Source organism: Hemiscyllium ocellatum, chromosome 25, assembly GCF_020745735.1.
Source record: "Hemiscyllium ocellatum isolate sHemOce1 chromosome 25, sHemOce1.pat.X.cur, whole genome shotgun sequence".
Taxonomy (NCBI): Eukaryota; Metazoa; Chordata; class Chondrichthyes; order Orectolobiformes; family Hemiscylliidae; genus Hemiscyllium; species Hemiscyllium ocellatum.
Genome location: NC_083425.1, coordinates 21,200,631 through 21,332,414, shown reverse-complemented (window position 1 = coordinate 21,332,414; position 131,784 = coordinate 21,200,631). Strand labels below are relative to the sequence as shown.

At 39.4% G+C, this 131,784-nt stretch overlaps 2 protein-coding genes across 4 annotated transcripts; one reads left to right on the top strand and one right to left on the bottom strand.

Annotated features, from left to right (window-relative positions):
* The first annotated feature begins 12,214 nt into the window (after nt 1-12,214).
* Nucleotides 12,215-108,736, top strand: card14 (caspase recruitment domain family, member 14). Of its 3 annotated transcripts, none has more exons than XM_060844905.1 (21): nt 12,215-12,270; nt 54,331-54,568; nt 56,000-56,137; nt 60,688-61,013; nt 62,947-63,117; nt 63,617-63,736; nt 65,266-65,391; nt 68,348-68,500; nt 71,698-71,817; nt 73,526-73,656; nt 73,908-73,996; nt 79,782-79,860; nt 80,847-81,036; nt 93,502-93,625; nt 95,180-95,423; nt 97,084-97,147; nt 98,076-98,202; nt 98,625-98,786; nt 99,979-100,103; nt 102,692-102,807; nt 107,377-108,736. In XM_060844905.1, exons 2-21 carry the CDS (start codon nt 54,358-54,360, stop codon nt 107,576-107,578), a joined length of 3,018 nt encoding a protein of 1,005 aa, XP_060700888.1. In that variant the 5' UTR covers nt 12,215-12,270; nt 54,331-54,357; the 3' UTR covers nt 107,579-108,736. The 3 variants fall into 3 exon arrangements, with proteins under 3 accessions (XP_060700888.1, XP_060700887.1, XP_060700889.1); XM_060844904.1 differs by lacking the exon at nt 12,215-12,270 and adding an exon at nt 45,815-45,886; XM_060844906.1 differs by lacking the exons at nt 12,215-12,270; nt 98,625-98,786 and adding an exon at nt 45,815-45,886.
* A 10,406-nt stretch (nt 108,737-119,142) lies between these two features.
* Nucleotides 119,143-121,596, bottom strand: anapc11 (APC11 anaphase promoting complex subunit 11 homolog (yeast)). Its single transcript, XM_060844910.1, has 2 exons — nt 121,446-121,596; nt 119,143-119,422 (listed from the first exon to the last, which is right to left on the bottom strand). Exons 1-2 carry the CDS (start codon nt 121,552-121,554, stop codon nt 119,277-119,279), a joined length of 255 nt encoding a protein of 84 aa, XP_060700893.1. The 5' UTR covers nt 121,555-121,596; the 3' UTR covers nt 119,143-119,276.
* Between the last annotated feature and the right edge of the window lie 10,188 nt (nt 121,597-131,784).

Genomic DNA, 131,784 nt, shown 5'->3' with positions numbered 1-131,784 from the left:
TGAAGTTGATACCATGGTACTTGACTAATAAACAATTGCAATTTTATGTACTTTAATTCCTATTTTCACAATGCTATTCATACTCCTTTGTTTGTAGATATAATGCCACTTATAAAAAGTTTGCAATTATCTGGTACCATTCAGTTCTTGACGACAACATAATATAGCCATGCATTGTTACATTTGAAGTGTAATCATTCTTTTTATTCCAGGCAATCACTGAAAGCTAGAGCTCCCAAAATGTGTGTATGTGTGTGTGGTGGGGTTGTTGGGATCCCAAAGTGGAGAGAAACTGAAACTATGGGCTTATGAACTCAGGGCAGCAATTGCCAGCCCACCTCTTCTCTGCTTCAAATAGTCTCCTTGTCCTCTTCCTCCTCCCCACGACTTGCTGTGGAGCCATGCAAGTATATGAATGAGGAAGGATAGGCCACTTGACCCTTTGAACCTGCTCAATTATTCAATTAAATTGTGGCTAATCTGATTTAAGCATCAAATCTACACTCCACATACCCCCTATAATCTGTCATACTTTTGAATCAAGAATCTATCTATCTCTCCCTTAAAAATATTTAAAGATTCTGCATTCACTACCATTTGAGGAAGAGAATTCCAAAGATTTTCAGCCCTCTGCAAGAATTATGTTTCTTCATCTTCCTTAAAAGGTGCCCCCTTATTCTTAAACTATATCACCCCACCAGTTCTAGATTCTCCTAGAAGAGAAATATTCTTTTCACATTTGTTTGGCCAAGTCCTCTCTGGATCTTATGTTTTAATTATGTCACCCCTGACTCTTCTCAACTCCAAATAAGACAGGCTAAGCTTGTCCAACCCCACCTCATTTAGCAATCTGCTCATTCCAGACATTAACCTTCTTTTAACTGCTTCCAACACATTAACATTTTTCCATAAGTACAGTGACTAGTTCTATGCATAGTACTACAGATGTGGATTCACCAATACCCTGTATAACTAACTGATCACACCAGTTTTCAAGCCCTGAAATGGAGTTACAGTTGGGATATGTTTGGGAAGCACAGTTGTAAATGGTTTGCATACAGGCTACCTACACACAGTAAGGTCACACAGTGAATGAGATGAATGACTAACTAATCTGCTTTGGCTCTGACAGTTGAGGAATGATGAAATGTTCTAGAATTTTTACATACACTTCAGGGAAATGGAGCTTTAGTTTGCTATTATATCTGAAAGATCGTGCTTCCAACAATAGAAGAGTCAGTCAACACTGAAGCATTATTTTGGATAATGTGTTAAAATCTATAGTAAAGCATGAACCACAATCCTCTGTCTCAGGCAGAAGTGCTAATGCTGCACTTAACTGATGGTTCACTTTATTTTTGCACGAAAGCACAGTCTTAAATTGCTCCCACTTCCTGTTACAAACCATAACCACAAACACTCAATGCTGGTTCAATGGAATTTCTGTGACACTCCTCAGTAGCAACCTGGGTTTGCAAGAACAAGCTGGGAGGCACAAATGTGCTGAGCATATGTTCACGCATGTCAATATAGTTCCAAAAATTAATAACTGACTTCAATGCTGTGGACCATTATTATTTACGAAGGAAAACCTATAATAATATGTATTCTCTAAGAAGATACAATAGTGCTTTCGATGATGGGAGAGTATAAATACCGCATTGGGTTATTTAAGCAGTTAAATGTGCAGATAGAAGTTGTTTAATTGTAAAAACTGTCATAAATGTGAAAGCTGGAAGTATGATAGTGGACTGGATATTTGCATAAACCTATTATTTTTATTGAATTTTAGATGTTCTAGCTTCAAGCCTGAGAATAATGGTTCAGAAAAAGCAGTGTGTTTAAATAGCCCTTCCAGTTTTGGGATGGGGTTCAAATCTCTAGTTGACCAATATGTGGTTGACCAATATTGACCTGAAAGAAATGAAATGAAGTGAAATGAGTTCTTAAGGATATTTCCAAAGGGTGCACATTCCTGACAAATATTCAAGATAGCAAATACAGTTGAGAACCAGACTGAATGAGAAATGTTCAGAGGGATGATGAGAAAGCAAAGAGAAGTAAAGAGACAAGCAGCTCACATTAAAAAAACTCCAAAGTTGTCTTAATGTATAAATAGTAAATGGTGATAAAGGGAGGAGTGGGGCTAATAGGGGGCCACAAAGCAGATTTATTCATAGAAACAAAGAGCATGGCCAAAGTATTAAATGAATACTTTGCATTTGTCTTTACCAAAGAAGATGGTAGCCAAGAGGGAGATGAAAGGCAATTTTCTCTCTAACAGTTGGATGACTTTGGAATTCTCTGCCTCAGAAGTGGGTGAAGATGGGATCATTGAATATCTTTATGGCAAAGGCAGATAGGCAAAGGAATATTGGGGATAGATGGGAATATGGAATTTGAAACCACAAGTAAGTCAGCCATGACTTTATTGAATGGCAGAGCAGGCTTGACGGGCTGAACAGCCTCCTTATACTCCTAATTCGAATGTAACTTTAGACTAGTTACCCACTTCGTGTGCCAATGTATCCCATGTTCCAAGCAAACCTTAACCTGACCAACCTAGCTTGATCCGAACTGCCCCCCAACCTGAATTGAGTGAGCCAAAATCTGGCACAGCCTTCATCCCATGGGTGCTGGATTTAAGGTACTGTGCCTGTGTTTTAAATCTAAGGCATTACTTAGCAAGAAGTTAGTGTTGACCTGTGAGTACAGGGAATGATCGGTGAATGGGCCTTGGAATGAGTTGTCCCCAATCCTCTGAGCCTAGTAACCCCCCATTCACAATAGCTAACCCACCTAGCCTGCACATCCCTGGCCAGTTTAGCATAGCCAGTCACCTAACCTGCACACCTTTGGACTGTGAGAGAAAAACGGAGCACCTGGCTGAAACTCAGACAGACAAGGGGGGAACGTGCAAACTCCACACAGTCAATCAAACCCCTGTGTGCTGTGGCAGAGTGCAAGTCACCATGCTGCCCCAAACACACAGTAATGTATATGCAATTTTATTCAGTAAAATTATTCATTGTTTTAATCAAATATCATGGTGATTTTTTTGCATTTGCATCTTTATCTAATTGTGGGATGGTTCAACTGAGACGCTGTGAATTGTATTCGATTTTAAATATTTCTAGTTAGCCTTGAATGAGACCAGGGTTTAAAATTCACTATTTTCTTGCATTCCAGTATGTTCTTTTGACAACAATTCCAAATTAAAGGAAGATGTTAGATTTAATGCGCAAGGATCTTGCAAAATTGTTATAAATTACAAGTATCCTTTAATCCAGATTGAGTCCAATTGGTTATGCCTGAGCATAGGTTTGAGTCACTTGGGTGTGGGAAGAAGAAGAATTTTCACTTATGTATTTATGCAGATCCTTTCACATCCTGAATGTTCCAGTATACTTCAAATCAACAATTTCTGTTTGAAAATTCATTTTTTGTTATGTTGGCAGAGTGCAACTTAGTCCAAAGCACTTTCTCAAGAAATTGGTGAGGATGAAAGCATTCAAAGTTCACACTGAGAAACAAAAAAATGATAAATATCATTGTAATGGGTTTGAAACTGGTTAAGCATTTGAATTTCATTTGTAAATCCCAACTGTCTAGTATTCAAAGGCAGGCTAGAAAAATTGGGTGGTTTGACCCAGTTATCAAAGAATCACCCTTTTTCTTTCTGAAGGCTTTTATGATATATCAGTGCTTTTGTATAACCTGTATGTTAAATTGTTAATGTTGTGACAAGAAAAGGATCTACTTTTAGTGTCAGGTTTGATTGTTACCTTTTCATGCAAGTTAGCGTTGTCTTCAATCGTTTTATTTCTACCATAATAACATATGCACTGATCTTTTAACCATGATTTTTAGTAACAACAATGGTTTGTTGTCTAAAATATTTCTGCATTAAGTGTGAGCATGGATGACATCCTTTGTGTTTTCAGCACTTGTAAAGGCTTTATAATTTTTTGTACACACAAAAACAGAAGTTGCTGGAAAAGCTCAGCAGCTCTGGCAACATCTGTGAAGAGAAATCAGAGTTAATGTTTTGGGTCCAGTGACCCTTCCTCAGAAGTTCTCTTCACAGCTGCTGCCAGATTTGCTGAGCTTTTCCAACAATTTCTGTTTTTGTTTCTGATTTACAGCATCCGCAGTTCTTTCAGTTTTTCTTTATATTTTATTACTAGCTAGCACTGGGACACTCATGATTGAAGCATTAAATGAAAAAATACTGGTAAATGTAGTTGAAAACAGAAAAATGTCAGGGATTCAATAATCTCAGTTACATTCTGTCACACACATCAATGACTCGCCCAAAGGAATCTTTTTGTCTAATATTCTCTACTCTTGTAAACATCAGTGCAAGAAGAAATCTCAACCATTGACTTATTTTCATTATAATATCTCCTATATTCTGTAGGAAAGGTGATCCAAGTAATGCAAATAAAATGTCAAAAGTTTGTTTTTGATTAAAATTGAAAGCTTCAGGTAACCTTAACCATGACAAGGTTAAAGAGAAGGATAAGCAACTTGGGATGTAAATTGATTGTATCTTGAATTTGTGAGACAGTTGCTGAATAACCATTTTAACGCATTGATTTATAGAGTTTTGCAAATTAACATATTTGCATTTTTAAAATCCTCTTTGTTATCTGTAATATATTATGATAACTAGCACAATTGTGTAGCTGATATTGATGAACCATCTGGAGTGAACCTTTTGAGGAGAATGTTGGAGTTTATTTTCTGAAAATATAAATAAAAGTTATTTAAAATACAAATAGAAATTGCTGCACGTCTGACAGCATCTGTGGGGAGAAAGTAGAGTTAAACTTTCGAATCCAGTGACACTTGATCAGAAACGTTATCTATTGTTTCTGTGAGCTGAGAAACAGGAAAAAAATGGTGAAATCCTGGAAATTTCAACATTGTTGCTAAATTGAAGTACAAGGTAACTTTCTGAAATTAACCAGTTTTCTATAACAATCATAACATATCTGGTTACTGTGACTGTCGTGAGGTAGAAAGATTGATTTCGTTTCTCGAATCTTCTGAAACTGCTTACAAAATAAATAGCAAAGACACTGTACGTTCAGTCCAACTTGTCTTTCTGGACTAAGCTGGAGCCTTCACCCATTCCATCTACATCAACTCAGTCTTTCAGCATCTCCTTCAGTCTTCGGTGCTCACATTCATTTGAAACCACTGAAGTTATTAAGAAAACAGTTGACACCAAAACATTGTATGTTTTTCAAAAAGAGTTGAGTATAGTTCTTCTGGCTAAAGGGATCAAAGGGTAAGAGGGAAAGGTAGGGGCAGGATACTGAGTTAGATCATCAGCCATGATTGCACTGAATGGTAGAAGAGGCACAAAGGACAAATGGTTGACTCCTCTTCCTATTTTCTAAGTTTCTCTCTTTTTTGCCACCGGCACCAATATCTGTGATTCCACATAACCTGACCAAAGGCCACTTACCTTTGTGTGAGCAGCAGCTTGAAATTCTTACTTTTACCTCTTGCCCCTTCTTCTGCAGTGTCAGTTGAGTGACAATTATATTTGAGGCACAATGTTTGGTGCAACCTGTATCATTTGTGTGCAGAATAGGTTCCCTGCATGGATGGAACCCAAAAAATGGTCTCTTCCAAATTCCGAGCAAATGTCTGAAAAATATTCAAGACTCTTAGTGCCGCAGGTCAAGAATGCTGCACAGAACCAACGTCAGCACATTTTCCTCGGGTGGCTTCCCCCGACAGTTATGTTACCAACCTCATACTCTCTGCACTTCAAAAGCATTGTCCACCTCCAGTCTTCTGCCTCTGAAAACTGTGATCCTTTAGTTTCCACCAGTTATGTCTTCCAGCCACCTTGCACTCTCCGTACATGTAAGCTGATTTAAAACTCTGCTGCTCATAGGCAAGTTTAGAGTCATAGAGTCAGAGAGTTGGACAGCATGGAAACAGGCCCTTTAGTCCAACTTGTCTATGCCGACCAGATATCCTATTCCACTCTAGTCACATTTGCTAGCACTTGGCCCATATCCCTCCAAACCCTTCTTATTCACGTACCCATTCAGATGCCTTTTAAATACTGTAATTTTACCAGCCTCCACCACTTTCTTTGGCAGCTCATTCCATACATGAACCACCCTGTGCGTGAAAAAGCTGTCCCTTATATATGTTCCCCCTCTCACCCTAAACCTATGCCCTCTATGCCGGACTCCCCCACCCCAGGGAAAAGACACTGTCTATTTATCATATCCATGCTCCTCATAATTTTGCAAACCTCTATACAGTCACCCCTCAGCCTCAGATGGTCCAGGGTAAACAGCCCCATCCTATTCAGCCTCTCCCTACAGGTCAAATCTTCCAATCCTGGCACCATCCTGGTAAATCTTTTCTGAACCATTCCGATAGGAAGGAGACCAGAATTGTATGCAATATTCCAAAAGTGGCCTACCCAATGTCCTGTACAGCCACAACATGATTTCCCAATCCTGTACTCAATACTCTGACCAATAAAGGAAAGCATACCAAACACTGCCTTCACTATCCTATCTACCAACAACTCTACTTTCAAGGAACTATGAACCTGCAGGTCTCTTTGTTCAGCAACATTCCCCAGGACTTTATCATTAAGTGTCTAAGTCCTGCTCTGATTTGCTTTTCCAAAATGCAGCACCTCACATTTATCTAAATTAAACTCTCATCTGCCACTCCTCAACAAATTGGCCCATCTGATCAAAATCCCGTTGTAGTCTGAGGAAACTTTCTTCGCTGTTCACTACACCTCCAATTTTGGTGTCATCTGCAAACTTAACAACTACATCTTTTGTGTTCACATCCAAATCATTTATATAAATGACGAAAAGCAGTGGACCCAACACCGATCGTTGTGGCACTCTATTGGTCTCCACCGCATTTCCTCCACTTCCCGCTCCTCCGCCCTTGAGCCCCGCCCCTCCAATCGCCACCAGGACAGAACCCCACTGGTCCTCACCTACCACCCCACCAACCTCCAGATAGATCGTATCATCCTTCATCATTTCCGCCACATCCAAACAGACCCCACCACCAAGGATATATTTCTGTCCCCTCCCCTATCAGCATTCCGAAAAGACCACTCCCTCCGTGACTCCCTCGTCAGGTCCACACCCCCCACCAACCCAACCTCCACTCCCGGCACCTTCCCCTGCAACTGCAAGAAATGCAAAACTTGCGCCCACACCTCCCCCCTCACTTCCCTCCAAGGCCCCAAGGGATCCTTCCATATCCGTCACAAATTCACCTGCACCTCCACACACCATTTACTGCATCCGCTGCACCCGATGTGGCCTCCTCTACATTGGGGAGACAGGCCGCCTACTTGCGGAACATTTCAGAGAACACCTCTGGGACACCTGCAAAACCAACGCAACCACCCCGTGGCTGAACACTTTAACTCCCCCTCCCACTCCACCAAGGACATGCAGGTCCTTGGCCTCCTCCATCACCAGACCATGGCAACATGACGCCTGGAGGAAGAGCACCTCTTCTTCCACCTAGGAACCCTCCAACCACAAGGGATGAATGCAGATTTCTCCAGCTTTCTCATTTCCCCTCCCCCCACCTTATCTCAGTCCCAACCCTCGGACTCAGCACCACCCTCCTGACCTGCAATTTTCTTCCCGACCTCTCCACCCCCACCTCCTTTCTGGCCTATACCCTCACCTTAACCTCCTTCCACCTATCGCATTCCCAACGCCCCTCCCCCAAGTCCCTCCACCCTACCCTTTATCTTAGCCTGCTCAGCACACCCTCCTCATTCCTGAAGAAGGGCTTATACCCGAAACGTCGATTCTCCGGCTCCTTTGATGTTGCCTGACCTGCTGCGCTTTTCCAGCAACACATTTTTTAGCACTTTATTGGTCACAGGTCTCCAGTCTGAAAATCAACCCTCCACCACCAACCTCTGTCTTCTACCTTCGATCCAGTTCTGTATTCAAATGGCTTGTTCTCCCTGTATTCCAGTGGGGTACCGCAGGGATCAGTGCCGGGACCGCAGCTTTTTACAATATATATTAATGATATAGACGATGGTATTAGTAATAGCATTAGCAAATTTGCTGATGATACTAAGCTGGGTGGCAGGGTGAAATGTGAGGAGGATGTTAGAAGATTACAGGGTGACCTGGACAGGTTAGGTGAGTGGTCAGATGCATGGCAGATACAGTTTAATGTGAATAAATGTATGGTTATCCACTTTGGTGGCAAGAACAGGAAGGCAGATTACTACCTAAATGGAAACAATTTAGGTAAAGGAGCAGTACAAAAAGATCTGGGTGTTCTTGTACACCAGTCAGTGAAGGTAAGCATGCAGGCACAGCAGGCACTGAAGAAGGCTAATAGCATGCTGGCCTTCATAACAAGAGGGATTGAGTATAGAAGCAAAGAGGTTCTTCTGCAGCTGTACAGGACCCTGGTGAGACCACACCTGGAGTATTGTGTGCAGTTCTGGTCTCCAAATTTGAGGAAAGACATTCTGGCTATTGAGGGAGTGCAGTGTAGGTTCATGAGGTCAATTCCTGGAATGGCGGGACTACCTTACGCTGAAAGACTGAAGCGACTGGGCTTGTATACCCTTGAGTTTAGAAGACTGAGAGAGGATCTGATTGAGACGTATAAGATTATTAAAGGATTGGACACTCTGGAGGCAGGAAACATGTTTCTGCCGATGGGTGAGTGCCGAACCAGAGGACACAGCTTAAAAATACGAGGTAGACCATTTAGGACAGAGATGAGGAGAAATTTCTTCACCCAGAGAGTGGTGGCTGTGTGAAATGCTCTGCCCCAGAGGGCAGTAGAGGCCCAGTCTCTGGATTCATTTAAGAAAGAGTTGGATAGAGCTCTCAAGGATAGTGGAATCAAGGGTTATGGAGATAAGGCAGGAACAGGATACTGATTAAGGATGATCAGCCATGATCATATTGAATGGTGGTGCAGGTCGAAGGGCAGAATGGCCTACTCCTGCACCTATTGTCTATTGTCAATTGTCTATATCATCTTGAATTTGTTCATCAACTGCTTAGAAACATGCAGAAGGCACCTTGAAGCTATGGCATTACAGATATTCTAAGGTGCTTCACAGAAAGGTCACCAGTGTTTCTACTGCTTCACACTGAAGTAGACTGTTCTCAAATCCACAGACCTACTGGATTTTGAGTTAAGCCTCTGATGCCATATTCTCTCCATCACAAAAACCACGAACTTGCTGTAAAATTGTTTCTGTAGAGCATCAATTAAACTGTTACTTAAAGGACATTTTACTCAGTAACCTGATAATCTTGTTCAAAAAACACAGAAACAGAAATTTCAGGAGAATCTCAGCAGGTCTGGCAGTATCTGTGGAGAGAAAACAGAGCTCTTGTGAAGAAGGGTTACTGGACTTGAATTGTTAACTCTTTTATCTTCACAGAAGCTGCTAAGTTTCTCCACCAATTTCTGAACTTTCAATTCTCCAGCAGCTGCAGTTCCTTGTTTTATTACAACCTTGTTGAAAAATGGCTTGTGATAACTGATTAGGAAAATAGATTACTGGCTGTCAAGTCTATTGCCTGAGTGAGATGTTTTTCACAAGTCCTATTGGCTCACTGGGTTTAAGTTACAGCAGAACTCTTTTGCACGAAGATTATGATCATGCTATTTAATAAAATAGTTTTGTCAATCGACTGGGAAATTCCATCCAGTAAAGTTTTAGATTCTTTCACTTAACTTCCTGTTTCAAAAATAGCATTATGGGTTCTGCTAATGTATCTTGGAAACCAAACAAAATATTTTTTTAAAAGGTACTTTCATTTCCAGTTTACTCCGATTTCACTAGCTGCAGAAAGTTAACAATAGAGAAGTGCTCATATTCCAAAAGGTGTGAACAAGAACCATCAAAGCAATGGCCTGGATATTCAGCGGCTATTTGGTTAGTGTAAAACTGTGATCTAAGGATCCAATATGGCAGAAAGGATACATAAAGATTATTAAGTGAAAGTGCATCACCCACCATGTTAATAAAGGCAGAAAAAGAGGCATCATGTATCTTATATCTATGAACATGCAGTTATGTGACCTTAGCTTACTTGGAAATCCTTTTGCAAATTTGGGCTGCTTTGAATATAACAATACGAATCAGTTATGTTTTGGAAATCTCAATCTAAACAGGACTTAATTAAGGGACAGGTGGAATTCATCAAGGCAAGTTTATGGTTCTTGTGGTAATATCCCCATCTCTAAGCCAGAAGGCAAGGTTTCAAGTGTCACCTACTCCAGAGGTGTGTTGTAACCTGACTGAACAGATTGATTAAAAGTATCTAAGGCACATTTGTTCAAAAGATATTGGTTGAATTTGGAGGTAGCTGTAAAAAGGAATTAGTGCACCACATCAAAAAGAGACAAAAAGGTGAATTCACCATAGTCTTACCAGACCATAGGGTGTACTTTTATTAGAGAGAGAGGTGACTGGTGATGATTTCACCTGACGATCACCACACCTCCGGTGAGTGGAGAGATTGAGAAGAGATCTTCATTGTAATTTCAGCCAGTGCAGGAATTGAACCCACACTGTTCATGTTACTCTACATTGTAAGCCAGCTACACTGAGCATACCAGCCCCTTGTGGTATAATTTGATCACATTGTGAGAGCAGGTGGTCAGCAAGGAAGTTTATTGGAAGAAAAGATAGACAGAAAAATAGAAAAAGGAAGCAGAGGGGAAAATGGATGATGGAGATAGTGGACTGGATTCAGTTAACCTATGAGAAATGTATAGGGTCAGCACAGGAGGGAGTTGAAGCTCGATGGCAGTCAACACTTTTGAGAAGATGATGACCCCATGACTAAGTTGGCTGTGGAAGCTGGAGATTCAGTAGCATTCTTTCCAATTCACTGCAGTGTCACATATCTCTGCTTTGCCCTTCCCAGTTATTTCCTCATTGTGACTATCTATCCTCATTGATATTCATCTGTCTCCTAATTGTTTATCATCCTCTGTCTGGATTGACTCAAGAATGCCGTTAGTCATGCAACTCAGCAGTCACATATAAATTAGGCCTGATAGCAAATATCAGGTTTGTCTTGGGACAACTCAAATTGATTACTACGCTTAAGCATTTAAAATGGAAAGAAAGCAATCCATGTAGCACCTCCGATCACCTCAGGACATTAAAATCACTTCAGTGCTAATTAAGTTTATTGTTGAAATATAAGAAGTATTGTAAAATAGGAAAGACCATAGCTAATGTATACAAATAGCAAAGTCTCACAAACAGTAATTCAGTAATGGGCTGATCCTTTGTATCAATTTTCATAAGAAGACATTAACTTGGAATTTAAAATCTGGTTTGGAGCCGGAATCTGCCTGACTTGCAATGTGTTCCCAGCATTTTCTGTTTTCAAATTTCCAGTAACTGTAGTATTAATTTTATTGGTTTTATCAGTATTAGATCTTTGTTGAATGACAGGTATTGGCTAGAACATCAGAGAGGATTCCACTGCTTTTAAATATTGCTTTGGGATTTTTAATACCTACCTGAGAGAGCAAATAGGTCCTTTGTTTAATCTTTCATCTGAAAGAAAATGCCTGAATGCTGCACTGAGGTGATGGCCTAGATTATGTGCTGAAATCTGTCGACTGGGACATGACTCTGTCAGAGAGAAGTGTTACTGACTGAGCAATGCTGAGATTTAAGAGAATGTCGCTTTGTGCCATTATGCAAAATATCGCGTGCTTTCCACGGTGAGAAACTGCTAATACGTCAAAGATCTAGTTTAATTATGTATCAAAATACAACACACCAAAACCCCTCAGGGTATCTTCCGCATCAAAATTCCTCAGTTGTTACTAATTAGTGCATTAAACGTCTTAAAGAAAGAACAGGTAGTACCAAAATATCAATAAAATCAGAAATAGCTGGAAAAACTCAACAGGTATGGCAGCATCTGTGGAGAGAAAGCAGAGTTAATTTTTCAGGTCCAGTGACCCTTCTTCAGAATTTTTTTTGTTTAGTACCAGCACATGTATTAGTGCTTCATTTATTTTTAAAAATCTAGACAGTACTATGCAACATATCATTCATTGTTGTACTTATTTCGCAAATTGTCTGGGTGCTTTTTCCCTTTCCTGATCAAGTGTTCTTGACAAACTAGTTTATCTACTTGTCGCTGCTGACTTAGTTCTTCACTTAGAAAGGAAATGTTTTCACCTGTTCAGTAAAAGGTAGCCAGCACCAAGATACTCTGTGTACAGGTTAGTAAAATGCACTTTTCATTAAACAGAACATGTTGTATATTTAAATAATAATTATAGATAATGTTTAAAACAAGCTGATTATAGACATTTCCTTTTTGATCATTGTAAAGAGTTTTGTTGCCAGGAGCAACTTAATCTATTCATTTACTTCAGCATACTTGTAATTCATCATTCATGCCAATCTATTATCAGTAAGTCTCTTCAGAAGTGACTGCAAATACACAACCATTCTTCTTTAATTGAATTGCTAACTCACATTCTATGATTGCCTGTTGTGCTCCTTTCAAGATTATGAATTGGTTTTGTAACTTGAACAACATAAGTGCTTTATTGATTTACACTTTGAAATTCATGTTCCATGTAGTTCAATCACTGCTGAGGATACTACTAAAAATGTAATTCAGTTTCTTCATAAATAATTGTATCCATAATTTCAACTGACCATACCTTTCCCCCATACTCTTCCCCTCAAATTTCACATTAACGACAGTAGTTAGCTGATCAGTACTGTGAGCAACTCTGAGCACCCCTCCTTCAGAAGGCTTTATCGGACACAAACCCAAAATGCTGTGGTTGATGGAAATCTGAGATCTTGGCAGAATTTTCTCTTCCCTGAGACAAGGGCAAGAAAATTTTGAAAATACAGCAAGTGTGAAAATAATCAGAACATCTTCCTTTTCTTTATTTTGGCTGTAAATAGCAACTTGAAAATTTTGCTATTAAATGGTGGCTACCTTCTTTCCATGTGTTTGCATCTTATTCATACCTCAGCTCACCTCAGTTATATGTCACTTTCAATTCTGTCCTTTCCTGAGAATCTAGACATGCAGTAATTGCTATACTGCAGATCAGAGTAAAACCTCATTCTAATTCTAATTCAGAGTAGATACCTCGTGACCACGACTTGTTGTTTACTTGTCCTAGCCATCACCCAACTGTGTGTTCCATTATCCTCCTTGACCCTTCATCCACGCAAGTTGGCATCAGCAAATAACCAGTCTCATCATATTGTTATGCCTGCTCTTGCTCAAACTCTCACATCACTTTAGCCTTTCAACACTTCGCTTTGGAGGTCAGGAATGCCTATAACTTGCATGTATCTGTCAGATCACTTTGGGTGCAGGGGCACATACATACCTCAGGCATATACACAGGACAAATCTTAAGGCTTGTAGTTTGCTTTCTAAGTACTCACTCACTTTGCGCTTATTAAGAGGTGCCAGCTTCAGTATTTTTCACATTATTTTTACTGCACAGGTTCATCAGCACTCAGTAACTACTGCTAGCCCTCTGACTTGCATTACATTTTAATACAGAGGAAGAGAAAACTTGTTGCAGAAGGGAGTACTGAACAGTCAAGTAGCTGCACGTGTTGTTGTATGGCTGTTAGCTACTGCAACATCATGTGTGCCGAATGTACCAGCAACTTATGTGGCAAACTCACTGTCTGTACTTCAAGCAAATGGCCATGCTGGAAAAGCAAAGAGATGCAGTCCTTCCTGAGGTGAAGGGGGTCTGCAATCAGTCTGGGTGTCGCAGTCAGTCAAGTGATCCATCCAATTCCAGTCCAGGGATTGACCACAGTCAGTCAGGCAAGCTTTTGGTCCTATCAAAGTGTGGGGATCCCTATCTTTCTATCCCTGGGAGTGGGCCCGTCAGAAGATTACAGTTGGGTTAGTTGGTGTGCTGTGGAAACGTTAGGTCAGTTTAGGCTATGCTCAGTGAGGGCTGTCCGGAACAGTCAGTCCAGGAACGCTGAGAGGTTGTGGAAGTGGTAAAAGCCTCAACCTCTCCTGCCATGCAATTCCACGAGAATTCCATGAGGTGTATAGTTCCTTGAAAGTGGAGTCCCTAGTAGACAGGATGGCTATACAGGACATTGGTTCGGTCACTTTTAGAACACTGCGTTCAATTCTGGTCTCCATTCTACAGGAAAGATTTTGTTAAACTTGAAAGGGTTCAGAAATGATTTACAAGGATGTTGCCAGAATTTAAGGGTTTGAGCAACAGGGAAAGACTGGCTGGGGCCATTTTCCCTGGAAAGTCAGAGCCTGAGGGGTAACCTCATTGAGGTTTATAAAATCGTAAGGGGCATCGATAGGGTGAATAGCCAAAATCTTTTCCCCAGGGTATGGGTGTCCAAGACTAGAGGGCATAGGTTTAAGGTGAGATGGGAAAGACTTAAAAGTGACCGAGTGGCAACTTTTTCACGCAGAGGATATGGAATGAGCTGCCAGAGGAGGTGGTGGAGGCAGCATTTAAAGGCTTCTGGTGGGTACACAAATAGGATGAGTTTAGAGAGATATAGGCCAATTGCTGGCAAATGGGACTAGATTAATTTAGGATATCTATTCAAGATGGATGAGTTTGGCCAAAGAGTCTGTTTTCATGCTGTATAACTCTATGACTCTATGCGAAGGGCACTGAAGAGAACAGTTGTATAATTAATGAAGTGAAGAACAGAATATTGTGTGAGAAAGGTTGCTGTGAGCCATGATAGAGGGTGCATCATCCATCTGACTTAGCAGAACAGGTTAACGGAAACTGGAAACATTCTGCCTGGAAAAACTCAGCAGGTCTGATCACATCTGTAGAGAAAAAAGAACAGAAAAGAAAGACATTTCAGACCAGTGAGCTTTCATCACTACTGGAAAAAGCTAGAAATGTGACCGGTCAAAGGGAGTAGTAAATAACTACTTGCTAATGAAGGGATTGCAATAATTGTCATTTCAAAAAGATTTGAACAAAATTCTTCAGATCAGACCAGAAAGGAAGGCTAGGATCTGACAGATTGTCTTGATAGGTTTGTTTGCATGGAAAGAATGTTTGATTCATTCGATTTAATATTAGAATCTTGTCAGAAGTGGCTTATCTATTCTGAATATCCTGGCATGTCAATTATTAAAACTTAAAATACATACTAATCTCCTGTAATTGATATGAAAAATGTGAAAACTATTTATTAGAAATGTGACTGAAATTTCATATTCATCATATCATGGTGTGCATTGAATAAGCTAATCTTGATTGCGTTGACAATGTATTTGGGATCTGAGTTATCAGGTCAGACAAGAGAAATTGACCTTGGGCCTTGTGACCTGAACAGTACACAGTTACTCTTATCAAAGGGTGTGCATCTTCAAAATGGGCTTGATTATGTTGGCCCCTTTACCCACCATTACTGCTTCTATGTGCATTTTGGCAGAGGTGCAAAAGGGTTGCCAGCTCCTCCAAGCAGTGCTGAATCATTCCTCTCAGTAACAGATGAAGGAAAATAAATCTTTAGATGATAAGACATAGGAGCAGAAGTAGGTCATTCAGTCCATTCAATCTGCTTTGCCATTCATTGAGATCATGACTAATTAGATTAGATTCAATTCGATTCAAATCCCTACAGTATGGAAACAGGCCCTTCGGCCCAACAAGTCCACACGACCCTCTGAAGAATAACCCACCCAGACCCATTCCCCTACCCTATATTTATCCCTGACTAAGGCACCTGACACTATGGGCAATTTAGCATGGCCAATTCACCTGACCTGCACATCCTTTGGATTGTGGGAGGAAACCGGAGCACCCAGGAAACCCACGCAGACATGGAGAGAATGTGTAAACTCCATACAGACAGTCATCCGAGGCTGGACTTGAACCCGGGTCCCTGGTGCTGTGAGGCAACTGTGCTAACCGCTGTGCCACCATGCTGCCCCCCCCCCCCCCCTCACCGTGCTGCCGCAATCTGATCATCTGATAATCCTCAACTCTATTTTCACCGTAACCTCTGATTCCCTTACTGGTAAAAAATCTGTCTATCTCAACCTTGAATATATTTAATGGCACAGCCTTGCCAGCCTTCTGCAAAAAGAATGCCCACAAATTCATAACCCTCTGAGAGAAGAAATTCCTCATTGTCTCTATCTTAATTGTGTGATCCTCTTATTCTGAGATCATGCCCTCTGGCCCTAGACTGTTTCCCCTTATGGGACAATCTCTCAGCATCTACCATGTCAAGTCTATGAAGAATCTTGTATGTTTCAATAAGGTCACCTGATGTTTCTATATTACAGCGAGTACAGGCCCAATCTACTCGACTCCTCTTCATAAGCCAATCCCTCTGTACCTGAGATCTGGCTAGTGAACTTTCTCTGGACTGCCTCCAGAGTCTTTCCTTAAGAGAGAGGAAATTATGAACAATAATAAGAACCAACATTTTGAGATTAGCAGTAACATGATGATCTGCTGAATCTTAAGTCCTCTTTGTTCTTGGTTAGGCATCTCTTATTGGATGATTCCTGTGAAACATCTTTGGATTTTTTTATATTAAAAAGACTTTATACATGTGATATTGGACTATATTAAGCTTATTAATAGTTCAAGAATGTAATTAAATTAATTTGGTTCAAAAACACTTAAACATGTTTCTTTCAAGAGGACTCCATTCTGACATCAAGTTACCAAATATAGAGATAAAAGATAATTGGCTGGATTTTGCAATCACAATGTTTGAAAATCTGTCAGAATAGTTATACCATTGAATAGTTATTCAGGAATGTGTACATGTATATTGATGCAGACATCAGAAAATGCTGTCAGAGAGTCTTTGTTTTTCCACAAGGATGCACTATTGAGGTCTTCTTTATTTTTCGCTCCCAGCTCAATCCAATCATAATCATTCATTTTAATATCTGAAATTTGACATGAATATTAAAAGGTTTTAGGGACTTTAACTTCTTGGTTTGCCACCTGTCAGAGTACCTCATTACTGTATATTGGCTGTTTGCCTTACTTATTGACATCTCTGTCAGTGCATACTTGGCGGTCCCCCGACGTGGAACTAAATTTGACCTGGCCTCAGAAAAGGAAAACCTTGCTGCAAGATAGCTAGATGTTTGCAGGCAATTTTGTTTTGGGGCTAATGATTAGTGCCACAGCTTCACTACTGGTTACAAAGTCCAGGCCAAATTATTATTGTAATTTTTCAATTAAAAATGGGGAGATAGAGAGCATTATTGAAGAAGAATAGTTTTTGGCAATGATTTCATATATTGAATATACATCAAGAAAGCACAGACTGTAAAGGTTTCATATCAAAACAGATAAAGGTGGCATAATTTCCTTAAGCATATTATTTGCACTGTCTTTCATTCCACACTGAGAATTTTAATTTATCACTGATAATGGATACCATTTGTGATTTGGATCAGCCTTTGTACCTTTTGTGCCCTGAAAATATCAAAAAGAGCTTGGTTTGATACAGTTTCTCAAGTTTATTTTCAGCCATCTTTCTGGATAAGTTCTTTCATAATGAGAGCCCCTACTTCATAAAGTGAGAGGTGGTCAATACATAATTCTGCAGAGATATTGTCTCCCATTTTCTGCTATTGAATACAATAATCTGATTGTATGTTTTCTTATTAATACTTTGAAAGGCATGTCGTAAATGGAATTATCTTTTCTGTTTCAAGCCAGTATAAATTACTAGGTTAAATAGAAATTCTTGTTGCATTGGGAAAATAGTGGTGGATTCATGGTGCAGTTTGATTTTATCTTGAAGCAGTTAGAAGGTTAGAAGCGACATGTTTCATAGGCTCGTGATATAATGTAATAATCAACAACTTAATTTATGCTGCGCTTCAGTGTGGAAATTGATCTTGAAGCACTTCATAGGTGTGTAATCAAAAGAAAATCACATTATTCAAAAAGTCTGTTTCATATGATTAGTTGCAATCTTCCATCAATAGCACACTTAATTACTGGGTCACTAGCTTATGAGGCAAACACATCGAACATGTTTTAGCGAAATAGCCATATGTCAACGTCTAAGAAGAGCGATCCTCAGCCAAGTCAAGGGATACGGCTGTACGTCAGTGGGTTCCACCACAGTCTGTGCAGGTCCGCTCTCAGCCCAGTACTTGCACACAATTGTCAGTCAGGGACAGGGATTCCACAACATTACTGTCTGGGGAATCAGCCAAATCAGTCCTGAGGTCCAGTTTGACCAGCTCAGGATTGATGGTAGATCCGTACTTTGAGCAGTTAGAATTTTGGTCACCTATCAGTCCAAACTGCCCTTTTAAGTCAGTCAGAGGGGTGTGTCACAATCAATACTGGGAGTCTGCTCACCAAAGAATAGTGGCCGTTGAGGGCTGCTGTTGTTATGGGCAATTTGGGGAAGTCAATTATGGGGAATGGAAGCAGCATGTTGGAACTTAGAGGCAATAATAATTAAAACACGGAGGAACGCAGTCTTTAAAAATTGCAAACGGTAGAGCATTGGAGGGCAGGGTTCTTGTGAGAGATGGTGTAAATAATGGTCAACACTACATTGGCTTCAATGGGCTGACAGTGCTTGGCGTGACTAGGCCTGGACTCAGGACGTAAGGTTGGGAGATAGGAACAGGAGTAGACTTCTGAGGCAGTTCCACCATATAATGAGATCATTTGACCTGTGGCCTAATCCATATACCTGTCTTTGGCCCATATCCACTCCCATATTTGGGAGTGTCTGGGACTGATGGATCAGCAAGAAAGAAAGGAACACAAAGATTTGGGGAGACACCTAGATTAATGAGCTGAGTGATTCAGTCTGAGAAGCGAGACCTGCACTGCGTTTCAGACTCATCTGACTTGCAAATGCGCAATGAAAATAAAAAAAATGGCTGCCACCACACCCAGTGTTGGTGGAGTACATTCTTTTGCTGCCTGAGGGTGTCAGCTTTTCTTGTGAGTGACCTGAGGCTTTTCAAGGGACATTGCATTATTCAGCATTTATACAATACAAATTGAAAGTATCTGTAATCATACAGTCCTTCAGGTTAGTGACCAACTATGGCAAAAACAAGCAATCCTCATATTATTAGTGCTTACAAATTGGTAATAGTCATTTTGATGAAGCAGAAATAATTGCAGCCAATCTTTGAAATGTCACCTGTGGGCCACAATTCACAAAGACAGTCCAAAGCCTCAGGGGCTATACTATGGTATGGAACTGATTTCCTCTCACCTTGAACTAGATGCACTTGACAATGTGCCCTTCTATACATGATTGCCTTTCTTGAGTGATGTGGAGGAGGTGAGGTGGTGCTGAGGTAAGGTTTCTGTAATCCTGGCCGTGTTCTCATGGCTGCAATGCAATGCAGCCGTAGAGACATTGAGGAGGAACAAATGCATCAGTAAGCACAGACCAGAGCAACCTCCATTGGCTGCTGAACAGTCTCCTCAGCTGTTGCAGTTGGAATTCCCCTGAGGATATGAAAGAGCTGTATGAGGCCTTGATTTGTTGACCTTAATGGCATTTCCTCCAGATGAATGAGGTGCACATTGCTATTGCAGAATGAGGATGTCCCAAAACACCGTAACCGAATTGTATAACCTAGTGGAACACGTTTGTAACTTGAAGGGGAAAGGGTGACAATCATATTCCATAGGCCATCAAGGTGATGGCTGTGCTATGTTTTAATGCAGTTGGCTGCTTCCAATGATCTATTTTCGCTCAGTGTAGGACTTCTCAATCCTCAGATCACACCATTGCATCTTATTTTCCCAAAATGAGATCACTGCTACAGCCTGGGCAATAGGCTTTGCCAAAATGTCCTCATCTGTATGACAGTTTCGAGGTCTGTGCCAAATACCCTGGGAGGTACCATGATGCCTATCTCCTTGATAACTCTCATGTTCCTGCTTCATTTCAAGGGTTGGACACCTTATCAGAATGATTACTGGGAAATAAGGGCTTTTTTCTGCAACCATGACTAATGACTTAGTTACATAACCCTAATGCCTTGATACAATGCAGCCCATTTCTCCATCAAGTCTACGGTGCAGCAGATAATAGACCTGCCAAAGATGAGGGGTGTGATGCGTCAATCAGGATGGGGTGTCCTTACAGTCAACTCTGTTCCACATAATCCTAACATGTTGCTCCCTACACAGTTGAAGCAAGCAAAGAGAGGGTATGATGGATGCTGAAAAGCTGGGAGAGTGGCAGTCATTTTCCAAGGAGGAACAGGAGGACATTGAGCAGGAGGAGCATCACCTTCTGCATGACAAAGCATTGCAACATTGGGCTCAACATTGGGCTCAGCCAGGACTTAATTGATGTCTGCTGCCAATAGATACGAACAGGTAGAAGTTATATTTCGTTGACCGTAAATTTGTTGTTCTTTGAAAGGCAAGCAGCTTCTGTTTATTGCCAGAAATAAGTGTAACTTTTCTATTTGTTTATCTTTGCTTTTCCTATTGTTCAATTGAAGAAATATTATCAGCTGTTTGAAGGCTTGCCAGCATGTGTTGCTCCCACATTGAGCAGAAATGTCATGCTACGCAGGATCTCAGGGCAATAGTAGCCCTCCCTTAGATAGTCTTCTAACCTGGCCTGTTGCTTAGGATAGGTAGTCTCTATAGCTTCATTTTTGTAGCTGCTGTTACTATGACAGTCAATCATACAGCTGATGATGGAAAGAGGCAATACGTTTATGAATGTGAGGTTCTGTTTGCAATGAAGTATTACCTGTGTCAACAAAGTGTTCTCAGAAGCTTTGCCTTTTTGCTCCATTCCCACTAAACTACAATGAAGGGTTATTTCTGGTTGACAGTGTTTGGCCTGTGCCTTAGAAATGGCGCTGGTAGTGCAAATCCAAGAAGATCACAGCGCATACCTTCATCACTGGTGAACAAACGAAAGCACCAGAACAATGCCACAGGGTTGCGGTACATATATAATGAGGTGAGCAGCAGAGAAATACATGAGAACTCACTAGAGCTCACAGAGAGAAAACATCCGTGGAACTCCCTGATATTTGCACCGAGCCAAATTTTGCTAAAATCCAGTCTATTATTTCTATTGTCCACAGACGAGAAGCAGAGGTGAACAGATTTATTTTTATGGTTCCTCTCTTCTGTACATAAGAAAAGTGATTTATAGCTTTTATAATGGGTGGTGGTGTGTTTCTCAAAATCCTGTTTGCGAAGTCCATTTTGGTAAAAAAAAACTCATGACAAATTCATAAGGATACAGGCAATGTAATGTTTATTAACAGCCAAATCCCAGGGAAATGCATAGCTATCCAAGGAAGAAAGAGAATAGAAAGGAGAATAGTTACAAATTACAAATAACTTTAAAGCAAATGTATTGCCATTAGCTCATATGAATTAAGGGAGTCCAATAACTTAGTGTGTACTGGAGATTCATTCAGTTGGCTATACGCAGAGTTCTGTTTTGCAGTTCAGATGCAATCAAAATGCAGTTGGGATAGATAATAAATGCTAGTGATATCCACATTCTGTGAATGATTTTTTTCTTTAAAAAGTTGAAGGCATAGCAATTGTAAATAGGGAATTGGTTCATTTTCAGGCAAAAAGCAAGGATTATTCCCAGAAATGGGAATTTCCATTTGCTAAGACTGGAGCTACTGTCATCTGGTGTTACAAGCAGACTGACTAAAGGAGTCAAAACTGTTTAATGGAAGCTGATCAAAGCCCAACAGTTTCAGTCACATGACTGGGGTTTCAGGTTGAGTTACTTTAGTTAATGAGGTGAGTTTTGAAGGTCTTCATCAAAATCCATTTTGTTTTGTAGCAGCTAACTGTGGTGGCTATTACTGCTATCTCTGTCATAATGTGTTTCAATCTCCAGACACAGACATCTTGTCCGAGGTTGCTTTGTGTTCTCTTCATTGGAATGTCTATACAATGCAAGATGTGTGTTATTCCACGTCGAGGATGTAAACCTTTGTCCCCTAGTTACTGCTAATCAGAACCTAACAGAAATTGTAGTCAACAGGCATTACGCAATCTGGGGTAGCCCTATTGTCAGTCCAGAAAAGTGTTCATAGAATAAAGTTAGTCAAGACGAAATAGCTTTTTAAAAAGATTAATTTAGGATCTTTCTCCTGCTGCCCTCTTGTCATTACACAACAGAATCTATTGGCACATCGCTATAAACAGGTGAGTATAGATGAATGAGTTAGCAGATCATGGAAGTGTCGCAGCAGATGTGTTAAGCATGAATAGATGAGCCATTGTATTCATTGTTCATCATAGAAGTGTTCGAATCCAAAAGTTTAATTTGACACAAGTGTGCAGATTGCTGTCAATTAGTTTGTGTTATTAATTCAGGAGTTCCTTAATGTTATTAAAAGAGTTTCTTGTATTAGAAAACATAACAATTGTAATTAGGTTGTATGTTTTCAGATATGTCACAATGAACCAAGGTAATAAAGTTATTCTCCTCAGAATACAGCTTGAGGTTGACTTGCAGTTGCTAAGTTCAAATAAAGATATATTAACAATTAACAGAACATTCAAAATCAATGTAGGTAACAAATAAAGGTTTTGTTTGACAAGTTTAGCTGTCATCAAAAACAGTGCAAAGGGCATTAGATACCGCAAAAAATAGGATTATACATAAACATTGACCAATGATTAATGCATTTTATTTCCTTATGTCTCCCCTTAATTTATGATAAATAAATAACTTATTACAATACTGTTCAAAGAAACCTTTATTCCAAAGTCCCTGTCGAATTGGTAGCATTCTCACTTCTCCGCACCAAAGTTTTGGGGCCATACAGTAAGATAGGAGCACAAATAAGGAGTGCAATACTGAGGAGTGTTGCACAATTGGATCTACTGTTCTCACAATGTAGAATAAAAGAGGCACCATATGCTGCTTTGATGAATATTAAGAATGGTATAACTGAAGACAAGGAAGTTTTCTTGGTCTCCTCATCAAGATCCATAATCAGAAAACAGATTATCCCATGCCTGGTTTTAAGATTATGCTGGTGAAATATAGCTGCTATGTTGAGAAACGTAGAACATAAAGGAGTAGGAATAAGCCATTTGGCCCTTCAAGTCAACTCCACCATTCATTATGATCATGGTTGATCATCCAAGTCAGTACCCTGTTCCCACTTTAATGAGTTGAACAACTGACTTTCAATAAGATAGTTGCATATTGAATTGTATTGACAAGCGTCAGATGATGTGGAGTCTGTGTGGGTGGAATTGAGGAACCACAAAGGCAAAAAAACCATAATGGGAGTTATGTACAGACCTCCTAACAGTGGTCAGGACCAGGGGTGCAACATGTACTGGGAAATAGAGAAGGCATGTCAGAAAGGCAAGGTCACGGTGATCATGGGAGACTTCAATATGCAGGTGGACTGGGTAAATAATGTTGCTAATGGATCCAAAGAAAGGGAATTCATGGAATGCTTACAGGATGGCTTTTTGGAACAGCTTGTCATGGAGCCCACAAGGGAGCAGGCTACTCTGGACCTAGTGCTTTGTAATGAACCAGACTTTATAAAAGATCTTAAAGTAAGGGAACCCTTAGGAAGCAGCGATCATAATATGGTAGAGTTTAGTCTGCAGTTTGAAAGAGAGAAGGCAAAATCGGATGTAAGGGTGTTACAGTTAAATAAAGGTAATTATGAGGGCATGAGAGAGGAACTGACAAAAATAGACTGGAAGCAGAGACTAGCGGGGAAGACAGTAGAGCAAAAATGGCAGGAGTTTGTGGGTATAATTGAGGACACTGTACAGAGGTTCATCCCCAAGAAAAGAAAGATTATCCAGGGAGGGATTAGACTGCCATGGCTGACAAAGGAAGTCAGCAAATGTATTAAGGAAAAAGAGAGATCCTATAAAGTGGCCAAGAGCAGTGGGAAATCAGAAGATTGGGAAGGCTACAAAAACAAACAGAGGATAACAAAGAGAGAAACAAGGAAGGAGAGGATCAAATATGAAGGTAGGCTAGCCAGTAATATTAGAAATGATAGTAAAAGTTTCTTTCAATACATAAGAAACAAATGACAGGCAAAAGTAGACATTGGGCCACTTCAAACTGACGCTGGAAGCCTAGTGATGGGAGATAAAGAAATAGCAGGAGAACTTAACAAGTACTTTGCATTAGTCTTCACAGTGGAAGACATGAATAATATCCCAACAATTAAAGGGAGTCAGGGGGCTGAGTTGAGTATGGTTGCCATTACAAAAGAGAAAGTGCTAGAAAGGCTAAAAGGTCTTAAAATTGATAAATCTCCTGGCCCCGATGGGATACACCCTAGAGTTCTGAGAGAGGTGGCTGAGGAAATAGCGGAGGCATTGGTTGAGATCTTTCAAAAGTCACTGGAGTCAGGGAAAGTCCCGAATGATTGGAAGATTGCTGTTGTAACCTCCTTGTTCAAGAAAGGATCAAGACAAAAGATGGAAAATTATAGGCCAATTAGCCTAACCTCGGTTGTTGGTAAAATTCTAGAATCCATCATTAAGGATGAGGTTTCTAAATTCTTGGAAGAGCAGAGTCTGATTAGAACAAGTCAACATGGATTTAGTAAGGGGAGGTTGTGCCTGACAAACCTGTTGGAATTCTTTGAAGAGGTTGTGGGCGGCACGGTGGCACAGTGGTTAGCACTGCTGCCTCACAGCGCCTGTAGACCCGGGTTCAATTCCCGACTCAGGCGACTGACTGTGTGGAGTTTGCACGTTCTCCCCGTGTCTGCGTGGGTTTCCTCCGGGTGCTCCGGTTTCCTCCCACAGTCCAAAGATGTGCGGGTCAGGTGAATTGGCCAAGCTAAATTGCCCGTAGTCTTAGGTAAGGGGTAAATGTAGGGGTATGGGTGGGTTGCGCTTCGGCGGGTCGGTGTGGACTTGTTGGGCCGAAGGGCCTGTTTCCACACTGTAAGTCTAATCTAATCTAAAAAACAAAGGTGACAAGTAGGTTAGACCAGGGAAACCCAGTGGATGTGGTCTATCTAGACTTCCAAAAGGCCTTTGATAAGGTGCCACACGGGAGGCTGCTGAGCAAGGTGAGGGCCCATGGTGTTCAAGGTGAGCTACTGGTATGGATTGAGGATTGGCTGTCTGACAGAAGGCAGAGAGTTGGGATAAAAGGTTCTTTTTCGGAATGGCAGCCGGTGACAAGCGGTGTCCCACAGGGTTCAGTGTTGGGGCCGCAGCTGTTCACATTATATATTAATGATCTGGATGAAGGGACTGGGGGCATTCGAGCGAAGTTTGCTGATGATACGAAGTTAGGTGGACAGGCAGGTAGTAGTGAGGAAGTGGGGAGGCTGCAGAAGGATCGAGACAGTTTGGGAGAGTGGTCCAGGAAATGGCTGATGGAATTCAACGTGAGCAAATGCGAGGTCTTGCACTTTGGAAAAAAGAATAAAAGCATAGACTACTTCCTAAACGGTGAGAAAATTTGTAAAGCCAAAGTACAAAGGGATCTGGGAGTGCTAGTCGAGGATTTTCTAAATGTAAACATGCAAGTTAAGTCCGTGATTAAGAAAGCGAATGCAACGTTGTCATTTATCTCAAGAGGGTTGGAATATAAAAGCACCGTTGTGCTACTGAGATTTTATAAAGCTCTGGTTAGGCCCCATTTGGAGTACTGTGTCCAGTTTTGATCCCCACACCTCAGGAAGGACATGCTGGCACAGGAGCGTGTCCAGCGGAGATTCACATGGATAATCCCTGGAATGGTTGGTCGAACATAAGAGGAATGGCTGAGGATCCTGGGATTGTATTCATTGGAGTTTAGAAGATTAAGGGGAGACTTAATAGAAACTTACAAAATAATACATGGCTTGGAAAGAGGGGACGCTAGGAAATTGTTTCTGTTAGACGAGGAGACTAGGACCTGTGGACACAGCCTTAGAATTAGAGGGGGTAAATTCAGAACAGAAATGCGGAGACATTTCTTCAGCCAGAGAGTGGTGGGCCTGTGGAATTCATTGCCGCAGAGTGCAATGGAGGCCAGGACGCTAAATGTCTTCAAGGCAGAGATTGATAGATTCTTGATGTCACAGGAATTAAGAGCTACGGGGAGAATGCTGGTAAGTGGAGTTGAAATGTCCGTCAGCCATGATTGAATGGCAGAGTGGGCTCGATGGGCCGAATGGCCTTACTTCCGCTCCTATGTCTCATGGTCTAAGGTCTTATTATTCCAACACATTGTGGTGTTTTCTAAATACAAATATTGCAAAATCTAAATTTAATTTAAATCTTTTTTAAAGAATATTAGCAGCTTTTATGTTTGTCTGGGTTTTCCAGTCATAATGATAGTCATTACTACTGTGAAATTGGCAGTAACTTAATCTGCTGTCTGTGCATGTGCAATGAAAAGCAGAAATCCAACATACTGTATGTGTAATTCTAATCCTGCTCCTTCACACTGTGTACTGTTGATGTCCCTGCAGATGGAAATCTTTTGAAATCATATGAATTTATGAGCCTTCATTTTTGTTCTGTTAGTCTAACTGTAAAATCTCTTGGAAGGTTTCCATTTTGTATTGAATGAGATGTGATTGGGTTTTGATAGTATGTTAAATTCAGAATTGCAGGTAAACAATTGCTCAGGCTGTTAACATTCTTTTAGTGCAATGTCAGATTTCTCTAATTAGATACAATATCTGGAGTTTCCAAAGCAAAGGAAAAAGGGACAGCAGTGATTTGAAATCCATGTTCCATAGTCTCGTGGAGATTGCTTACTTGACTTTTGAACTTAAAGTGATACCTTTGTTTCTTTTCTGATCTCTATGTGTATTTTGACACAGTCCCACAGAGTAGCCTTTTAATAATAATAATTACTTTATCTGTAACTTGACAAGGAAACAAAAAAAAATCACTTATTACGAAGTGTGACAATGGGAATGCATCACAGGGGAGAGCATTTAAGAGAGTGAAAGACATGTTAGTATTTTGGGTGAGATATTGCATTGCAACTCATGTTAAATTGTTTCACTAAAACGAATATAAAGGGCAATTTAGAAATAAAAGCATTAAAGAATAGTTAATTGCTTCATTAACAAAAGCTATTCATGAAATAATTGCTAATAATGTATTAAAGATTTTGCATTAAATAATGATCTGAGTTCTATCTTTTTTGCTATGGTAGCCACAATGTTCAACACAAGAAATCTAATTGCCATGTCAAAATTGCCACCAGATTCAAATGCCCAGGCACTTGGGAAACATAAACACGCCAGCATTTATCTTGTGAAACACTTCAAATACCAACAGCCGGATTCTATTTCTTTCTGGCACTCCATATGTCAGTGGTAGGTACACGAAATAATGCATCCAAATATTTTCTGTAATTACGTAGAAATACACAGTAATTAGAGTGGAACAGATTTCTGTTCCCAAATGGATAAAAGTCCTGAAACCTGTGTAACAAAACAACTTATGACTCATAACGTGATCCGAGGGGATCGGGTTTGGCTCTCAGATTCCTGGCAATAATTTACAGTCTTCCCTCCTTCATGCTGCAGGCAAGAAAAAGGTTTTATTCTAATAGTAGCCTTACATTACATTGCTGAGAGTACTTGCCAATTACAGTTCACCTTTGTTATTAGTGGTGCTTTTGATTGTAAAAATACTTTTTGCACCATAGCATTAGACCACTCCTAGCACCAGAATTAGTATTAATGGTAATTAAAATTACAATAGAAAATCAGAATCAGTCTCATCTATTCATTGATGTCTACTATGAATAATTCCAGTACGCAATGTGTTTGTATAAACCACGTGAGATAGGTTCACTGGAGAGCAACAGAATGAACTTTACATTCCTTGAATTCTCACTATTTATATATTCTCTCCACCCTGCTCTTGGGTGGTCAGAGCAGCTTTTCCTTTACCTTCTGTAATTTTCATGTTGCCACCTTACTCTGTTGCTTCTTCCAAGATCTGCCCAATGTTATGGTACACGAGTTAAATTAATGATCAGATGTTTCTTCTTCAGCAGAGGAAGAATGTATATTAATATTCAACAAAAATATGCATATGTAACCAATTACTGAGTGTTAAGATCACGTTCTTGATGGAATGTCCTATTTTGTCTTTAGAGGAATTAAATGCAGTTATGCTACTTTTATTCTTCCCTTTACCTGTTTGCTTAGGTGTTGCTCTGAGCTCATCTGCTACATCTTAAGGCAAAGGTTTAACTATCAGGCTGTATTGTGTTCTAGGTTAATGTCATTATTCAGCAATGAAAAATGTGCTAGAATGCCCTTACACTAAATTTAGAATGGTTTAAATGATTAAAGTTAAGAGTACTGATCTTCTGGCCATTTACAGACAAATTTAAAGCCGTGCAAGACAATTATTTCCTAGTGTATTTTTCATGGTAATGTGTCAACCAATCAGAGTTGACATTGTCAACCAATCAGCACCTTTTCTCCTGTAATCCAAATTTTTTAAACATTTTAAATTTCACATCTTTGCATCTGCTCTGGAGAGTGTGCGATGAAAAACTTCAATAGCATTTAACATATATTTTCAGCATCACTCAAATCCATAATTGTTCAGTTACAACAGAGATTTTTATATTAATCTTTCATTCTCTTGTTATATTCCTCAAGGATAGGATGATCCTAACAATCTGGTTATATCAAATAAATGTAAGGGCCTTTTTTTTAGACTGTGGACTAAAAATGCAAAAAGATACTACTTTAAATCAGCGAAGTGGTATAAGAAAGTGTCTGTACTGATCAAACTGAGTTGTCTTTTCAATGTTGCCTTGTTGGACAAGGGAGAGGGAAAATTCCAGGCAAAATTGTACTACATGTGTGTGTTCAGGGCAGTTTTGTTCAGAGACAGTCTCTTGATTGGCTTTTCAATTGACACACATTGTGGGTTCAGGATAGCTGAGCATAGTAACAACCAATTGATTAGTTCATGGCCAAAGTAGCAAATACATTTAACTTGAAGAGAGAAAGTATCAAATATTTCCCTTCTGTGGGGAAGAAAAATAAAATCCTTTGTATCTAATTGCCTTCTGTCATATTGCTCTGTAAGCTGATTTCTCTGCAAATCCCCTGTTGAAAAGAAAAGTGGAAAGAACACCTTCAGAGACAAAGGGCAAATCCTCAACTAGTGAATGAAGTGCAAGAAACTATATACCCAGAACCTTGTCTCATCAGCAAAGAGCCCAGAATCAAAAGAACTCAAAAGAAAACAATTCATTGAACTTGTGCTCCGGGTTGGCACCAGAAGTGTGCCTCTCTGAGTTTCCCCTCCCAGAACATTTGTGTCTTGTCTTTTCTCTTTGTGTATCTTATTTTTTGTGTGGAAACTTTTCGAAAGGGGTAGAGTTTAAGTTTTAGAGTTATAGATTAGCAATTCATATGTCTCCATTCTGCCATTGGTTAAAAACAGTTTGATTACATTAAATAGTTTGTTTTGTCTTTAATTGAGAGAAAAAAAACTGTTGTCCACATTATGTTAACTTGAATTTGACAGATGAAACTTTCACATGTGTGACAACTCCAAGAATTGTAGGGTTGATTTCTTTACCCCAATTGTCATAACATAATATGACATAAATAAATAAAGAGATTTGTTATCTAATGGAGAAATACTATGTTCGACAAATATAAAAATACTCTACCAGTGTCAATGAGGCTACTTAATAGTATTTCTGAACTTGGATAAAATCTCAGTTCTCTCACAATGAATAGGTATGGTTTTTTTAACTGTCTTATGACATCTTCAGATACTTTATCAATAACCACCCCTCTATCATAAGGTCAGAAGTGGGAATGTTTGCTTTTGGCTGCATAATGTTCAGTATCGATTGCAACTCTTTCAAAACTTAAGCAGTCCATGTCTCAGTGCAGCAAGACTTGGAATAGATTTGGATTGCTAAGTGGCAAGAAACATTTTCCCCCACAAGTGTTGGGTAATAAGCATCTCCAACAAAGAAGAATCTAACTATTGTGTTATGGACTTTCACTTTATCCCTTTCTTCTACTAGGGCCATCCTTGTTTTGTTCTGCCAGGGCGATTCTTTCCTTTTGTTTTTCCTCTTTTTTATCACTTAATTCAAACTGTTTCATTCCCTTTTCTCTTGTCATTGCCTCTAATTTATGCTGCTTCACTTGTAATTGAAATTTAACTTTTCCAATGCTTCTGATTGCAATCCTGGCAGTTGTAAATGTTATGCTGTTGCTATAATTATTTCCCCTTTCCTAACAGATGCAGGCAATTCCAACTTCAACTTGTTTGCCAATTCTGGAAATTTTACCTGCTGACTTTCTTTAAAATACCCAAAGTGACTTCTTCCGCCTCCAGGAAACTCTTAGTGACTAAAAGTGCCATTATTACACAAGGCACACCCTGTTTAAATTAACCAAATTTAACACCAGCACCCACAACTCCTTTGATTCCACTCATTTTAAACCCAATCTGGAATTAGAGATTTATATTCCAACAAGAAACCCAGTTTGTTATGGACCAAACCATATTACTTCAAACATGTCAATGAGATAGTCTAGAACCTAACTTGTTCTTATTTTAAAGTCGATTGCTAAGCATTATCTTGCAGATGCAATTTGATTAGACAAACTACCAGGCTTGAAGCAAAACATACTTTATTTATACACTCAGGTTAAAATATTAATAAAAGAAAGAAGGATTGTAATAACTCTATTGGAAAACTTAACAGAATGATAGATTGTCTAACTAAATGTTATTATGTTCCAACATAATAACAGCTCAGGAACATACCATTGGCAAAGGCAAATTCAGTAAAATAGATTATCTTACATGCAAATCTCTTGTGCATGAGAAAAAAAGTCTGAGAAAGAGACAGAGAGAGAGAGGCCTCAAGTGTTTTGTTGAACAGAGAGAGATGTATTGTAGCTTCCAACTCTACAGTTACTGAAAGTTAAAACTAAAATCTTGGTTCTATGGGAGCTTGATCTCACCCATTCAGGCTGCTTATATTGTTCCAACATAAAAAACCCAAGACCTCACAAACTGGTTACTTTATTGGCTTGAAGTAGACAGCTTCACACCTCTGACTCAACCTGTCTTCATAAGAAAAAAAGGAAAGAAATGCACCTCTTAAAACCAAATAACAATTGTTCTTTGACAATCAATGACATCACCATTCAATGGTATCCTCCACCATCAACATCCTGGGGGTTACCATTGATTAGGTACCGAACTGGGCTAATTGTATAAGTACCAAGGCAATGAAAGATGTAGTCTGTAACTTTCCTTATTTCCCAAAGCCCATCCAGCAACTACAAGGCAGATGTCATGTGACTAATGGAATACTACTCACTTGCCTGAATGAGTGAAGCTCCAACAACACTCAAAAGACTTGAACCATCCAGGACAAAATCAAAGCCCACTTAATTGGCACCATTACCACAAACATTCTGTCCCTCCACCTATGATGCTCAATAGGAACAGTTTGTACCATCTGCACAGCAACATAGAAAATAGGAGCAAAATGTCAGCCATTCAGCCCTTTATGCCTGCTGCTCCATTCAATATGATCATGGTTGATCATTCCACTCAGTACCCTGTTCCCACTTTCTCCCTATACATATTAATCTGTTTAGCTTTAAAGTATATCTAACACCTTCTTGAAAACATTCAAAGTTTTGGCCTAGCAGAGAATTCCACAAGCTCGCCACTTTCCAACAGGAAGAATTAATCCTAGTATCTACAAAACGCAATACAGGAGTTCAACAAATTTCCTTGAAAGCACCTTCCAAATCCATCTAGAAAGACAAGGACAACAGATACATGGGGATACCACCACCTGCAAATTTCCCTCCAGCCACTCACCATTCTGACTTGGAAATATATATATCACCATTCCTTCACTGTTGCTAGGTCAAAATCCTAAAACTCCTCCCCTGGTGGCCTTGTGGGTTGACTTAGAGAAAATGGATTGCAGAGGTTCATAAAGGCCATTATGAACCATTACCATCTTCTTAAGGGCCACTATGTGTGCAACAAATGTTGGTACAGCCCGTGATTCTCACATTCCTTGAATAAATAAAAGAAAGGACACAGACGAAGTTTAATGTTGGTAATGGTTGTGTTGCTGCCAGCTGGAGAATGATAGGTGGGAGAGCCTCTGTTGAGCAAGCCATTCCAGGATAGTGTCATCAGGCACATTTAACTGGTCAGTTTTGGTCCTTTCCAAGATTTAGAACGCTGGGTCTGAATTCCCACCACTCTGCTGCCAGTCAATCAGAAGCTGCCAGCTCTCATTGCCCATTAGGGCCTCTGGCAACAGTGGCTGCTTCCTGTAATGCATCCCCTTCTGGCCAAGGATCAACCGGAGACCCAGGCCACAGGGATGTGAGGGTGAGATGGGGTTTGCAGATTGGGGTGGGGGAGGAGGGGCATGGTGCAGTGGGAGTTAAGAAGATTCAGAACAAGTGACAGAGAAGTGGGGGTGGCACGGTGGCTCAGTGGTTAGCACTGCTGCCTCACAGCACCATGGACCCAGGTTCCATTCCAGCCTTGAGCGATTGTCTGGGTGGAGTTTATACATTCTCCCTGTGTCTGCATGGGTTCCCTCTGGGTGCTCCAGTTTCCTCCCACAATGCAAAGATGTGAGGTTAGGTGAATTGGCCATGCTAAATTACCTATAGTGTTCAGGCATGTGTAGGTTAGATGCATTAGTCAGGGGTAAATATAGGGTAGAGGGAATGGGCTGGTGGGTTGCTCTTCAGAGGGTCAATGTGGACTTGTAGGGCCAAAAGGCCTCTTTCTACAGTGTAGCAATTCTATTCTAAGTAGCTTTTCTGATGCAGGGTCCCTTGAGTGTCTCTTGTACAGAGGGATACATATTAAATGCCAGCATCAGCAGGATCAGGCCCTTAAGTTGGAATTAGTTACACACTTAAGAATCTTAATTAGCATTCGGATGGGAAGACTGTTGAGAGTGTGGTGCTGGAAAAGCACCGCAGGTCAGGCAGAATCCTCGGAACAGGTGAATCGACATTTTGGACATAAGCCCAGACCATCCTTGAGCCTTGTCCCACAGAATGAATTGGGCAACATCCACATCCACCCACATATTGCCCACCCCCCCAACCTGCTTAAATGCCCACAACTCCAAACCAGTCAAGAGGGAGGTAAAAAATTCCATTGTATGAGTGGAAGAGTGGAAATTCTCAACCGTTTAAAGATGTCTAATTGATTTCAGACTGCAGGACCTTTGGGGAAGCATGGGTTCACTGACAGCAGTTTCCAGGGCAGCACATTATCCTGTACATGTCAGAACTCCTGAAGTTGCTGTGCCCTTAAGAAGAGTGATGTCAGCAAACACTGATCATTTCACTGCTATTACTGGCATAACATATGGACCAATAGCTTGTGTTCTTTCAAATTAAGAAATGAGAAATTACAAAAGGGATAACACCAAACATTTCAAAAAATCAATTTAGCGGTTCGAATGTTCCACATCTCAAAGGCTTTCATGCTCTCATAATTTTGAGATACTGTACCACAGCCTAGAACAAGGTTTAAAATTTGGGCGTTTAGCTTTAGGTAAGTGATGTTTTGCATGAATAATAATTATAAGTTAATTATAAAATTCCTTCACGAAGGAACCAACTCGATTGAAATGTCATATTATCTTGTCAAGGGAAATGATCTGAAGGTTGGTTCAATTCTGAAGCATTGGAATTTTTGTATTTCTGGACAGCTTTAATGACTGCAGAAAATACAGTTGCTCAGCTATTTTCAATTCATTGTTAGAATGACTCACCCGTGGATTAATTTTTGGTCACATTTTGTTTCTTTTGTTTAAAGACACTCAATGCACTCGATGTACCCCTTAACATTATGCCATGTGGAGGAAAAGACGACTTATTGTCGCAGTGAGATACCATCTGTAAAGATAAAAGGATATTGTTGCACTCATTTTATGAGTGTAAAATGGTCTCTTGTAATGTTTAATGAAGGGAATTAGACCTGGGCCACTGAAAAAAAGGCTCTGGTGTACATTTCTTGGTCCCACTCCCAAAACTAACTAAAATAAAGAAATCCAGAGTTCACATGGCTTGATGATAGCAGCCCAGCCAGCTATCATCAAATAAGACTTTGGAAAAAACTGTTGTTGATTTGTTTTTAATTTGCTTTAATATCGAGCCTGTGGGAATGCTGTTCATTCTTCTACAATAATACCTCAACCACTGCTGTCTCCACCTACCCCCCATCTTCCACCACTCCGCCCCCCCCCCCCCCCCCCACCACCACCCCCACCCCAATGACCTTCCTCTCTCCATCTCAACTGTGTGCCTTAGTAGACATTTGAGCCGGGCAAAATCCAGGGGACCCATATTTACATTCTACACCAAGTTGTCCAAGGAGCATCTGCAGCTCAAAGCCATTCTAAAGATGAGGCTTGGCACGCACTTGTGCTTCTGTTTCCTTGCTTATCTGAGTTGCATGTGTGATAAGTTGCGATCTGAGGACTAAGATGAGGAAGAATTTCTTCACTCAGAGAGAGTTGTGAACCTGTGGAATTATCTACCACAGAAAGCTGTTGGGGCCAGTTCATTAGATATATTCAAGGGAGTTGAATATGGCCCTTGTAACTAAAGGGATCAAGGGGGTATGGAGAGAAAGTGGGAACGGGATACTGAAATTGCAGAGTCAGCCATGATAATATTGAACAGTGGTGCACGGTCAAAGGGCTGAATGGCCTACTCCTGCACCTTTTCTATGTTTTTCATGTGGATTATGGTGGTTTCTGGCATTAATGAATTTAGTTTAAATCAATACTATCACTATTCCTCCTGCTCATGATATCAATATGTTTGAATAATTTGATTTTTCAAGCATATGTAAATGACAGACAGGAAAAGATCTTCTGCTCTCTCTAGCCTGTCCTGTGCACTTAGAGTATCCTGGGATTAGTGAGAAAATAGTTTAAATGCTCAGGCCAAATTGAGAAAATAAAAGAATCTGTAAAATTCATCTCTGACTCTTTCAGGTAATTGAAACCAGTCCAAAAGTTCACATTGAGCCTGTGTTTTGTTAATGGGGGACTGGCTGGGGAGATGCAGAGAAGATATTTCTACATGAGGGGGAACCGGACAAGGGGCTGTAAATATAAAAGTCCTAATAAATTTAATAGGGAATGTAGGAAAAATGTGTGCGTCGAAAGCACTGTACTTAGAAACACTCTACCATAAAGAGTGGTTGAGGAGACTAGCACAGATGTATTTAAGAGGAAGCTGGACAAACAGTGAAGAAAACGCCACCCATCTCCATCAATGATATGGCGGTTGAGAGCATCAAGTTCCTAGGAGCGGCAATAACTGCCAACTGGTCCTGGACTTCTCATGTAAATGCAATGGTCAAGGCACAACAATGCCTCTTCTTCCTCACGCTGCTCAGTAAATTTGGCATATCCATAAGGACCCACATCAACTTTTACAGATGCATACTGGCCGGATGCATAACAGGCTGGTACAGCAAATGCTCTGCCTAAGCCCATAAGAAACAACAGAAAGTTGTGTGCACAACCCAAACCATCACAGAAGCGAATCTCATATCAATGGACTCCATTTACACACCTCGTTGCCACAGAAATACTGTCAACATCATCAAAGACCTATCCCATCCTGGTAATGGTGTCATACAATCTCTTTGAACAGGCAGAAGGTACAGAAGCTTGAACATATGCACCAGCAGGTTCAAGAACACCTTCTTCCCTGTCATTGTTAGACCGATGAATGGATTCTCTAACATCAAACAATGTTGATCTTGTTAATATTAATTTTATCTCACGCACGTTCTGCGCACTGTAACCTGCATGCTTCACTCTGTTAAATTTTTTTCAACTTATGATCCGTATGTCCTTGCTTACTATGATCTGCCTGTACTATACGCAAACAAAGATTTTCACTGTCCCTCAGTACATGTGACAATAAATCAAATTAATCAATTCTATGGTTGATGCCCACAATGGCTCCTCACTGGCCACCATTTACAAGGAAGCCAAGACAGTGCCCTGCTTCAACAAGTGCCAGGTCACACTTAACTGCACAATGCCCTTTAAGACCAAACCAGAAAAGGGCATGTGCAGACCAAGATAGTAGATCAAGTACTGGGCCAGCTCTCGTTGTTATTTCACTCCACATTCCTCCCATTCTACATGCTGCTAGTGTACGCTGCCTGCTCCTAACGGTCATGGTGTGCTGTGTAGGCTGCACTGGGAATGGCTGGCAGTATTCCTGCCATCCTGAAGGCCAGGTTGCACAATGTCCTCAGTGGCACCCTCAAGCAAGTGAAGGGCAAAGGGGTGAACGGCTCCTTCAAGATCACCAAGAAAGGTAAAGCTGGGCGAGTGACCAAGAAGAAGAAATCTTTGGCCTTAGCCTTAGCCAGCAGCAGCAGCGCAGTGAAGAAATCTCACAAGAAAGGTGCTTACAGCAAGAAAGCAGCTAGCAGGCATAGTTGCCTGGGTTTCTCCAGCAAAGACAGGAACAAGAGCAAGAAAGGCAAAACAAGCATCAAGTCCAAGTCCAAGAAAGCTTAGAAACCACTTATTTTGTTGCAAAAAAAAATTAGGAAGAAATAAATTACTTTTTATACAACATTTTTCTAATTATTGTATCACCTCATTTTGGGGGCTTTTTTTGTGTGTCTGTGTAGTTTGTGATCCCATCATGAGGCACCCCATCTGTTGAGAACGTGGGAAGATTTTCTCCGACATTACTTTGGTTTGGTTGATGGTGTTTGCAAAGTTGACTAACATTTCTCCCTTGCCCAAGATTGTAGTGCCTGTAGTTTTTTTTTAGAAAATTGTTCTGTTTGTGATTTGTTATCATTGTACCTAATATTCTGCACCTGAGATGGCAATGTGTAAACATTTCACTGTACTGATGACTGTACTTGACTGTTCCTGTGTGATAAATCTTCAACTTTGGAAGAAATGCAACAAACGAAGCAAACCAGCAATCAGTGCTCAAGCCGGCAACGTTTTGCACTGATCCATTATTCTGTGGAAAATATTGAACAGATTAGGAATCGTGCTAATTCTGCCCTTTTATAATCTGTAAATTCCTAATGCTCTCTAACCTATCTATTTGGAATTAGTGGTCTAAATGTATACTGTCCAAACCCTTCATTATTTTAAATTTTTATTTGAGAAGCTGGAACTATTTTCCTTAAAGAGGAAAAGGCTAAATAGACATTTGAGGGAAGTTTTCTAAAATATGATGGTCTGGGTAGAGTAGTTAGGGAGAAACTGTTCCCATCCATAAATGGGTCAAGATCCAAAGAGCACAGTTTCAAAGTGTTTTATAAAAGAAGCAAATGCCAGGTGAAGAAAACCTTTTTTCACTGAATGAGTAGTTAGTGTCTGGAATAAACTGTCATGAAGTGTGACAGAGGAAGGCACAAATAAGGGATTCAACATTGGATGTTTATTTACATTGAAATAATGTGGAGGATTATGGGCAAAAGACAGATGATTAGGACTAAGTTAACATGCTCAAAATTTGGTGCAGATACAATCAGTCATAGAGTCATAGAATCATAGAAATGTACAGCATGGAAACAGACCCTTCGGTCCAACCTGTCCATGCCGACCAGATATCCCAACCCAATCTAGTCCCACCTGCCAGCACCCGGTCCATATCTCTCCAAACCCTTCCTATTTTTATAACCATCCAAATGCCTCTTAAATGTTGCAATTGCACCAGCCTCCACCACATCCTCTGGCAGCTCATTTCATACACGTACTACCCTCTGCGTGAAAAAGTTGCTCCTTAGGTCTCTTTTATATCTTCCTCCTCTCACCCTAAACCTATGCCCTCTAGTTCTAGACTCCCTGACCCCAGTGAAAAGACTTTGTCTATTTATCCTATCCATGCCCCTCATTATTTTGTAAACCTCTATAAGGTCACCCCTCAGCCTCTGACGCTCCAGGGAAAACAGCCCCAGCCTGCTCAGCTTCTCCCTTTAGCTCAAATTCTCCAACTCTGGCAACATCCTAGTAAATCTTTTCTGAACCCTTTCAAGTTTCACAACATCTTTCCGATAGGAAGGAGACCAGAATTGCACACAATATTCCAACAGTGGCCTAACCAATGTCCTGTACAGACGCAACATGACTTCCCAACTCCTGTGCTCAATACTCTGACCAATAAAGGAAAGCATACCAAACGCTTTCTTCACTATCCTATCTACCTGCGACTCCACTTTCAAGGAGCTATGAACCTGCACTCCAAGGTCTCTTTGTTCATCAACACTCCCTAGGACCTTACCATTAAGTGTATAAGTCCTGCTAAGATTTGCTTTCCCACAATGCAGCACCTCGCATTTATCAGAATTAAACTCCATCTGCCACTTCTCAGCCCATTGGCCCATCTGGTCCAGATCCTGTTGTAATCTGAGGTAACCCTCTTCGCTGTCCACTACACCTCCAATTTTGGTGTCATCTGCAAACTTACTAATTGTACCTCATATGCTCGCATCCAAATCATTTATGTAACTGACAAAAAGTAGAGGACCCAGCACAAATGGCATCTTATTCCACATTATAATAATTCTGTGCTAAAAACTTCAGGTTGGCAGGAATACTGCCAGCCATTTCCAGTGCAACCTGTACAACACACCATGACCAATAGGAGCAGGCGGTGTACACTAGCAGCATCTAGAATGGGAGGAATGTGGAGTAAAATAACAACCAGAGCTGGCCCAGTACTTGATCTACCATTTTGGTCTGCACATGCCCTTTTCTGATTTGGTCTTAAAGATGGGTATTCTCTGCACCTTCATTCTTGTAGCTGACAGCCAATCAGACAAATGATGGTGGGATGCGACAATACAGTGGTCAGAACTGCTGCCTCACTGTGCCAGGGACCTGGGTTCATTTCCAGCTTTGGCCAACTGTCTCTCTATGCCCGTGTGGGTTTCCTCTGGGTGATGTGGTTTCCTCCTACAGTCCAAAGATATGCAGGTTAGGTGAATTGGTCATGCTAAACTGCTCTGTAGTGTGTAGGGTGGGGTATGTTAACTATAATGAATATGGGATTACACGTCAGAGCAGATTCAATGGGCCGAATGGCCTCTATTTGCAGTCGGGATTCTATGCTTAGATTAGAATACTACTTCTGGTAATAAGTAAAAGCTACTCAGCTTGAGACATTTACATAAGCCTGACTAGTTGATGCCTTTGCTAATGCTCCTACCCTGTGCTACCCCTGACTGTACAGTTCAGTACTACATTACACAGTTCCTTAACTTGTAAAACTCAGAGTAGCAACTTTTTTTTAATTTTAGAAGTTAGTTACTCCAAGTAGAAAACGATACCTTATTTGTATTGCATTCTTCAGTACAATGGCATTCTCAATGTAGAATTTCAATCCATCTAATGAAAAGTACGTGCTGAATGCCATTTAAATTCCTATCTATTCAGCTGAATTCTACCTGTTCACCAATATTTGTAGTGCCATTTAGAACACTTCAGTCAAGAAACTCTAAAGCACCGTTAAGGAACATAAATCACAGTATTACACATAAATACTGTACACTTTGATTTCTTAACAATTTTTGTTTAATCTGATGAGGGAGCTGAATGGCTCCAGTCTGGAAACTTCACACAGAATTAAAGATCCTTTTGTCTAGCATCTAATGAATATACTGGAGCCCACAAGAGTCTTGGAGATAATATTACTCTTTGTAGAACTATCAAATTTCATACTTTGAAGGGAATGAGTATGTCTGCAAATAACTGCATTGTTCCAGACAACAGAAAAATCATTCAGTTTTCCTTCCAGTGCTAGTACTCATATTTGCAAAAAATACCTCTGTTAAGCAAATTTGAGAGTGAAAAAAAGCCTTAAGTGCAGCAATCTTCAAAATATCAATTTGGGTTTGTTCAATCTCCACTGGGCCAATTTAGAAACTTTAAAATGAGAAAGTACAAATTCTATTCATTGTAACTGAAAGAAAATTCAAAGATAATTCCTTCCTTAGATCCTCCTATAGCACATGGGGAGGTGACAGCCTATTGGTATTATTTCTGGACTTATTCCAGAGACACGGCTATCTAAATTTTCCAGGTTTCTACGAGATCCACAAGCCAAACACCAACTCCACCCCACCCTTCAACAATTCATTTAAACACCAATGAATATAATCCTAACTGATTCATTTTCTCTTTATACATCAGTCCTGGCATCTCAGCAATTAGTTTGTCTGTCTTCATTGCACTCATTTCATAGCCAAAATGTCCTTCCTCAGATAAGGAAACCAAAACTGCACACAATACTCCAAGGCCTATAGAATTGCAGCAAGCTTCTGTACTTATATCTTCTTGCTTTGAAGGCTAACATACTATTTGCCTTCTTCACTAACATGCATCTACTGGGTCCATTAGATGTATCATCACAATGTAACTTCACTAGAATTTATATATTCTTTGCCCCCATCTATCAAGGAACAAAGTAGGGTTTAAAAAGCATCGGTTTCTGCCTCAGCTAATGATAAAACGTAACAATGAATTAGATGAGGTAATTGAGTACAATATGTCTGCGAACAACATAAAGTTACCCCTGAAAGTACGCAATTAGGAAGATGCAATGAAGATGCAAAAATATCTATATGTATGAAGTAAGTAGACAAGAATGAGCTAGATGGAATGTGGAGAATTGTGAAGTAATCAACTTTGATCAGACAGTCAAAAACAGAATACTGGTATTTTCTAGATAAGAGAGGCAGGGAAATGTTTGCACAGTCATGCATCACAGAGGTTTGGCGTGCAGGAACACTAAGCAATTGGGAAATCAAATGTATGTCAGCCCACAATGCAAAGAGATTGCAAAGAAGTCTAGCTGCAAGTTCACTTGTTTTAGTGAAATCCACACATCAAGGATTATGGCCTCCTAATTCAGAATGTGCTTTGTTTAAAGGATGTGCATGTAGAACTTGTTCCTGGGATGAAAGAATTGACCTCTAAGGATATATTGATTAGACCAGGCCTATCTTCACAAGTATTTAGAAGAATTAGACATAATCTCATTGGGACATATAAAATTCTTAATGAGTTTGATGGTGTAGGGGATGTTGTTGAGATGGTGCAGTGGCTGGGGTGTGGGGTCTAAAATTAAGGATGCAAGAGTCTCAGACTTGGAATTGGTCACTTGAAGCTGAGATGAAGAGGACTTGATTTCACTTGGTGAAACTCTGGAATGCTCTACGCATGGGAGCTGATGACACTCAGACATTGGTAATGTTCAAAGCAGAGATCAATTTTTTTTAAATACAGAAAGAAGAATTAAGAGACATAGAGACAGTGCAGAAAGTTGGAACTGAGCTAGAAGATCAGTCATGATGGTAGAGCAGTTTTGAGGGGCTTGAACGGCTTATTCATGCTCTTCTCTCTCTTCTTACGTTAAAATAATGTCATAATGTCTAATGGTTACTGCACTTTGCCAGGCAAAAACAGGCAACTGGGAGTTTGTTTGTGCATAAAATTGGATTCAGAGATAACTTAAATATAACTGAGGAATATGGAAAATAGAATTCACAGTTCTTCAAGAGGTGATTATTATCACTATTTAAATGTTTTGTTCCTCAGTAATTTATTTCTTTTTTGATAACAGAATGATGTCTTCTCAGTTTGGGAACTTCGTCTAAATATTGGCACAGTTGGGAAACCCAATGTGCTAACAATCCTGCCAACGACTCTAAGGAAAACAAATGTTATCATTCTTATTTGTATCATTTCATTCAAATAGTCATTGCAAAGAGATTTTAGTAACAGTAGTCAATGCCAGTAAGTAAACAGAAGGCATAGCCAAAGTAAACGGATAGCCTGGTAGACTTGTTTGCAAGTCTCTGGTGCCCATAGAATCTCAATTTGAGAATCTGTGCTGTCATGGAACAAGATCAAATTCTATTTGACAGACTTGAAATTGTTGCCAAATAGAACTGTTGTTCTGGACAACAAATCAGATGCATCTTAACATTACCAACAGTTCCATTTAATTGCAAACCTTCAACATCTACAAACAATAATGAAAAATATCTTGACTGTTGCTTTAATTATTAAATTGTTTTTCCATTGCTTTCAGCATGGCGTCATTATTTTGACTGGTATTAGTTTACAGTTCACCAAAGAGGTTGTGACATTCATGACTTCCCATGAAGGTAAAGGAGATCCAAAGTTGGCACAATTCAACTAAAAGACTTCACTTAAAACAGTTTTCCATTCCATTGACATTGGTCCCATGGTTATAGGGATAAGGCAGGAAAGTGGAATTGAGGATTATCAAATTAGTCATGATGTCATTGGCAGTTTCAATGGGCTGAATGGCCTATGTCTACTCCTACATCTTACAGCCCTGTTATGTATCCCGCATCTCACTGTTGACATCAAGTCTGGGTTCCAAGCGCCACATTTTCCATATTAAACGTTTCTACCATTTTCTTTTCATTGAAGACCATCCATTAGATTTGCTTAACTGGTTTTTGGTTATCTCTCCTAATATACCATTTTTTGTCTTATAGATTTCTGTGAGATTTCACCCCTGTGAAGTGCGGTTGGAATGTTTTTCTGTTTTAATGGTGCTTCATAAATATAGATATTCATATTTCGAGATCAAAATATATCTGCTGTCATGAAAAATTTGTCCCATTCATCCCCCACTATAAATTTCAAGATTAGGAAGCAGAAATAGTAGATTTGTAAGGAATTAAATTTCATGCCTCCCAAAGGTTGCTAAATTTCCAGAAATTCTTTTGAGATACAAAATCTTGAAAATCAGTGCAAACTGTTCAGGAATTATGTTTTAAATCTAGAGGAAAGATATTCCTTGGGAGTTCTCCTCATGTTCTATTTTAACTTGGGCAGAAGTTCTGGCATCACCTTTAATGAATATCCCATAGTCCCATTTCTTTAAGGTTACCTCAATCTTTTGGAAACATTTTAGCAGAAGAGCAGGAGAATCGCCAAAGAAATTTCACCCTCAGGAAACGATCCACTCAAATTAAAATGAGAACGCTTGACGATACTGAAATTTGGATATGAATGGATTAGTTTACATTTCATGGCAACATAAAATCATTTTATAAATGTACAAATTTTAAACAGAACAAGACAAATTGTTCTGAGTTTCTTTTGGTCTAAAAAAATCATTATTTCCATTTACCTCTTAGCTCTAGATTAAGACATAAGTAAAAGCTCAGCAATTGCTTTGTAAGCAACCTCAAGCATGGTTCAATGCATAATATAATTACAAAAACCTGACTGAAATGCAACAGATAGGCTAACAGCATTGTGTGGGTGCTTTAGATTCTCAGCAGTGTTTACAGGAGGCTTTGAATTCTGGCATTATTCTGCATGACTGAGTTTGCTAAGGAGGATCATTATTTAAAAGGTAAAAAGCATGGTGTATGTCTATGCATGTGTGATTTTTTAAATGCTTTAAATTAATTCATTTATGAAAATATTTGTGTTTTGAAAAAGGTTTTAAAAGTGGAATCCATTGTCTGCAGAGTCTTTTTCCTTCTTTGCTTCTTACAGGTGAAAACGTTGTGCTGACTCTGTAGGTGGATTTAACAAGGCTTTGGGTTTTGGTGTTTCTAAATATGTCTGATTTTGTTTTGTTGCAGTACAATGTTTTAAAACTTGTTAAAACATGCCTCTTTGTATGTGATAAGTCTCATATGTGTACCTGCATGTGGTACAGTCAATGCCTGTATGCCATTACGGGTGTGTGACCCAAGAGAAAATTGTATGTGAGCATCTATAATACATATGTACTAGTTTAATCTTATTTCAAATTGTAGTGGCAATGTGAAATGTATTAATGGATATCATCTGCATAAATGATTGAGTTATTTTACTGAAGGAAAGTTCTTGACTGTGAGGTAGATATGAGAGTGTGAGGGAGGTTTTCAGAATTGATTGTATTATTCTACTTGTGCAACATTTTTATTTCTACCATGGCTAAAAGAAATCAACAAAAACTGCATTGTTGGGATCAGATTATGGATTCTATTCTCACAGCCAGTAAACAGGAACTAAAGTAGGTATAAATGTTACCATCAAGACAAAGACGAAGGGAGAGAAATGGGGATTTTAGAAAGCAGACAAGTGTTAAGATCTGCAGTGCCTTACTCGAGACAGTGGTGGGAGTAATCTGTGTTCATTTTTAAAGAGGGAGTGAATAAATAATTCAAAATGAAAACTTTAAAGAATGTAAGCAAGGTCTGGCAAATCGGCCTGCCAGAAGCTTGCTTAAACGAACATGAAATGTCAAATGACTTCTTCCTGATTTAGTAAAATCTTACGATTTGAACTGTCTGTACCTGGAAAGGGATTCCACTAATGGCAGCACGACTCTTACCCTCACTACATTATGAGTAGCCCCTGAATTTTAACTGGCTGCTGTCAACATTTCATGCCAGACTTCATTAAGCTTCAGAAATTGAGATCTGATAATGTCATTTACTAATGTAAATGTGGTGCGTGCCTCGTGCTAGCTTTGCCAGGAAGAGCCAGTACCAATAAACAGGAGATAGTTGAAAAAATGAGGTTATATTTGTTTATGTTATTTTCTGGGTCTGTGAGAAACGTGGTTGTCTAGCCCTTGAAGGAAATTGTGGGCCACTTATGCCTGGGTTGCCCAAATTTTTCCTACCTCATTTTCCCCACAATTTCCATCCCCTCTCACCACTCTGATACATTTCCATTAGTACAGTCAATTTGTGTGAGTCTTAGCTGCAAAATCCTGCCATGTTCAATTTGTTCCATCAGGAGCTGTGAAATGCAGAGTCTTTGTGGTACTAACTCATATCCATTGCCTTGTTTTAGAATTCTCTTTTTGACCCTGTTTTATGAGATTAACTTTGGAGGTGTTTGATTGTTGGCCATTTTATTAACATCAGGTTGGAATAAGACTCAGCGTATTTAAACAATTCCCAGGAGTTAAATTTACCATCACTTCATGATGGCAAATTGAGGTGAGGCTTACATTCCCACATCTGTCACTTATTTCAAGTTAAAATTAGGAGTTATGAGTTGACCTACAAAATTTCGATTTCATCCTCACACAACAAAAACAGAAATTGCTGGAAAAGTTCAGCAGGTCTGGCAGCGTCTGTGCAGAGAAATCAGAGTTAATGTTTCTGGTCCGGTGATCCTTCTTCAGAACAGACCAATCCTCTATTTCGTCCTGACCATCTGCTTAACAATCTATGGAAACGCCAAGGGATAATAACGCATGATTTTGGCCACACTAAAATTGTACCATTCATAATGTACCATTTCTCGATTTTAATAATTCATACTTCGTTCACATTACAGAAATACAGAGTACAGTCAGTCCTTCTATAACACGATAGTTGCATTCCTGTGCAATCCCAAGTTAGAGAAAAATCACACTTTAGAAACATTTCTTAAAGTGTTGGTGATGTAATCGCGTTACAGCCAACACTTGTTTTAAAACTTCGCGCAGTCCGAACAGCGTCTGGAATCCGTCAATTGTTACAGCGAATTGAGTTAACAAAATGCATGTTATAACAGTACGACCTGTATTTTTCCACAACACAGTAGAATCTAATACCAGCTTTGAAAAGCAAAATGGAAAAGGTATTTACTAAGTCTTTTTATAATGCAGATTCTTGAAGAGTTAATCTAAAGTAGATCACTTATTTTCATGCATTTCCTGAAAACATTTACTTCCTTGTTTCCTTCTCTCTCTCTCCAGCTCTATTGCTCTGTTCTGTGATTGCACTTTTTCTCTTAACGAAGTAGGAAGAATTGTTCATTCTGTAGGAGAGCCGCTTGCCAGATATTTTCAGATACTGCGTGTGATGCCCTTTTGCTGTAAGTGGATTGCTTTGTGCGATGTTTGATGTTAGCAGTTTACTCAGTAAACAGTGATTCTGAAGATTTATAATAAAAGCAAAATACTATGGATGCTGGAAATTTGACATAAAGATGGAAAGAGTTAGAATGATTTGGCAGCTCTGGCAGTATTTTGGATAGAGTTCAAGTCGAACATGACTTTTTTGGAATTGAAGGGAGCTAGAAACTGAAGTTTATAAAGCAGGCTCTGCTATTCTTTGCCTGCCTGACACTTAAACACTGTAATTGATACCCATTTACTTACCATTACCTACCTATGTTTGAAATCAACAGCTGCTCCTGTTAAAAAAAAAGTAGATAAGCAAATGCGTTACTTCGTTGAATTATTTGAGGATTAAAATAATAACTTCAATGGTAAGTGATATTAATAGACCATAGTATTAGTGCTGTGCTGTAAGTGGCAGATTTGGGTTTATACCTATGGTTTGCGTGAAAATGATTTCCTAACCTCAACTGAGTCCCCATGGTTTGGTGTGGAGTGGAAGTTTGCCACTCCTTGAAGGAAAAACAAAAGGAATATTCCTTATCCAAGTTAATCCCTGTTCTCTGCTTCCAGTTCTGCAGGTGCATTGACAGAACGTCAAAGAGATGTTCACTTACACTCCCAACTGAGGAATGTAGGTGATACTATGAAATGCCTAAAAACTAGTTTAGAATGTTATATGTATAAAGCTCAGAGTGCAGGTTTGTCTGTGACAATCAGACGAAATATAGACAACATTATTAGAGTTGTCAGTTGTTCGTGGTGGATGCAGTCGAATAAATTGGAAAGTTAGTTCAGCCTTAACACGTGTTTGTCGGAAAAGCACTGATAAAAAATTCACAGTGCTAACATTGCATAAATTTCACACAAGTATCTATGTAATATATATCAGATGTCATACACTGAAGTTTGTTTGAATTTATTAAACAATAATAGATTGCACTTTATGACATACTCCCATTACTACTCAGAATAACATGTTGTCAAGTGAAAATAAATTATTTCTGGGGCTGAGACAAGGCAGACCAGATACGATATTCCCCACAAAGAAATTGTACTATTTAGCTGCTAGTTTGTGGTTTCTATTTATCATTTTCTGTAAACTTGCAGCCTCTTGCAACAAGATCATGAGACTACATTGCCTTAGTTTATGATAATACACACTATATTTAGGATAGCTGAAACAATGATCATATTTAATAAAATCACAAGTAGAAATGTGTGCAGTGCCACTAACGATGGTGACTAATTGTCTTAGTGTTGAAGTGAAAAGCAACAAAATGAAAATAAATAATGTGAAATAATTTATAATTTGGCTACTGGACTAAGTCGATGCAATTGATCAGTCTGCTTCTGCTCCCTTACCCTTGCAGGAGACAATGAATGACTCAAGTTAAATTCCATTAGAAATCCCAAAGGTTCAGTTTTGAAAATATAAGAAGAAAGAAGTAAATTCATGTATCAGAACTTTAGAAATACTTAATTTAATCAGTTTAAATTAACAGTCTGATTGCATTGCTTTCCATTTCCATTGCACTGTGTCCATTGCCTTCAAAGAAATCACTTACAGCCTGAGCAAATCTCCAACACTTACTTGTCCTTCCTTTATTTGAACTGAAGCAACTTGAACAGCATGACCTCTGAAGGTCCAACATCATTGCAATACTCATATTTTCCTTTTTTTGCAAGCTTTCATTAGAATGATCACTTCCACTACAGGAAAAATTATGTAATATTGACATTGCAGATGTAAAGAGGTTGTTTCTCCTTGTGGGAGAATCTAGGACCATAGATTCATAAAGTTGTAGAAATGTACAGCATGGAAACAGATCCTTTGGTCTAACTCATCCACACCGACCAGATTTCCTAGATAAATCTAGTCCCATTTGCTAGCACTTGGCCCATATCCCTGTAAAATCTTCCTATTCACATCCCTATCCATATGCCTTTTAAATGTTGTACCAGCCTTCACCAACTCCTCTGGCAGCTCATTCCATTCATGCTCCATCTTTTGGGTGAAAATGTTGCCCCTTAGGTCCCTTTTAAATCTTTCTGCTCTCACTTTAAACCTATGCCCTCTAGGTTTGAACACCCCAACCCTGGGGAAAAGACCTTGGCTATTCATCCTATCTATGCCCCAGAGGACATAATCTCAGAATAAGGGTGCATATTTAAGATAAAGATGAGGAAGACTTTCTTCTCTCAAAGGGTAATAAATCTTTGGAATTCTTTACTGCAAAAGACTGCCGAGACTTGTTGATAATTATAATCAAGGCTGAGCTAGATAGATGTTTAATCAGTGAGCGAATCAATGGCTATAGAGAAAAGATAGGAAGGTGGAGTTGAGGATAATCAGATTAGCCATAATGTTATTGAATTGTGGAGCAGACTTGATTGGCAGAATGGCCTACATTTGCTCCTACATCTTCCAATATTAAGTTATGACTTTAAGTTATCAGGAGTAGCTTCTGTAGCCTGAGCTGATTCTTTCTAATGTTCTATTATACTGACAAAGTTGACTTTTCAATAATCACTATTCTATGAATAAAGACCCTTGATGTCTAAGTAAAGTGAATCGAGCATGCATTGATGCCTTTAAAAGCCATCTCTACTATGTTCCTGATACAGTTATCTGGATTTCCTGTCAGTGATGAAGTAATTGCTCACAACTAGATGTGCTAGGGATTTCCCCTTTCCTGACGTCCCTCTGAAATTGGTGCCAGATTCAAGGGGATCTCCAGTATTCAGCAACATGATGTCATCAAGTAGACTAAGCAGCCAATCAGAAGCTCAAAGACACTTTTAATTTAGCAAGTATTCACATCTTAATGACTAGCCAATACAGAGAATATCAAATCTATTCATGGATATCAGATAAGATTCAGATAAAGACAGTAATGAGAAGATAATTAGCATGGCAGCTGTTTAAATTTACCAGTTGTGATTTTGATTGAGGGTTCTCTGTGATCTACCTCCTGAAATGATTCCTACTTTCAGACGTAGCTCTTGCACTCCAAACCTGAGAGCCTATTACACCGGCATTTTGTCTTTTACTTTCCTTTTCTTCTCAAGACTTTCAGTTCCATCTCCTTTTCCCATTGCCCAGTCACACATTATTTTATTTCTCTCCTGTCTGGTACTTTGCTCACATCCTGCACTGCAACTCCAGATATGCTAATCCTAAACTGCCACCATTCATAGAATCATGGAGTCCCTATAGTTGGGAAGCAGGCCATTCAGCCCATCGAGTCCACATCGACCCTCTGAAAAGCATTCTTCTACTATCCCTTTACTACTCCAGTTGCTTCTTTGCCTTTGAGCACTTCCCTCACATTTCATTCTTCTCACATCTCCTTTAAGTTACTCATTTTCTACTGATCATCCAAGAACCCACTGTGAGTTTCTCATTGTGAGATCAGCATTCCCTTACTTCTTTAATTGTTATACCTAGCACCTTCTCATTCTTGAAGATTTTCACCATCATAAAATATTTTGCCCCATCCCCTGAGTCCATAGGTTTCTGTCTTTCCTTATTATCTCATTCCAAAACTACTCCCCTCTGCCAAAACTGTGGAATAGATTGTTCTGAAGTGTGAAACTAGCCTAACTTTTCTTTCTCTGACCAAATATCTCCTTGAAACCATTTCCACAAAAAAAATGTCAAGAGTTCATGGGATTAGTGTTAACTGAGATTGCGACTGAGCAGCCCCTGCCACAATATCTCTTGGACTAGCTCTTCAGTTTGCCTCTTTACAATGCTTGTGTCCTTTCCAAACTTATCCTAGTTATATGTCCATGCCGTGCTTTTTTGACCTATTTGTACTGAGCAGCTAAGAACCCTATTTCCTTTCCTGGTCCCTGTATCAGCTGGTATTCTAAACTTTTCCCTTCCACCACCTCAGATCTTGTCTTTCTTCCTTGACCATCACAAGTACCTTTTCAAAAAAAATAGCATTGATCGTTCTGTTTTTGGCATCAACACTCCACCTCCAAATTTTCTTTCCTTTTCAAAATCTTTGAGCGTGTCATCACCACCCAAGTCAGTGCCTGTCTTTGCCACGTGTGACTCAGTAGTTAGCACCAGGGACCCGGGTTCGTTTTCACTCTCAGACGACTGTCTGTATGGAATTTGAACATTCTCCTTCTGTCTGCCTGCGTTTTCTCCAGGTGCTCTGGTTACCTCCCACAGTCCAAGGATGTGCAGGTTAAGTGGATTGATCATGCTAAATTGCCCATAGTGTCCAGGGATGTGCAGACTACATGGATTAGCCATTGGAAATGCATGGTTACAGGGATAGAGTAGAGGGTTGTGTCTGGATGGGATGCTCTTCTGAGGGTCAGCGTAGACTCAATGAGCTGAATGGCGTGCTTCCACACTGACTGAATTTTATGATTCTACGCTGCAATCTCTTCAATCAGGTATCCAATACTGCCTCAATACTGAACCTATCCATTACAAAGTCATATTTACATTTGTTGTGACTTTGATAGTACTGCTCGTTCACTAATCAATCTTCTCTACTTCTTTCCAGTATATGACACATTTGGTCACACCATCCTTCTCCAGCAATTTTCCTCCATTGTCCAGCTTACTGAGTCTCTCCTTGATCTGTTTCATTCCTATCTGTACAGCATAGCTAGAAAATCTCAAGTAATAGCTTCTTTCCATTTTCCACAATACTGTATTACCTCTGAAGACCTCAAGGATTTACCCTTGGCTCCCTTGTATTTCTCATTGACATTATCCAAAGACATGATATTTTGGTCCATATATGCAATGACAATGCTCAGTTTTACCGCTACTTCCCTCAGGCCCCCTCCATTGCTTTTGTGTTGTCAGGCTGCTTACCTAATACCCAGTCCTGATGAGATACACTGAACTTCAGTCAGTCTGAAAGACTGAAGGTCTTTGGCTTTACCACAAATTATCTTTCCTTACCCTAGTTCACAATCCGTTTGTCATACTGGATAGGATTCCTGACCCCATAACCTCTCCATTATTGAAATATTTACCCTCACCTCCAACACCTCACCATATTGGTATACTGCTCGGCTATTAAAACCATATCTGTGCTTTTGGTGCCTCTAAACTCAATCATTTCAAAGCTTGCTATCGAAACTAATTGAAAACTGTGCTTGTTTTATCTTAGCTCATACCCTGTCTGCTCATTGGACTACATGGTCACAACAGGCTTTCTTTTACTGTGATTAACACATGTTATCACTCTGTGTTGCACCTCATTGGAATTACAATGTACTGTATCTAAGCAACATTATTTCAATCAATGTCCTTGTTATTGAGGTAATACCTCATATGCATGACACACCCATTTAGACAGCAGTTGTTATGGTGAACATATTGCTGGAATTCCTGGTGTCCAGTCTGTGATTTTCCATGCATAATAATGCAAAATTTCTATTTTGACATCTGTGATTTCCTACATATTGCTGCAACGCCATGTCAGTACAACATAGAACATAGACTATTACAGCACAGTACAGGCTCTTCAGCCCTCGATGATGCATCCACCTGTGAGACCAATCTAAATCCCATCTGACCTACACTATTCTATTATCATCCATATGTTAATCCAAGGACCATTTAAATGCTCTTAATGTTGGTAAGTCCACTACTGTTGCAGGTAGGGCAGTCCATGCCCTTACTACTCTCTGTACTACAATCCTGTAATCTCCTAATAGATCCTGTGGAACCTAAGGCAGCAGCCTGAAGTTATGTTGCATGGGTCCCAAATGTGGAGACAAAAATACTGCAGATGCTGCAATCCAAGATAGACAAGCAGGAGGCAGGAAGAACACAGCTAGCCAGGCAGCATCAGGAGGTGGAGAAATCAACATTTCAGGTGTAACCCTTCTTCAGGACCTAAATATTGACTTCTTCACCTCCTGATGCTGCCTGGCTAGCTGTGTTCTTCCAGCCTCCTGCTTGTCTACCTTGGGTCCCAATGTAGCCACATACCAGGAATAGTCATGCACACTTACACACAATCTCACATTGCTCTTCAAGAGGGAACATCATTGAAGAGATGTTGGCAATCGATACTTGAAGTGAAGTAAAGAGGTGTAGAGAGAAAAGCCAAAGAAGTTGGTCCTCATGAAATAACTGGTCACATCAACAAAATTACAAATTTCTGCATATTTCAACATGCCTCACATATGTGCAGACTAAGCCAAGATTGTACATTTTTTCCAATCACACAGTTAATCATCTAGGTAAGTATTTAGACGGTTCTATAGTGAATCCATTGTGCAGTTAATGGATTGTCAAGTGAACTACATTCTCCCATTGTCTTCGACTCATGTACCCACCCAGTTCATGATGTAAAGTAAGTGTCCTGGTGCTTATCCGACTGGTGACTAATAAGAAATCACAGCAAAGTGATGAGCAGAGTATGTAAAGAATTAGTCAGAAACTCCTACACGGAAATATTTTTTGTTATTCAGACATGCTGACAGCTTTTCATATTATCATGCGTATATATGTATAATTAGTCAATGTCAGATAGAATTGTCACGATGAATTAGCACATTAGTAATGCATTGTCATGTTAAGTCAAATTTACTGAGAAACTGATTTATCAGCAGTGGAGACATAGATTTAACATTGAGCGGTGCTGAAAAACAGCCTGGGATCTGGAAATACACACATAGGGATTTCAATATTTTGAAGGGGTTGTACTTCATGGAATATATAATGCAAATCCTAGAATCTGGAATTACCAAGACAGGAATGAATATCAGTTGCTTTCATCGGGTTTTAGTCATTTATCATCAGCAGATTTCTGGATGCTTTCCCTGTTTCTGCCCCATATGCTTCCTGCTACTTCAACTTTGATTTAGTGCTTTTAAAATTTTGAGTGGGTCCACATATTGTGTTGAAAGCATGAAGGTGAAGTGGGTCTATGAAAAATTGCAGCATATGGAATACTTACTATTGCTATTCCCTTTCCTAATCTCCTTGCAGGCAATGATTATCTGATAACTGCTTCTTTGCAGGCAGATATGGAAGGTGGGTGGGGAAATGGGACGAGCATGATTCCTTAAGGATTCCTGTGTACAAGATAAACTCACATTTATTGAGACCTAATGTTTACAGTCTCTGAGGAAGTGATGCATCCAGTTCATTAACTCAACTGATGTAAAAAGCCCCAATCCTTAAAGACCTGATTTGCTTAAAGTATATTTACCTGAAACAAGATTGCATTCTCTGGGGTGCACCAGTCACCACCATACACAGCATCATCACAGTGCAACTCTACTGTCGTCTGCTACTTTCCTACCCGATGAGCCCTTTCCCAGTTGACTCCAGTCTTCCAACTACCTGTGCGCTCTGGCAACATGAGGCATGTCCCAGTTCTTAATTTTGCCTCACAAGCACCTATTGATATCCATCGCTCTCTACCTGTTGGAAATGAGGCCCAAAGCCTAAAATCAGGCTTCAACATTCATGGAGAAAATTAGGACTGCAGATGCTGGAGAGTCAAAGTCAAAAAGTGTGGGGCTGGGAAAGCGCAGCAGGTCAGGCAGCATCCAAGAAGCAGGAGAGTTGGCGTTTTGTCCATAGGTCTCATTCCTTATGCCCGAAACATCGACTGTCCTGCTCCTCGGATGCTGCCTCTCCTACTATGCTTTTCCAGTTCAGCACTTTTCAATTCAACATTCATGTGCATGAATTGATCAGGATACGCAATGATTGGTTCACCCCTATTTTTATGGCAAATCTTTGGATAAGGATGAATGTTTCAAATAAAAAACTTTAACAAAGATATTAGAAGACAATGATCTATTATTGTAAAGTAGGTAACATCACAAAAGTTTCTTTTATTTACATCGTTATTTTGGATATTAGAAATTCCAGTTACTGAGAGAACAAAATTACAGCTGAATTATATTCACAAAGCATTTTCAGAAATTTAATAGAATAAAATAAAATCATATATTCCAGATAGCGGCCATTCAGCCCAAGTCTGCACTGACTCTCCCAACAGCATCAAAATAAGACCCTCCCCATCCCCATAACCCCACATTTCCTCTGGCTAATCCTCCTAGCCTGCACTTCCATGGACACCATGGGCAATATAGCCTGGCTAATCCACCTAACCTGCATATCTTTGGAATGTGGGAGGAAACTGAAGCACCCAGAGGAAACCCATACAATCATGGGGAGAATGTGCAAACTCCACGCAGTCACCAACACTGGAATTGAACTTGGATCCCTAGCACTATGAGGTAGCAATGCTAACCACTGTAAAATAGCAGCTATTGTGTGTCAGATAGTGTGTCCATTATTGAAAGTAGCTATCATAGCATTACCTCATTGTAATGAGTTTTCAGTGAAACCTATGCTTCATATGTCAGATGCAATATGGAATGATTGTGCATGTGTTTTTACAATCTCCAGCTGTTCCTTTTCGAGCCTTGATTCATCATGGATATAACTGTCTCAGATGACAAGGAAATAAAGGATCTAGATGAAGAATCAATATGGGACCTGATTGAAAGCCAGCGCCACATAATCACGAGTAAGGTCCGTCCCTGTCACATCACACCCTTCTTGCGCCAGTGCCGTGTAATTGGGGAGACAGATGAGGAAGAAATTCTTTTTGCTCCTCACCTTAACCACCGGTATATGAGAACTGGTAAGTATTTCTGAACATAATGCTGCTGTGTAGTTTTATAAAATAAGTTAGCTATGTTTGCTTGGATGTGTAGAGATTGTAAAGAGATCAACTGGTTGGATCTCATAGAATGTACGAGCTATCTAACTAGGGCTGTTAGTCTATTCCAATCAGGGAACCCTGCCTGACAGATTTAAACAAGAGTGTTCACTCTGACAATGGCTTTGAGGAAGCCGGAACAGTGTTAAGGACTTTCCACATGTAAGTAAAGGGTGACTTGTTGACCGGCTCTGTGGAGTTACTTTTAGGAAGCAGAATGCTTCCCATTTTGTTACACAGTTTTAAGTTAGATTTGGTGTCATTACATATCTTTCCATTAGCCATTCTTCAGTTTCTCTGAGTGAAACTGGCAATTCATTGCCATATTACATATGATCATCTGTTCTGTAAAGACTGCCAAAATCTCCTTCCACAAAGGAATCTTGCAGCTCATACCGAGTCTGAGCTGGATGTAAACATAGGCTATGGATGTGAAAGACTGGTGTCCACCCAGTGATCAAAGAGTTATAGAGCCACAGAGACATACAGCACAGACACAGACCCTTCAGTCCAACTCATCCATCCTAACCTAATCTAGTCCTATTTGCCCGCACTTGGCCTATATCTCTGTCTAAACCTTCCTAATCATATACCCATCCAGATGCCTTTTAAATGCTGTAATTATACCAGCCTCCACCATTTCCTCAGGCAGCTCATTCCATACATGTACCAACCTCTGTGTGAAAAAGTTGTCCCTTAGGTCCCTTTTATATCTTTCCCCTCTCACCCTAAACCTATGCCCTCCAGTTCTGGACTCTAACAATGCAGGGAAAAGACCTTGTCTATTTATCCTATCAATGCCCCGATCTGATCTCCTATTGTGTGGTTGTAGACGAAGTCCAATTTGTAATATCCTCCTATTCCATCAGTGCATTCTGGTCCTGATTAGAAATTAGAGACGTGTTATCCAGTGGCTTTATTGCACATTCCACAGAAGTTTGGTTGTCAGTCCCAAACCGTAACAGAATGTATGATAGGAAGACTGAATGACCTTTTCTCATTCTAGGTTTCATGTTCTAAATTTAGAGAACGTTCAATTAGGTTTCCCTGGAAACCAGTAAGAAATGGTACACTGATTTTCTCTTCCTAAACCAAAAGCATTGAAATCAATTATTGTGCCTGTGGCATAGGCCTGTCTGAAATCAACAAACACAGCTCATTAATAGAATAAAGTCATTGACATACATGAGTGCAGTCAAATAATTTGAAATTATATTGTACCATCATTTTGATTTTTATGATAATTAGGATTATTTATGATTAAATATTGATCCTTAAACCAGTCACTAGTTAGAAAATTAATTACTTAGCACAGACAGTCAAGATTATTAATGTTCTACTTTTAATCTCCAGGGCACATGCTTGATCTTTTAAGAACTCGGGGAAAGAAAGGGGGTCTTGCCTTTCTGGAGTCTTTAGGATTCTATAATCCTGAAATTTATACATTAATAACTGGGAAGGAACCCACCAAAGATTGCAGCAGCATACTTGGTAAGGTTAATCTTTTTGAACAAACTTCTCGTTTTCGTGTTAATTAATCCCATGGCCACCCTTACATTCAGGCCATGCACTAACTGTGAGAGAGTGTAATGATCTTCTCTTAAGTGGCCAATGACATTTTTGTGACCCAATTTTATGTGGAACATAAGAATCACTCTGCTTTCATGCCTCCCTCTCTGATCAGACTATTGATATCAGCCAGACAGCATCCTGCCTCTGAGTAACAAAGTTCTTGGTTCAAGTCCCACTTAGGCTTTGAACACAAAAATCAAAGCTGACAGTTCAGTATAGAGCAGAGAAAGCACTGCACTGCTGAAAGTGCCAATTTCTGAATGAGATATTAAACATCTGCCTACTTGAGTAGCTGTCAAACGATCACATGGAACTATTTTGAGGAAAAGCAAGGGAGTTATCCCCAGTGTCGTGTCCAATGTTTAACTTTCAATGATCTAGTCAATTTCATATTGCAACTTGTGGGAGTTTGTTTTGCACAGATTGGCTAAAATCCTCCTAAATTACAATGGTGACTGAATTTGGCTGTAGAGGTTTTGAGACATCTAGTGATAATGCTTTTCACAATCTAAATGGCAATCTTTCTTTAATGTGGAAAGACCATATACCTTTGAACATTTGTTCCATTCACTTACTTGCCTGCATTTTGCAAATTGACTGACTCTATGTGAATCCGAGTGCCAATGATCTGGTGCTGCAAGGCTCTGCCCTCAGGAAGGTTTTTTCCTAAGTTATTGTTAGTTTTATATCTAAAAACATGGATGAGGTTTACTCACTGAGCTGGAAGGTTTGTTTTCAGACGTTTTGTCACCATACTAGGTAACATCTTCAATGAGCCTCCAAATGAAGCACTAGTTGTATGCCCCACTTTGTATTTATGTGTTTAGGTTTCCTTGGGTTGATGATGTAATTTATGTTCTTTTTCTCGGGGGTACAAGTCAATATGTTTGTTGATAGAGTTCCGGTTGGAATGCCATGCTTCTAGGAATTCTCATGCATGTCTCTGTTTGGCTTGCCCTAGGATAGGGGTGTTGACCCAGTCGAAGTAGTGTCCTTCTTCATGATAGAGATGAGGAAGGGCATCACTTCGACTGGGGCAACACATCCATCCTAGGGCAAGCCAAACAGAGACATGCGCAAGAATTCCTAGAATCATGGCATTCTAACCGAAACTCTATCACAAACACAATGACTTGTATCCCATTTACCACCCCCTGAGAAAAAGAACAGGAAATTACATCACTGATTCAAGGAAACCTAAACACATAAATACAAAGCGGTCCATCCCACAAGTGCTTCATCCGGAGGCTCATTGATGGTTTTACCTAGTATGGTGACAAAACATCTGAAAACAACCCTTCCAACTTAGTAAGCAAACATACATCAACCTGAGCTACAAATCTTCTCAAAACTTGCTATCTACAAACATAATTATATGCTTTACTCAGAAAACACAATTGCATGATTAGATAATGTGAAAAGTTACAAATGCTCTAATAGCAATATGGATGTAGACCTAGCTGAATATCATTTCTTGTTGTCAAGTGCAGATAAAGTAAGGAAATGATTTGGAGGGGGGAGGTGAAGAGTCTAAAATTCAATGATCCATCTCCAATGAAAATTTCAAACCATGGTTCACCTGAGAAATTTTGCAGGTAGAGGATGATCATTATCAAACTTTACTTTCCCGTGATTAGGCTGATCTCCTCTTGCTGACTAATAGGCAATTGGTTATGCTCTCTGTATTTTGTGGGTGATCCCATTACAGTGTACGCTCTGATATGACTGACAGGGTACCTTACACAAGCTCTTACTGCCACCTGCAGGTGTCTTGTATTACTTCGACATTTTAGAAAACATGTCTATACATGGATATTTTTCATAAAATTCGAATCTCTTTTCACAGATAATGCATCATTTACAAATGTCTTCCCTAACTGCTAATCTTGCAATCTGAATATCTGGGTGCACTGTTATTGTTCAGCTTGGCATGTTACTTATAAAACTGCAGCAACAATTTCTCTGTATTTCTTATAATAATTGTCCCAACTTAAAAAAAGACTCAGCTTGGGATATTTATCGACTTCCTTTTCTTCCTGCTCTTCCGAGGTAAGGCTCTAAGCAGCAGTTCTTCACTAGTCAGCTTAGACTGAGAGCTGCCAAACAATTTGACTGTATTGGGCATTTATTAATGAGCCAAATTGTACGCTAAACCACAATACATACAGATTTTCTTTTAACAGAAGCCACTGAATAGCAATCAGGAATTGGAACACCATTCAGATTTTCCTTCCGATGAGACCAATTATAATGTTTTAATGCTACCTGGCTAAACTCAACAACTCAGCAAACTAGGAATCACGTGTAGACTTTGGGGGGAAAGGTAATACCAGAGTTCTAATCATAATTGCTCAGGGATGGCAGTAAGTTGGGAAGAAACAGGAGGATAAGTCATCTTAATTTTGATGCACATAAAATCTTTAAACAGCTACTCAAAAGACTATATTTTCATAATGTTAGCTCGAATTTTGACTGGAAAATCCTATTAGTTTGGATTTGCAAGACTAAAAGGTATGTTTTCCCTTATTTTCTTCACTGTACATTAATATACTCCAATTTAATGCGTAACTCCTTCTAATTAATTATTCTGTCACAAAAGCACATTTACAATCACCTTTTCAAATGTGTGCTTATATTTATATCTCATTTTGACATATTTGTAAAGTTTCATTGAATTAACTGTAGGCATCCACAGGCAATATTAAAATTACATTAAAGTGAAAATTAAAGTTAGTAAAAATATAAAACAGATTCATCTGTGATGGAGAGACAAACAGAGTTAACATTTCAGGTCAATATCCTTTCATCTAAACTGGTAAGAGAGGTAGGCAAAAGTGAGGGGGTGGGGGTGGGGGTGGGTGGGCGGCTGGGGAGAAGGTAGCAAAGAGTAGAATAGGTGAATGTGGGTGGGGATGGAGGTGATAGGTCAGAGAGGAGGGTGGAGGAAGAGAGGTAGCCAGTTCTAATCAAATGCAGAGACATGGAAAGGTAAAGGATGGAAAGCCTGTAATGGAGTGGAATGCAGACAAAATTAAATGGCAAAACGGATGACAATGATGGTACAAGTAAAGGAACAAAAGATAGTTCTAAAGGAGGTAAATGGCAGCCAACAGCCACTGCCTGAAAAAGTGAGGGCAGAGGTTATTGTTTGAAATTGTCAAACTCAGTGTTCAGTTCAGAAGGCTACAAAATACCTTAAAAAAAGAGATGTTATTCCTTGACCTCCCATTAAGCTTTCTCAAGTCAATGTCAGAAGCTGAGAACAGAGTTTCTGAGCAGGAATGAGGCAGGAAAATGTAAGTATAGGCAATCCACTTGCAAAACTTAATGGCAGTGTGCTGCAAAACAGAGACCCAAACTGCAGTGCTACATCATAAGTAGCAAATACAATATACAACATTGCAAGAAGCACAAGTTTCACCTGGAAGGAGTATTTCTGGCTCTGGATGGGCAGAAGACAAGGGGCGTTATCTCATTATTATATTGGAAAGTAATGTAGTTACGTTTGCGTATACCAGAGCAAATAATAAGGGATCTGGCCACTTGTATTGATCTCAAAGAATGGGATGGAAAAATTTATCTAGTAACATTTTATTATGTAAATTCACTGTACAATAGTGATGGTAATAATCTATTCATTTATCAATATAGCTATTTTCCTACGGCTATATATAGGGTGGCCATTAAATGAGTCATGTAGATGATACAAATCAGCTTCCAATTTTAAAATTAGTCCTTAGCCATCATGTCTCTATATTTGTAAGAATTATATTAAAAAGTGTTTAAGCAACACAAAGTGATGCAATTTTACAGTTCCCATAGCATTTTGTAGACACCATCTCAAATGGTAATGATAAAATGTAAGCCAATTTAGCAAAACATGATTCTTAGATGATCATCAACCACATTTCAAACTGCAGTTCAGAAACCTAAAAATATTATCAGCAAATGATTCCAGCTCTGCAAATATTTTATTCCTTTGCTCTCAGTTTACTTGAGAGCCAGTTTCTTCAATTCACACTATTGACATTCTGGTCATTAATCTGTCAATATTTTGCAAAAGTAGAATGTTGCAAAAGTAGAATGTATCCCATGCTCTCATGCAGAGGATACTGACAGTAAGCATTCAAGAAGCATGGTGGCACAGTGGTTAGCACTGCTGCCTCACAGCGCCAGAGACCTGGGTTCAATTCCCGCCTCAGGCGACTGACTGTGTGGAGTTTGCATGTTCTCCCTGTGTCTGCGTGGGTTTCCTCCGGGTGCTCTGGTTTCCTCCCACAGTCACAAAGATGTGCGGGTCAGGTGAATTGGCCATGCTAAATTGCCCGTAGTGTTGGGTAAATGTAGGGGTATGGGTGGGTTGCGGGTCAGTGTGGGCTTGTTGGGCCGAAGGGCCTGTTTCCACACTGTAAGTAATCTAATCTAAGAAAGTATAATCAAAATGACTCACTTATGTTCTTTTGTTGCAGTTGAGAAAGGAAATTTGGATTTAATTCAGTTTCTAATGAATGAAGTGATGAAGGCTCAGAAATGGCTAGGAGAAGAGAAATGCCAAAGACATCGGTTGCATGAGAAAGTTCGAAGCTTAGAAGACCAAAACCAGCAATTGAAAACTGAACTCAAGGGTTTGAAGGCAGCTGAGGCTAACTTGAGCAGAATTAAGATGGACTGGACTCATCACCATGATGAAATGATTCGGCTAAAAGAGGAGAATTATCAGATATTAATGCGGTATACAAATACGCTGCAGGAGAAAGAAATGTCTGTGACACGGAGCAGAGAGTTATATCAACAGGTATTGCTTTATTGTTCAATCATAAATTTCTACCTTCATATCCAAATCAGGTAATATTCAGATATGATCCTAGACATTTGATCTGTGATGGTGATGTGGAATGGCAGGGCTGGGGAAGCTGTCAATTTATTTTCTTGACACTGTAGGCCAGTCATGCATAATGTAGGAAGCCAGGTACCAAATCTAGTCTGCCAGACATTCTGAAGCACAAATTTGGCCTGCTTTGCTTCATTAATAAGTCTTATTACCAGCTTCAGGCAGATAGTTTCGGGTACGGCTTCCTAGTATACAGAAAATTCTATGTTAGTGAGATTGGTTCATGAATAATTGCAAGTCAGCATGTGAATATAGAAAGAATGTAAGAAGAGAGAGGCAGAGAATTAAGGCAAGAGAAATAGTGTTAGGAATGGAAGAAGAGTTGCAATTTATTGGTATTCCATATGTTTAAGATGGCAGTATTGGCTATGAGAGAAATGTAAAAAGAATTGTTTAGTCTATTCATAATTTATGTCAGAAATAAATGACAATTATATTCTTTATCATTTAAAATGAATTCTCAGAATCTTTCAAAGACAAAGGCATAGAGACTTAAGTCCATGTTAAACTTTAAAGAAAAGCAATTCTTCTCTCTAATCTCTTAGTGAAATAAATCATTATAGGTGTTGTTAGAACAATTGAAGAGATTTTTGGAGAAATTTCATTCGACTTGAAATATTATATAGCTGTTATTAAATTATATAACACTATTATCTATCCAGATCATGTATACAATGTTGAAAAGCTATTGTGTAATGGTGTAAATAATTAGATACAAACAAGGAGGGATGCAGCAAAAGAACTGTATGGACATGATGATCTTCCCTCCCCCAAGATGTAATAAACATTAATAAAAGGTTGTAGGTCATGAATTAGCCTCATCCCTCAATGTCACATTTCTGTTGTCATATGATTTGTCAATGGCACTAAAATCAATTGATACAAATAAGGTGAAATATTGCAATTGCGGACAAATATGTAGTAAAAACTCCTTCATTTCTGCTTACATATTTCTTAACACAGCAATAAGGACAGATGTTGCATTTTGTGGAATTCTTGCTCATTTGGAATATTGATACTTTGCTAAATGTGACTTTGAAACTAGTAGTAGTTCTGTCAATGCAAATAATTCAATGATTTGTCCTTGTAGTTCGTCGTTGCTGTTATGTTGTAATGTTCAATTGAGATACTTTAAAATTGAATTTTAACAGTCAAAGTTGATTCTTATTTCTACAACCTACTTAAAATGTTGTAATAAACTTACATTGTCAAAGCTGTGTTGACTGCATCTCTACCCACTGACTTATTGAATTACTGGACCCCAAACTGGGCCCTAAACAGTCACAGACTGTGGGCCATCTATGAACAAAATCTAAATGCAAAGTGAATGAATCTCTACTAATCATTAAGTAATGGTTAATTTTAAAATAGAAAACAATAAGCTACAGTTAAAAGTTCAGCACTGTTTCACCTTCAGGATTTAAGAACCTTAACTTCATCTGTTAACAGTAAAAGCTAGATTGAAGCTAGATATTTTAGAAATTGTTGATTTATCACTTCTTTCTCATACTTTAAAAAAATGTTCCTTAAAATTCATGGTAAAGTTTCTTACAATTCAAAGATAATTATGAAAATTATCTATATTCTGTTTCAGATATACAGAAGTATTTGGTAAATCAGACTGTCCTAACAAAATTCTTTGTTCTCTGTTGAAATAATCTCCATTAAATTTCTTGTCCAAGTCACGTACTATATTGCTATATTCTCATTGCTAAATCAGTGTGTTTGAACAATATTGTCAAACATAAAAAATATTACTGAATTGATAATTTCTTCAAATGTTCATATCATATCTCAAAAACAATTTCATGGTGATCCTTTTTGACTTTATTTAAAGGTGGATGATCTTAGGATGGAGAATAAAAAACTAAAACTAGAATTTGACGTTGAGCGAAGAATGTCCTCCAAGCTGCGTGAAGCATTCAAGCCGAAAGATGATGAACTTTTAAACTTAAAAGGAGAAATTGATAAATTGAGGTTAAGAATTCAAGAGTTGCCAGTGAACCCAGTGAGTATAGAGCAGTGTGTATATGTAACTATCATGATCTTTCCCTAAAGCTATCCTTCTCAATTTAAACGTTGCTTTAACTTTCAGATTACCTCACTGTTGCCATCACCTTTTGCACAGTACTGTTAATTTTTGATTTTTCTGCCAATGTAAAACTTTGATTTTTGATAATCAAGAGCTCAGGTAATTAATAATCATAATACATAAGGGACCCAAAAATGACTATGAAAGAAAAAAGAACAATTAATCTTTACAAAGTATCTTATATGATCTCAGAATATTCCAATACACAACCCAGTCATTAAAGTACTTTTGAGGTGTAGTCATTGTTGCAATGCAGTGTTTATTGTTGCAAAGTCCATTTAGTTGATGTTATTCAAGAAGCTTAGAAGGAATAACACAATGTAAGAAATGTTTGGCAGGAAAAAGCTTTCAATGAGAACTTTCTGACTTTTTATTTAAAACTTATGAAGATGTTCAATAATTATTTTTTAAACAGGTGACAATGGACATGTTGGAGCAGGAACGTATAGAAGCTCAAGAAGACAAGCAGGATCTGAAGAAAGAGATGAATTCACTGCGATTGGAGCTCGATCAGGCTGAACATTTGAGAAATGAAGTGAGAGCAACCTAAAGTTACAGCCTGTCGAAAGTTATGAAAGAAACATTGCAAAACAAGAAACCGCAGGGAGAAACAGGCACTTCTAACAGTTAATCATTAATATTTGCCTATTGGATATTTGGACACAATATTTTCTGAGGAGTCTGCCAGATTTCTTGAGGGTTAATTTTCTTTTGTTTCTCAGGGGCTCCTTTCTCATTCTCACTGATAAATTAATTACATGATGCAGCCTGTGAACGGAGGGATGGTTCCTCACCATTTCCTTCCATCCTATTTACAGGAGCGACCTTTCTCTGATTGATCGCCTCTCTGTATGAGAATGTAGGTAGACAATTCAGAGGTTTTCAAGGGTGGGTTTTCCATCATTCACATGGAGTCTGACCCTTATTGGCTTCAAATGATTGAAATTTTATATCTTGAAATGAGAAACAAAAGCCATAGATTTTAATTTTAACCCACCCTCTCGCTTTAAGCATTACCGTGGAAGATATTAAGATCAGACTTAGTCCAGTTCCTAGCATGTGGCATAATCAGTTGAGCTCAGTGACACCACACATTTACTGTCTGTGAAGTTGCCCAAGTTTACGATTTTAAGCTACCCTTTAAACTTCAAGGACATGACCCGATCAAATTATCTGGGCTGCAACATAATTTTATCATCTGGATAATGGGAACCTAATGGAAATCATCTCTCCTATTATACATGGTACTGGGGCCATTTGGTCAGAGGAGTCCATGGTAAGTTTGTTTATAAAAAAATTAGGATTCTATACAACTCATGTGGTCAGAAGGAATAGCAGCACTTCTCATAGGCTTCCCTGGTCCAGACCTTGCCTATTCTTGTTTCTGCAAACTTTGAGACAGTGAGGATTGCAGATGTTGGAGATCAGGGTCAAAAAATGTGGTGCTGAAAAAGCAAAGCTAGTCAGGCAGCATCCAAGGAGGAACGTCGACTCTCCTGCTCCTCAGATGCTGTCTGACCAGCTGTGCTTTTCCAGCACCACACTTTTTGACCTCCAGCAAACTTTGGCTGTCAACGCCCTTGCTCATTCCTCACTTTCTCTCAAGGCCCAATCCACTGATGTCCTCAGATTTCCAACCCAATTTTCACACTCATCTGCCAACTCTGACATCAGCAAATGGCAACAAGATTATTAAATGATTAGAAATCCCATTTCAGTTCAGAAGCAAAGATATTGATCAATGGCAAAAAATCAAAATGCATTTTGGGAACTGGTTAGTCCATGTCAATAGTAAATTTGCCACAACAGATTGCATGTATATGATGCCATTGACAATGAATCAAGGTCCCAAGCTGCTTCACAGTTCTGTAAGCTTTCACTGTGCATACTTAATTGCTGTCTTCTATTGAGCTTAATATAAAACTAAATTTTAGCAATCTGATATCTAAATTTCATTAGATTGTGATTCTTTTAGATGAACCTTTGTCTTTCTCTTCATTTTGGACTGAGCTTCCCATGAGTTAAAAGTATTTCAAACTGTTTTACTTTCTTCTATACTCCAAGTACCTAGATGAAAAGGAAAATATGCTGATGGAATGTGCTACTCTGAAGATTGACTGCAATATGTACAAAGATAAAATTACTTCACTCCAGACACAAATTTTAGAGCTACAAAAAGAACGTGATGAGGTAAATAAATTATAACTCTCCTCCTCACTGAAGGTGGTAATTTCTGCAGGAGTACTGACATTAACATCTTTTCAATGTCTCAGCCAAATAGTCAAAGCTCAGCAAAGGATGTATCAGCAAATTATTCACTTATTTAAATTAATTAGTAATCTTTTAAGGGCAGCTATCCATCTATCTAAGGGCACTGATCACTGTATCAGACTTCTTATAATAATTATGTTTTCATATATTTCAAGCACGTTGAGTACATATTATTGCCATATGAAAGAGAATTCTATTTGTTTAAAGAAGGAACTGTTTACCTAATTAGGCTAATGAGACTTATATATTTAGATATTCACAACTGGAACAAGTAATAATAGGAAAGATGACGATGGTATGAATGGTGTTTCAATTCAAGTGTTTAAATATGCAACATTAGCAAATATGGTACATACAATTAATATACATATTGACAGAAATTGTCGGAGTAGGTAACACAAAGGACTGACATAAATAATGTTACAACTCTATATATTTAGGAATTAACATCTTTAAAACATTACTAATGTTGTTATTATTACAATGGTACTGCTTGAGCTGGTGTGTGAAACAGGTATCATTTATACAGTCAATTTTTCCAGAAGAATCTCAGCGCTCCACTTGAGAAGAATCCAGAAACTGGAAACCAAGATTGATCAACATTTCCAATTGAAAGCCCTTCAAAATAATGTATTTCTATTCCCCTAGATTGGGCTTGCTTGCATAAACATAAAATAATCAGTTTCTTATATGGAAATAATATCCTGTTGATATTATTGTTATCATGTTGATGTGATGCTAACTAAAGCTTTTTAAATGTGGGCATATTATTAAAAGTAGAAGTGCATAGAGGTTACAATGTGGGACTGAAACATTTGACTTCTGCATCCTAACACATAGTCTAATCGCACTTACCCAACCAGTTCCAATATCCAGATACCTTCTTTTCCTTTGCAGAAAAGAAATTACATAATTTTTGAGGATATCTTTTCATTTTTTTTTTAGATTAGATTACTTACAGTGTGGAAACAGGCTCTTCGGCCCAACAAGTCCACACCGACCCGCCAAAGCGCAACCCACCCAGACCCATTTCCCTACATTTACCCCTTCACCTAACACTATGGGCAATTTAGCATGGCCAATTCACCTAACCTGCACGTTTTGGACTGTGGGAGGAAACCAGAGCACCTGGAGGAAACCCACGCAGACACAGGGAAAATGTGCAAACTCCACATAGTCTGTCACCTGAGGTGGGAATTGTACCTGGGTCTCTGGCGCTGTGAGGTAGCAGAGCTAACCACTGTTTCAAGTTGGATTATGAATATGAAATAATGTCCCTACTGTTATTTGTATGCCTGATAGCCAGAAGCATAATTTGGCATTTTAGTTATGAAATACCAGGCCCATGGACATCAAAAAGGTTTGTTATTAGAGCCAGACAGTGCACATATGAGTATTATCTTAATGCTCAATTATTGGAAAGGAATTTGGGAGACAGAATTTATGATTACTTGGAACACCATTGCTTGATTAAAAATAGTCAGCATGGCTTTATGAGGGGCAGGATATGCTTCACAAACCTTGTTGCCTTGTTTAAGAATGTGAGGAAACACTTAAATGAAAGTAGAGCAGTGGATGAGATTTTAGCAAGGAATTTGATAAGGCTCCCCATGTTAGGCTCATTCAGAAAGTAAGGAGACATGGGAAATAGGAAATCTGGCTATCTGGTTATAGAATTGACAGGCCCATAGAAGACAGGGGGTGGTAGTGGATGGTAAGTATTCAGCCTGAAGACTGGTGATGATGGTGTTCTGGGACCTCTGCTCTTTGTGATTTTTAGAAATGACTTGGATAAGGAAATGGAATGGTGGGTTAGTAAGTTTGCCAATGACACGAGGTTTGTGGAGTGGTGGATAGTGTAGAGGGCTGTTGTAGGTTGTACTGGGGCATTGACAGGATGCAGAGCTGGCCTGAAACATGGCAGATGGAGTTCAACCTGGAAATGTATGAAGTGATTTATTTTAAAAGGTCAAATTTGAATGCAGAATTTAGTGTTAAAGGCAAGATTCTTGGCAGTGTGGAGGAACAGAGGGATGTTGGGGTCTACGTCCATAGATCCTTCAAAGTTGCCACCCAAGTTGATAGAGTTGTTAAGAAAGTGTACAGTGTGTTGGCTTTCATCAGTAGGGGGATTAAGTTATGCTGAAGAGCCACAAAGTTATGCTGAAGCTCTATACAGCCCTGGTTAGACCACATATGGAATATTGTGTTCCGTTCTGATCACCTCATTGTAGGAAAGAAATAGAAGCTTTAGAGAGGGTGCAGAGGAGATTTACCAGGATGCTGGCTAGACTGGAGGGTATGTCTTATGAAGTAAGGTTGAGGAAGCTAGGACTTTTCTCCTTGGGATGAAGAAGGATGAGAGGTGAATTGATAGAGGTGCACAACATGATGAAAGGCATAGGTAGAATGGACAGCCAGAAACTTCTTCCCAGGACAGAAATAGCTATCACAAGGGGGCATCATTTTAAGGTGATTGGCGGAAGTTTTAGCTGAGATGTCAGAGGTAGGTTCTTTACGCAGAGAGTGATGGGTGCGTGGAATGCACTACCAGCACTGGTAATACAGTCAATTCCATTTGGGACATTTAAGCAATTCTTGGATCGGTACATGGAAGATAGTACAAGGGTATGTCGGTTAGTTTGACCTTGGAGTAGGATAAAAGGTTGGCACGAAATTGAGGCTGATGGGCCTGTACTGTGCTGTACTGTTCTATATTCTATGTTCTTTGTTCTATGTTCTATAGTAACCAGTTTAGTGTAAATACTTTTGTAACTATACAGCTCCTTGCCCTGCATAAGTTTTGAAGCAACCACAAACAACTCTTGTAATATCAGACTAATCATGAGGGCCATGTTTTCTTAATTTTGAACAGGCATATTCGGCCAGGGATGAAGCGCAATTGCAAATCAGCAAAATGATCATGGACAAAGATCTATGTCGTCGCCAAGTTATTGAACTACAGGACACATATCGTGAGTTGAATAAGGAATTGCTGCAGTTAAGGTCAAACAAGAACAAACAGGAGGTAGGACCTTTCTTTCAGTTGCTCCTAAAAACATAGGCTGAGACTTTTAGGCCAACAGAGACCAAATCTGATCTCCAAAGATGATTTTCCAAAAATATAGTCTAATTTTTCTGACTTGTGTTCCCTAATGATGTAAAATTTCTTAGGTGCTAAGGGTTGGAAAAAAGGGTTACAGACCCAGGGAACATTCCCTTTCATTTTGCCCAGGGAATCCCAGGAATTCAAGAGGGTACAGAGCCTGACCTGGAGTTGCAGTAGGTGGAGCCATTTAAGTAGTGACAGTTTGTATTGCATTTTCTGGTTTGCCATTTCAACATAATGATGTTGTGGCCTATGCTTGAGCCCTTATCCGTAGACAGTCTAGGGAAACTATACCAGGGTAGTAACTTCCTTTGCTTTTCAAGATTGAAATTGATCAGTAGCCTTAAGGGCCTGCTTATGCTTACTTACTCCTAACGGCTGGAGGTATAATAAACAGAAGGTAATGCTTGCCAGAGCCTCAGCTATGTGGCTGAAGACTCTGGGAATCAAATCTTCATGAACCATGAACAAAGTAAATGCTGCATAAACATTCAACAATTCAGTCAATTTCTGTAGAAGGAATAGGCCATCTAAAGATTCAAGTATGGTCTCTTCGTTAACACTACGTCAATGGCACCTCCGCCCATGAAACATTAGCATGTCTGTGTCCCTATTGCTTCAGAAAAAACTTACTGAATTTACTCAACATTTTACTTTCACCATGTGATATTACTGGGAACAATGTGATTTGTTGCAAATAGAGAAAGAGTTACAGGTGATTTCATATTTGTAGAGAAGGGGGAAGGGCATGGAGTGGACAGCCAGTGGAGAAGCCAGATATTATTTAGAATTACATAGAAGTTACAGGACAGAAACAGACTATTTGATTGAACCAGTTTGTGTGATGCTATTTATTCTCCACGAGTATTAATTTCTGCCCTTTAATAGTCATGTAGTCATACTGCATGGAAGAAGACCCTTTGGTCCAATCAGTCCATGCCAAACATAATCCCAAACTAAACTAGACCACCTGCTTCCTCCTGGCCTATGTACCTCCAAATCTTTCCTATTCATATATCTATCCAAATATTTAAACATTGTACTTGGACCCAAATCCACCACTTCCTCAGAAAGTTCATTCCACACACAAACCACCCTCTGTGTAAAAAAAATTGAATCTCATGTCTTTTCTAAATCTCTCTCCTCTCGCCTTAAAAATGTGCCCCCTAGTCTTGAAATCCCCCATACTCGGGAAAAGACAAATGCCATTAACTCTATCTAACCTCTCATTATTTTATAAACTTCTATCAAATTGTCTCTCAACCTCCTATGCTCCAATGAAGAAAGTCTCGCCCTATCCAGCCTTCCTTTATAATACAAATCTTCCATACCTGGCAACATTCTGAACCCTCTCCAGTTAGATAATATCCTTTTTATAACTGGGTGACTAGAACCGGACACAGTATTCCAGAAGAGGCCTCACTAATGTCCTGTACAACCTCAACATGACTTCCTAACTCCTGTACTCAAAGATGAAAAAAAAAGATAAGTTTGAGTTTATATAGCAAAATCCATAATATGTGTAGTATAGTTAACAATAATTTTAAAGTGTACTGACTATTGTGATATAGGAAAAATGGCAACCAATTTGGACAAATAAAGCCATGAAGTAAATTTTTGGAACAATTGTGTCTTGGTGTTGTTTGAGAAGTTAATTATGACACTGAAAGAACCCTCTTGTTCTTAGAATAGTGTTGTTGGGATAATTTACCTCCACACAAATGAGCAGATGAGGTTTTCAGTTTAAAATCTCATCCAGGTGATGATACCTTCAGCAGTACTCCCCTGGCACCACATTAATCTTTTCTGGAGAATGGTTTGATCACATAACCTGCTAACACAATTTAGAGTGCTACCACTGAGCCAAAACATCTCTTATATGACCATCTACAAATATCTCACAACATGTTGTTCTCCAATTTAACTTCATGCTGCTGAGTTTTGTTTATAATTTAGACCTTCCTCTTCTCAGAGGCTGTGAAAATGAAATCACTCATTCAGAGTTGTATAGCTAGCAATGAGCAACAATGAGCAGGTGATAGCCTAGTGGCATTATGTCTCCAGCATGTGCAGTCCTCAGTTTCTCCTTGTTAATCAAGCGACACAGGGAATGTTCTAGGGACCACAGTTCAAATCCTGCCATGATAGAATTTAAATCCAATAAAAATCTGGAATTAATGGTCTAATGGGGACTGTGGAATTGTTGTTAATTGTTGGCAAAAGCCCATCTGATTCACTAATGATCTTTAGTAAAGGAAACTGCCATCCTTAATGGTCTGGCCTACATGTGAAGTCCAGACCCTCAGCATTGTTGCTGCCCCTTGGACAATTAGGTAGGGGTGGATATTTAATGCTGGCCTGGCTATCCCTACAATCCTGTGAATGAATAAAACTGGACACTGAGAAGGATTGCACTAGAGGAGGTACAGAGGAGATTCGCCAGGATGTTGCATGGTTTAGAACATTTTTATCTGTGAAGAGAGGCTGGATAAGCTCAGGTTGCTTTCTTCCGAGCAGAGAAGGCTCAGTGAGGGATCTGACTGAGGTGCTTAAGATTATGAAGAGCATGGACAGGGTGAATATAAAGCAGTTGTTTGCCTTTATAAAAATAGGGCATAAATCTAAAGTAAAGGCAGGAGGTTCAGAGAGGACTTGAGGAAGACGTTTTTCACTCAGAATGTAAGGAATCTGGAATGCACTGTCTGAGAGGATGATTGAAGCAGGCAATCTCTCAACTTTGAAGAAGTATACGAACATGCACTTGAAATATCATAACATTCAAGGCTATGGGTCAAGTGTTGGAAAGTTTGCTTTCCAAGTATAGCTAGAGCAATGCAGACTCAATTGGCCAAATGGCCTTTCCATGCTGGGTGACTCTGTCTATGAAAATATTGCTGGGTATAACCAGGCACCTAAAGCATAATCTTTAATATACCAATGATAGGCTCAGTCATCACTATGATGGATGAATAAACTTCATTTTAATCAATGGCATTTTGATGAAACTTGTGGTTTTAATGATGGTTACTATTTACTATTCACTTGAAAAATCCAAATAATATGAAGAACACAAGATAAAATTCACTTTTGTTTCTTCTTCCTTTAATCCTTGACAGAAAGCAATAAATAAAAAAACTCCACCACGTGAAAAACCCAAACTGAAGCGTCTTCAAGCAGTGAATCTCAGGACCATCAGCTATGACAGTGATGACAGCAGTTGTAGCAGTCAATGTGACGTATGTCTAAGCAAACTTTTAATACACTTAGAATAACTGTTCAAAGAGAGAGAGAGAGCATTGTGCTGCTGAAGTTCTGTGGTCTATCCTGGAAATTATTCACATTTGCAATTAAAGTAAGTTAGACTGACATTAAAATTTAAAAAGGATTTGGATTTAAACTTCCATTTAACATAATAATGGAATAATACATATAATGCATTGCACAGTAACAGGTCAATCAGCCTAACTAGCCTATACCTGTGTTTCTGCATCATAAGAACATCCTTCCCACACCCCTCAAAACACACCCTTCTATTTCTTTCCCCATCAAGTAATCTTCTGGTGCCCAGACCTTTCCCCGTAATGAACATTATAGAAATTGTCATATTTCTGAAATTGCTTTGTTTGGTGAGTCAACTGTCGCAAAATGTTAATGCCTTCATGAAGCTTCTTAAAATATTGTTGCTTGCAGATGGACAGTAGTTTTACATTTGGTTCTAGTGTAAATTTTAATTCAGATATAATTATAAGTAGTCATACAGGGAGATATGCTCATAAATATGTAAACATATATATAAATACATAGATACATCTTGTGACATGTCACTGAGTCACATAGATATTGATGGGTTAAGATTCAACTCTTATCCCTTGATGAGTTAGTTGAACTCAACCCAAACAAGTTCTGGAGATTTGCAACTGACTCTAATGTCCTTGAGTTAGGAAGATGAAAAATCAGGTTGGTTGCTGCTCTTGTTTTCCATCAGATGTCTTGCTATGAGAAAGTGTGGGTCTGTGAGCATCAGGTACTGACATAGTGTACGGATGTTTTTACCACTACAGAATAGAACAGACAGAATGGAACAGCTGGTCATTTTCTGTTCTTCAAATATTTATCTTCGTTTCTTCCAAATCTTTTTAATAATTTCCAACCTGATGCAGAGTGAAACTTGTGACTTGTTCCTAGTTTATTTTCTTTTGCACAATTCAAAATCAAAATCTTTGTTTGAAGTACTGTGAGAGTCTGTGAGGGAGAGTGCTACTTGGAAGTTATGTGAAACTGCCATGGCTCATAGGAATAGGTCATTCAGTCTTGTCCCATTGTATCTCAACTTAATTTTCTGAGCTTTGATCTATATCCCTTAATAACTCTTTCTCTCTCTTTTCTGTCTCTTCAGATACCATGTTCTAAGAGTATATTACTGATCATGGACCTCTATGTGTTGACCCATGGTATTACTTGAAAAACTACTGCAGTGGTTTGTCAGTGCTTGACTCTGGCTGACTGGAGAATCTCCAACTCTTATTATCTGTCATAAGTATCTTGGAAGGTTTTCAGGTTGATTACCAACCTGATTGGCTACAGAATGAATACATCATCCTTGGCCATGACATTCCAATGGGGACTTAAACTCCGAGCCTCTAGTTCAGGGACACTACCACAGCACCACAGTACCTCCAAATAATAACCCTACCAGTCAAAAATCCATTGAATTCAGTCTTGAAATTTTCAAATGATTCAACATTTTTTTTGCAGAAAGATTTCTAGATTTCTACGACAGCATCTTTGATGTGGCAAAAGTGGCCCCAGATTACACAGTGAAATTTCTTCACTGTAATTTTAAGATTGTGTCTGTTCACTCTAGATTCCCAATATTTTAGAATGAGTCTTTTACATAATTGTTTTTCATTACATTTCTGAAACACCATATTGTTTCATTTACAGCTTCCTATGCATCTAAAGAAAGCCAAAAGCTGTGAATCAATGAGCAGACTGAATTCTTCCTTTGTTGAGCCACCCAGCAGGGAATCTCTCTACAGACGCCAAACTGAAAATACTGGAGAAGAATCATTCAGGTGAAGGAAATAGCATACATACTTTTTTGATGATAGCAACTTGCATAAAACATCATTACCATTATACTTTAAGAAACTTTCTTTCTGTGAGTCTAGACTCACCACTAAGGCAAGAGGACTAGCAGGTAATATGTATTTATTTGTTCTAAGCATATGGGCCTTACTTGTCAGGTTGGAATATATTGCCCAACTGACTACTCTGACTACTTCTGCGGTTCGATAATTTTAATCTTTTGTTTGTGTTTTCACAGCAACAGACATTCTATTGATGATGATGTTTTCACATCAGTAGACGATTGCACTGATACAGGCAGTTCTGATGAAAATATTCCTGATGTCGGTGAGTTTTCATTTTCTCATTTATGATCTGGCTATAACACAAAATATGATGGAAATCTCACCAGCCTGGTAGTAAGGAATTTTTTTAATACCGAAAGAACTGCAGATGCTGTAAATCAGAAACAAAAACCGAAATTGGAAAGTCTCAACATCAATGAAGAGAAATCAAGAGTTAACATTTTGGGTCCAATGACCCTTCTTCAGAACTGGTGGTAGCTAGGAAAAGGTTGGTTTTTATACAGAAGACAAGGGAGGTGGGGGGAGAGGTTTAGGAGTAAACGATAGGTGAAGATAGAGCCCAAAGAGAAAGATGAACAGTTGAACAGACAAAGAAGTGGATAACAAGAATGAATAGCTATAAAGGGGACTATTAGTGACTAACGATGGGTTGTGTGTCATAGCAGACTATGTGATAAAAAGGCCTGGTGTGTCAGATCTGGGGTAAGGACATGGGAGAGCTCAAGCCATAAAGTTGTTGAACTCGTCATTGGGTCCAGAAAGCTGTAGAATTCCCAAGTGCAAAATGAGATGCTGTTCTTCAAGCTTACACTGAGCTTTGCTATAGCACTTCAGCAAGCTAGAGACAGAGATGTTGGCCAGGGACCAAGGTAGTGGGCTGAAGTGGCAGGCAACTGGAAGCTCAGGCTCTTTTTTTGCGAAGCAGTCACCCAATCTACATTTTCTTGACTGATGTTTTCAAGAGACCCAAACATATGATCTAGTTAAATAACACTTAACATTTAAACATTAAATGTTTCCTACATTTTCCTAAACTGTTGACTATGCTTAGTGGGTGAGACCAGAAAATAAGGTATGTTTATGAGACAGTCTTACTTCTTTTCAATTGTTCCTTAATCATTTTTTCCTTTCTTTGTTCTGCAATTATTGTGCTACAGGTAAGATTACTTTCCATCATGCTATGCTTTCTGTATGAACGGTAGCTATGAGTAATAGCTACCAGTTTGTTTTTCCCTGTTCTGTCAGGGAGTTCATCATAACTCTCCAGTCTTGGAGGAACAGCTATATTACTTTCTCAATGGATAGAATTGGAGTTAGATTTAAATGTCATTTGTACTCAAATAAAGGAGTTCATGAGTCCAGTGAAAAGTGTACAATACAAAATCACCATTCTCTGGCACCATCTTAGTTACAAAATCAGAATTTTTAAAAAAATGAAAAACAGCTAGAATGTAAGAAATGTTCAGATCTTAAAGTTTAAAGTTTTCTCTCCATAAAGGTGCTTAGAAAGTTTAGCGACCAATGCAGACACCTGGGCCCATCCACACCCTGCAGTCCAGGTCTTGCATCAACTGCCGGTAGGAGCCACATTCTTGTTACAGCTGACGATGTCACCGCACCTCCGATCACCAGCAGACGTTTGCCGCCACTGCCTCCAAATGCTGGGAGGAGCCGTCTTATTGTTGCTGCTCCATCCATTTGCCAGGACGGCCAGGAGGCTGCTAACATTACATGAAAGGCCTGCTCCCACTGCCTCCTCTGATCTCCTAGAACAGCCTTAGAGGCTGCTGCCTCTGATCCCATCACCACCTCTGACGGTCGAGTGGCTGCTGCCATTCCATGCACAATCCGCTCTCGCTGATGTCATCAAATTGCTGAAAAAGGCATTAAAGAAAATAAATGAAAGGGAAAAGAGCAAAAGTTAAAAGAAGAAAATAAAATTTAAAAAAAGAAAGCAATTGGGAGTGGATGAGCCCTGGACTCAGTCCTGCTACTCCGCCACCATTTTGAATTTATATCAAGGAGCTTTACATTCTGTAATCTAAAGTCTCAAAACTTGCAGCCACATTGTATTGCTCACATACCATCACCAATCTGACATCTTTCTGAATAGCTTGTTTTGTGACCACAGGCCATGTAGGTCAGTACCTGGCTTCCTGGTAGCAATCACGATTCATTCAGCCTGTATCGGTTTTTTGTGATGTTTTATTTCAAAGAAATTGTCAGGTCAAAAGCTGACTACATATTGGCAAGGGATATCTCTTCAGTTGTAGTTCATGTTCTTATCAGGAACCAAGCATATCTAAAGAGCTTGCCAATCAGAAATGCTGCTGAGCAAGCCTACTATTTGGACCACTAAGGAGATATTTGCAGGATAGCCCTTACAATTGGCCAAATTTGTGGTTGTTATCATGAGGTCCTGTCTTTACTCTCATCAGAGATTACTTTACTCCCATACGTAATATAGAGGCAGTTCTAAGATCTTCATCAGCATAAACAGAACTATCATCATTGAATTGTTTTCCTTCATTCCAACCTAGTGGATTTTGTCCCTAACAGGACCTGATGAAGGAGCTGTACTCTGAAAGTTAGTACTTCCAAATAAACCGTTGGACTATAACTTGGTGTTGTGTAATTTTTAACTTTGTCCACTCTAGGTCCAACACCGGCATCTCCACATCATGGTTAGGAACATCAAAGTCAGAACAAAATAAAGTCCAACAGCCCAATGTCATCCGTATTTAATACTGAACAGAAATTATTTTTAAAAATATGCATGTGCAATCTTTTAGTGCTTTTACTCTGTGTTCATTTATTTATGTAATGGTTTATTGGAGGAACTCCCTAGTGTATATAACTTTATAGGTGGGAAACATCTGTGAGCACTTCAGATGGCTGTGGTGGGAGGGAGGGGGTGTTATCTTCTGACTACAGCATCTCATTGTGGTTTGGGACAATCTGCCTCAGATCGCTGTGGGGCACCAACATGGGTACTGAGAATGAGTGTCAAAAGATCAAACCTGCCTCTTGGACACCTTTCTCAGTCATGTCATCAGTACTCGATGGCTCTGTGGGAGAATAGTCGTAGTGATGTGATGTGATAGTTTAGAACTCATTGTCAATATTGGCTTGGAGGCCTAGGTGACGGCTCTCTGATCCTTAGGTACACTGCCATGAAACCCATCAGCAGAGGATCCATTGTCGTGTTTATGAAGCTGATCACTCATTCTATGTTGGACAGAATGTTCTTCAAGCTTTGCACGAAACCCGTGAAGCCAAACTTTCCTTTAAAATTATTACTTGCAGGCTACTTAGTGCATCTAGCACTTTTAATGTATGCCAGTTTGCCTTCTTCAGAGCTTGGCTCATTCAATTCTGTGTCTATTTTCTACAGTGGCATTGTGCTGTCTGATTTTCCTTCCTTTCATCTGCAAAACTTGTGACAAACAAATTCAAATAATGAAGATTTAGCTTCTCTGGTGTCAGTCTCTGAAGTGGTTCCTGTTAAGTCAGCTGAAATGACTCTGCACATTCAAGAAAGCTGGTTTCTGTTCCTTCAGTGTGACAGGGAAGCCAACATGTCTTGTTTATTTCACATTCATAAGGTGTGAGCATTACTGCCCATGTTAGGGGTTGCCAACTCCTAATTGCCCTTGAGGAGTTGGGGGTGAACTGTTTTCTTGAACTGCTGCTGTCCATTTGGTATACGTAGACCCAGATGTTGTTAGGAAGGATGTTTTGACTTCGTGACAGTGATATGTCAGGATAGTTCGTGTCTTGGTGAGGAAACAGCAGCTGCTGTCTCTTGTCCTTGTTGGTAATAGAGATTGCAGCTTTGGAAGGTGCTGGCTAAGAAGCCTCAGTAATGTGCCACAATGCTTTCTGTAAGTGGTTTAAACAGCTGTTATTTTTTGCATCGGTGGTGAAAGAAATTGTTGCGTACCAATCATGTGGATTGCTCTGTCCTCAAAAAAATTGTGCCTCAAATGAAAGGGAGAAATGAAACTTAAATTTTACTGTGAAGAGAAAGCAGCAATCAATGATTGGATGATGAAGTAGAAATAGTTTGCCGAAGATTATGCAGCATGAGATAGGAGCAAGAAGGGTAAAAGTAACATTACACAGCATCTTCTTCAACATTACCACTCGTTTTAGCCGTGATTCTGCCCCTCCCTGAAATGGCCTATATGTTTCATTCCACGGGAAATTGACCTGCAGCCTCAGCCTCCTATTACATGTCATTCAAGATTTTCTTCTCCAAGAAAAACAGGATTGCCCTATCGTGACATTCTTATGTGTGTCGTGATCAAATAGTTTGCATGTTGTCCATAAGAGGAAGTTTGGGTTGCATTCACGATGTAAGTAAGAAATGCAGAATGAGTGAGTTGGAGGAGAAAGAGATGGATTGAAATGTTATGTAATGATTTTGAGAGAGTGAAGGTTAACAGAGAGTGGTACACCTTGTGAGTACTGAGGTTGAATGTGATGGATATGGGCAAACAGTATGCAGATGAGAATTAAGATAGCTAAGCTCATATCATTAAGGTCATCTGCAATCTCTTCCCACTGGAATGAAAGGACCAGCTGCATGTACCACACACTGTCCCACCAGCAAACCATCCCTACCCATCCCACCTCTGTGATTGCTTTAGAGCACGACCGAATTTTCAGGCACTTGTCTCGAATGATTTCAGGATACTTACTTCCTATATTAGCTATATTTCTATACTGTGATTTAATGGTGCCTCCTGCTACTAATCCTGATCTGCATTCCTTAATTTTGTAGTCAGGATTTAACTTCAAAAATCATGTTCCAAATTTAGCTTAGCATTTTTTTTAGTAAATCATCTACTTTTCCTTAAAAGGTCTTATCTGGTGCAGCACTTTCCTGTTATCTTTATTCATTGCTGCACATAATATTTGGCCATGCTAATTTTTGAGTCTACCATTGCTTCCAAGTCTCTTTCAGCTAGTTCAGCAATGACTATTAAATAGGTTGTACATTCCTCATCACCGAATTTAATCTGTCATTATTCTATCTCCGAATTTTCTCCTGAAATGTTTGTAGTCCCTTGAATCCCTCAACAAACATAACTATTGCCTCCACCCTTCTTGCTACCACATAACAAGTTAGACTGCTCCTCAAATTGATTCATTATAATATAAAATACATAGGCATGTTTGAGAGTTATGATAAAAATAAAGCCTTAAATAAATACAAAGTATTCCTTAATATAAAACAAAGAACTGTAGATGCTGGAGATCTGGAAAAAAAACCATGTATTTGCTGGCAAAACTCAACAGGTCTAGCAACATTTGTGGAAAGAAAACAGAGTTAACATTTCAAATCTGGTGACTGCATCAGAACAAACTATTCCTTTCTTTTGATTATCTATGAATTTTACCAAATTCTAATTTATTCCTGAATTACTTTAAATATTTTAGGCAAGGCAAGGACCCTAATAGCAGCACAGTACATCTTAAAAACCTGTTATGTTCCTAATCAGTCAACTTCTAATGCATATCAGCTTTTTGAGTGGAAACTTATAAAGATCATGTGAGGAACGATGAGCACAAACCCACATCCTTTCATGTTGCACTGCATCGCTGCACTATCACCTACTACATCACGACTTGGTGTAGATATAACATTTTCAGATAATGTGTGTAATAGGTAGGAATGCAATGACACTTAAGTTTCAGAGAGATTGTCTGGCCATGTTTTTGCAACACTTGAGCTGATAATTCAAATGAAAACAGCTAATATTGATGATATCAGTACAGAAATGTACCTTCAAAATCAATCCTATGAGCCAGTTATTTGCTGAAAGTTGCAAAGAAAGCTTGCACCATATTGTGGGTGTACATACTTTGCTACAATTCAACTTACAAATAAAGGTATCACATTTAAATTGGTAAAGGAATGTATTTCTTTTAAGTTTGCATTTGACTTATTTGGTCAGTGAAAGTGGACTAAGAATGTAAGTGTAATGGAGCATTTAATTATCAGCACAAATCAAATCTAAATTGTGTCAAATTCATTTCAGTACCATTCAAAAAGTCTGAACCATCACCTGAAAGCTTATTGTCTATGACTGGAGCCACCGCACCACCTGAACAAGACTGGTAAACAATACATTTTATTTTATTTAAGTAAAATCAAAGTTATAGTTTTTCAAATGTTTTCTTCCATATTGCTGAGGAGGAACAAAGAAAGATTTTGCTTTAAATAGAGTAATAGCAGTAAACAATGACGTCTAGGCCGCATCATCACTACATTCCCCCTTTCATTCTTTGCATAAAATATGTTAACACTTAATCTCAGCTTTTTAACCAATGTGTTAAGATGGACCATATATTTTTGCGTAATGGATTTGTCTAAAGACTGTACATCATAATCATATAATTCTCTGAGTAGGCCCAGGGTTCTAGTATGATCCATCTTTTCATCCTCTAGGTATAGGGCATGTATGTTGAATCTATGGTAACTTCATAGCAATAAATGTTCTCTTATAATGCCATATAATGGTGAGGTCAGATTACTGACAGTTTGGTTGAATTAGTGGCATTCTTATCCTTAAGGATGTGACCAAAATTTCGCCTTCAACATGGAAGATAACAGACAACACAGTCTCCAGTTTTGTTCTTTTACACAAGTTGACTTTGCAAATTATATCATTCTTTATAGATGATATTTTCACTATTATATTTGGCTCCTCCAAAACAAAGCTCTATTTAAGAGCATTGCTGCTAATTAGTTGGAGGAGACATACAATCATAGGGAAAGGCTATCAACAAAACATCTACAAAGGAAACCTGGGTCAAGCATATAAATCAATTTTTACAGAAATAATCCAAGTGTTCCATTGTTGACCCTATCTAATTTCATAAAAACCTCACATTTCTGGAAGTGATACTAGTTTCCTTAAAAGAGGCCTTACCTTCATGTGAGAAAGTGAAAATGTCTGGCAACAGTACTGTTTGTATGCTCCTGATACTTTTCGTGTTTTATTTGATCTTCCAATATGTGAAATAAAATGAAAATGAAAATGAAAATAATTTCTCAATAGAGTGAATCCTAATTCCCAAATTCTTTTTTTTATTTGCTGTAGGCCATTTCTACGAGGACCTCCTCATATGAAGTTAATGAGCAAAATATCTTCATATAAATTCAATGGAGATGGAATTCTGGATCAAATTGAAATAATTGGTGGGAATTCAACTGGAATATTCATTCACAAAATCAAACCTGGATCTCCAGCGTATGCCTGTGGCCTTCAGCCAGGATTTCAGATCATGATGGTAACGTTACAGGCATGCTTGTCACTGAAACTAAAATAAAACTCACTTTCAATAGGACCAACACTTAATTCATTCACTTTTTGAAAGAGTAACTCTGCCTATCTATTTTTGTATTTCTAGCTAGCCCTTTAATGTAGTATAATTTTTTTCTCCTTACTGATCTTTTGACTATTCTTTGCTATACTCAATATGTTATCCAATCTATCCAAGCCTGCCATCCATCTTTGTGTTTTTTTTCAATTTGATACTATCTCTAACTTCTTTATTTAACCACAGATGGTAAGTCCTCCCCTTGGAATTTTTATTTCTTGTTGGAACTACTGTATGTCAAGTGCTGTATGCTATGCCTTGGAGATATGTGGAAATTACACAAGTATCTATATCGAAACGTGACTTTATTCAATACTTTAAAATGTTTGCTTTCATGCTTACTGCTTTCTGTTGAGTGTGATTTTTAATGGAGTACAGGGAATTTGTAAGTAAGGGCAATTCTTCTCACTTTCTAAGAATCTAATTTTATCTATATTTCACATATAACATTTATTGAATTTTACTATTTAAATTCTAATGAAGTCACTTGTGGTAGTGATGAACAGGCCCCCTGACAGTTAGAGTATAAAGAAAGAAATAAAGGGAGCTTGTTAGAAAGGCATGATGGAAGTCATGGAGGATTTTAATTGAAAAATCAGATGGACGAAAAGCCCAGGTGAGGAGCTCATAAAATGTTTTCAGGATAGTTTGTTAGAACAACATTTTCAGGGAACAACCAGATGGCAGGCTACACTAGATCTGGTGTTGTGCAATGAGATAGGGATTAATTAATTACCTTATAGTGAAGGTGCATTTAGGTAGCAGTGATCACAAAAGGGTTAAATTTCCATACAGTTTGACGGAGAGAGAGAAAAAGAAGGTGCAAGATTAATATTTTAAATTAAAGTAAGGACAATTATGATAGCGTGAGCAGAAGCAGCTAAAGCGAACTGTCAAATTTGGTTACGGGACTGGTAAACAGAGATGCTGTGGCAAATATTCATGAGGATGCTTTAAAATACAGAGTAGTTCCAACGAGAAACAAAAATTCCAAGGGGAGGACTGACCATCTGTGGTTAATTAAAGAAGTTAGAGATAGTATCAAATTAAAAGAAAAACACAAAGATCGATGGCAAGTTTGGATACAATATTGAATACAGCAAAGTATAGTTAATAGATCAGTAAGGAGAAAAAACTTATACTACATCAAAGGGCTAGCTTGAAATACAAAAATAAATAGGCAGAGTTACTGTTTCAAAAAAAGTGAATGAATTAAGTATTAGTCCTATTGCAAATGAGTCTGGGAAATTAATAGTGAAAAATAACAAGATGGTAGATGATTTGAACAGTGGGGCTGGGGTGTGTTCAGTTGCATGGATAATTAGGGAAAAAACTAAAAGGAGATGGGCTCCGCAGAGATTATTGAAGTTTCCAAAACAAGTAATAGGACAGAGTATGGAAACTAAGTTCAGGCACAGCAGATAAGGGGAAGGCAGTCAAGACAGGACTTAAGGGCATTGTACTTAAATGCAAGCAGTATATGAAAAAAGGTAAATGAGCTTGTAGCGCAGATTGAAATTGGCAGATAAAATGTTGTAGGTACCAGTTATGTGGCTGCAAGAGGATCAGAACTGGGAATTAAATATCCAAGGATACATGTTCTATTGGAAAGGACAAGCATAGAGTATAGAGGGTGTGGGCGGCTTTGTTGTAAAATATGAAACTAAATCAATAGCAAGAAATGATATAGAGATAGAAGAAACTGTGTAGGAAGAGTTGAGGGAAAGCTAAGAGAAAAAAATCCTGGTGGGAGTTGTGTACAACCTTCCTAGCATTAATCAGGATTGTGGAAGAAAACAAATAAGGTTATAAAAAAGGTACGTATGAAAGAAACATTAAAATAATCATGGTGGACTGTGAAAATCAGTTTGGTAGTTGATCTCAAGGAAAGGAACTTGTGGACTGTCTATGAGATCGTTGTTTTTGGTGTAGCTTATGATGCAGCCCATGAGGGAACAGGAATTCTGGATGTGTGATGTGTAATGAGACATACTTGATTAGGAAACTTAAGGTGAAGGAACCCCAGGGAGGCAGTGACCATAATATGATAGAATTCACCCTGGAGTTTGAGAGGGAGAAGCTGGAATCAGATGAAACAGTATTACAAATGAATAAAGATAACTACCCTGTACAAGACATAAGGGAGGAGCAACTGGTAGAGAAGGCTAGCAGGAAAGATGGTGGAGCAGCATTGACAGAAGTTTCTGGGGTTAATTCAGGACATACAGCAGATATTCATTCAAGGATGAAGAAACATATTAAGGGGAGGATGAGGTAACCATGACTGACAAGGGAATTCATGGACAGCATGAAAGCAAAAAAAAAAGCATACAGTGTGGTGATGATTGGTGGGAAACCAGAGACTTGGGAACATTGACTATAGAACTACATAGCACAGAACAGGCTCTTCAGTCCTCGATGTTGTGCCAACCTGCTAACTAATCTAAGCCCATCTCATCATCATCTGTATACTTATCCAATGACTGTTTAAATCTCTCTAATATTGCTGAATTAACTACCTTGGCAGGCAGTGTATGCCCTTACCATGCTCTGAGTAAAGAACCTATCTCTGACATTTGTCTTAAATCTATCACCCCTCAATATGTAGCTATGCCTGCTCACAGAAACTGACATCATCATTCCGAGGAAAAAGACCCACACTGTCCACCCTATCTAATCCTCTGATCATCTTATATGTCTCTAATAAATCCCCTCTTAGCCTTCTTTTCTCCAATGAGAACAGACCCAAGTACCTCAGTCTTTCCTCATAAGACCTTCACTCCAGACCAGGCAACATCTTGGTAAATCTCCTCTGCACCTTTTCCAATATTTCCACATCCTTCCTGTAATGGGGTGACCAGAGCTGTACACAATATTCCAAGTGAGGCTGCACTAGCGTTTTGTATAGTTGCAGCATGACATCACAGCTCTGGAACTCATTCTCTCTACCAATAAAAACTAACACACTGTATGGCTTCTTAACAGCACTATCAACCTGGGTGGCAACCTTTAGGGATCTATGTACATGGACACCAGGATCCCTCTGAACATCCACAATAACAATAATCTTTCAATTGACCCAGTATTCTGCTTTCCTGTTATTCTTCCTAAAGTGAATCACTTCACACTTATTTGCATTGAACTCCATTTGTCACCTCTCAGCCCAATTCTGCAGTTTATCCAAGTCCCCCTGCAATCTGCAACATTCTTCCACACTGTGCACCACTCCACCAACTTTAGTGTCATCTGCAAACTTACTAACCCATCCACCTGTGCCTGCATCCAAGTCATTTATAAAAATGACAAACAGCAGTGGTCCCAAAACAGATCCTTGTGGCACACCACTAGTAACCAGACTCCAGGCTGAATATTTTCCATCAACCACCACTTGCTGCCTTCTTACAGAAAGCCAGTTTCTAATCCAAACTGCTACATCTACTCAATCCCATGCATCCGCATTTTCTACAATAGCCTACCATGTGGGACCTTTTCAAAGGCTTTACTGAGGTCCATGTACACCATGTCAACTGCCCTACCCTCATCTACATGCTTGGTCACCTTCTCAAAAAGCTCAATGAGGTTTATGAGACATGGCCTGTCCTTGATGAAACCATATTGACTATCTCTAATCAAATTGTTGCTTGCTAGATGATTATAAATCCTATCTCTGATAATCCTTTCCAAAACTTTTCCTACAACAGACGAAAGGCTCACTGGTCTATAAGTACCTGGGTCATCTCTACTGCCCTTCTTGAACAAGGGCACAACATTTGAAATCCTCAAGTCCTCTGGTACTAAACCTGATGACTCAAAGATCAAAGCCAAAGGCTCATCATCTCCTCCCTAGCTTCCCAGAGAATTCTTGGATAAATCCCATCCAGCACAGGGGACTTATCTACTTTCACACATTCTAGAATTGATAACATCTCCTCCTTACTAACCTCAATCCTTTTAAGCCTAATAGCCCGTATCTCAGTCTTCTTCTCTACAATAATCTCCTTTTCCTGAGTGAAAACAGATCAGAAATATTCATTTAGCACCTCTCCGATCTTCACAGGGACCAAACACAACTTCCCACTTCTGTCTTTGCCTGGCCCTATTCCTACCTTTGTCATCCTTTTATTCATCACATACCTATAGAAAGCTTTAGTTATTCTTTATTCTAGCTGCTAAATATTGCTCATGTCCCCACCTTGCTCTTCTTAACTTTTGTCTTTAAACGTTCCTAGCTAATCTGTAACTCTCCATCGCCTCATCTGAACCATCTCGTCTCAACGTCACATAAGCCTCCCTCTTCCGCTTAATAACAGGTACAATTTCTTTAGTAAACCACAGTTCCCTTACCTTATCACTGCCTCCCTGCCTAACAGGGTCATACCTATCATGGACACGCAATATCTGTTCCTTAAACCAGTTCCACGTTTCGATTGTCCCCATCCCCTGTATTTTGCTACCCCATTCTATTCCTCCTAAGTCTTGACTAATTGCATTATAATTACCCTTCCCCCATTCTAACTCTTGCCCTGTGGCATGTACCTATCCCTTTCCATTGCTAAACTAAATGTAATTGAATTATGGTCACTCTCTCCAAAGTGCTCACCTAATATGAAATCAAACACCTAGCCTGTTTCATTACCAAGTACTTGATCCAGTGTGGCCTGACCTCTTGTCAGCCCTGCAACATACTGTATCAGGAAAGCCTCTTGCACACATTGGACAAAAACTAATCCATCTGACATATAGAGTTATTGCATTTCCAGTCAATGTTGGGGGAGTTAAAGTACCCCATAATGACCACTCTGTTTCTTGCACTCCACATCCCTGGAGTTTTGCAGATGCCTATAAAAACTCCCAGCGTGTGACCTCTTCTTTCCTATTTCTAACCTCAGCCCATACAACCCCAGTAGACAAGTCCTCGTCAAAAGTTCTTTCAACCACTGTTTAACTGTCCATGACTAACAACCCCCCCTCTTTTACTGCCTTCCCTGATCTTAATGAAAGGTCTAAACCCTGGAACCTGCAACATCCATTCCTGACCCTGCTCTATCCATATCTCAGAAATGGGCACAACATCGAAGTCCCAGATACCTATCTATGCTGCAAGATCACCTACCTTATTCCAGATACTCCGGCGTAGAAGTTGAAGGAAGCCTTTAAAAAGAAGAGGATAATGAAAAAGCAATAAGGGGCAAAGAAGATGAAATACGAGCTAATAATATAATAAAAAAGCCCTACTGTACTGAAAGGGCCCATTTGGCCCATCGTCTCTGCACCAGTCCTCCAAGATAGGGGAAAGGGAGGACTGCAGTTGCTGGAGATCAGAATCGAAGATTGTGGTGCTGGAAAAGCACAGCCGGTCAGGGAGCATCTGAGGAGCAGGAAAATCGAGGATCCTCCACTTACCGCGCTTCCGCCCTTGAACCTCACCCCTCCTATCGCAACAAGGACAGAACCCCACAGTCCTCACCTTCCAGCCTACCAACCTCCAGGTACATCGCATCATCCTCCGCCATTTCCGCCACCTACAAACAGACTCCACCACAGGGACATATTTCCCTCCCCACCCCTTTCTGTGTTCCGGTGAGATCATTCCCTCCACGGCTCCCTTGTTAGGTCCACGCCCCCCACCCCCCCCACACTAACCCATCCTCCATTACCGGCACCTTCCCCTGCCACTGCAAGAAGTGCAAAACCTGCACCTCCCCCTTACCTCCATGCAAGACGCCAAAGGATACTTCCACATCCAACAGGGATTTATCTGTACTTCCACACATATCATCTACTATGTCCGCTGCTCCCGATGTGGTCTCCTCTACGCTGGGGAGTTAGGAAACCAACTAGAGGAGAACATTGCTGGGACACACGCAGCAAGCAACCCCACTTCCCTGTGGCCGCATACTTTAACTCCTCCTGCCACTCTGCCAATGACATGCAGGTTCTGGGCCTCCTCCACCACCAAAACCTAACCGCCCGATGCCTGGAGGAAGAACGCCTCATCTTCCATCTTGGGACCCTCCAACCACAAGGGATCAATGTGGATTTCATCAGTTTCCTCTTTTCCCCTCCCTCCACCTTATCCCAGATCCAACCTGCCAACTCAGCATCACCCTCTTCACCTGTCCATCTTCCTTCCCACCCACCTATCCACTCCACCCTCCTCTCCGGCCTATCATCTTCACTCCCATCTTCATCTACCTATTGCATTTCCAGCTACCTTCCCCCCCACCCCCCGCCCAGCCCCACGCCCTCCCATTTATCTCTCAGCACTCTTGGGTCACAAGCCTCATTCCTGATGAAGGGCTTATGCTCAAAATGTCGATTCTCCTGCCCCTCAGATGCTGCATGACTGGCTGTGCTTTTCCAGCACCACACTCTTTGATTTAAATTTCTAAAAGGCATTTGGCAAGGTGCCACATCAAAGGCCATTACGAAAAGTAAAAGCTCATGGTGTTCCAAGTAGCATATGATATGGATAAAATATTGGCTAGCTAACAAGAGAGAGCAGGCATAAATGAGTAGTTTTCTGCTCAGTGTGATGGAAGATAGAAGTAAGCACTCAGAAATAAATCTAAATCAGGAATTCACAGGGAAGTGGTATGAAGCAAGTTGTTAGAATTGCAGGGGATGCCACAGTGGTATGCCACAAGAGTCAATGCTGAGATCTCAACTTATTGCAATCGATATCAATGGCTTGGATAAAGGTATCAAAGAAAATGTGGCTCAATTTGCTGGTGATACATGGATAGGTAGGAAGGTAACTTGTGATGCTGACATGAGGTAGAGATATAGACAAGTCAAGTGAAAGGGAAATGAAGTGGCAAATGGAGAATAATGTGGGAAAATGTAACAATTGTCTATTTTGGCAGGAAGAATGGAGAAGAAACACATTCTGTAAATGTTGAAAGATTGCTGAGCTTAGGTGCAGAGGAAGCTGGGTGCATGATTCGCAATAATATATTGTGCAGATACAAGTAAATAGGAAAGCTGGTAGAAGAATGTTCCTTATTCTTTGAAGAATTGAATACCAAAATGGGAGGTTATGTTTCATTCATACAGAGCACTGGTGAAATCACATCTGGAGTACTGTGTACAACATTGATCTTCATATTTAGAAAAGTATATAAGTGCAGCGGAAGCAGTTCAAAGAAAGTTTCCTAGATTGACACTCAATGTTCCTCGTAATTTTTCTTGGACTTCTGAGGTCTGAAGTGTGACAGCAGCAGGGCGTCCAGAAGCAGAAGCCACGCATTGATCTGCCATTCAATGCGCATACAGCTACCCAGTGGCTGCATGACATGCAAATTAGAGGAACAATTACTGATACCTGGAATGGATGAGCTGTCTTATGAGGGATGATTGGACTGGGTAGATATGTTTCTACTGTAGTTTAGAAGAGTAAGATTGAAACATATAATATCCTGAGAGTTATTGAGGTTGCTGATTTAAGACAGAGATAAGGGGAATCTTTTATGTGCAGAGGAGTGCGAGCCTATCACTATTTTCTCCTTCAAAACACTGTAGAAGCAAAATCTTTGAATGTGTTTAACACAGAGGTTGATAAGCAAGAAGGTGAAAAGTTATATAAGGTGGCAGAAGTGGGTACTGCAGATGCAGGATATTAGAGTCAAGATTAGAGTTGTGCTGGAAAAGCACAGCAGGTCATAGAGTCATAGAGATGTACAGCAGGGAAACTGACCCTTTGGTCCAACCGGTCCATGCCGATTGGATATCCCAACTCAATCTAGTCCCACCGGCCAGCATCCGGCCCATATCCCTCCAAACCCTTCCTATTCATATACATCCAGATGCCTTTTAAATGTTGCAATTGCACCAGTCTCCAACACTTCCTCTAGCAGCTCATTCCATGTACGTACTACCCTCTGTGTGGGTAAAAGTTGCCCCTTAGGTCTCTTTTATATCTTTTCCCACTCACCCTAAACCTATGCCCTCTAGTTGTGGACTCCCTGACCCCAGGGAAAAAAACTTTGTCTATTTATCCTATCCATGCCCCTCATAATTTTATAAACCTCTATAAGGTCACCCTTCAGCCTTCGACGTTCCAGGAAAAACAGGCCCAGCCTGTTCAGCCTCTCCCTCTAGCTCAAATCCTCCAACCCTGGCAACATCCTTGTAAACCTTTTCTGAACCCTTTCAAGTTTCACAACATCTTTCCGATAGGAAGGAGACCAGAATTGCACGCAATATTCCAACAGTGGTCTAACCAATGACCTGTACAGTCGCAACATGACCTCCCAACTCCTATACTCAATACTCTGACCAATAAAAGAAAGCATATCAAATGCCTTCTTCACTATCCTATCTACCTGTGACTCCACTTTCAAGGAGCTATAAACCTGCACTCTAAGATCTCTTTGTTCATCAACACTCCCAAGGATCTTACCATTAAGTGTGTAAGTCCTGCTAAGATTTGCTTTCCCAAAATGCAGCACCTCGCATTTATCTGAATTAAACTCCATCTGCCACTTCTCAGCCCATTGGCCCATCTGGTCCAGATCCTGTTGTAATTTAAGGTAATCTTCTTCGCTGTCCACTACACCTCCAATTTTGATGTCATTTGTAAACTTACTAATTGTAACTCTTATGCTTGCATCCAAATCATTTATATAAATGACAAAAAGTAGAGGACCTAGCACCGAGCTTGTGGCACTCCACTGGTCACAGGCCTCTAGTCTGAAAAACAACCCTCCATCACCACCCTCTCTGTCTTCTAACTTTGAGCCAGTTCTGCATCTAAATGGCTGGTGCTCCCTGTATTCCGTGAGATCTAACCTTGCTAACCAGTCTCCCATTGGGAACCTTATCGAACGCCTTACTGAAATCCACATAGATCACATCTACCTCTCTGCCCTCATCAATCCTCTTTGTTACTTCCTCAAAAAACTCAATCAAGTTTGTGAGACATGATTTCCCATGCACAAAGCCATGTTGACTATCCCTAATCAGTTCTTGCCTTTCCAAACACATGTACACCCTTTCCCTCAGGATTCCCTCCAGCAACTTGCCCACCACCGACATCAGGCTCACTGGTCTATAGTTCCCTGGCTTGTCCTTACCACCTTTCTTAAACAGTGGCACCACGTTTGCCAACCTCCAGTCTTCCAGCACCCCACCTGTGACTATCGATGATAAAAATATCTCAGCAAGAGGCCCAGCAATCACTTCTAAAGCTTCCCACAGAATTCTAGGGTACACCTGATCAGGTCTTGGGGATTTATCCACCTTTACGTGTTTCAAGACATCTAGCACTTCCTCCTCTATGATATGGACATTTTGCAAGGTGTCACCATCTATTCCCTTACATTCCGTATCTTCCATATCCTTTTCCACAGTAAATACTGATGCAAAATACTTCTTTAGTATCTCCCCCATTTTCTGCGGCTCCACACAAAGGCCGCCTTGCTGGTTTTTAAAGGGCCCTATTCTCTCCCTAGTTAACCTTTTGTCCTTAACGTATTTGTAAAAATCCTTTGAATTCTCCTTAATTCTATTTGCCAAAGCTATCTTATGTCCCCTTTTTTGCCCTCCTGATTTTCCACTTAAGTATACTCCTACTGCCTTTGTACACTTCTAAGGATTCACTCGATCTATCCTGTCTATACCTTACATATGCTTCCTTCTTTTTCTTAACCAAACCCTCAATTTAGTCAGGGAGAAAGTGAGGACTGCAGATGCTGGAGATCAGAGCTGAAAATGTGCTGCTGGAAAAGCGCAGCAGGTCAGGCAGCATCCAAGGAACAGGAGAATCAACGTTTCGGGCATGAGCTCTGCCCAAAATGTCGATTCTCCTGCTCCTTGGATGCTGCCTGACCTGCTGCACTTTTCCAGCAACACATTTTCACCTCAATTTAGTCATCCAGCATTCCCTAGGTGAGGCAGCATCTGAGGAGTAGGAAAATCGACGTTTCGGGCAAAAGCCCTTCATCAGGAATGTGGAGTTATCAGATCAGCCATGATCTAATTGCCATGAATACAACAGTTTTTGTTTTATTTCAAAAATATACTTTATTCATAAAAATATCTTTTTATATATGTATACATATTCACACAATTATAAACGTAATTCAGTTCTCTACAGTAGCATATCCAAACAATCAAAACATTGGTGTTTGACTATCCAAGAAACAAACAAACTAAAAGCATCTCTTATTTGTACAAGACTATATTTACATGCATTTGAGGCACGATGAGGGTCCAGTAACTGAGCGGACCCACATTTAACTCTGGCAGAAGGATATCACTTTTTCCACTTTTTTTTATTTCCAAAAATATACTTTATTAATAAAAAAATGTTGTATATTTACATACTTCGACAGTGAGGTGATGCAGAAACAAATAAAAAGTGAGGCAAACATAGGTAATGGTTCTTTCATCTTGTTGTAAAGCAGATAACCCATTAAAGTCATTCTTACGATAGTTTTTGCATGCTGATACTTTTATTTTCTCCATCCAATGGATCTGTATTTCATAATTTAATTTTAAATGAATTATTTTGTATGTGCAAAGGATATGTTTTGATTTTCAAATATTTGAAGTCACATTCCTGTGTTGCGTGTGACACACTGGGGACTCTTAGCTGTAAAGTTTTAATTTGGACTTGCAGTTCTGCAGATGGTGAGCTTGACTGTGCCACAGAGGAGAGGCTATGTGAAGTTTTGTTTTTCTTGTACTCCTTCAATCGGTAATAGATTTTGGAGTGGGTCATTAGCTTTCCCCCTTAGCAATAAAGAGTTTTGTAGCAGGGTACAGATCCCTAACAAACAAGAAAGAAAGTAATGAGTGTGATTGGCCATGAAATTAATGAACATTTCAATAGTTGTAGCTTTGAATTTTTAAATGATGATTTTTTTGTTTATTATATAAAGAGTCCAACATGTTAATTTTAGAGACTGTATAGAATATTGATTTCATTTCCTGAGTTTCAGGGATTCTGATTGCTCAGAAGTATGCTTTTGGAGATATAAATTTATCATTGCCTGAAATCAGGCTTGGGGATAAAAGGTCAAGATGGGTCAGAGGACTGGGTGACTGATGGTGTTGGTATTGGTGAGAAGAATTGGGGCAGCACAGCCAATCATGCTCATTACATTCTTTTCTGTTTGTTAGGGGTCTGTATCCTGCTGCAAAACTCTTTATTGCTAAGAGTGAAGTACACCTGCTCTTCCTGGCTCCACATGGATTTAAAACTCCCAAATTAATAGTAACATTTCCGGTGGTGACCAGCTTCAGAATCTGACCTGGTGCCTGCTTCTTTCACAGTAATCTAGCTTCCTAGAGGAGTCTTAACACAGCTGATGGATCTGTCATTAACCATCTGCAAACGATCTAATACCAATTTTGATTTGCCAAGTTAGAATCGTCTGAGGCTGATAAGGTGTGGAGGTTTTTCAGTTGTCCAGGGCATACAGACTACAGCTATTTGGCTAACTTGTCCAAGACTTAACTAAGCTGTACTCAGTTTCTGGTTCATGGAGATATGGGAGCTCCTGGGTTCAACCTTCAAGTTGTGCTGCCTTAACTGATTTTTCAGTAGCATCATAAAGGGTAAACTTTATGGCTCTAGAAGTAAAGCAGGGCAAAAGACTCAGAAGTCCAACTCCATGCTATACATGCAATTGAATACATGTATGAATGGACAGTGAATGAGGAGAGGCTGAGTGAGATAGTCTGCCAACATACATTGTTTAAAAGGGCATACACATAATAAGGGTAAGGTATCAAAGTGCAACCATTGCTCATAGACAATGTATGACATCAAGACTAGAGGTGGGTAAAAAAAGAAGTGTTGCTACTTTCACCTCTCAGTTCATGGAGTAATTAATTTCCTTTCCCAACTTTAACATATTGCTGAACACTCTTCTAAATTCTCACTTGTTCTTGTAGTATTGTGACTGACAATGCCTGGATGTTGTAATTAACATATGACGATAAGTCAATGAGAAAATTATCATGTTACAGGGAGGTTGTACACACCTTTCTAATTTTTCTCACATTTGCAGCACCACGTTTCCTTTTCAGATTATTTCACATATTTCATTTCTTCAGTCACTTTTAGAACAAAATACATCTTCAGTTGAAATTTTACTTTCATGAGAATATATCCCACAGGTGCTGGTTGTGTTCCAAAATCCAAACTTGATGATAAAGTATTTCTCATTTTCGAAACACCATATCAAAGTTGGACTCTAATATACTGTCAATACCTACTTATAGTATTTTCAAATCTATTCCTTGGCTTCCATACAAATTTCAATGTACAAAAGCAGTTGCATAAATGTGCCAATTATGTTGAAAATGGAATTGTTTGGCTGTATAGGACTGATGCTTTTCCGGAAGACTGATTTGATTAATTTGCAGGTGGAAAATAATGGCAGAGATCCAAAGAAGACCGTACTAGAGGATGCCAGTTTGGAGGAGGCTGTTTGGACATTGAAGCAAATTAAAGGGATGTGCTGTTTAGCCATAAGGCATAAGGCAGAAGGTGAGTTCTACAACAAATTGAAAAAATGCTTTGTCCTTGATCTAAGGTATATTAAACCAACAATGCCACATGTACTGTCAATATAATAAAGCGTACTGTCAATGAGTTCAGAAAAGATCAAACTTTTGAAATTTTAATAAGAAAACTATGAGAGATTTGACCCTTTGTAAACATCAATTAATGTCTATTTTGTGCTGTTATGAATTTGTTGCTTCAATTTGCGTTTATTAGGATGATTTTAAGAAATGTCCGGGAGGAACAAAGTAAGATAGAGAGCATATAAGTGTAGGAAGGAAAATTCAGAACTCAGGGCCCCTACGAACAAAGATGAGAAGCTGTATAAAATCACTGAGCACAGAATGCGAGGTGAATGGGACGTGGTGCAATTCTTGTCAGTTAATCCACATTGGCTCACCAACCTTTCCAAATTACTATCTGCTGGTTAGATGATAACATTCACAAAATTGGTAGAATGAAACAAAAGAATGTTTGGATTAATTATAATTCAACAATTAGAGAATCCAATTGATAAGGCTAATTAAAAATATGAATTGCAGATGCTTATTCGCCTCCAGTTAATCATCACATTGCAGTGCTGTGGAATTATGACAGGATAAATTTTTAAACTAAATTTTTCACATGCTTAATTTGATATTCCTTTTAATGGGATGTGTAAGTGTTATATGATTTGTAGAATGGAGCCACAGCAATAATCATTTTCTTTTCAATTTGGAATGCCTTCTGACTGATCTTGAAGTATTTTGCCAGCCAAAAGAGACCATGTGGTTGAGGAAAAATATACTCAATTACCCAATATTAGATAAATAGCAGTGTTTGTGTGTATTTTAAGTAGACTCTTACTCATCCACATTATTAGATACATTGTTAGGTAGGAAAAAAGAATACATGTTTAATGATTTGCTTGATATTGTGTCATAGTCCTATGCATTTCAAAATTACCACAATCTCCCTAAATCAATTTCAGTTTTCTTTTCACCCCATTCATAGAACGGTGCCTTCCAACACCAGGAACATCAACCTCAATCTTGCTCTATGAATTTACAGACTTTGGGGAATTAAAATGTAGATGGATGGATGTTTTGACTATAAGTTAATCTTCAGGGTGTGAATTTTTCCACTCATGAACCATAATTTTCATGGGTGTCACAAGCATTTAAGCAAATTTCCAGCAAGTCACATTATATGTGGCAGGTATGGTAACTCATGGATCTTATGCCACACCGGATTATTTGTTCTAATTGTTCTATTCTCCTCAAATAGAGAAAATAAGAATTACAGTGAATTGGGAACATACTAAAAAAAACTCTGCCTGCCCTGGTACAAATTGAAAACTGTGTTGCTTAATTTTCATACCTTATTTGATATGATTTTTTTTCATATAATACTACCTGCTCAATCTGTTACATTTGAACTTAGGCAATAATTTAAAACCTCTTGTAATTTTATATCTTCAGTTTAATGTCTATGTTGACGTTAAGCTGTGATGTAATAAAATACAACAGAGAGCATACGTTGTGTGTTTTGTTTAATTAGCTTATCAAACATTGGTGGAAAATATTGAGAAGAAGATTGCTACCTCTGGTGATTCATTCTACATCCGCGTCAATGTTCCATTTGATAAGGAAAGTGGGGCTATTAGAGGATTTACTCTCCAATGCAATGAAATCCTGCACATCACTAACACCATTCACAAAGGCAATAATGAGTGGAAAGCATTCAGAGTGAATCCTAACACAATGGCAGACATGGATGGAGGAAATATTCCAAATTACTATCGGTAAGCATGTCTTGTTGATGAAGATTTCAGCTTTGGACATCCATCTGAACTATAATAAATGTGTTTAATTTAGAGCACTGCAGCATTTTTTTTCAAAAAGAATGAATGTTGATGGTAATTTCTAGTATACATAATGTATGTACATTTTGTTGTCTTACAAGCTGGTTCCTGCAAGCTCTGGAACTATAGCCTGCGATGACTATCCACTTGCTTTTTGCATCCTCCTTTAGAGAGTTGTTAAGCCAAGGTCAGCCATTTCATGCTGCCTCCTTAATACTGCACAAACAACTGAACTTTGACAGGATTATGACATAGGAAAGCCAAGCTTGCACTGCTGCAGTCTGTGACACTGCGCACGAAAAATTTAAGTATTGCCTGCCCCTTGGATGACAAAACAAAAACAGGAGTTTCAGATTTCCAATATTTACAGTTCTTGGTTTTACTTGGATAATTTACCGTGTTTGCTGTGGAAGAAAATTGCTTTTTTTCCCTTTGAACATCTGTTTTATATTTCTGGTTGGTACATTTCCACACAGGGACAGTTAAAGCAGAACATTACTGCTTGTTAAATTTAAATTTTTAATTTTAACCTAGTAATTATATTCCTTTTGTTCTATGTAAGAATATCCCATACAAGAACAGTTATGGTAATTTTGTGATGAGCTGCTAGATGCTGAACTGCTTTAGTTGACTAAAATGCTCAAATTTTCCCTATGCTCTTGTCAGGGTTACGGACTTAGTCTGTGAGGAGTGATGTTGTGAATGTGAGTCTCATTATTCTGGAGTAGTTTTTAAGTCTTGACCAACAGATTCTGAACTGACTGATGTGATTATGTCATATATTATACTTGATCTGGAAACTATCCAAGCATAAACTTGACCTAGCCTATAAAACTATAAATAAATTAAATAGAGGCTGATGAATGCTTTCCAACATGTAAGCCAACCATACAGATTAGCAGGTTGCAGGTCTAATGACTAGTCTGTACTGGGTCAAAAACCACACTATACCAGGTTATAGTCCAATGGGTTTATTTGAAAACACTCCTCCTTTATATTGATAACACCTTAAGTTGTCTTAGGGCAGTGGCTTGAAAGAAATGCTGGGATTTGCATATTAATCAATCAAAACCTGCACCTCCATTTCAACCAATTAAAGATTAAAGAGTCATGTTATGTGTGTCCAATTTGTTCACATGAGTTGTATGACTGTTTGATATTTTCCTCATAAATTCTGTGTCTAAGGTCTCTCACTAACACTGGATGAAGGAGCAGCGCTCCAAAGGCCAGTGTTTCAAATAAACCCATTGGACTATAACCTGGTGGTGTGAAATTTTTGACCTTGTTCAACCCAGTCCAACATTGGCACCTCCACATCATAGTTTGTACTGAGTCAAAACACTTTCTTCCAGGTGACACTTATGCCTTAGCTTCAGTAATCTTGGGGTTTAATTAATTTAGCTTAAGTCAATATATTGTGTAAAAGAAGAATGACTTCAATTGGCCTACATATGTTTAAAAGATAGAATTCCATATTAAAAACATCATTGTCAGTCCTGTTCAGAACCATACAGACTGATGTGTTGTGCTATACTGTTCTATGTTCTATTAGCATTTGGTCAAATAAAGACTAAGTGTGAGTGGTCTTGTGTCTACTTAGGGCTCAGCAGTTGATGATTGGAATGATTCGGAAAATGATGCAACAGACTCCACCAAATAAAAAGGTGAGAATAATTTTAATCAAACATATTTTAAAACGGCTTCAGTCATTGCACAGGTGAGATTCTATCAGCAAAGAGGCCAAGGTGGATTGGAAACCCAGTAATCAGAAGAAAAAGAAATAGCTCCTGACCTTTTATGTGTTTGAATGTATGTTATGTTCTTTAAGTTGAGGCAAGCTCAGTTACATGTGTTCATTAAATGAGTTGTATGGTGCTGACTCAGTAAGGCACTCCAAGGCTGTACTTCAAAGTCCTAATGCACACAATGCATGTGTTTTCTAATAATATTTTGTGGGCTTTCATATATGGTGGGCAAGAGATATGATGCGGAATACATGTGATTGAATGAATTTGCTCCTGAGAAAGATATATCTTAAAATAAACAAGTTGCAGGTTACATCATATTTCATCCAACCTCCAAATGCTTGCAATGACAAGCCTCTCATACAGTTTTATGAATTAGGAAAATTGTGTTGCACTCTGGAGCTGCAAACTAGAAGCTGAGGCCGAGAGGAACTGTACTGATAACCAGGAAGTGGTGTTTGTCTCATGTCTCTTGGCGGCATACATGTTCAATATTTATGTACTGTATATGCATGTAATACTGCAGTGTTAGTAAGGCAAATGTTTCTTAGCATAAACCGTATTGGCTTAACTATTTACTTTAAGTAATTTCACCCATTTAAGTATCCATTAATTCATCACGAGGCATTTAACACATTGAAAGTGGACACAAGTCACATGCTAGGAGAAAGTGAGGATTGCAGATGCTGGAGATCAGAGTCGAGAGTGTGGTACTGGAAAAGCAGGTCACGCAGAAATCGACGTTTCGGGCATAAGCCCTTCATCAGGAAATAAATTACACGCTGTTTCAGGTCAGACATCATGCCAATTGTTTCCTAATAATCTGTGCTGTGCTTGTATTTTCTAGCAAGATCGGAAAACATCATCTTCAAACCAAAATAAATTTATGAGAATAGTCAGCACTGAGATAGGTCAGAGAAATTCACACTGGTTATCATTTGACAATGGTACCATCAATCCCAACAAAGAACAAGGTAAGAATTGTGTGCCAAAGACTAAAGTGTTCTTCTACGTCAACATTTAATTTATTATGATCTTTATTATCACCGTTCTTCAAATGGTGATCTGATCTTATAGTAGAAGACCTCTAATATAAGAAAAGCAAAGACGAAATTTAAGATTAATTATTTCAATTTAAAATCCTTAACCTTTTGCAATAGTCTAAATAAATATAAATTGGACCTTTTCTCTCAATTTATTCTGTAAAGAAGATGACATCCAATTGAGATGACAGTTTGGATTCATCAAAATTTATTTGATGTTGCCTCAAATCATTCATGCTGGCTGAGCCCCAGATTTTGCATACAGCATCACTGGCTTTACTTCTCTTTTGTACTTGAATCTGAAAGGTCCAGTTATTGTTTTATTTCTAACATTTTAATTTAATTTATTTTAGATGACAGGTCTCCTGGCAATTGCTTTACATTAATGCCCTACTCATTGGTCAGGCCATGCCACCCACCATCTCTGCGACCAGTGATAATAGCACCCACTCGCATTGGAAAAATTGTGCTTGAGAAGCTGAAAGACCTAGTTGAGTATGAGAAATGTAAAACTGGTAAGGGTCTTGTGAGCCATAAATATACCACATTTTGATGAAGCAAAGGAACAGAATCAATAATTAATTACAAATTTCAGTGAAGGCACCTTTGAATCAGAGGCATTCACCTTTAGCCCCTGTTTTAATTTCCATCATTGTTGGAAATTAATAGATGAAACTTTAGACCTGATTTGGACTATATTAATCTGAGTGTACTTGGATTGAACAGTGGTTTGTAGAAGTGTTTTGTTTAACTGATACTCTAGATTTTGATAAGAAAATCATTTAGTTGTAAACCCAAGTATTTATTTATAGAGTACTGTATCCAATCTGAAGGAAACGGCATACAGATAGTCCTTGATTAATGTGGCTTCACCACAACACAGGTTTTTTTTTAACTTTAAGACCATAAGGAACAGGAGTTTGGTCCCTTGAACCTGCTCTGCCATTCAATGCCATCATGGCTGATCTGACATTCCTTTTGTCCACTTTCATGCCCTTTCTCTGTCATTTTCTATTCATCATTGCAATAATGTGTGTCTGACTCATGAAAATGTGGCCCTTACCCAACATCCAGCAGCATGAAGGAATAAATGTAAGCATTCCTGAAAAGGTTCCTCTTCATTCCACTCATTTTGGTCATTGACTGGTCTCTCTCATGTATGCTGGCTCCTATGTGCTGTAGCCATGAAAGCAAAGAAGCTGTAGCTAAAAACAATCGGAAATCAATCCCACCAAGTGTAAAGTTAGATGTGCTGCCCAGATTTGAGCGTGGTGAGTGAAACATGGATAGCCAAAGAGCATTGGGTCTCAACTGACTTGCCTTCCACTTCCAGATAAGCAATCTTGTCTATTTGGCAAGAATCATTAAAAGATATTCTTTTTAAATATTTTCATGTTTATTTTGGCATTTTATATTAACTTTGTGCTTGTATCCTATATTTGGTTGATGTTCTGAGAATGTAACCTGAATCACATAGGTGTCCAAAGGAATATATGTTTTGAATTACACAGTTTTACTTAATGGGGAACTATCATGTTAATCCAGGATTAACTGTATCATGTCTGCAGAGCACACGACAACACCCAAAACATGTTAATACTTTTTATAAAAATATAGATATATAGTAGAGACCTCTTTAATTTGTAAGTTTCATGTATTGTTCATAATATTTCAAATACACTGAATTAGACTTGTAATTTGTTTTAGAGTGCTTGAATAGTACAGAGTATGCTGCAAAAGACGGAAAAGGAGATATATTGGGTGTGACTGAAGTACAGAATCTACTTCGCTCCTGTTACACACGGACAGCTGTAGAGGCTGTAGTTGCTAAGGTAATATTGGTGATTTCTCTTATGACTGATTTGGGTTTTGGATATTTGTGTACACTTCTTGCTCTCCCATTGTAGTCCTTGCCCTTTATAGCAACTTTTATCCATAGTTCATCTTTATCCACTTTTAATATCAATAGGCAGGAAAGAGTGACCACTAGGCATAGGAATAAAAGTAGGTCATTTGACCCATCAAGTTTGCTTTGCCATTCAATGAGATCATGGCTGATCTGATAATCCTCAATCCTGCCTTTTCCCCATAGGCCTTGATTATCTTACTGATACATCAAATCTGTCTATCTAAGCAATGAGTATACCTACCAAGCCAACCTCTACAGTCCTCAGTGGTAAAGAATTCCACAGATACATTATTCTCTGAGAGAAGAAATTCCTCCTCCTCTCTATCCTAACTTGATAATCCCTTACTCTGTGATTATGCCCTCTAGACTTAGATTCTTCCACAAAAGAAAACAACTGTTCGTATCTACCCTATCAAGCCCCTAAGAATCTTGTATGTTTCATTAAGGTCTCCTCTCACACTTATAAATTCCATTGAGTACAGGCTCAAATTATTCAAACTCTCCTCTTAAGAGAAACCTTCCATCCTTAGGATCAACCTAGTGAACCTTCTCCAGACTGTGTCCAATTCCAGTATATCTTTCTTTATGCCAAAACTGTTCACAATATTCTATGTATTGTGCCTGGTATAGTTTCAGCAAGACTTCCCTATTTTTATTCTTTATTTCATGTTGCTACTCTCATGTTTTCCATTACTTTTGTGCTTTCAGTCTAGTGAATTAATAAACAAATTAACAAACTACTGAATTTTGGAAGACAAATATAAGTGTCACAAATTGATGTTGAATTTACGATTTTCTACCACAAATAACACCTACCACAACTACTTGATAATTGTATATTTACATGTTTTATCTATTCCTCGTTTAAGAACAAATGAAACAATAGGATAAGCAACACACATTTATCACATCAAGCCATCAAACATCAATAAATAACACACTCTCCAAGTGACATGAACTCCACCACACATATTTAATCTTGCAAGGAAGAAAAACACACCTACTTAAATTTTATTTAACTTCAAGCCAACATCAAAGAAGGTGAAAAGCTAAGGAAATATTATTGGATGACTAAAAGTGGAAAATATATGTTTCCCTTCCCAATCTCATGATATTGGTAGCAAATAAAGGTTACAACTCTCAAATAACCAAAGATAAAAAGGAGACTTTATCTATTCATATGGCTCAGTTCACCTGTAGACAGTGTTCTTACCACTGAATTAACGTGGAAGGTTTTGCACTGCAGTTCTAATTTCATTTTTGTTTATATATTTGTTCTCTTTCATTTGTGATATTGATCATCTTTTTCCATGTCACTTGGCTTCCACTCTTCATTCAAGAACAGAGTTTAATAGATATATTGAACAACCCATCCAACCCTCTCCGCACCACCTATCCAGTGCCTCAACAAAATAGATGTTTCTCATTAAGAAACATTGGCAGTGACCTTGGAGAGTGACAAAGCTTATTTCTGTTTTGAATTAACAACAACAAATCTATATTTCCTTCCGAGGTCATTGGATTATGTTCAGGAATGGAAACAGCGACCAGGTTTATTACCACAAAGCAGGGGAATTAGGTGAATTGTGAAGTGCCTACCATTGCTTCCAGTAAAATCACTTAATTCAGCTTGGACCAGAGGTTTTACCTGGGATCTTCTGAGTCAGTTAAGCTTTGCTAGTTGCTGTTTTACTAGCTGAGCCATTGGGTATGCAGTCCTAAGGTCTAATCACATTTGTTGCTGAGCTAATTGTGATTTGAATTAGTCAATCAGTTTTAAATCTGAAATAATAATTTTAATATAAAGCATAGAACATAGAAGGATACAGCACAGTACAGGCCCTTCGGCCCTCGATGTTGCGCCGACCGAATCCTACCTAACCTATACTAGCCCAATAACTTCCAAATGCCTATCCAATGCCCGCTTAAATGACCATAAAGAAGGAGAGTTCACCACTGATACAGGCAGGGCATTCCATGAACTCACAACCCGCTGTGTGAAGAATCTACCCCTAACATCTGTCCTATACCTACCACCCCTTAATTTAAAGCTATGTCCCCTAGTAACACCTGACTCCATTAGCGGTAAAAGGTTCTTAGTATCTACCCTATCTAAACCCCTAATCATCTTATACACTTCTATCAGATCTCCCCTAAACCTTCTCTTCTCCAATGAGAACAGCCCCAAGTGCCTCAGCCTTTCCTCATAAGATTTTCCTACCATTCCAGGCAACATCCTGGTAAACCTCCTCTGCACTCGTTCTAAAGCTTCCACATCCTTCCTATAGTATGGCGACCAAAACTGCACACAATACTCCAGATGAGGCCGCACCAGAGTCTTATACAACTGCAACATGACCTCAGGACTCCGGAACTCAATTCCTCTGCCAATAAAGCCCAGTACACCATATTCTACATAATTCCATAGTTACTTTTCTATTTCTGTAAAAATTAATTGATTGAAAATAAAATTTAAAAGAATATTTTGGTTTTTGTAATGTTTAATTTCAGAATGCCCATTGCCTATTGGAACTTGGGCTGGATTGTGTGAAGCGATTACATAAGGTGGAAATCTACCCCATTGTCATCGTCATCCATCTCTATGAGAAAAACATTAAGAAAATTAAGTAAGTCAAACTGTTATATCTGATCGGATGATGCCAACTTCCAAAACAGTGCTGCTGTCATGGGTTCCTTCTTCCATAACTGTGGTTGACAGGGTCCTCAAATGCATTTGATCTATCACCTGGGTTTCCGCCCTTGCTCTTTCCTATCACTCACAACTGTGTGATCAGATTCCCATAGTTCTCACTTTTCATCCCACTAATTTCCACATTCAAAGGATCATTCTCCACCATTTCAGACAACTGCAGCAAAATGCCACCACCAAACACATCTTCACTTCACCCCCCCATCTGCACTCCACAGGGATCGTTCCCTTTGGGACACTCTAGTCCATTCCTTGACCACCATCACCCTACCTTCCCACAGCACCTTCCCATATACCTGCAGAAGGTGCAACACCTGCCCCTTCACCTCCTCCCTGTTCACATTCCAGGGGCTTTTCCAGGTGAAGCAGCATTTCACCTGTATTGTGTATTGTATTCACTGCATCCAATGTGGCCTAGTCTGCACTGGAGAAATCAAATGCAGACTGAGTGACCACTTTGCAGATTACCTCTAGTCCATGCGCAAGCATGACCCTGACCTTTCTGTAGCCGGTCATTTTAAGATAGTGTCTTGCTTGCATGCTCACGTCTGGCCTTGGCATGCTGCAATGCTCCAACAAATTACAGAGGAAACTGGAAGAGCCACATTTCATCTTCAAACTAGATGCTTTACAATGTTCTGGGCTCAATATTGAGTTCAACAATATTGTGAGCCCATTCCTTTCCTTTCTTTTAGCTTTGCCTGTTACATTCTCTGTGACCGTGTCCTCTCTCCCCTCTCCTCACTCCAGTGGGACTGTCTGTTCTTTCCAGTCTGGTAGTTAGACACATCGTTGTACTATCATCCTCACATTCCAATCATTTAATCTGAATTACCAACACTCTTTCTACCACAGCACTCCAATTCAGTTCTGATAAAGAGTCATGTAGACTTGAAACATTAGCTTGCTTTCTCTCCATAGATGCTGCCTGATCCTCTCATGATCTCCAGCAATTTTTGTTTTCAGTCTAAAAAAATTGGTCATTGCACTTCTGGGGACAGGTATCATTAGTAGAACAGATGATTTCAACCTCTACTCAGAAATGCAAAGTAACTTTTCCTCTGACAAATAATCAAGTCTGAATTAGAGTGGTGCTGGAAAAGCACAGCATGTCAGGCAGCATCCAAGGAGCAGAAAAATCAATGTTTCGGGCAAAAGCCCTTCATCAGAAATATCAAGTCTACCTGGAAACGCTTGAGCAGCCAATCTCTGACTTTATAGCAAGGCACACAAGTTTTTTCTCATATGCTGTTAGAAGAAAGGGCATCTAACTGATTGAGGGGCTGCCCCATATTTTAAAGGAATGATTTGTACAACAATACCTGCTTCAGCAAGCAGTTCTTTAACATACTTACAGCATTAGAGGTTCCAGTTATGGGCAACGACACTGTATGTAACACAGATATATGTAAATTTATATTGTAGGAAAGTTTTCAAAATAATCCATTCATTTACATTTGACTCAATGCAAATTAGGGCATTTGAATGTAACATGCAGATGTGGAAGCTGTAGAGAAGGCACTTTCTTATTAGTGCCTGGTTAATTCAGATAGCAGGAGTGATGCATCACTACAGAGGTTCCCTATCACTGAACTGCTGACTCTGGTTCCTTTACTGTTACCAATTCATGAAAGTCCGTTTCAGCAGTATAACTGGGAGAAAATTGCTTTCCTACCATATGAAATGGGCAAGTACTCTACTTAAAAATTCTTATATTGATACCCACTAAACATTTTCACAAATAATTAAATATGTCCTTTAACATCTCATTCATCAGTAATGTATCAAATTTTACACCTTTAAGAAAAATAATTATCCTTTAAGAAAAACAATAATTTATGAATCAATTAAAAATGTTCAGGACAAACTCTTTTTTTATATATACTATCATGCTAATGCAATAACCAGGAAACATATTTCAAAAGGGATGTAGAAATTTTGAGAACACTTGAACTATGTGAATATTTTTGTTCATGTTAGGAAGCCAATCATTAGGCAGGTGCATTTGAGCATCCTTGAATGAACTTAATCATGACAGTCTCTCTAGACCTAAACAAAGTCAAGATATCTGGAGTCCCATCTGACTCTTCCTTGGAACTGAGTTGGACTTTAACTTTCTGTAAGATTGTCAGAAGTCATTGTCTGATGCAAACTGTGCCAACCAAAGTGCACTACATTAAATAATGCTGACAACTGCATACAGCATGATTACTTCCTTTAACCATTCTCAACTGTGGCTTCACAACCAAAAAGTTACAAAATAGTACCATGTGTGAGCAAATGTCATTTCCTGAGTCTATATGCACATCAAGTACACTGCAACTTTGCGCACACCCATTTTTTTGTTTTTCAAATGACACCGAGAGCAGATGTAAGGAAGGAACAGATATGATCTTTTATTATGGTTTCTTCTTGATTAGTTGCAACCTTTCCTCTTGTTTGCCATTAGCTAGATCTCTAAAGTTCCCTATTCATCAGCTGCTTTAAATCTTTCGACAGGGAAATTGCAAATAAAGGAGCCACATTTGTACAGGCAAGCTTATTTACATACGTGCAGTTTGTGTACAAGTTTTTTGATTTTAGTAAATTTATATTGAATGAAAAATATTTTGGACATACAAAGTTTTGCAGTCCAGAATAACCTCTAGTTGATGAGAAGGCACCTGTTGGAATGTTCCAATAGCATTGTAAGTTAAGACGTTCATTAAATATTTTAATTAAATATCATTTACTCTGTAACTTCTTGAAGACGTTGACCAAGTTAATTGATGATGGTAGAAGGGTTTCAAGAAGTATCTGAAATTCTAGTCAAAAAGATAGTTCTGGGAAAGATTTAAAATTCTAGGGCATTACAGCATGGTGGCTCAGTGATTAGCACTGCTGCCTCACAGCACCAGGCTCAATTCCAGCCTCGGGTGACTGTCTTTGTGGAGTTTGCACATTCTCCCCGTGTCTGTGTGGGTTTGCTCCGGTTTCCTGCTACAGTCCAAAGATGTACAGGTCAGGTGATTAGCTATGGTAAATTGCAATGGGTTAGGTGCATTAGTCAGAGGGAAAGTGGTCTGGGTAGGTTACTCTTTGGAGAGTCGGTGTGGACTGGTTAGGCCGAAGGGCCGGTTTCCACACTGGAAGGAACCTAATCTAATGATAGAATCCCTGGTGCCAATCTACATCCTTGCTTGTATGAAATAATTACAATCTTGTTACTGCTTCAAAGCGTGACAATGATCACTTATGGGAGAAAGTGAGGACTAAAGATGCTGTCGAGTCAGAGGTGAAAAGTCTGGTGCTGGAAAAGCAATGCACGTCAGGCAGCATCCGAGGTGCAGGAGAGTTGACATTTCGGGCCTAAGCCCTTCATCAGGAATGATTGCTTATGCTTTGGTGTACTAGAAATTCTCTCTTGTCCTTTTTTTTTGCCAGAATAAAGAACGATAAGGGATACAGTTTACGACTACTTACACAAATTTGCTGATGAAAGGGTGATAATTAATCAGACTAGATTTTTTTTTAACAGGAGTCTTGTGCGTACAGCAGACTTCAGTATAGGTGAAGTCACCATAGGCTTCTTTCTCAATAGGGAGAGATGACTGTTGGTGGTTTAACTTAAGACTCACTATGCTTCCGGGGAGAGGTTGAGAAGGAAAGTCCTTCATTGTAACCTCAACCAATATGGGAATTGAACTCTCACTGTTGGCATCACTGTTCTTTACAAACTGGTCATCCATGTAACAGCACTGCCAGGCAATGCACATTTCCACAGTTAAAAAGGAGCTCATTCAGCACCTCAAGCTGGTTGCACACAAATATGTGGAAACCATGCAGCCCATCAACACTACTGAACAAGAAATATTCTTCAGTAATATACATTTTCAGGTAGATGGCAAGTTTTACAATTACATAGAAACATGTTGGTTAGGAACATAGCTGGTTCTTGGGGTGCCAAAATGTTGTGACAGGCTGTACTGTTCACAGGTTCTGCACACTGAGCCACATTTTGATATCACATTAAGTGAACTGACCCTGCGTGGCACTGACATCTGCAATGGGGGAGCACTAGCAAGTGGTGGAATAGGTTTGTCCCCTCCATAAATTCCAGCTGCTCATTTTCTGTCCTGTACTAAATCCCATTCATCTAGAACATCCATCTTTCTAATCTACATCTCTCTCCACTATTATAAATATACTCAACACTAATCCTAATCCCTCATCCATGGCTTAACATTTGCCCCACATCAATTTCCATTGTGGAATGTCTTGGAATTGTTTTCATATTAAAAACATTGAATTAATATGATTGTACTCCAAACCGGACTCCCAATTCATAGCAGTGCTATTTATTTGATACTGTCCAAGAAAACTACTTTGACTTATGTCATCACATTCTTTGTGACTGAGGTTTGAGGTTTTTATGCAGTTTCTTCATCTTTCGGGATTCAGTTCTGTTGTGGCAAAAGATACATTGATGTATTCTTGATTTGTTTAGGAAGATCTTGCAGAAATATGGAGTGACAGAGGATTTGCTATTGCAGTGTTCTCGAAGGGAAGAGTCTTGCTTGGACACATTGCCATGCCTGTACAACAGCATTGCCGATGGCTGGAGTGATCTTGATTCACTTGTCAACTTAGTCAAAGCTACAGTAAAGGATGAACAAAAGAAAATTGTCTGGCTTGAAGACTCACTCTAATGTGTTGGTCTAAGGATTGGGCACAAGCATAGCTGAAGGGTTATTAAGTAGCGAGTGAACTATCCCTTCTTAATACATAGGTATAGAAATAAATTATCGTTGGTATGCTTTCAGAGGATTTTGTTAAATTTTCATGCATACCACTGGAAACACACGTTTCTATTAAATATAAAAGTGAATAACCTATTTGTATATTTTTGGGTGTGCTTTCTTTGTGCAGCTCCTGCCATTCCCTCTCTCCTACTGGTTGGGAATCATAGTAGCTTTGAGAGAAAAAAAAGAACACTCTTATTGGGTATCGAACAAAAATAAAAGAACTTACTTCATTTGTAGGGTACAGTTATTCTGTGAGTGCTGACTAAGAAACAATTTATTTGAATAAAAGCAGTCTACTCAAAATGTTTGAATATTTATAATAGAAACAAGCAGTTGTGGTGGTGGGAATATTTCCAATTAATTTCTATGATAATGATTAAAGTTATAGAAAGATATTTTTGTAAAAATATTACATAGGGCATTTTATTGCACTTAGCAAACGGGCTGCAAGAAGGCAGCTCACAATCATTTTCTCAAAGGAAATGAAGGAGCTTGGTAATATGCATTAAAAATTGCAAGCAGATGGAAAGTGTTGGCAAGTAGCTGTAAGCTTAGGGCTGGTACACAAGGCTCAGGATATTTAAAACCGTCCTTGTGAGGCAAGAGTAGCATTTCCTATCCTGGGTTCATAAAAATTGAGAAAGACTGATCCTTTCAGGATTCCTCTTATTCTAATTACTCTTAGCAATAGGGATACAGGGCTTTCCTGATCGGGACATCTTATTAAAATAAGAGTCGGGCTATCACTGTATCATTGGACTCCAATTTGTAAAGTATCAAATAAACAACCTGGTCAAAGGAGCAGGTTAAAACTTACTACAATTACCACAAATATTGCCCTGATCAGTGGCACCCACATCTCAAAAAGTAGTAATTTTTAAAAAACAGAAACATCATTCCTTTTTTCCATACTTTGTAAAGTCTTAAGATTTTTTTTTCATGTTTAAGGAAGATTTATAGAAACAGAAGTTGTCAATGGGATACAGTTGCAATGATAAAACAATTTGACACCTGTGAATGCATGCAGTAGCAATGTGGTTATATGAATTAGTTTTGTGCATCACAAGTGACAGCCACTTTAGTATTTGTCTTCATAATATTACTTATTGCCAAATACTTATGCTGCCATCTGTTGTTTCACTATTACTTGGAACGTTGTGTATTTATATGTACAATATCTATTTAAAATGTTTGTTTTTTAGACAGCTGCATGTTTCCATGCACAAAAAACTCTGCAGGAGTCCATTTTCTTTCGTATGAAACAGTCATTATATTATTTAAATACTTGAGATGTTTCAAGTGACATGTTTGATTTGCTTGAACCACTGTGATACTGTGAACAATACTGTAAATATTTGAAGTGTGAGAACTGAATGAACCGTAATCTATGATGTACCATTATAAATCATCATCCAATTGTTTCCAAAAGATCAAATATTTAACATCTTGAAATTGTTTAAATATATAAATTGAATATCGGACATCCCTAAAAAGTGATAAATATTTTTGTATCTCAGAGATGCATTATCCAATTTCTGTCAGTTAAATAATTTAAGTAAACCAATTTGTCTCTTTTACATACAAAAATTATCGTTGTTAGGCCATATTTCAAAAACCAAATAGTCATCCCTGTTCGTAGTCAACTCTGTGTTTCTATTTGTCTTTCATTGTATTGAAATATGTACATGAAAAATTGTATATAAAGACTAGGCTTGGAAATATGTATTAAAAATTGCAAGCAGATGGAAAGTGTTGGCAAGTAGCTGTAAACTTAGTGCTGGTGCACAAGACCCAGGGTATCTAAAACCATCCTCGTGAGGCAAGAGTAGCATTTCCTATCCCGGGTTCATAAAAATTGAAAAAGACTGATCCTTTCAGGATTCCTCTTATTCTAATTACTCTCAGCAAAAGGGATACAGGGCTTTCCCAATCGGGACATCTTATTAAAATAAGAGTCAGGCTATCACCGTATCATTGGACTCCAATTTGTAAATTATTAAATAAACAACCTGGTCAAAGGAGCAGGTTAAAACTTACTACAATTACCACAAGATAAACTGGATTAAAAATCAACCATTTCTACTTCTATTTGTCACATGTATGTTTTCTAGATTCTCACCTTTTCCTTTGACTTGTACCCAGACCAACAAATGTTCACTCACCTCCACCTGTGTGTTTCTTTCCAATTTCAGAAATCTCTGTAATTCCACTGAGTTCCTCTAGACAAAACGTGAGCCTATATAGAACTAGCTCTGCCTGACTTTTCAACAACTATGTCGAACACAGTCTGACTTATGCTTCTCTCTGCCATCCTCTTCTTCTATAAAAATAACTATTTTGGTGCTTCCTCCTTTTTTCACTTTTATTATTATATACTACATTGCTTCCACTTTCCAGCTCCCTTTTATGGGCATTCCAGCTCTAGATTTTTCTTTCTTGAATTTGTCTGGTCTCCCATTAGATTTTCAATAAGCATCTATGCAAATTTGGTGATAGTAAGTGCAGTTTTCCTTATTTAAGTCTTTCATATATATTTGTAAATTGTAATCCCAGCACTGAATTCTGTGGGCGTTCCACGATTTACACATAGCCATTCTGAAAATGTCTCCTTATCCAAACTTCCTGTAATCTATTCATTAGCCAATCCGCTATCAACACTATGGGATCTTTTTAAGTAGTCTTACATTCAGTATTTGGGTACTCTTCAGTCATATTAACTATCCACTGTTTGGGCCTTAGCTGTATCTGTCAATTTGTTACAATGTGGGACTACTGGTGCTAGCAAATTTATTTGACATTGAATGCAAGAAGGGATAATCAGGTAAAAATTTGGACACAAGCATATATTGGTGTCACTGGGGTATTTGTGTCGGCATAATTTTTTTTCTGGAATGCACTGTGGAGCCAGTATTTTTGTATTGATTTCAGGTCTGATTTGTAATTTTTTCCTGTGCTTCCAACTGCTTAAATTTCACTTCTGAGAAACATTATTTTTCTGGGCCACAGCTGATGAGAATTTTTCAGTTTTGTTGATTTGCAGACCCTTCTATTACCTTTCCAATGATATTCAGCTGGTATGATGTCAAAAATAGGTGTTCGGTCCCTTCAACATGACTCACTCACGAGGCTTTAACAGCCATATGGCACCAACCATAAAGTGTTGATTCTAAAAAAAACTCTTCTTGTGAATCAATGTCCAGTCAGCAGAAATGAAGGTAAGGAGCAGGACATTGAAGGATGTGAAGAAAAATCTTTAGACTCAGAGGTTGGTGGGAATCTGGAACTTCCTTTAAGGGTATTGGGGGCAGAAACCCAGAAAACAAACACTTTAGCAAGTGTACACATTATTCTAAAACATACAAAGTTATGGGTTAAATGCTGGAAAACAGGATTAAAATAGTTAGGTGGTTGTTTTTGATCATTGCAGACTTGATGGACCAAAGGGCCTTTTTTCTGTGCTGTAGATGTATATTATGCTAATTCAATTATGCCAGAACAAAAAAAAAACCCTGGAATTTTCTCCCCTTTCTACCAGTGTCTGCCTACATTGGAAGAATGTAGTTGGTCTTGCTGTTGTAGTATAGGGTTCTACTATTTTGGGCACAGCAACGTACAAAATTCTCATAGCTTCTATGAAAACCATTGCATGCGCCCCCACCTAAAATGACAAAAAATGGCCCAGACTTTGTTGGTAAGGGTAAAGGAATAATGCTGACTGTTCACTTCGCTGACAAAATTTGTTTCTGACTTCTGCGTGAAGTCAGAAGTGCTGCATATAATCAGACTTCAGAATCTTCAGAAACAGTGGCTAAACCAGGAAGTACAACTCAAGTAAATTTTTTTCAGAACATGAAATAATTATCAGGAAAGCTAGATGAGGTTATAAGAAAATTAAAGTCAGAGTCAAATGTACAGCATGGAAACAGACCCTTCAGTCCAACCCGTCAATGCTGACCAGATATCCCAACCCAATCTAGTCCCACCTGCCAGCACCCAGCCCATATCCCTCCAAACCCTTCCTATTCATATACCCATCTAGATGCCTTTTAAATGTTGCAATTGTACTAGCCTCCACCACTTCCTCTGGCAGCTCATGCCATACATGCATTACCCTCTGCATGAAAAAGTTGCCCCTTAGGTCTCTTTTATATCTTTCCCCTCTCACCCCAAACCTATGCCCTCTACTTCTGGACTTCCCCACCCCAGGGAATCTATTTATTCTATCCATGCCCCTCATGATTTTATAAACTTTTATAAAGTCACCCCTCAGTCTCCAACGCTCCAAGGAAAACAGCCCCAGCCTATTCAATCTCTCCCTCTTGCTCAAATTCTCCAATCCTGGCAACATCCTTATAAATCTTTTCTGAACTCTTTCAAGTTTCATGACATTTTTCTGATAGGATGGAGACCAGAAACGCATGCAGTATTCCAAAAGTGGCCTAACCAATATCCTATACAGACGTTACAAGACCTCCCAACTCTTTACTCAATACTCTGACCAATAAAGGAATGCATACCAAACACCTCCTTCACTATCCTATCTATGGGCGACTCCCATAGTTATGAACCTGCACTCCAAGGTCTCTTCGTTCAGCAACGCTCCCTAGGCCCTTACCGTTAAGTGTATAAGTCCTGCTAAGATTTGCTTTCCCAAAATGTAGCACCTGACATTTATCCAAATTAAACTCCATCTGCCACTTCTCAGACCATTGGCCCATCTGATCAAGAGGTAATCTGAGGTAACCTTCTTCGTTGTCCACTACACCTCTAACTTTAGCGTCATCTGCAAACATACAACTATACCTCTTATGCTCACATCCAAATAAGTGATGAAAAATATTGGACCCAACACCAATCCTTGTGGCATTCCACCGGTCACATGCCTCCAGTCTGAAAACAATCCTCCAACACCTCTGTCTTCTACCTTCAAGTAAGTTCTGTATCCAAATGGTTAGTTCTCTCTGTATTCCATGAGATCTAACTTTGCCAACCAGTCTGCCATGGGGAAACTTGTTGAACATCTTACTGAAGTCCTTATGGATCGTGTCTACCGCTCTGCCCTCAAAAAACCTCTGTTACTTCTTCAAAAAAACTCAATCAAGTTTTTGACTCTTATTTCTCACGCACAAAGTCACGTCGACTATCCCTAATCAGTTCTTGCCTTTGCAAATACATGTACATCCTGCCCCTCAGTATTCTCTCCAACAACATCTCTAGCTTCCCATAGCAACTTCTCTAGCTTCCCATAGAGTTTGAGGGTACACCTGATCAGGTCCTGGGGATTTATCCACTTTTATGCATTTCAAGACATCCAGCACTTCCTCCTCTGTAATATGGACATTTTTCAAGATGTCACCATCTATTTCCCTACAATCTATATCTTCTATGTCCTTTTTCACAGTAAATACCGATGTAAAATACTTGTTTAGTATCGCCCCCATCTGCTGCAGCTCCACACAAAGGCAGCCTTGCTGATTTTTGAGGGGTCCTAATTGCTCCCTAGTTACCTTTTTGACCTTATGTATTTTAAGAAGGTTTACTAAAAGATTTACTAAAAGAAATTCTAGCATTTATGAATGAATGACACTGCAGCACTTGTAGAATCATTAGCAATTATTACTTCGCACACCATTAGAAAATAATTTACACCTGAATGCACCATCCCTAACCTTAGAACCAAAATGAATACCTGAGCACATCCACGTTATATTTCATTAGCTGTTTGTTTACCACCTGACCTTTGGAATCATTTTGTGGCAGTTTACATGCCCGCCTGATTTTGCATCATCAGAAATATTAAATATATTACTCTCAGAACGTCTGGCCAAGTCATTAATATTACTGAGAGTCCCCAGCCCTGATCTCTGTGATCTCTCCAGCAGTTAGTCTGCCAACTTAAGTGTAATGTTAATCCTTCTTCTCTGCTTCCTGTTAATCAATCCTTCAACTCCATGAGTTCTTTATTACGGCACTGTATCAAATGCTTTCTAGAAGTCTATGAATACACTTCTACTGATTCCCCTGGATCTATACTCCTTTGATCAACACCTCTGCCATTTTCTTACTCTTTATGATTTCGTCAGGGCTATGACCAACAGTGCGCCACTAGGATCAGTGCTGTGTCCACTGTTGTTCATCATTTATGTAAACAATTTGGATGAGAATATAGGAGGCATAATTAGAAAGCTTGCAGTTTACACAAAATTGGTGGTCGAGTGGACTGTGAAGGTTATCTATGAGTACAATGGAATTTTGATCAACTGGGTCAGTGGACTGAGGAATTGTAGACAGTGTTTAATTTGCATAAATGCAAGGTGGTGCATTTTGGCAAGACAAGCTAGGGGCATGCGACTGAACAGCATCCTAGGGGTACAGGTATGTAATTCCTTCAAAGTGGCATCACAGATAGGGCAGCATTTGGCATACTGACCTTCATCAGTCACAGCACGGAGTACAGATGTCAAGTTAAAGATGTAGAAGACATTGGTAAGTGCTGTGTACAATTCTGATCACCCTGCTAATGGGAAGGATGCCATAGGTGCAAAAAAAAAATTAGAGTGTGATGCTGGAAAGGCACAGCAGGCCAGGTAGCATCCGAGGAGCAGGAGAATTGACGTTCCAGGCATGAACCCTTCTTCAGGAATGAGGATGGTGTGTCAAACAGGGCTGAGATAAAAGGTGGGGGGAGGGGGGAAAGAGAGAGAGCAAGAAGATGATTGCAGGTCAAGAGGGCGGTGGAGAACATCGTCAACCACATCGGAGGGGAAATTACAGTCTTTGAAGAAGGAGGCCATTTGGGCTGGGAGTGGAGGTTGGGTTGGTGGGGGGGTGTGGACCTGACAAGGGAGTTGCGAAGGGAGAGGTCTCTCCGGAACCAGAGGAGGAGAAGCGGTGGAGAGCACCGTCGAGCACATCTGAGGGTAAATTGTGGTCTTTGAAGAAGGCAGCCATTTGGGCTGTTCAGTAGTGGAATTGGTCCTCCTGGGAGCAGATGTGGTGGAGGCAAAGGAATTGGGAATATGGGATGACGTTTTTACAGGGATCCCATATTACACCATCCCATATTCCCAAATCCTTTGCCTCCGCCGCATCTGCTCCCAGGAGGACCAATTCCACTACCGAACAGCCCAAATGGCCACCTCCTTCAAAGACCGCAAATTCCCCTTAGCTGTGCTCGACGATGCTCTCCACCGCATCTCCTCCACTTCCCGCACCTCCGCCCTTGAACCTTGCCCCTCCAATCACTACCAGGACAGAACCCCACTGGTCCTCACCTTCCACCCCACCAACCTCCGGATACATTGTATCATCCTCCGTCATTTCCACCACCTCCAAACAGACCCCACCACCAGGGATGGATTTCCCTCCCCACCCCTGTCAGCGTTCCGGAGAGACCACTCCCTCTGCGACTCCCTCGTCAGGTCCACACCCCCTACCAACCCAACCTCCACTCCCAGTACCTTCCGCTGCAACCACAAGTGCAAAACTTGCACCCACACCGGTGCAAACCACCCCCCCCCCAGCCTATCACCCTCACCTCTTTCCACCACGAAGATAACCTTGCTGTACACAGAATTGTACACAGCACTTACCAATGTCTTCTACAGCTTTAACTTGACATCTGTACTCTGTGCTGTGACTGATGAAGGTCAGTATGCCAAATGCTGCCTTTGCTGCCCTGTGATGCCACTTCGAAGGAATTACATACATGTACCCCTAGGATGCTGTTCAGTCACACACCCCTAGCTTGTCTTGCCAAAATGCACCACCTTGCATTTATGCGAATTAAACGCCATCTACCATTCCTCAGTCCACTGATCCAGTTGATCAAAATTCCATTGTACTCATAACCTTCTTCACAGTCCACTCTACCACCAATTTTGTGTAAACTGTAAGCATTCTAATTATGCCTCCTATATTCTCATCCAAATTATATACATAAATGATGAACAAAAGTGGACACAGCACTGATCCTAGTGGCACACTGTTGGTCATAGCCCTGAAGAAATCAAAGAATAAGAAAATGGGAGAGGTGTTGATCAAAGTTTTGTTTTTCTTTGAGTAGGATAGATCAAGGGGAAATCAGTAGAAGTGTATTCGTAGACTTCTAGAAAGCATTTGATACAGTGCCATACAAAAGAATTCATGGAGTTGAAGGATTGATTAACAGGAAGCAGAGAAGAAGGATTAACATTACATTTAAGTTGGCAGACAAACTGCTGGAGAGATCACAGATCAGTGCTGGGGACTTGGCACCCACTTGCACCTCCCCCCGGCCTATCACCCTCACCTCTTCCACCTATTGTATTCCCAGCACCCCTCCCCCCCCACCCTTTATCTCAGCCCACTTGGCACATCAGCTTCATTCCTGAAGAAGGGCTTATGCCCGAAACGTCGATTCTCCTGCTCCTCAGATGCTGCCTGGCCTGCTGCGTTTTTCCAGCACCACACTTTTCAACCCTGGTCTCTACCATCTGCAGTCCTCGCTTTCTCCCAAAAGATATTACAGAATGTTACCGAGACTGGGAGGTTTGGATTATATGGTGGGGCACAATAGACTGGGACTTTTTTCCCTGGTGTTGGAGGCTGAGGAATGACTTTATAGAGGTTTATAAAACAATGAAGGGCATCAGTAAGGTAAATAACCATGGTCATTTCTCCAAGGTAGGGGAGTCCAAAACTTAATGGCACAGGTTTAGGTTAGAGAAAAAGATTTAAAAGGGCATGAGGGGCAACATTTTTACTCAGAGGGTGGTAGGTACATAGAACGAGCTGCCAGAGGATATGGTAGAGACAGGTACAATTATAACACTTAGAAGACATTTGGACAGGTACATGAATCGGAAAGGTTGAGAGAGATATAGGCCAAAGTAGGAAAATGGGACTAGTTTAGTTCAGGAAACTTAGTTGACATGGACAAGTTTGGCCAAGGGGCCTATTTCTGTGCTGTATGACTTGAAGACATTTGGATCATTCACTCAAAGTTTGCCTTCAGCCACAAGGAGATGCTCTGAAACCGGACAGGAAACAACTTTTAGGACTAATGCAGCTGCAGACAACATACTTGGACAAATACAAGCCTACTCACATGATGCTATAGATTGACTGCAACATGAAGCTCAACCAGGTTTTTTTAAGCAGATCCAGCAGACAAACCCAATGAGTTCTTTAGTAAAGATTTTAATAACTACGCATCACAAACACCAATTGATCTGTAGAATTCAACTGAGGAGGTATTGCCATACCTCAACAATCAAATGGCTGAACATTAAGCAGAATGAACACAAGCATTCAAGTACTAATGGTAAGATCAGCACGAACAAAATATTGATTTCCTATTCCAACGGGATGGTTAAATGTGATAATTTGAAAACGCTATGGAAAATTACACTTGCTGAGATTAGCATATATTTGAAAAAAAATTGTTAATTGAGAAAATTTTGTTCTGATTAAGCATTTATACTTGACCAAAGTGTACCCCAGCAAAAGGAAATACTGCCAGCTTATTGTTGCACCACATGTTGCCTGAACTATTATTTAAAGTTTCATATTTTCTCAGCACCATTTGTACCTGCAAATGTTTCAAATAAAAGAATGAGTTACATTCTGCATACAAATGCTCAACCTGATTAGCATTATAGTCTAAAATTATAGTCAAAACTATGAAGACACTAAAATAAAATTATATTTTGACTATGACTCTAAGTGAGGTGGAATGAAAACTGGTGAGAAAAATAAAACTAAGGTATTTCAGTACAGCATGAATTGTTTTGGGACTTAATTCACACTATTTTTCAGGTTTATGTTGATCCTAAGAGACCACATTCTTGACAAGATGCTAAGTCAAAATATTCTTCTATTGTATTCAGTTTTTCAATTTAAATAATTTTGAACCAAACTTTTCAATCTTGTTGGAGACTGTTACTTTTGCATGCACAAAGGTTACTTGCCCCATGTCAGCTCAAACCTGCATTTGAACATACACTATTTTAGTATCTTGAAGAGTCAAATGGTGCTGAACATCCGCACTTCTGACTAAGATGGAGGGAAGCTCATTTTTGAAGCAGCTGAGAATAGTTGGGGCTAAGTCAATTTAGAATTCAGATACAAAGTTCCTGTCATCACTGAAATTTCTGAATGGGGTTCAAATAGTACATGGAATAATTAAGAATGCTAAAGGATCACTGAATGTCACTAAATTAAAAACATTCTTACCTAATGATAGATATGGATATCGTGTCTTTTGGTCTGAAATTTGATGGATACAAACAAATTGTTAGAACTAAAACAATTGATAAACTATAAACTATGCCCATGACCAATAATTCCAGGTCAAAGCAAATCCCAGAATCTTCTTTACTTTCTCTTGAATCAGAAACTAAGTGAAGTTCAACAAAAGATGATAAAACCTGACACAATCAATACCCTGTGGGGAAAACTTGAAAACTGACGTGAGGTCAAACCTAGTTACAAATTTTGTATCTTAAAAGTGGGAGATCATCATCATGCTGTGAAATTATATTTGGTTTTCAACTGCTCTGGTCATCAACTCAAGTTAAAATGGTTCTTGCTCCATCATTAAAAAAAAAGGACTGAAAGTATGTCTCAGTGTGAAGGAGCCCAGCAACCCTAACTCTGTAACCAGTAGGAGTGTGCAAGGTTTGTGGCTGAGGCTCAAGGTGCAAAGGGGACCAGAAAGCACTGCAACCACAATCGACAATCAGGGATCTTGTGTATACATCATAAGGATCATGGAAGTCAGAAACATTTATCTCCACAAATTCCACAGTCAACAGCAAAGCTGAGATAAGACATCAGTTTTACGGTTTTCCACTATTACTTTACTCTGAATCACTTGTAACAAAGGCTCAATCTCCTACTGCCAGGGTCCAGGCAGGATCCTGCATGATGCTGTCAAGATCATAGTATGCTCACAAATGCCTGATAAGTAACTCACTAATTGGTTAACATATTACCTGTCAACAACAGGCATATTGCCACTGCAATTGCAGTTGCCCTTCCAAAAAAAAGGAGATGGAACATATCGTAGAGTCGGAATAGCCTTGCTCTAAGCTGCAAAATTCAGTAGAAATGTAATAACTTCATAACTAAATACATCTGTCCTTTGTTTTAGCATATTCAGTAAAGATAGTCCAAATCAATTTATTTTTAAATTAGAAAAATAAATCATTTCTCCGATATAAAATAGTGCCAAAGTTGTATTGGAATAGTTTCCTTACTTTTTTTGTAGCAGGTACAAAAAAAGAACATGGCTTCAAAATTACAAAAAATGGATCTCTATTGATTAGCACAGTCTTAACTTGAGAAACAAACAATACATCGCAATGTTTATGAAAACGTTTGAGTTATTAGCCGTCCAATAAATTAAATAGTATCTGTCTGCTCACTTGACAGTGCAACTGTTTTGTGTAGATCAAACTCCTTTCATACTTACTAAAAGCAAAATATTCCATTGACAGGAATTTCTTTAATGGCCTGTTTAACTTTTTTTTTTGTTGCTGCATTATTGTTGCAACATAATGAAAATGTACAAAATCTGATTGAGTGCAGAATCCACAGGCTCAAATTGTCCAGTTGCTTTTCACTCCTTGAATTTCCATTCTTGTCGACACATAGGACAATGCTGCTGCACCTGCTGGGAGTTCAGCCATTTCAAGATACAGTGCATATGGAAACAATGAGAGCACTGACCCCACACCAATGGGCAGTCATCTCCTGGAACTTTACCTGAAACACAAACATTTCTATAATCAGTTCATGCAATGTTTCTCAGCCCTTTTTTGTTATGCTACTAGTTCATGAATAATTAAAATGTCTGTGCCCATTACGAAAGCAACATTTGAATCAAAAGATGCAAAAAACTGTTTTGGCAGCTGCAGCCTAAAAATGTTTTAACTAAAATTTAAATTCAATTTAGTTTATATCAGAGTTCAAATTCAACTGTAAGAAAATATGAACAAAATAAAATGAAACCAGCTTTCATATTATTGAGGTTATAATTTAATTTTCATGATTTTAAATATCTACCATTGCTCAGAAAGAAATTCCAGCCATGTATGTTCGATTTTAACAACTATTGCAGTTCAGCCAACAAGAGCAGTCAATGTTACCACCCAGGTATATATTAAGCACTGTTCAAACTATGATCTTGCAACTTTTAGGAATGATGATACAACTGAGCACAATGATTAGTTACTGTGTAAATGCAACAAATGCTAGAGATCACAGCAGGTCAGACAACATCCATGGAGATTCAGCAAGCTAACATTTCGAGTCTAGATGACTCTTCATCAGAGCTAGCTCACATTAACTGTAGTTCATTTCACACGTCTGTGCTCAGATTTACAGCAGTGCTCAGTCTAACAGTGACTAAGATTTTCAGGAAGGGTTCTGAGCTTTTCCAGAAACTTTTGTTTTTGTTTCCAATTTATAAAATCCAATGTTCTTTCGGTTTTTATTTAAAATTTTCAACCTTGCTTTCAACTCAATCCATAACCGACATCCTACCAGCCCTACAAAATATTGCTTTAATTATGGCCTCAAGTGACCCAATTTTAGTTACTCCACCTATGTCTTCAGCTGTCCAGGCCCTAACATCTAAAATGCCCACCAGAAGCATTGGTCTCTTTCTCTATGATGCTCCTTAGAAATCTATCTTTTGACTTTTTTTACCATCTGATCTAATAGCTCGTTATAAAAAAAAGGATGGGACATTAAGTCACAAAGTCTCTGAAGAACCTCAAAACATTCTATTAAAGGCACTATATAAATACACGTAGTAGTATCAACTGCAACGAGTGAGATGTAAATATACCTAGATATCTTAAGCGAGTGTGTTCAACAGTGAAAAAAATTTCAATCCCAAATTCGTGGGCGGCACGGTGGCACAGTGGTTAGCATTGCCGCCTCTCAGCGCCTGAGACCCGGGTTCAATTCCCGACTCAGGCGACAGGCTGTGTGGAGTTTGCATGTTCTCCCCGTGTCTGCGTGGGTTTCCTCCGGGTGCTCCGGTTTCCTCCCACAGTCCAAAGATGTACGGGTCAGGTGAATTGGCTATGCTAAATTGCCCGTAGTGTTAGGTAAGGGGTAAATGTAGGGGTATGGGTGGGTTGCGCTTCGGTGGGTCGGTGTGGACTTGTTGGGCCGAAGGGCCTGTTTTCACACTGTAAATCTAATCTAATCTAATCTAATCAAATCAAATCAGGATAAGGCTATCCCCATGTACTTGCTGGAGTTTGCAATTATTAAGATGCTGTATTCCGTGAAAACAGTATAGTATGGAGCAGTACCAGTTCAATATACACCACGAGAAACAATTAACGGGTAAGTCAGTGTAATGAAACTTACTTCTATTACATTTTGTAAATGGCCACTTCTAAACCAGATTACAGTTCTTTCCCAGTTATAATTACTATAGCGGAAAGGATAATTTGTTGACCAGAAAACACCTTTAGTGTAGTGCCTATTTCATATAATAACAGATTAAATTTTAGATTATCAAGCATCTTGTTTAAGTCTGACAAAACCTTAATTTTGAAAATGAACTTGGATTAGCTTCTGTTCAACTATATGCACAGCATTTAAACAGAAAAATGTAAACATGATATAGGAGTTAGGTGTTGGAGAGGGATTTGGGGATCTCCAATCTCCTGGTTTGGAGGCTCACCCTCCCCCCCTCCTTTCCTCCATACCCTCCCTGTCTCATCCCCACTCTCCCTTCCTCTATCCCTCCATCATTCCCCGTACTCACAGTCCGGGCAGCAGCCGTTAAACGCCGTGCGGCAAATGCCACAATTCTCGTCGTTAGCCACCCAGAACCAGGTAGCGATGGCGTTCCAGCGCTTCACCTTGACCCGCATTGAGGCGGTTGTGCGGCCGAGGCCTGCCGTCACGAGCCGGGGGTGGGGGGCGGGGGATCGGGATCACGCTCCATTCATCAGGTCTGGCCTGTTTTTAACTTCACAATAAGCACTGAACGGAACACAATCTTCCGAATTACATTTCATTCGCCCCATCAACCCAAAAAAACAAAATTCTAAAACGGGAGTCTGCACAACAACAGGGAAGTTTCAGAGTTTGGATTTTTCTATTATCGATTTTGTTTCTGGGGTTGATTCCCCGTGTCTGGAAGGTCCGTTCCAGGCGCTTTGATTGGGTCGATCAGCGCCTCTTTCTGATTGGCTGTTCCTCGTGACGCTTCTGATTGGCTGGTTTGAACAGAGAAGTGGGAGGTTTATGTTTCTTGTGATATAGGATTAGATCAATAGGAAGAGAGTTGATCCATTGAGAAAGAGCAGATCCATTGAGAGAGAACTGATCCATTGAAATAGACCATATCCTCCAAGAGGAATCAAGTCCATGGAGTCGTACAGATCTAGAGCACAGAAAAGGGCCCTTTGGTCTTTACATCCACACCGGTCAAAAACAACTGCCATATCTGTTATAATCACATTTTCCAGAACTTTGCTCGTAGCCTTGTGTGCCTTGGTATTACAAATGAACATCCAAATACTTTCTTAATGCTAAGGGGGTTTCTGCTTCTCCCACCTTGACATGCAGTGATTTCCAGATTCAGAGTGAAAAAGTTTTTTCCTAACACCTTATGTAAGCTTTCTGCCAATTACATTAAATTTATGCCATCAGTCATCTATCCCTCCAGCAAGGAGAAGGTTTCTTTCTGTCTGACCTATCTATGCTCCTTATAATTTTAAATGTGGCATGCACATGTGTCCTTTCAATCACCTCTGATCTAAGGAAAATAACCATGGTCTGTCCAAACTCTCCTAATAACTGAAACTTTCCGAGCCAAGCAGCATCATGGTAAATCTCGTCTGTACCCTCTCTTGTGCTATCCCTTCCCACCTATAATGTGGATTCCAGAACTGTATGTGAAACAGTTGCTGTGGTCTAACTAATGTTTTACACACTTCCAGCATAATACTCCCGCCCTAAGAGACTAAGCTTCAGCTAAGAAAGGCAAGTATCCTATTTACCTTATTAACCCTTGTATCTATCTGTTCCGATACCTTAAGAGACCCATGGAAAGCACACCCCTGATCGCGATTTTTGAGAAGATTTGTAGCTCAAGTTGTAAGTTTGCTTGCTGAGCTGATAGGTTTGTTCTCAGACGTTTCACCACCATGCATCATGCTCTGTCCCACTTTCCATTTACAGGGGAACCTCGATTATTCAAATGTGATGGGCAGGCACTATTTTGTTCGGATAATTGATTATTCGGCTAATCGATTAAATGCCTTTCTTCTGGGGCTTGGAGTTTTAAAAGTCTGCTCCCCGTTCAGGAGACTGCAGCAGCACACAGCACGTGATGCCTCGCCCCCTGTCCCCAATCCCTTACAACACCGCCCCTGCCCCCAACACCACCCCTACACCCAACACCGCGATCCCCCCAATGCAGCATCGCCCCCCCCCCGCCACCAAGACCCCAACTCTGTCCAACACTGCCCCACCTCCACTGTGCAACACCACCCGTTCCCTGTAACCTCGTACATGCCCGGGGCAGCTGGACTGGACACCAACAAAAGACTGCTGCAATTGCCTTTGTGGGGTAAGTCTCCAAATAGCCGAACAAACACACACACACACACACACACACACACACACACACACACACACACACACACACACACAGCCACATCCACACACACAACAACCTTTTTGACAGGTTCCACCTTTGCCCTTTACAGGTCACTGTTGGAGAGATTATGTGGGGAAGGGGGTTTAGGGTACACCCCTGTGTAGAACTCCAGGCAAAGTGTGGGGAGAGAGAGCGAGGGTGGGCAGTCATTTGGAGACGGTGCCTGTTTAATCATTGTAAACAAAAGACGCGATCACTGTTGGCAACATGTATTTGATGTAATGTTTCCATCAGGACCTCGAGATCTGCTTCAGATAATCCGATTTTCAGGTAATCGGTATTCGGATAATCGAGGTTTCTTTGTATGTGCCTTGGTCTGTTATGGTGGGTGATATCATTTCCGAGTCTTTTGCTCAAAGGTTGGTAAATGGAGTCCAAGTCGATGTGTTTATTGATGGAGTTCCAGTTTGAATGCCGAGCTTCTAGGAATCCCCATTGCTGTTCTCGAGACCTAAGCAGAAAAAAAAATGAAGCTCATGACAGAAATGGTTGCAAGAGATTGAGATTGCTTATTGAAATAATGAGCAACTGGGAGGTCAGGATCATTCTTGGAGACAGAACAGAGGTGTTGTGTTTCTCCAGGGTTCTCTATGTTTGTTTCAGATTTCCAACATCTGCAGTATTTTGCCTTTATTCATGCTGCAGTTTAATGGGCTAATAATTAAACCAGGTGGATCCAACACACCACGCTTCTATGGATTACCCAAAATTCACAAACCAGGAATCCCTCTCAGACCCATAGTCTTGCTATCTAGAACACCAATGTACAAATTAGCCAAGGAATGACACCAAAGTCTAAAACACTTAGTAGAAGACTCATACCACTCCATTGACTCCACCCAAGAATTCCTGAACATCGTCAAAGACACCAAGATAGAAGAGGATGAAATAATGGTCTCCCTTGATGTAACAGTCCTGTTCACATTCATTAAAATCAACCTGGCCAAAGAAACATTGACCAAAACACATACACCAGACACCACCAACTTCATCAGCAAAGAGAACATCATCATCCTAGTGGATCTATGCCTTACCACCCACTTCAATTTCAACAACAAAACCTACAGACAAACTAACGAACACCCATGGGATCTCCAATATCAGGCTTCTTAGCAGAGGAAGAGGAAGAGACTTGAACAAACAGCTCTGCCAACTATCCAACCCAAATTTTGGGTCCGCTACGTGGATGACACCTTTGTCATCATTAAATGAAACGAATAGAAGAAACCTTCAAGACCATCAACAATATCTTCATTGGCATTAAATTCTCAAAAGAGGAGGAAAGCAACAACAAACTACCATTCCTAGAGGTCACAGTAGAATGAAAATCAATGGGGAACTTCAAACCATCATCTACAGAAAAACAACACATATGGATCAAATACTGAACTGCAGAAGTAATTATCCCAACACCCACAAACAAAGCTGCATTAGAACATTATTTCAGTGAGCCACCACACACTGCAGCACAGAGGAACTATGAAGAGCAAAGGAAAACTATAAAGGGGCGGCACGGTGGCTCAGTGGTTTGCACTGCAGCCTCACAGTTCCAGGGACCCAGGTTCGATTCCAGCCTTGGGTGACTGTGTATAGTTTACATATTCTCCCCATACCTGCGTGGGTTTCCTCCAGGTGCTCCGGTTTCCTCCTACAGTCCAAAGATACGCAGGTCAGGTGGATTGGCCATGCTAAATTACCCATAGTGTTAGGTGCGTTAGTTAGAGGGAAGTGGGTTACTCTTTGGAATGTCACTGTGGACTTGTTGGGCCAACGGGCCTGTTTCCACACTGTAAGGAATCTAATCTTTAAAAAACCCCACCTATACAATGTATTCAAAAATAATGGGTACCCAATGAACACAATCTGCTGCTTTCTCAACAACAAACCCAAACAATCAGAGAAAATGTGCCCAGAAACCCTAGCCATTCTCCTCTATATCAAAGACATCTTGGAAATAACTGCCAGACTACTCAGACCTCTTGACATCACGGTAGCCCACAAACCCACTAACACAGTAAAATAGCAGCTAATGAACTTGAAAGACCCTATACAGACAACAAGCAAAGTGAATGTCATCCACAAAATACCTTACAAAAACTAACAAGCACTACATTAGACAAAAGGGCAGAAAGCTAGCCACCAGGACAAATGAACATCAACGAGCCACAAAAAGACATGACCCACTCTCACTAGTATCCTTACATATATATTGAGGAAGAACACTACTTTGACTGGGACAACACATCTATCCTAGGACAAGCTAAACATAGACATGCACTAGAATTCCAAGAAGCATGGCACTCCAACCGGAATTCCATCAACAAACATATTAAATTGGACCCCATCTACCACCCTCTGAAACGTCTGAAAACGAACCTTCCAGCTTAATGAGCAAACTTACATCCAGGGCTAATAATCAACTTGGGGATCTATCTTCCATTCCCTGAAGAGGGAGTAAAAGGTATGTGCATGAAAATATGTTTTACGAAAATAACTTCTATGCTCTTGCTTCGTTCTCTTGAAACATTTTCTCTTCTATTTAACCAATTTCCATTGGTAGGGTGTGATTGAAGTTGCATTCACCCTTCTATCAGGCAGCTCTTGTTGAACAACAGCAGTGTACCAATCTCTGGGCTAAGATGTCTAGGTTCAAGTCCTACCTATTCCAGAAGTGTTTCATAACATGTCAGAAAAGGATGTTTGAAAATAATTTAGGAGATTGTTGTGACACAGTTTTAATGTTCCTACCCAGAATGTCTGGTTCAAGTCCCACCTGTCATGTGTCTTAACATCTGAACAGGTTTATTTAGAAAATGTCATGAGTATGGTGCTGGAAAAGCACAGCAGGTCAGGCAGCATCTGAGGAGCAGGAGAGTCGACATTTCGGTCATAAGCCCTTCATCAGGCTATGTCATTCCTGCTGTGTTTTTCCAGTATCTCAACTCTCATCTCCAGCCATCTGCAGTCCTCAGTTTCTCCTTATTTTTTAAAAAAAGGTGTGTTGGTATCTAACTAACTGACTGGCTTGGATCAAAATTGGCATTCCGCAGTGACCAAACCAACCTACAATGCTGCAACTGTGGTCCAATTCATAATATCTGAAGTTCCAGCATCATTTCCCAGCTCTTATAATCAAGGCTAGTATGTTGTATGCTTTCTTAACAATCTTTGCAACTCTGCATGAATCTTAACTTCACATTGGACAGTTAAGTAAAAAAAAGTTTCCAATTTTAAAAAGAATTGCTGATTCCAGAAATCTAAAATAAAATCAGAACATGCTGCCATCCCTCATTACATTTGGCAGCATCTGATCTGAAATGTTAATTCTTGTTCTCTCTTCATAGATGCTTTGCTGTCAGATTTGCTGAGTGTTTCTAGGATTATTGTTTACATTTTAATTCTCCAATGTGGTATGTATAGTTATTTTTTTAGATTAGATTACTTACAGTGTGGAAACAGGCCCTTCGGCCCAACAAGTCCACACCGACCCGCCGAAGCGCAACCCACCCATACCCCTACATTACCCCTTACCTAACACTATGGGCAATTTAGCATGGCCAATTCACCTGACCCGCACATCTTTGGACTGTGGGAGGAAACCGGAGCACCCGGAGGAAACCCACACAGACACGGGGAGAATGTGCAAACTCCACACAGTCAGTCGCCTGAGTCGGGAATTGAACCCGGGTCTCAGGCACTGTGAGGCAGCAGTGCTAACCACTGTGCCACCGTGCCGCCCACGCGGCAATTGTAGCACACAATTGCCCAGATTATTGGAAACACACCCTGAAACATGAAATATTAAATTCCCATGACCATATCAGCCCAAAAGATAACATGATCTATATGGTGGTGCTGACTTGAATGTTTGACTCAATGGCATGTAAATAGTATTTAAAACCATAAATATATTCTCATGTACTTCTCATCATTTTACAGGAGCAAGATTTGTGCTAACATTTATTAACTGTACAGAGGAGCTTGTGTCATCACTACTGTCTTATTTTGCTTTTTGCAACAACAGTGTGCAGCAACAATTTCTATTTATGAATGAAGAAGAAGGAAAAATGAATAGTCAGATGAATGTAATGTTGGAAAGGTAAGTGGAAGTGTTAGGTCCATAACTTGAAGCTAAAGTTGAAGATGTACATGTACATGTTTGCTTTGTTTAATCTGGGGGCAACAATTTACAATCAAGACTGGGGGCACTTTAACTCTTTTATTGCAAGAGGACTTTGGACAAAGCTGAATTTCAATTGTGGCACCTGAGACACCAGAATAATATGTTAGTTATGTACCTATTCAATCATCAGTATTATATCATTATTTAATCCTAACATCACCAAATTGATCAACTAAATCTTTGTGAGGAAAAAGTAATGAATATATTTATGTAATGTTGCATTCTTCCTTTCATGAATATCCAAAGTATCACACTGGATTAATTAGTCTGAAATCCTCTCATTGTCAATTTGCAGGTGAATACAAGTGGACTAGTTGGACCCAAGGGTCTCTTGCCATGCTATAAGATTCATAACCACCTTTTCATACAATGCAAGATGACACAAGAAATAGTGAAATCAATGAGCAGTCAATCTTGTTTTAATAATGTTTGAGAGAGTGATACCACCTGGCAAGAGACCGCCTTCAAAATATTATACTCTTCCCTTCTTTAATCCATCTTCACTTGAGCTTGGAAACCCACGGGATTCTTCCCCCTGCTCCTTTTAGTGCCCCATCCATTCCTGCCTTAAAACAGCAGGACTTAGTTTATGCCAGATGCCAGTGTTTTGCTACAAGGATATGCTCGCATTCCTGGCAGCGCATAGAACTGAATTTTGGTATTTCTGGGCCTACTAAAGCTGCTAGCCAATCAGAACGCTCCACTGTCAACAATGACACTTCCTGTTCACTCAGGGGCAGAAGCTGACCTGTAACCGGTTTATGCCATTCCAAGACTTTGTTGGTACGGGACAGGATTTTATTTTGAAGCTAGCTTATTTGGAAAGTGACTTGCACACCTGATGCAGAATGGGCATCCACAAACTGTGGCTCATGTATACATGTTGGTGGTCATTTTAGTTTTGGTACAGAGGCAATTGAGGTTGAAGTTCATTCTACTTGGGCGGTGTTTGAGTCTGACACCAGAGGGCAGTTGATCTTTGAATACATTTTAAAAGTAATGATCATTCATTTGAACTGTTTAGAAATCAGCTGAATATGCTAAATGGGTATGGAGAAATAAACAATGTTGTGCAAATAGCTTTTTCCCATCTCTGATAATGTTATTGAGACAATTTAGCAAGTCATAGTTTTTTTCAATCAAATAGAGTCACTGAGAGGCACAGCACGGAAACAGACCCTTCGGTCTAACTCGTCCGTGCCAACCAGATATTCCAACTCAATCTAGTCCCACCTGCCAGCGCCTGACCTATATTCCTCCAAACCATTCCTATTCGTATACCCATCCAATTCCTTTTAAATGTTGTAACTGTACTAGCCTCCACCACTTCCTCTGGCAGCTCATTCCATACACGTATCATCCTCTGCATGAAAGTTGCCCATTAGGTCTCTTTTATATCTTTCCCCTCTCACCTTAAGCCTATGCTCCCTAGTTCTGGACTCCCCCATCCCAGGGAAAAGACTTTGTCTATTTATCCTATCCATGTCCCTCATAATTTTGTAAACCTCTATAAGGTCACCCCTCAGCCTCTCACATTCCAGGGAAAACAGCCCCAACACTCTCCCTATACCTTAAATCCTCCAACCCTGGCAACATCTAAATCTCACATCCAAACCACCGATCCTTGTTGCACTCCACTGGTCACAGGCTTCCAGTCTGAAAAACAACCCTTCACCACTACCCCCTCTGTCTTCTACCTTTGAGACAGTTCTGTATCCAAATGGCGAGTTCTCCCTGTATTCCATGAGATCTAACCTTGCTAACCAGTCTCCCATGGGGAACGTTGTCAAACGCCTTATTGAATGATGTTTACAGTAAGCAGTTTGTTTCCAAATATTTGTGTCAGATCCAATGGTTGGGATTTTCTTCTCCATGGAGCTGGCAAGGCAGGTAGCAGAAAGGGCAAATAACTGAGTGAGTTCATATTGACAGGATACCGCCTGTTCCTGACATCTCAGCAATTAAGTTCTCCTTGGGAAGGGCCAATGGCAATCTTCCTGACATGTTCCAATTAAGGCCTTTAAGTGGCCATATAAGGACTAAATAGTGTTTAAACCTGCCACCAACCCAAATACTTGTCATCTCACAGGCAGGAATGAGTGTGATAGGGAAAGACTGCCTGCCAGATTAGGGGAAAGTAAGTGGGAGAGGGTGCAGGTGGCCTCCATTTGCACCAATATGGTGGCAATTGGGGCATGAATGCCATCATGGGGTGGCCACTGAAAACTATCTCCTTGTCCTTACTCTAACCATACTCTCCCTGTTTCCACAATCCTTCCAACATGCTAAAAGAAATTGACATCCACTTGCCTTTGCAGACCTTTCTTGGTATCATAGCCGGGATGTCCAATGATGATGTTCAGATCCCAGAAGCTTCTAGTGAGTCAAGACATCAGTATGGAGGATCTTGATATGCTGCAAAGTCCCCAGCAGCTCTTAAACAGCTGGATGGAGCTTGATCTGGCAGGCTTCCTTGCTGATGGGGGCAGTGGAGAGGGTACATTAGCCCTGAAGATGCCTGCCATCACACTTTATGCAGGAATCATCCAGTTTCTTATAAAATGGTGTCATTTGGAGCGTGAGAGTGTAACTCTTTACGTAAACAGCTTATGTTAGAAGTGTGTACCCAGGAAATTGTAATGGAAACCTTTTACAGGAAACACATGCAGAGATAAGATTTTAATATATTATTCGTTCTGTGATATATTTTGGGATAGTTTAAGACATAGGATAAAGGTGGATATAAATTGATGGAATGGCTTTTTCTCTGAATATTGATTGTTTGCTTTCCTTTATTGGAATCAAAGTGTATGCATTGACATCACAAAGAGAATAGATGGAGGAATGGAATGCAGTTGAATGATGGTTTCTTATTTATATTGTGAACTTGATCACTATTGAAAAGTTCCCTCTGGAGATATCAAAGATCCCAACCTTTTCTGAGAAGTTATGTTAAAAAAATTCTCCTTTATAGTTTTTGAGAAGTTGTAGATTTGTGAAAGTAAACTAGGAAAATGTACTTCTAAATTGGAATAGTCAGAGGAATAGTCAACTTTGCCCACTGTGCTATATCTCCAAAAGTATCACTACATTCCACAATCTACCTTTTTTATGCTGACTCTGTGCTACCAACGCTCATGTCACTATTTGTGTTTTTCTGCCTTTCACAAGCCTCTGCTATGCTCGTATAAAAGAAAATGACACAACACCTGATGAATATTGAAATATATTTCTATAAATAGTTATTTGCTGGAATAGTACTTGAGTATTACAGAAGGACACATTTTGTCAAAGCTTCTCATCTAGAGCTCATCAGGACAATTTGCAAGAAAAAGCAAAGTAAGGAGTAAATAAATTTATTCTATATGAGGCGAGTACTGATTTGTTGACAAATGATTGGTCGAAGTATTGCCATGAAGAATTCACTAGTTAATGGTGACTGACAGTTAATTGTAAACGTTGTTTACATTTTAACTAAGACAGGATAACTCTGTTTGCTCAAAGCATTGTCCTGAGAAATTAATCAGAGAATGGCTGTCACCTATCTTATTGTACTGAAACAGCCAAAGTATATGCACATGTTCTTCCTGCCTGTAATGAACATAATCTTGGGTGTTAAGACATGTACAGAAAAATGTGTTGCTGGAAAAGTGCAGCAGGTCAGGCAGCATCCAAGGAGCAGGAGAATCGACGTTTCGGGGCATAAGCCCTTCTTCAGGAATGAGGAGGGTGTGCCAAGCAGGCTAAGTTAAAAGGTAGGGAGGAGGGACTTGGGGGAGGGGCGTTGGGAATGCGATAGGTGGAAGGAGGTTAAGGTGTGGGTGATAGGCGGGAGAGGGGGTGGGGGCGGAGATGTCGGGAAGAAGATTGCAGGTCAAGAAGGCGGTGCTGAGTCCGTTAATACATGTAGTACACATAAGTCCCCCTACACGCCACCTGTTGTAGTGCTAGTGGTGGAAAGAAATAAAGTTCCTCTTTGGAAATCTGCCAAATTCATATCAAACAATTGAAGCTTAGATCAAGACATCAATGTGTTCAGAAATTTAGTATGCTATTTGATATATAAATAAAACATGTTGTCATGCGGTAACCTTTATCCTTTTTAACAACATTCTTCTTGTGATTTTATAGGATATGTTCATTCATAGACCATTTTATCCCTTAAGCATGTTTCATCAGTTTACGATTAATCTGATATATCACTACAGAGCCCAGCTTTTCCCCATAACCCTCAAGACCTTGACTAAAAAC

What these genes read in the sequence shown, in the direction of transcription:
- anapc11 (XM_060844910.1), bottom strand. Translation starts at nt 121,554, where the DNA reads ATGCGGGTCAAGGTGAAGCGCTGGAACGCCATCGCTACCTGGTTCTGG. An exon ending in TAACGGCTGCTGCCCGGACT is followed by an intron (nt 119,423 to 121,445) that starts GTGAGTACGGGG and finishes TTTGTGTTTCAG; the next exon opens with GTAAAGTTCCAGGAGATGAC.
- card14 (XM_060844905.1), top strand. Translation starts at nt 54,358, where the DNA reads ATGGATATAACTGTCTCAGATGACAAGGAAATAAAGGATCTAGATGAA. An exon ending in AGATTGCAGCAGCATACTTG is followed by an intron (nt 56,138 to 60,687) that starts GTAAGGTTAATC and finishes CTTTTGTTGCAG; the next exon opens with TTGAGAAAGGAAATTTGGAT. An exon ending in TACAAAAAGAACGTGATGAG is followed by an intron (nt 65,392 to 68,347) that starts GTAAATAAATTA and finishes AATTTTGAACAG; the next exon opens with GCATATTCGGCCAGGGATGA.